The 141,106-nt window shown below is 46.0% G+C and overlaps 1 protein-coding gene across 1 annotated transcript; it reads right to left on the reverse strand.

The window, feature by feature from the left end:
* Window positions 1-45,514: 45,514 nt before the first annotated feature.
* On the reverse strand, window positions 45,515-118,460 carry ITIH5 (inter-alpha-trypsin inhibitor heavy chain 5). The gene is made up of 14 exons (XM_059183767.1): window positions 118,278-118,460; window positions 109,178-109,222; window positions 96,860-97,023; window positions 95,796-95,897; window positions 92,213-92,463; window positions 77,921-78,090; window positions 77,177-77,293; window positions 58,450-58,618; window positions 55,506-55,815; window positions 52,563-53,071; window positions 50,954-51,007; window positions 48,983-49,099; window positions 47,516-47,893; window positions 45,515-46,516 (listed from the first exon to the last, which is right to left on the reverse strand). Exons 1-14 carry the CDS (start codon window positions 118,365-118,367, stop codon window positions 46,236-46,238), a joined length of 2,757 nt encoding a protein of 918 aa, XP_059039750.1. The 5' UTR covers window positions 118,368-118,460; the 3' UTR covers window positions 45,515-46,235.
* Between the last annotated feature and the right edge of the window lie 22,646 nt (window positions 118,461-141,106).

Consider the following 141,106-nt stretch of genomic DNA (forward strand, 5'->3'; position numbering starts at 1 on the left):
AGCCCTTTTGATAAGAACACCACCACAAGTCTGGGCTGTTTATTCAATGAAGGAATCTACTTCCAAAGCACGGTAACAGTTTTGCTTATGCCAGGCCAAGACTTACATTTCTGTTTGGCTTGAAACCATATTTTCTCTGACCGAGAAGGGCCCATTAACCTTGTTTATGTTTATCCTTGGCTCACGATATTGTCAACTTTCTGAAGGAAGGACACTTCCCTTCCCTGCACCCAGCATGAGACTTCTAGCTCAAGCAAGAAGATGCCCACTCATCACCCCATCGCATGGTTTACGAAGGGGTAACTTGAATTTTTTTTTTAAGATTTTATTTAGTTATTTGACAGACAGAGATCACAATAGGCAGAGAGGCAGGCAGAGGGGGTGGGGGTGGGAAGCAGGCTCCCTGCTGAGCAGAGAGCCCGATGTGGGACTCAATCCCAGGATCCTAGGATCATGACCTGAGCCGAAGGCAGAGGTTTAACCCACTGAGCCACCCTGGTGCCCTGGGTCACTTGATTTTAACTTCTCCAATGGCACAAGTCATATCTGGTCTTTGAAGGTGGCGAGGCTTCAGGGCAGCAGGCAGACAACTTGCTCCTCAGACACTCACTAAATGTGGAATCAGAGTCCGTGGTGGACAGAATATACCCTCTTCCCAGTGGAGAAGGACTCACAGATGGGCATCTTCTTGCTCGACATTTGGGGGGACCTCCGCACCCCCAAAGCAACATTCCAGACCATCTGTTGGCAGCTGTCAGCTAGACAAGTGGACCTCATCAAACCTGAAATCTTCTTTACACCAGAGGAAACAATCAAGAGAGTGAAAACACAACCTACAGATGGAAAAAAGTATTTATAAATCAGGTAAGTTGTTAATCTCCAAAATATATAAAGAGCTCCTGCAACTCAATGACAAAAACAAACCAAACCACAAAAAAATAAACCCCTAATATCTCAATTAAAACTGAGCTAAGTACTTACATGGATATTTCTCCCAAAAAGACATACAATGGCCAACAGATCTGAACAAATCCCCATTAACACTAATCATCGGGGAAATACAAATCAAAACCACAATGAGAGATCATCTCACACCTGTTAGAATAGCAATTATCAAAAAGATAGGAAACAGGAGGTGTTGGCAAAGATACAGAGGAATCAGAACCCTTGTAGAGTGTTGGTGGAAATGCAGACTGGTGTATCAATGTGGAAAACAGTGTGGAGGTTCCTCAAAAAATTAAGAATAGAACAACCATGTGACCCAGCCATTTTACATGTGGGTATTTATCTAAAGAAAATAAAAACACATATGTGACCGTTGATGAATGAAGGGATAAAGAAGATGTGGTATATATGTATATAATGGAATATTATTCAGCCATAAAAAAGAATGAAATCTTACAACAATATGGATGGACCTTGAGGGCATTATGCTGAGTGAAATAGATCAGACTGAGAAAGATAAAATCCCTATCTTCTCACTTATATGTAAAATATGAAAAAAAAATCAAAACTCAAAATCAACAAACAAACAAAACCCAAGTTCATAAGTACATAGAACAGAATGATGGTTGCCAGAAGGGGGTAGGGAGTGGGAAAAATGGGTGAAAGGAGCCCAAACTTCCAATTATAAAATAAATGTCACAGATGTAACATATAATGGGGCAGCTGTAGTTAGAAATACTGTATTACGGATTCGGAAATTTCAAAGAAAATCTTAAAAGTTCTCACCACAAGAAGAAAATTCTCTAACGATGCATGGTGATGGGTGTTAACTAGACTTATGGTGCTCATCAATTTCATAGTATATCTGAGCAGCCAGTCATTAGACTGCACATCTGAAACGAATTGTGTTGCATGTCTATGAAATCTCAATTTTTAAGTGAGGCTTTTCAATTTCAATTAAATTAAAATTTAATTTTAAATAAAAATACATTCTGAGTGTACTTTCGTGTATTGAGAAAGCACATCCAACAATTCTAACATACACAACACACGAGGATACCATCCCTAGGAGCCTCTCATTGTTTGTTCCGTGTTAAGCACATCCTGGGACAGCTCGATACAATGTCTTGTTCTTCCAGCAGATAAATGCACCCCTTTTTAACATGTTGTTAGAACCTTAGAGATTTCCAGCTTTAACAATGTAACTTGTTTTTTCCCCCATGTAGCCAAGCACTGGATCAATAGAGTAAGAGCATAATGACTTTCCCTGCTTTATTTTAGTAGGTTATCTGATACTATTTGCTTTTTCAGTCTTAGTCAATATGGGTATCTCCCAGGGGGACAGAGATGATATCTCTCTTCAGGAAACCCATTTCTCCACAATCCCAAATAAAAAGCCAGCCAGGACAAAGGATGTGGACCAGAGCTGGTCATTTTTCAAGAGGTTATCCAACAAGTGATAGCTCAGCCCAATTTGTATCATAAACATTTCTTTTTGCCACCAGAAGGTCTCGTGTCCTCTCGCCTTCTGCCTGTAGCTCCCAGCTGTGTGGGCTTTTAGGATCGTGTTTTGAATAAGGCAGCCTGTCCACGTTGCCCCGCCGAGGACCTGAGCACATTGCGACAGCTCGGGGACAGCTTTTAAAGATCAGGTGCAGAAATTCTGGCTATGTTATTGAAAAGGAGGGAGAAAAGAGATCTTCTCCACACCCCCCCACCCTGGTTTTCTCAAGTTTATGACATTGTGCGAGCACTAAACCTGTCCCTTTCTCGTTTCTGAAAGCTTCCACTCCTACTTTCTTTCCCTCTCTCCTGATTTCTTCAAGTGCTTATTTCAAATGATTAAGACGCTCAAAGATGAATTTTGGAGCTGCCCCATATGACCGAGGATAATCGCCCGCAGGTCCTGTGTTCTCAGGCTTGCAAACTTAATCCGGCATCTGAGAGCCCGCATTTGTGGGTCCTTTCTTCTTCCAAATCACCTTTGACATCAACCATGGCAGTGGTCCCCAAGAAAGCTGGTCAGACAACTTCTCATCAACAATTAAAAAAAAAAAATGTTTCCCAAGAAGTATTAGCAATATCTTTGTGCGCCTTAACCTCATGCTGTGACCATGGTCATTGCCTGGGCTCTCATTCCGTATGTGGGTAGTCTGAGGCCACAAGGAAATGGACTCTTTGAAAATCATAGATTGAGTATTGAAAATGCGCCATTGTTGGACGAGGTCTAGTGTGCCTGTGAAGACAATATAGAAAGTATGGGCTGCTCTGCGTTTGATTCTCAACCCTGAAGGGTTGTGTGACCCTGAACAGGTCATTTTACCTTGGCATCCTTATTCATTGAAAGAGAAGAGGTGGAATTAGGTGTCTAGGGCTTTGAGGTGCTACCATTTTCTGATTTCTGGTTGGGTGTCCCACAGGACAAAGGGCATGCGTTGAAACATACTTAAAATTTGCAACTGATCTGTGCAACAGAATCAAATACTTCTTTCACGACGTTAAGATTTGCAAAAGGGGAAAACTTCTCTGGGGCAAACTGTGTGTGAGTCACCAATAAAACACAGCTCTTGCAAACCTTGTCTACCAAATCCTCATCTTTCATGGCTTTCCCATGTGGAAAATGTTACCCTCCTTTCCTTGTCTCAAAGACATGAGATGATCCCGAAGTTGCACTTGTAGCACTCGCGCTTCCGGTCTTTCAAGCTGCTGTTTCCAAAACATTAAGTGTAAAGTGTTGAATTTGGAGGATTTTCCTTGCCTCTTTAGTGTTTATGAGCTAGACATTCTACTCATCGGTTCTGCTTTGAAAACTGAATTATTTTCATCCACCTAAAGATGAGAATTCAGCACGTGGGTCCTAGAATAAATACATTCAAATGAATTCATTTTGTTTTCAAGAAAACCTTACTGTTCCCTATTTATATTCAACTCCTGGAAAGCATTCAACAACAAAATTCAATATGGATTCTTTTACTCCCAATTCTCGGGATATTTCTAGATTAGTGTTTCTTAACTAGGGGTTTGAGCATTGTGTCCTGAACGATAAAATAGTTTTGAGTCCTCGTAATGGGGTTTATGTATGTATGTCTTTACCTGTAACTTTCTTTTTCTTTTTCTTTCTTTTCTTTTTTTTAACGTAGGAAAAAATTTCAGGGTTTTCATTCTATCTTCAAAGGAGGCCATGACTCCCAGCGGGACAGGACACCCTGCTAAGGTAGTAATTTACACACTTGACTCGATGACAGCATCTGAGTTCTTGGCTTCCCCTCCCTTAGCAGATGGGGGCTGGGTTACTTAAACTCCACTAAGGTTTTCATGTGAACTAGGGAGTGCCTAGGTTGGAAAACATACCCACATCTCCAAACTGTCCATTTTGTGGGTCAGAATGGCTCCCAGTCTGGGCGGGGTAGGGGAGGATTCTGAGTCCTTGGTACGAAGGATCTCTTTGTGTCCCATTTGGTACAAAGTTAATGTGCCGCATTTATTGGGAAAATCCTTTTGTAAAATGAATGTGTACAAGACTGTGGATATCCTTTTGAAATTGTATGTCTCCCGGGAAGATGCTTATGTTTCTTTTTTCTCCCATGACCAAGCAAACAAATAAAAATGCTATAAGCCCTCTTTTTTGCTCTACAACTGAGCTATCAAATCAGACCATTTTAGGACAATATTGACATGCTTCTTTTTCTTTTTCTTCCTTCTATTCACTAGTTTTGAAATTCGACTGAAGTTAAGAGGCACCTGGGTGGCTCGGTTGGTTAAGTGTCTGCCTTCAGCTCTGGTCATGACTTCGGGGTCCTGGGATCGAGCCTCTCATCCGGCTCCCTGCTCAGTGGAGAGTCTGCTTCTCTCTCTCCCTCTGTGGGTACTCTCTCTCTCGCCTCTCTCAAATAAATAAATAAGATCTTTAAAAAAAATTCGACTGAAGTTAAGTGTATAAAATGTTTCCAGGAAGACTATTGGGAGCAACTGAATAACCACAAAAAGATTTAATGAAGTAATCTGTCCTATATAAAGTCATGCCATTTATAATCTATGCCAAGAAGGTTCCCTTTTTTTTTTCCCCACTCTCCACAAAATTAATCATGTTAATCTAACCAAGTAGTCATTTCGGACTGTATTTTTAAAAAGAGATTCCACTGTGACCTTGGCTGCAGCAACTTCTTATTCGACACGTCTCCAAAGGCAAGGGAAAGAAAGGCAAAAATGAACTATTGGGATTTCATCAAGATAAAAACTTTTGCACAGGAAAGGAAATAGTCAACAAAACCAAAAGACAACTGACCGAATGGGAGAAGATATTTACAAATGACATATCAGATAATGGGGTTCGTATCCAATAATCTATAAAGACCTTATTAAACTCAACACCCAAAAAACAAAGAATCCAATCAAGAAATAGGCAGAAGACATGAGCAGACATTTCTCTGAAAAAGACATCCAAATGGCTTCTTGAGATAGATGAAAATCTTTATTCCCCCCAATCAGGAGACCAATACATATGAATTAAACAGAACTATAAAGTTCCTTTAATATAGTTTATGCAGAATGACCTTGATTTTTTTCTACGTGGATTCCTTACCTCCGCTCCCACTGTCCGCTTGGAGTGTGTTCAAAAGGGTATGGCCCAACCACCTCACACCCACGAGGATAGCTATGATGCAAAAGAAAGTAAAACAAAACCAACCAACAAAAAAGCTCCAGGGGGGAAAAAAAAAGAGTTGGCAGGGGATATGGAGAAATTGGAACCCTTGTGTACTATTGGCAGAAATGTAAGGTGACACAGTCAGTGCGGAAAATAGCATGGTGGCTCCTGAAAACAATTAAAAATTGGATCACCACACGATCCTGACATTCCAGTTCTGGATATACACCCAAGAGAACAGAAAACCAAGACTTGGAGAGGAATTTGTACACCTGTGTTCATAGCAGTATTACTGCCAGTAGGGCAATATGTGAAAGCCACCCAAATATCCATCACCAGTCCAGTGGGTGAACAAACCGTGATATATACATACAGCAGAATATTATTCAGCCTCTAAAAGGAGAGGGATTCTCATGCATACTATGCCACAGATGAACCTCCAGGTCACGCAAAGTGAAAGAAGCTAGTCACAAAATACAAATACAGGAGAATTCCACCCGTAGGAGGAATCTAAAGTAGTCAAAGTCATGGACACAGAGAGCAGAATGGGGGTTGGGGGACGTGCCGGGGGCTGTGGGCGGAGGGAATGGAGACTTCTTATTTAACTGGGATACAGTTTCAGTTTTGCGAGATGAAAGAGTTCTGCAGATGGTTGGTAGCGGTGCTCGTAAAATGAGGTGAATGATGTTTAACTACTGCCACAGGGCTGGACACCTAAAAATGGTCAAGATGGTCAATTTTGTGTCACAGATCACTGACCATACTAAAAGACTTAAACCAAAAAGGATGTAGTCCAAAAAAAACGACGTGGCATGAGGTCCCACCGAGCAGAAAGGCCCCCTCTGCGACCTCTCAGAGTCTGATCGCTGGACCAAGCAGTTTACCCAGTACCCTATTAAGCCCTTAATTATCTCTCTTTGATACTGGCTTTTTATTACTATTATCTCTTCATACAACACTGTTACTGTCTCTGATAATTACTCTGTCTCGATCACTCTGTTAAGTCTAATGAGGCGTGGCAAGCTCTGTTCAACAAGGCAACACATCATTAGCTTTCTGCCTTTTTTGTCATCTTATCTCACTCAATTACTCTATTGCCAGCCAGACACGAACCTGTCACTTGCCATTAGCCCAGCGGTGTGAAATGACCCTCTGCCCGGGGAAGTGAGTGGCGGTAATTAATAAACTTCCGGTTCTGCATTTTGTCCTGCCCAACAGTACAGGGCAAGGGGACCCTGGTAGACATCGGCTTTCCACTTACCTGACAACACGATCTGTAGACAGGACCATCTGCTTCCAGGAGAGTCTAAGGTTTTGTCTCAAGAGCCCCGGAGAGAAGTAACACAGTGAACGTTGGGTTGAGTCAAAACATGTTGGGACCCTCTTGCTGAGCTGCTGGCCCTATGTGTGGCTTTGGGCAAAGTATTTCATCTCTCTGAGCCTGATTCTTACCCCAAACAGCATATGTACGAAAATGTCTTGGAAGCTTAATGAGTTCATTGTCGTCTAGGTTACAGAGTCACCATGGCCTGAGAAAAACATTCCTTGAGTCTACTCTTGAGGGGAGGGTGTAAATCAGTAACAGGAAAGTTGCTGCCAAAAATCTACTTCTTTAGGTCTTCTTCCCCATACTTTATAACTGCCACCAGCTTCCTATGGCCTCGTTCCCAAGTCATCTGGGGAGTCCTGGGGCTTCATCTACTTATTTGGCCTCTACCCGTGTTCCGGGCAGCGCTGCATGGGACGAGTGAGGTCGAGATGCTCTCTGGCCCTGGGACACCTAAGTGTGTGCTCTGTGCAAGGTCAGCCGTAGCCACAGCTTCCTGCGAACGGAAAGAAAGCAGAAAGAAGGTCACCTTCCACTTCCTCCTTCCCACTGCCCAGAGCAGTGTCTGCTCAAGCTCAAAGTTCCAGATTCAGATGCCGGGGGCCTTCAGCGTGAGTGAGAGTAATGAGGATGTGGACGACAGTGACCACACAGAGGTACCGTTTTGGGGTTGTGCGTGTGGTATGGTGGAAAGTGCAGATTTGGTGCCCAAACACTAAGGTGTTGTTAATGCTATGCTCTGGGGCATTATTACAGGGGAGAAGATAATGTCTCTCATAGACTCCTGTAAAGACATGGACTGAAGCTTCTGGAAATTACAGACTGTAATTTATAATAGCTATAGGAAATATTTTTTATTGATTTTGGTACTTTCTTTGAGCTGTGGACAAGATAATTACTTACAATAGAAGGGGATGTTTTTAAGTTAAATATGCTCTATTAGAAAAATTAAGATTTGGGGGATGCCTGGGTGGCTCAGTTGGTTAGAATCTGGCTCAGGTCATGACTGCAGGGTCCTAGGATCCAGTCTCGCATCAGGCCTCTTGCTCAGTGGGGAGCCTGCTTCTTCCTCTGCCTGCTGTTCTCGTAGCTTGTGCCCCACGCCCTCTCTCTAGCAAATAAACAAATAAAATTTTTAAGGTTTTATTTATTTATTTATTTGATAGAGAGAGAGAGGGAGAGAGAGCACAATCACGGGGAGCAGCAGGCAGAGGGAGAGGGAGAAGCAGGCTCCCTGCAGCAGGGAGCCCAATACAGGGCTGGATCCCAGGATCCTGGGATCATGACCTGAGCCTAAGGCAGCCCCTTAACTAACTAAGCCATCCAGGGGTCCTAAATAAATAAAATCTTTAAGGAAAAAAAAGAAGAGGATAATGAGGATTTCAAGAACTGTAATTTCAAGAATGATCTTTCCCTCTGCCATCTTTTTACGCCCATATTCTTGCTTTGTTTCCAAGCTCGTCCTAAATCGGATTCTGTCAATGAACTTTGGAGGCAAGATCCCAGGGAAGGCTTTCCATCGTCTCAGGATTACTGATACGATTTTGAAACGGGTCTCAAACACACAACTTTAACAGACGGTGGGTTTTCATCCAGGCACACAGATGTCTTTCATTTTCGGAAAATACAGTGTCAAAGCATCTGTCATCTGTCATGCATTTCTTCCAGGTTGTCCTGAAGTGAGTTCGATCAGACTACAATAAATATTAACAAACTACATTTTCCTACTTGCAAGCCTGGAAAGATTGTTACCTTTAAAAGTTCCATCCTTAGCTTAAAGCTGAAGAGCATGGGGGAGTGGCGTGAGTAGGTATGCACAGCAGAGAAGGGGAGCTCTGAGAAGTGTTGACAGCAGTGGGTGCCCCTCTTGTGGCTGTGAGACCTGCTGTCTCCCGGGATGCTCAGGAGCTCCGAGAAAAACCTCACTCCTCCTACCCTGTCCCAATACTGCCACCAGGTGCTTCCTCCTGGTCTGTTCCAACGCTCTGGAAGTTTCTTTTTCCCCCAGAGGAAACAGGTGAGAGGTGAGAGACTCCAGCCACCGTGAGTTAGTGCGCCCTGTTCAAGCGTAATAAAGATCCCCTGCTCGCTGCTCAGAACCCTCCCATGGAGACTTAAGAGCTGTGCCTCCTGTTGGGATGTCCTCCTTCTTTTGCTCCGTTGTCCCCAGGGCACTCACCTGAGAGAGAGCTGGGCAGGCCAGAAGCAGATGGCTCAGGCTGTTCCCTGGAATCCTGTTTGCCATAGACTGCAGGCTCCCTGAGGACAGGGACGCCATCTGGCCTGTCCTCCTTATGTCCACGGGGCTCGGTGCAGGACCTTACCCCAGGTTAACACTGGGAAGCTATCTCTGGAACAAACACATGTATGATGCGTGCATGCCCACCCCCACTCCCTCACCTTGACCGGAAGTACCATCCCCACCCAGAGCTGTAAACTTGGACCCACTTCTGTAACTATAAGATACTCCATTAATGACACTCTTCAGAATGTTGACTAATGAGACACCCTCACCCCCGAGGCCATGCTATGAGGGCTACCGTGGCAGCCTCCACCTGCCTGGTCCTTTGCTTTCCTTACCGACTTCATAGGCATATTCATTCGTCCGTTCATTCTTTCAACATAATCAGTGAGCACCTGCCATATGCCAGGCAGCCACTTTGTTTCTTATTTATAAACAAATAATACAAATATTGCTTTAAGCGTTAGGAAGCACCCTATATATTGTTTTTACCCAGATCTCTCCATGTCTGCACACAGATGTCTTCTTCAATATTTTTTATAGTTGTGTAGTATTCCATTACCATACATACCATAGTTTATTCAACTTGTTTTCTACCGATAGGCATGGGATGTTTCTATTTTTTGTTACTGGCATACAAACAAAGTCACAGTGACTCCTCTTACGCACGCATGCGCAATTGAATCTATAAGGCTAAATGCCCACAAATGGGATGGCAGGATCAAAGGACAAAGGCATTTGCATTTGAGGGTGGTCAGAGGGCCCTTCAAAAAGGGCTCACGATCTGCAACCCCACCAGCAATGTGTAAGGTCCAGGCACTGTCGCCAGGAGCGGGGACATGATGGGGACCAAGGCAGACAGGAGCTTAGCTCTTACAGAATGTGCCTTCCCGTGTGGACAACCTGATACCCTTCAAGTCCAAATACAGAAATAATTCTAGCTGTGACTAAACCCGGCGACAACAGTAAAGAAACAATGACACTGCGGTACACGGTCATGCTGAGTGGTGGCTGGCAGTGATCCAAGACACAACACTGGGCGGGAGGCAGCCGTGAGATCAGCCATGAGATCATGAACATTCCAGAACACCGCAAAGACGTTTAGGTTCCTTCTGGAAAACAGTCCCGGGCAACTTGCCAGATTGCCCCAGTCCCACAGTCCGGGGTCATAACAGCCCCCAGTTCCCGCGGAACCAGTAGGCTCCTGACCCCACGTCCCACGAGTATGCCTACGTGTGCCCTTCACACCCCCACCCCCCCACCCCCCCAACAGTAATTACAGGAAAGGTAAGAGTTTATAATTTTATACCCAATGTATTAATTTAAAAATCTATTAGAGATAAATCATCATAACAGACAGCAGGCTGTATTCTGAGCCCCCCTTTATGGAGAGAGGGCGTGCATAGGGATGATGCGATAGGAAGCACCTCCACCACAGGGACAGGAACTGGGGAATCTACCGGGGATGAGATAACAGGATCCTAGAACGTCACCTCTGTCCCCCTCTCGTATTTACTTTGGCCCAGGCTGCCTTATGACGCGGAGCCACTAGATGGTGGTGTCCACCCGTTTATCTGTCAGATGCCGCTAAGCAAGGCTCGGAACCGGTGTTAAGACTTGAAAGCCAGAGGGCAAGAGTTCTTAGAAATAACTTACGGTTGAAAAATAATTAATTCAAAATCCCTCTGAGTACAAGATGCCCAGGAAGGTTCCAGGCTTCTTAGCTGCGAGACTCGGCTTGCCCCAAAGAAGCAGTGGAGGTGAGGGGTTCATGGTTTCCTGGAGGTGGACAGAAGGCGTGGACTGCAGAATGGATGTCCCAGAACGCCCTCCCCACGTCTCAGTGACCCGTGCCGCTTGCTGCCCGGACAGGGTGTCTTAGGTCAGGACGCTTTATTCCCTGTTGCCAGCCCTCCACGGACGTGAGGCCCGGGACGCGCGGGGCATCGCCCCTCCAATTCCCGGGGTGGACGCTCCGAGCTCCGGCCGCCCCTGGAAGTCATAAAGTCCCATTGGGACGTTACTGATCGTGACCCGGGCTCGTGTTCAAGGCTGTTCCCTGGGTCCGAGCCCCGAGGCCCGCATGCGCACGATGGCGCGCACATCCCCACCAGAGGGTGTCCGGGCGGCCTTGGCCTCAAGGCAAAGTTCGGTCTTTCTGGGGGTTCCCTGACCTGGACCCTCAGCGGCCTGCATCTCTCCCTTCCTTTCCTCTCACTGCCTGTGTGCCCTCTCTTAGGATTTGCGTCTGTTCTGGGACCCCCCAGCCAGAGCACGCTGCCACTTTCTCTCTTTCACAAGTGTCCTTTTCAAAGTTTCCGCTCACATATTTTGGGGGCTGGGGAGGGACAGGGCGGGTTCCTTCAGATGCTCAAAGAATCTCACTTGTCCTTGGTGGCCGTGATGACCAGACCCTTCGTGCCCATGACCACGTCTCAACCTGGAAGTGGGGGGTAGGAGGGTCACGGAGGCTGGGGAAGGGGAGCCCCTTCCTGCTAGACCCCCGAGCTGTTGAGATGCAGGGTGAGGGGGTGTCCACCCGCATTAACATCAATGTTGCCATGGCGACGCCTGCGGGCTCCCCAGGAAGGTGCCCCTCACAGGCTTAGGAGAGGAATTCAAGCAAACACTCCGCCCACCCCGGTTCCTGCGTGGTCCCCACGGGTGCCGCCTGTCCCATGCCTCGCGCCCTTTCCCCCGGCCAACGGATCTCGGCCACATTTGTTCCAAGCACCCATTTCGCCTGCTTTCCAAAACTGATCTTACTTCTTATTTATTTCTTAAGGAGACTCCAGACCTCTTAACTCCAGACCCCTTGCAGAGCCCCGCGCAGGGCTTGAGCCCAGGACTCTGAGATGGAGACCTGAGCTGAGAGTAAGAGTCTGCCGCTTTGCCAGCAGAGCAGGCGTCTTTTTGATTTTACTTTTCAAGTTGAAGCAAAGAGGGAAGGTGTGTGTGTGTGGGGGGGGGGGAATGAGTGGGAATAGCTTGTACAATATGGGGTGAATGCCCCAATGGAGGTAGAGTCTTCGGAAGAGTCAACTGATGGTGTTCATTTCATTTAACCAAAGAGATGACAGAGATAGAGAGACAGAGAGACAGAGAGAGACACATGACTGGCCGATGATGGATAGTGAAAGCTAGACCCACGGACTTCATCCTCCAGTTTATTTTTCATACTGCAAAGGGAACCCAAAGGCACGATTTATTGGTTTACTTCATAAAGAAATCCTATTAAAAGGGAGCTGTTTGCATATTTTTGGTAAAATGAGCTACAGATCCTCCTCGGGTTTTCAACGTCTCAGCCAGGTGCTCTGCCCGGAGGAAGGAGGCAGCGGGGAGAGGCTGGAGGGTCGATCTCTGTACACAGTAACAACATGGCCGAGCAAGATTTTCTAGTCAGGGCGATAAATACACAGTTATTTCATCTTTCAGTGGCAGCAGGGTCCGGAGACTTGCCCCCAGGACCCTGCGTGAAGACCTCCTTTCGAGGCGATCTCGAGGTACAGGTCCAATGTCATCCCGGGAGCACAGCTCTTCAACCCACGGGCACCCGGCTGGCCAGCTGGCTGTCGACATGGGTTCCTTTTTATTTTTTTTAAACTATTTTAATCAATTAATTAACACATAATGTGTTATTGGTTCAGTGTGTCATCAGTGTGATGCAATACCCAGGGCTCACTGCACCCTGCACCCTCCTTCAAGCCCGTCCCCCAGTGACCTCACCCCTCCAACCCCCCTTCCAACAGCCCCCCAGTTTGTTCCCTGTGATTAAGAGTCTCTTATGATTTGTCTCCCTCTGTGATTTTTGTCTTATTCAGTCCAGGGCCCTTTTGTTGAGAAACCTAAATATTTCACTGGAAGTCACATCAGAAAATGCTCGTATAAATTCCTCCACACGTCTTACACACATTCCGTGATCTACACATCCTTCAGGACTGCACACTTGCCCCGAAGAAGCCACTTTAAAAATAAGAATGATTCATTACGACCAGCAACCTCTAGTCCTGTCTGCTTTTTAAAAAGCCCCCCCCACCCCCACCCGACAACAACAACAGATTTGTGGTTTTCTGGATTGGTTTGGATCCAATGGGCTCCCTTGATTACGATGCCACGGGCTTCTCATTTTTTTTCCTGAAACTGATCAGGCCCCCGGGAGACCCTCCGGGACCCAGGAGGTTGTACCAATTCCCCCCCTGGGGGTAGAAAATGAAGATCACTTCATAGGTTTTGGTCTTGTGATTAACAACAATAAGAAAAACGACCCTGGGAAGTTAGAGGAGACAGGGTCAAGCCTTCTGCCCTCACATCCTTGTCAAGGACTTTGTCTACCTCAGTGAGTTCAAAAACACTGTGGTAGAATTCTGACTTTTCTTTTTTCTTCTCTTCTGGAACATTTTAAGGAACGAAGGGAAGAAAGACATCCATGGAGAGCTGGTCAGATTTGACCACTCGCAGTGTGGAACTGATTCTCCTAATAGCTGGTAATCATATTGCTTTTTCTCCTGAATATCCCAAACATGACCGATGAGGGGCATTTTTTTCTTAGTTTATAATATAGCGTCTCATGCAAAAGAAGTTGTTTTTATTCCTGACTACACTTGAAAGTCAACTGAGATAAGCCTAACTTTTATCCCCCAGAAGCATAAAACTCTTGTAGAGATACTTCCTGACTTTAACTTCAGCTTCTTTGTAAAATGCTGCTGGTATGGGTAAATCAACATTGGCCAGATTTCTTGTTGAGCCACAGTCTGGCTGATTCATCCCGGGATGTTTCTTTCTTCTTTCTTTCTTTTTTTTTTTTTTAAAGATTTTATTTATTTATTTGACAGAGATCACAAGTAGGCAGAGAGGCAGGCAGAGAGAGAGGAAGGGAAGCAGGCTCCCTGCTGAGCAGAGAGTCCCATGTGGGGCTCGATTCCAGGACCCTGAGATCATGACCTGAGCCGAAGGCAGAGGCTTTAACCTACTGAGCCATCCAGGTGCCCCGTCATCCAGGGATGTTACTTAAGCTCTGCATAATTTTGTCATTTTGTGAAAATAAAATGGCCTTATTACTTATGATTAGAGTTATAACGAAAGCAAGTAAAATATAAATATTGTCACTTCATTCTGTCACTGAAGGCATTGGGACAAACATCACAATGCATACAGAACTATAATATGTATTTTATGTTCCTCTCATTCTTCCCTAGATGTCTGCCCATGTGAGTGGCATAAAATTGAATGCACTTGCAAATGTCGGAGGTAGAACAGGGCAGTGTAGGCTTCAATGGTGCACCGTCACTATGGCTTTTAAGGAAACGTATTTCTTGGTTCTATGAGGTCTTAAAAGGAGTAGTAGGAGCCCTTTCCATAGACTTTGCTGACATTTCCCCAGCAGATCTTATAGACCCTGTTCTCTGCACATGTCTCTAAAACATGTCGTTGTCCTCGTAACCAAAATTAATTGAACTTGAACTGTGCATACAAATAAATACAGATAATCTATTTAGCTATCATTAATTGGCTCTTGTTGGCAATCAGCAGATGCTAAGTGAATCTATAATTGATGTTTGGTCTTTCTTTGCCATCATGGCACTTTTTAAGGAGGAAATCCTGATGTCACGGTGATAAGATTTTCCTCTTCCTTCATCCTTATTTATTAGCATTAAGCATCAAATGAACACATCTTTAGGAATCCAGCTCAATCCATGTTTACTGGATATGCTGCATGGCACTTTGCCTTTTTGATCTGGGGAAGCACTTTGGCCCATTTCTTTGAAAGCTGTTGAAGACTCTGTGGTTGTCAGAAATGAGGCAAGGGTTCAACTGGACATTGACTGGGCCCCGCCACTCCCTGCTGACACTGTGCTGGGCTTGGGACAGACAGAAATTAGTCTCTGTTCGGCTTTTGCATTTGTGAGAACCACAGATATCTGAGTCTCCTGCCCTGCTCTATGCTCGACCCCATCCTTTTCTGTTTATTTCTAGGTATAATCAATAACTCAGCAAGCACTTGTCTATTTTACAATTCATTCATTCACGCATTCATTCATTTATTCAACAAGTCTTTGCTTAGGACCTACTGTGTGCTGGGCACGTGCTGCTACCAAGGATGGAGTGAGTTGGACCCGGTTCCTGTTCGTGGAGCTTACTTCAGTGAGAAAGATGTTAACCAAAGAATCGTCATGACCGAATGTAAAATTGTCCCCAGGACCAGTGTTGCGAAGGAGAAGGGTGGCGGGTGCTTTGGGTCATGGGATACTGGGGGCGGGCTCTGGGCCTGGGATCTGAAGGTGGGCGAGGGGGTGAGAAGCAGGTGGTGTGCCCAGAGCAGAGAGCACAGGGTGAGAGAGGCAGTTTGGGGCCAAGACCAGAGAAGCATGGCGGGCCTCGGAGGAATCATTCTGTTGGGAGCCGTGGCAGGTCAGATTTGGAGCTCGAAGGGAGCTCTCCAGCTGCTGAGGCGTACCTCGCTGGAGGTTTTAACTCCAAAGAATTCGTGATATAGCAGCGAGAGCGGAAGGAGGCTCGAGCCTTGACACCTGAGTGACGGGCACTGTGCCTTGCGCACTTCCTAGCCAGTCCTAGTGGCGGGGCCTTGCCGGGCTGGTCTTTATCATCCACCTGCCAGAACAGACCAGAGGCCCTGGGAATAAAATTACTTCCAGCGAATCCCAGAAAAATAACACGGCTTTCATTCATTATCTGTCTGTTGTAAAAAGCTACGAAAACATGGCTGAGTGAGTCAGACGGTAGAAGAAAAGAACGCCATGTCTTCCTAACATTCTCTGTACTTTCGCGGCTGGTCTCTCCACGAGGGCAAAGACCGCGCCTTCGTTGCTGGGAAGTCATGGTGCCTGTGTTGTTCAGCCAAAGAATAACAAGAAAAGACTGGATCATTTAAAAAAAAAAAAAATGGGATTGCCATGAAGGAGCTGCCAATAGAAAGTCTTTGGATTTTTTTTTTTTTAAGCCAGGAAAAGAGAAGCCACATTTTCTGTGATGGAGATCCATCTACGGGGATTTTTGTGATGGGCCAAGCCTCCGAGTGTTGGTTTAGCAGCTCTGTTCCCTTCCTTTTCTGCTCTGTTGCCCAGTGAATTTTCTCTCAGATGCCACCGTGGGAAAGCTGCTCCTACAGTTTGCCGTAGAGTGACGGGGACCCTGGGGTTCTTCCTGGCGGTGTTCGGAGAGGATGTTCAGTAGAGTTGAGATGCAGTTTGGGCAGAGCTCGTCTTTGCAGGATAGCAAGAGACCCGGGTGTGGAGTTTCTGTTTCTTCCCAGCTTCAGCTTCATTTCCCCCCCAGCTGGGTGGGTCTTCATAAAGGTTCTTTGTGAGACACAGCCCCTCAGGCGTCCCGCTAACAATAGCACTTCCAGGAGCTGAAATGACCCACAGGCCAGGCCACGTTGGTCAGGGTTCACTTGCGAAGAGCCGCAGTCTGAGCAGAGGGGGATTGATTACAGGCGATAAATGACTCCCGGGACCGTTGGGAAGGCAGGAGAAATTGAAGAAACTCCTCAGGGGAGTTTCCAGGAACGACTCCCAAGCCACAGTGCAGAACTGGGCCACCAGGGAGCCGAGATCCGTCACCATTCCAGCTGCGGCTCTGGGAGTTCAAGGCCCCGGCCTTGAGCACAGCCCACCTCACGCCCCGCCTCTGTCCCCTCCACCACAGCTCAGGATTCGAATCCCGAGCAGGTGCTTTCATTTGGCCCAACACAGAGCTCATCGCGAGCCCTGTGTCTGCCAGGGTTCTGCAGAGAGAGAGAAGCAACAGGACCTGTGCACAGACAGTAGGAGATTTATTTTAAGAACCCGGCTCAGGTGATTGCAGAGGCGTGGCACATCCCGGATCTGCAGAATGGGTCGGCGGGCGGGAGACCCCGGGAGAGCCGATGAGGCAGATGAGGTCTGAGGGCCGTCCGCTGGCAGAATTCCCTTTTGCTCTGAGCAGGTTCAGTCTTTTGTTATATTCCGGTCTTCAGTGATGGGGTGAGGACCACCCACGTTGGATCTCCAATTTCTATGTTTCCTGTAAATAAGGTCTCCTCAGTTTTGCCCACTTCCCCAAATTCATAGAAAGTGACCCACTTGCTCTGGAAATTTTTAGTTTCTCTCAAAATTTCTCTCAACATGTCTGAAAGATCTCTCTCTCTCTCTCTCAAAATTTCAGTTTCTCTCAAAATTTCATCCCAATGCCCTCCCTTCAAGAGAAGGCCACGAGGCCTCCTGCTAGAATCGAGGCGGTGAAGGCTCCCAGCTCCTGCCGTGGGGAGTGAACACGGCTTCAGGTGAAGCCAGTGCTAATTTAAGCACAGAATGGAATAATGCTTCACCTTTCTCTCTTGAAATGTTTTTCTGTCTGTTGCATTCTTCGGTCTTCCTGACAATCCTTGAGGTTTGTTTCGGATGAAAAAACCCCGAAGTTCAGGTCCATGGAGTGATCCTTGGAGCGCAGTGGTCAGTCCTGGGAGTGGCCAAGCCTGTCCCTCTCCCGCCACGCCAGTTAGAGCTTCTAAGGCCAGGGTTGCCCCAGAGCGCACTCCCGAATTCCAGCACGATCCTTAAGACACGAACCCCTAGATCGACTCGGCCTTGGTTCATGACTTCTTAGGAGAGCCCCCCCAGCCCGGTTTATGAAGTATACCAAGCCTTAATGCTGATTCACTCCCCTGAAACATCTGTGGTGTCATTCAAAGTGTCCTCAAAAATACTTCCTGTGTCTCAGTAGATCTCAAACCGTCCCATAAGGGGGCAACCACAGTTTTTGGAGTGGACGAACAGTCTTTTTCTTCTGATTGTTTGTTAGACGTCCTGTACTCACCGCCAGACCAAAAGACCTACCGTTCATGGGTTTTGTGACCAAAAAAACTCAAGAAAATTTGCTACCACTTACTTGGTAAAAATTCTATCTTAACCCCTAGTTTGAACTGTTTTCCTATCAGCAGCACATGCTAAACGTAATGTTTCTTTTCCTCACCCCCTGTTTGCTTGTCTCTGGCCTGTGTCTGTTTGTGTCACTGTTTTCTTATAATTAAGTCTCCCTGATGTTGATGAGCCCCTCCTCCGCACTCAGCCTGCCCCCTCACAGGGCCCATGGCGTCCTGGGTACAGCCACCCTGAGAACTAAGGTCAGAATCATGCTAATTTAATGTTGTAAGAGAAAGGAACCATGCCATGGACGTCTTTGTCTTCACCCTAAGCACTAGCACATGGGGCCATCTTGGTGCCTGAGCGGTAGGGTAGTTGTCTTCTGCACAGAGCAGCCCCTTGAACCCTTGTAGAAGGTAGAGAAGAATGAAGGAAGGCATGAGTGAATTAATCAATGGTTGTCCTGCAGGAGACAGAATGGGAGGGTCACGGACTCTTCAGTCCAGTGCCCGTTTCCACTGAGACCCATGCGCCTCTCCTGAAGCCTTGAATCCTTCGTAGCTGGTAGTCACCAACCTTGTTGGTGTAGCTCCATATCTCAATTAAATCTCTTGGAGATGCTGGAACAGTCGTTTCCAGCCTGCAGTGTGTGCGAGTCCCCTCTGCGGCTTTAAAAAGTTCAGAGGTGCCGATGTCCCTTCTGGAGATCCTGGCTTGTGGGTCTGTCCTGTGTGTACATTTAGGGAATCCCGCACACCAAAGGATAAGAACCACCGTCCGAAAGAAGATCACGGGTCTAAGTTATTGAAATGCACAGCAGCTTGAAAGTAGCTTAGTTTTTGTTCTTCCTCATGATACACAGTCTGCTGAGAAAGGCGAGTATCTTCTTTCTTCTCTTCCCTACCAAGAGACCACTTGCACTCGTGTCCTGAGAGAGATAGACAGAAGCCATGTCACTGTTGGTGACCCAGCCTCCAAGTCCCCTGCCATGCGTTCACTGAGGCAGCCACAAAGGGACTCCCACCCCCATTCTAGGGATGAGAACTGTCTCTTGATGAGGGCATTGGCAATACTCTAGAATCAGAGGGAGGACTAAAATATCACGGTGTCCATTTTTCTTTCAAAGATTTTCTTTATTGCCTCGTGTGTTTGTTTGTTTGTTTAGAGAGAGCACATGCAGGGGGAGCAGGGGCAGAGGGCGAGGGAGAGCAGCCCCAGCAGACTCCGCGCTGAGCCTGGAGCCTGATACGGGGCTCGATCCCACGACCTGAAATCATGGCCGGAGTCAGACACCTAACCAGCGGAGCTACCCAGGCGCACCTGTTCTAGTTTTGGAAAATAAAATCTGCCTTGGAGTCCGCTGTGTGGGAGCCCAGAGAGCCACACGGAGGCAGCAACATCCTTTGAGGGTAGTTGGGCACTCTGCAGAGCAGACTGCCTTGTCACCATGATGGGACATCCCACTGTCCTCCTAGGCTAACCGCTGTCTGTTCCAGGGAGGGCTGTCTTCTCAGAGTGGGCCTTGGGCATTTCTCTGTCCTTTTGACTCCTTCTGTCTTACCCCCTTCAAGGCTCAGCCGCACCACCTCCCAGGCCTTCCCTGGCTTCTCTAGTTCACAGGATTCTCTCCGTCCTCTGAACTTGGACTCTCTACCACTGACCGAGCCCTGCATGTAATTCCCCTATCTGCGTTCTCTTGTGTGCATGTTTGCGTCTCTACTAACTTACAACCCCTCGGTGTCTCTTCCGCTGCCCTGCACAGAGCGGGCATTCGACAAATGGTCCTTGAGGAGTTTCTACAATCATTGCCTTACCGTCAAGCTAGTCCCCATGGGTTACGTGTCCACATGGATGAGAATGGCAGCCTCGTGACCTGTTTAAAAATGGGACATCTCACCTGAGTGTTGGACTGCCCTCCAAAGACAATTCTTGCTTTTCGGACCTGCACGCAATCATGGCTTTGTACCTCTAGGGACGGGAAGAATGAGCTCCTTTCATGATTGCTTAGAATGAAGCATGAAAAGCGCCAAGGCGTGTAGCTCTGGGGGTGGAAGAATTTGGGAAGGGTCAGCATTATTGGAATTTGGTGGGGCGCTGCTCACTTTCTCCCTGTGTGCAGAGAAGAGCGGACAGTAGGAAGGCGGAGGAAATGACTGTTTCAAGTGGCTCCAAAACCTGGGAGTGAGTAGGAATAAAGCGACTGTCAGGCCAAATTACTGCTGGTTCATTAGGGAAGTAGAGGATGGTGAGCCATGGACTTGACCTGTTTAGAAAGAAATCCAAAAGCCCTTCCAACAAAACAGCCCAGCTCTCTCTAATGTCATGTTTGTGCTTTTCCAGAGGTAATTTCCATGGACTTACTGAGGCACTGTGGTCCTATAAGTGAAGGTTATGGATCTTTCCTAATCTGCAACACCCAATGGGGAGAGGACTTGTGTTTGTTTGCCTCTGATCTTTTCACTTACTAACCCTGTTCCTGACTGTCTTCAGAAAACATTTTTGGCAGAGAGGGTGGGCAGACCCTTCCTCCTACGCCAAGAACTTGAAGAATGTGCCCTGGTTAGAAGTGAAAAACAGACTGTGAGATGTTCCCCGCAGCGGTGGGCACCCCAGGGGGAAGGCAGGAGGTTGAGGAACTCGGACGAACTGTAGCCGTAATGGGTTTAGAGGAGTGAGGTGATCCGGTCACTCATGCGAGAGAGGAGAATCCAGAATTCAGTTCTTTTTGAGAATATGATGCATTGTTTTCGTGTCAAACTTTGCTTTTTCAGATAGTGTTCTGTTAAATATTACAATTTTTCTGTATTAAGGCACTGAAATGTGTCCTGGAAATATGTCAGCTTCGGGAGTGAGAAATATTTGTACTGGGTATCCATTCACAGATAATAGATTTTTTTTTTTTCATTCTTAGTTGACAAGTAGTGGCTATGATTGATAAAAGGCGAGAAAGCTTTTATTTTTAGCATGTTAGGTATCCATTTCAATTCCTCCATATTTAAAAAAAAATTTTAAAAGGTCTTATTTATTTATCTGTCAGAGAGCGCACAAGCAGAGGGAGTGGCAGGCAGAGGGAGAAGCAGGCTTCCAGCTGAGGGAGGAGCCCGATGTGGGACTCGATCCCAGGCCCTGGCATCATGATCTGAACCTCAGGCAGACCCTTAAGCGGCTGAGCCCCCCAGGTATCCCAATTCACCCATATTTTTAAAGCAAAGACTGAAGTTCAAGGACACTTGATTTCACTTAAGTTCAATTTATTTCATCTTCTGCACTTTTGAGCTTAAACTCCTTGGGGACAGAGACCGTTTCTTAGGAGAACACCCCGGGATGCGTCAAACAACACCATGAGAATAGCAAGCGTGTGCGTGCCTTGGGGTAAGAGCTCGAAAACATCCTGTACCCAGGACAGGAGGAAGGTTTGCCATGACATGAACTCTACTCGTCACGTAAGAACAAACCTCTATATTACATTCCGGTGAAGTCTGAACTGAAAAAAACCAGAGCTCTTTCTCTTTTCTTGGTTTCCCATGACTCCATCTATAGGTATGGCCCTCGGGATCTGCAGTCACTGGCCGTGCAAAGGAAGTGGAGGCAGAATTCCTCTCCAAAATCAGGTTGATGATGAGCGCGCCGGTCCGTTGCTGCCCTGCGGCAGACACACACCCTGTCCCAGGCGTGGGCAAGAGGGGTGGGGGGTGGGACTCCCAGGGCCGTTGCCATGGCGCCCCGCAGTGTTTCCACAACACAGCCTTCGCACACTCTGGGCAAGCCCACTTGGACGGTTTGCTCTGCGTGATGCTAGCTGGGCTGGGAAGTCATCAAGGACCCTGTGGGATTGATACTCTGGTTTTGCGTGTCCAAGTTTGACTCTGGCTGGAATGGAACAAGTTCAGGAGCCCAGGCTCCAGATGGAAAAGGAGACGGTCGCCCAGAGGTGCTCAGGGAGCATTGCTCGCACTCCGCCTCCTTTCCTGTCTGCTGGGGCTAGCTTGGTGGGCTTGTGTGTGGCTGAGAGTGTGCGTGCAGGGCGTCTGTGAGACCCAGGCAGCTGTACGGGGAGGGACCAGAGTGAGACAAAGGGGAAGAGGCAGCAGAGCTAATGGCAGTGGCTGACTTTTGTGGGTTCAAGGTTTTAGCCTTTTCTACAAAAAAGGGCATGACAGCTTCTCTCCTCCCCAAGCCCACCCATCTCAGGATTCCTCTCTCACCCCATTGCCCACCTAAGGACCAAGACGGACAGAATATCTGAATATTTTCTCCAAGCTTTCCCCGCTGGTAAAGCATGAAATCATTACATATTTGCTTTTCTTCTCTTCCCTATTAAACAGCACCTTCACGGAGAACAGACATCATTCTTGCCCATGTCTGCATCCCCTAACGAACGGACCTGTCCTGTGTGTACATAATAAGCAAACATCTGTTTAGATCGCATACGTCAAATACCGTGATGTGTTCAGGAGTGGACATCTCCCCCAAATTATCAAGCACAAGACAGTGGTGTGATTTGGGAGCCCCTTAATCCAGCAGGAAATTTTTGGTGGCCATACAGATGATCCCCCCCCCAACACCCCACTCTTCCCATAGAATATGTAAAACAATAATTTTGGAAATCCGTAAGCAATGTTCACTCCTTTCTTTCTAGAACCATCTTTACACGTGCATGGACATAGGGTACTCCCTGCACTGCTGTGTGGCAAGCGCATTCCTTCACTGAAACAACCCAGTCTTGGTTCACAACGGGCATCCTTAGAAACATCTTTATTTATTTATTTTTTTGGGGGAAAAGCCTACAACATGGGATCTACTCTTGACAGATTTTTTAAGCGCACAATGCAGTTTTGTGAGCTACAGATACAATGTTGCACAGAAGATCCTAGAACTTATGCACCCGGCAGAAGCGAAACTTTGTATCCATTGATTCCCAACTCCCTCGTCCATTCTTCTCTCTGCTTCCCTGAGTATGACCATTTGAGATTCCCCATATAAGCGAATCGTGCAGTATTTGTCTCTCTGTGCCTGGCCTGTTTTAGTGAGCGCGATGTGTGAAGTTTCATCAATGTGGTCCGACAACACAGGATTTCTTTTCTTTTTGAAGGGTGAATAATACGCCATCATATGGACGTGTGTGCTAAGTTATCTTTATCCACGGCTCCATTCCTGCTTCCTTGTCCAGGCTCTCGGGAATAATGCTGCAGTGAACACGGGAGCGGGGTGGGGGGCTCTCTCCAAGATCCTGAATTCAGTTCCCTGGGATGTGCCCCCAGAACTGGGATGTCTGGCTCACATGATGGTTCTAGGTTTAATGTTTCTGAGGCAGCTCAGTACTGTTTTCCATGGATCCGGTACCATTCTGTGTTCACACAACCAGGGATCAGATTTGCTTTTAAAGTTAGTTGATTGGGTTAGCAGTTTGACTTTAAACATTTATTTGCTCTGAGATCCCCTAAAGCGCCCAAGCGGGGTTCAGTAAATGCTGGTGCCTGTCTCTCCTCTCCCTGCTACTAAGAACCTAACAGTACACACAGGCAGAGATTAGAGCCGGGAGTCCCCTGCAGGCTCCGGATTCTCCCACCTTGCTTCGGTGACTGGCAGGAAGTCATGTCAGTTTCTTTCGTCCGCTGAGAGGGAGCCGTGGCCGTTCTCGCATAGGAATAAGACACTACATTTAAAGCACTTGGTGCTTCAAGAAAAGAATGCTCAAGACCCCCGGTCATTTCTCTACTGCTTTTCACAAGAGTCACACTTGTCTGGTAACCAGTAAAATACTTGAGTGAAGGAAAAAGCAAAGCCTGGACTATCGGTGGAGTGATGTGTCCGTTTTTGGCCATCTCCTCCTCCGGGCACACGTCCAACTTCTGGGGAACTCCTCTGCTTTGAGCCCTGCCTCCCATGTGGGAGCCTTCAGAGGGCTTTCTATATAGGGCCAAGTTTCCAGTTGTACAAGAAAGCTCTGCACTCCACCCTGGTGCTCCTCTTTTCCCCAGGGGCTCGCTCCTAGCAGGATCCTGCTGGGGGAGAGACGCTCTTAGCAGAGGAGTCCAGCTTTGATCTTTCTGGGTCTTTATGGGTCTAAAAAAGCTCAAATTCGGCAGTCCTGATTTTCAGAGGGAAGTAGGAGCTCGAGGGAGGGGGGGGAAGAGGTGGAAACATCCACCGGCACGACTCCATGCGTGGTCCTAGGACAGCAGCCGGGGCCACCCCTGGGAGCTGGCTGGGAACAGAGAATCTCAGGTCCATCCTACCCTCTCCCCAAATCAGAATCTGCCCCGTTCTGCAAATTCTCTGGGGTCACTCGTGAGCATTTTCAGGCTTGGGAGGACTGGTTTAGAGAAAAGCCCGAGCAGGCGTGTTCAGAACTGCGAAAGGGAATGTGTCCTCGACCGAGTCACAAACAGCCGGTGTCAGGACTGAGAAAGACAGAAAGTTCTAGAAGGATACAGAAAGAAGGTGTAGTTCTGAAGCAGACATTCTGTTGCAGAAGCTTCTGGGCTCCTTCAGCTGTGGGTCACAGGCAGATTAAGGGTCTGAGCCGGCGTGGGTAGGGGAGGCTGCATGTGGCAGGAAGGCGGTGGCGGGCCTGAGAGAGAGGAGAGAGACCACATTATGCGTTTTAAAGAGATACGCGCATGCGTATATCTTATTCATTTTAAAGAGATACTCGCTCATCATAAAAATTTTGAACACTACGTATGTGCATCACGTAAAAATGGACATTAGAATTGTCTTCCTGGGCACAGGCTCTGGGACCAAACTGCTAGAGCTTGAAACCCAGCCCTGGCGCTTGTCGTCTGTGGAATTTTGGGCAAATGATGAACTTCTCTGTGCCTTGGTTTCCTCTGGCGTAAAATGGTGACACCAGCAGATACTGTTCCCTGTGTAACATCCTTCAAACCGTGCCTGCACGCAAGTCTTATGCGTTGGACATTACGATTCTAATACTTCAAAGATATTTGGAACTTTGATCCCTTGGAGGGGCACCTGGGTGGCTCGTTCAGTTAAGCAGCTGACTCTTGGTTTTGGCTCAGGTCGTGATCTCCCAGGGGTTGGATCGAATCCCACGTCCAGCTCTGTGCTCAGTGAGGAGTCGGCCTCAGAGTCTCTCTACCTCTTCCTCTCACTCGTGCTCTCTCTCTCAAATAGATATTTTTAAAAAATTTAAAAAAATAAAACTTTGATCCTTTGGGGAAAAATAAGAAATAAAAAATAAAACTTTGATCCCTTTGGTAAAAGGAATTCATTCGTTTCCCAAATGGTTAGCTCATTATCCACGCATCGTTTACTGACTAATCTCTCTTCACAGGTGTCTTTGGGGTGGAATGGTGTCCCCACAGCAGATGTGTTGATGTCCTAACCTCCAACACCTCAGAATGGGGCCTTATTTGGAAAGAGGGTCACTGAAGATGTAATTAAGATGAGGTCTCGCTGGAGTGGGAGGTGGGGTGGGGAAGCTTCATCCAATATGACTGTTGTTCTTATAAAAAGATGAAAAGGACAGAGACACAGGGGTGACAGGCAGCAGCAGACTGTAGCAGGGACTGGAGTGATGGGGGCCCCCGAGCCCTGCCCCGGGGCTGCCAGAGCCTGGAAGATGTGAGGAGGGACACTCCGTTAGGGGCTTCAGAAAGAGCACGGCCCTGCCAGCACCCCAATTTCAGACCTCTTGCCTCCAGGACCATGGGACCTTAAGTTTCTGCCATTTGAGCCACTCGGCCTGTGGTATTTGTTTCTGGCCTTCCTGGGAACTAAAACAATATATTTTTGTTCTCTTGTCCTCGTGGCTTTTTCCTATGCCTTAGTGATACATTTTAATGAACGGTAAATCCAGTTTGGAAGAAAGAGATATTCAACATTCCTTTTTTTTTTTTTTTTTTTTTTCCAATTCACAGTTTTTGAGGTAAAATTCAGTATCTTGATACAGAAAGGCCCAAATCAGCAACGAGTACAGACGGTTGTAAAAATATTCCTAGTTTTCTGAGAATCTGAGTTCCCGTCAGTCCCACTGCCCAATGCAGGGCTCCTGGCACTCTGACCTCACCAATAAAGAATTTAAAGTCTCAGCCGCCATGCCTCCTCCTATTAATTGTGGAGAGTTCATGAAACCTAGTGGGGTGCCCTTGATGATTAATAAACTCTATCCATGGAGGGCGCTGAAGACCGTCTTGGTGCAAAATACATCTTCATTCCTCAGCTTATGACAACGTTAATTGTGTTAAGGACTCCCGGCGGAGCTGGAGAAAGAGAACGTCAACGCCAAGTTCGATTTCACTTGAGTCAAGAAAATCAGATTAAAATAATGAATGACACTCCGGGAATGCTGAGGTTTCCTGGGGGAGCTAATGAGTGTCCGTGGTCTTAGCATGAGACCCTCTCTGCGGCATGAATAGGGATGCATTTCATAACAGCTAAGCGTCAGGAAATGTGCTTTTAATTATCACTTAAGATGTAACCTGTCAGAGGTATTAGTCTCACTCGTATTTAAGGGGAATTGATTTTCAGATTGCATTACCCAGAAAGCTGAGGATAATGGAAACCCTGGTACCTTCCTGAGACCTCAGTCGCCCTGTGTATCTAAGCCCATGCTGTCCCCTATAGGCAGCTGCCAGATACACGATCTGTCCACAAGCAGCCCAGGTGGAGACCAACTCATTAGCCTTGAAGCGATTCCCGATGAATGAGACCCCGCAAAGCAGAGCCTGGCTCACGAGCTTCACTGCAAAGTGGGGGAGCCCCAGGGAAGGTTCATTAGGGGCTGAACTGCTGGCCGCGGTCACGGACGGGTCTGGCGCCCGCAAGGATACGGCACAGAAACAAGAGCTCACGGGAGGAGCATCCATGTGACCAGTGCCCACCTCTGGCTTAACCTTCCCTTGGTTTCCTTTCCACATTCAAGCACGTCCTAGAGAGGCCGGCCAGGTGTTTTCTGCCAACAGGCAGCGAGAAGGAAGAAAAGATGTCTGGTTTTGCAGGTGTTTCCCCAATTTAACCCGTTCACGTATGGGGATGGGGACTTCTCCTGAAGTCACCTTCTTGATTGTCTTGCTATAAACTTGTTCTGCTGTTGCAGCGACGAATCTCATATTGTGTAAGTTTGAGCTGTGCCCCGTGCTGGTTTGATACGTTTCAATGTTTCCTGTCATGTTAGTTAGCACCTGGATTGGGCCACATAAATACCATCTACTTTTGTGGCGGTAGGAATAATGACGCTTATCCATGGTAGGTGGATATTGTGATGGTCTGATGGTCTTGCCTGGGTTTCCTTCATTCAAATGCATGTTTGAGGGATGTTCTAGGCAGAGTCACATTAGCAAGGACCTTCGATTCTTCCTTGTCAGAATCAGAAGGGCTGAATGAGAATTGGACAGGGAGTGAATTTTTCACTATGAGATTCCCGCCGTGGTGATTTTCATGTCTGCATAAAACCTAACAGAATGGTAATGTGTGTCCCTGTATTCGGGAAAGTGGTGGGATCCCTGCATAATCCTGTGGGGCCGGTGGAGGGAGGTAAGAGGAAGGTGGAGAGAAAAAGACAAAGACAGATGACTGAAAAGCTGCCTGCCCCAGTCCACGGTCAGAGGACTGCTTTTCTCCAGTATGGAAGAAACAGCTCTGAAAAGAAAAACAGTCTGACCTGAAATCACCCCCACCTCAGCCTCTTGGTCCCTCCAAGCTACTCTTCCGCTCAGTGAATATTAACGGCCTCCCTTGTATCCATACCGTGAGACGTCCTGGAGCCATGAGGACAAAGATAGCTGTTCTCAGGGGCTTGTCTGGTTGATAGAGACAGAGAGGTTTGAGGACAGCTGGGAGGTCTACAAGGAAGTTCTCTGAATCAGATTCTGGGAGACGGGCAGCAGCAGAGAGGAGAACGGGGCTACTGGGGTATTACCCTAATATGGAGTATCCTAACCCGGGGAGTGGAAAATCATCCCAATCAAACCGGCCCATTTGGGACAATATCACACACCACCCCAGCTGGTTCGGCCCCCTGACTTCTGGGCGAAGGGCACGTGTTGTTCCCTACTTCACTGTTCGGCTGACCACAGAAGGAGAATACCAGTGCTCAACACCAGATGACGCTAATTAACAAAATTCCAAAGCCTGGAACCCTCACCATGTTGAAATTGAAAGTTGGCTCTGAACTCCCGAACAGTGTGGCTAAATGGCCTGATGTGACTCCTTTGGGTGTCCCCAGTGTGGGTACGACTCATTGGCTCCCACTGGGCTCATTCTGTCCTCGAAGGTGACCTTTCCCAGCGAGGGAGTGGATGGGGCAGTGTCTGTCTCCTGAACTTGCTCACCTTGGAGCCTGAGAAGGTGGCCACTGGCTTTTTTTTTTGGCTCAGTCTAGGCCGGACCGTGGTAAGAATCTGTGAGACGTCTCTGGTAGTTCTGTGGGCTAATGATCAAGAAAGTGGTGAGGTTCGAAGCCAGAGGACGATTGGATCTAGCCAACTCTTGCCTACTCAAGCACTGATGATAGGGATTCAGTCACTCATATTTGAACCATTTCCTTTATCCTCTGAGGGACCATAAACCACCCCATTTTACTCATCTTGAAACAGTTTTGGCAAAATACCTATCAGGGCAGAAAATGAAAATGAAACCTCTGTGGAGTTCCCCTGGGGCTGGGAGCGTTTCTTGGTTCCGGACTTTCCTCTGTGCTTCCATTACCACAAATAACGGAGGGTTGCTTCTGCATGATTTCAACTCACTGGCCCCAAGCATCACTGCCTCATTTGCTGTGTAATTGTGAGCTATATGCTTAATATCCATTTTCCTTCACATGACCTGATGATGAGGAGAAGCACAGGGGATTTTAGCTCCCCAGTGGGAGGTTGCCATGGTGTCCATGACTATGTCCCCAAGATGGACTCTTCTGGTGGTGTTACTATCCTGTCTAGGTCTAGAAGATTTTACTGCACAAATCCTAGACCCTCTGTGGGAGCGGATCCTCATGATGCTTATTGTGCCTTTCGTTGTCATTGTAAGTGGGTCCAGAAGGTTCTAGAATTGCTCAACCAGGCTCGTGGGTCAGTACAGGAAACTGGCCTCTGAGCCTCCTCTGCTCATCATGGAGCAGAAGCCAACAGAACCCCCACGTGTCTTCCTTGGCAGAGGACATTCTCTCAAGGATTGGGAAATCCCCCCCCCCCCCACCCCGCTGCCAAGAACCCATAAAGCAATTAAGCAATCTCTCCTTTGAGTGGATAGGAGAATCACATGTGTTCAGAGTATGCATTGTGTGAGAGGTGCATCTTGTAGGTCCTACACCCGGGTTTTGTTTTGTTTTCAAGTATTCTACTTGGGACATCAATCTATCTTGGTTTTCTATGAACAGCCTGGAAACTCTAGTGACTTGAATTCTGTCCTGATGCTTCCTGTCCTTGAGATTGAGCCTCCAAATGAGAGAGGCATGACGGCAGGTTTTAAACTAACATGATGGGTGGCTCTCATTGCCTTGGTTCAGTCGAAGATCAGGAAGTGGAAAATAATCTGTCTTTATTTCAACCCCAAGTGCATCCATTATAAGAAGCAGAATGACCCCTTAACTCCTTAGAGCTCCCAGGTATTTCTGGTTTATTCAGAATGTTGTGGTTCTACACCATCACCCCCTTCTCCCCAAACATTTTTAATCATAAACATTCCTCCCACATTCTTTTCTTTCACTTCCTTAGCTTCTAGAATCTTCCTTCACCCAAGACACATCAGATGTCCAGGAACACTATGGTTGGGATGGCTGGAAGTGAGCGGAGTGTGAAGATTGAACTGGACACACACAGACAAGAAATGGTAAATGCTTTCTGTCCTCATTCTCCACCCCTTCCTCCTAAGACCTTTATCATCTTCACAATCAACCATCAGGACTTTATTCGAATTCACTTCCCACCAACCGTAATAATTATTAAAATTCACCTATCTTATTTTCTTGTTGAGGACACATTTTCTGGGCATTGGACAACATGGTCATGAGGACGTACAAAAAAGAAGACAAATGCTGGAGACGATCTTTCATGCAGATGGGAAGTGGGCAGCCTACCAGTCACAGAGCAGGAGAGTATCAGGTTCACAGTAATCCATGCCACTTTAAACATGATCCTGTGGCTGAGTCAGGAGGCTTTAAGTCAGGCATCTTTAAGTCAGGCAGAAAGGGTGCAATTATATTTGCAATGTTTGTTATGAAAGTTGGAGACACACACCCATGTAAATTCACTCAGAAAATTTACCTTTATTGAAGAAACTTTGGACACCTTTAAGTCAAAAAAAAAAAAAAAAAGGAAATAATAATCGTGTATAACCTTGCCACCCAAAGATAATCACTATTATTATTTTGGCATATTTCTTCCCATTTTCTTTTCTTTGACGTGGGTATGGCTTTCTTTTCCATGAATCTGGGTGAACATTTTCCCATGTCAGGAACCACCCTGCACCTCATGAGACTCTCTCACATTTGAACACTGGCACCAACCCTCTCTTGTTAGACATCTGAACTGCTTCTAGTTGGGCTATTTCATCGTCCATAGATCTCTTTCTTACATGGTGATGATGTTCATCAATGGCATGCCTGGAAGCAGGACACTGAGTTGAGGAGCACGCGTGTGCTTCAGATCACACTTGCTGCCAATTTGTCCCTAGACAGTTGGCACTGATCTTTCCTTCCACCCTCAGTGTACGAGGGCCTTGTTTTGCTGGGAATCATCCTGTCTCATGGACACTAGTGCAGGGCTTCAATAGGGAATCCAGGGTGAGTAAGAAAAGACTCGATAATGAAGAGGCAGGCATGGTTGCCCAAAAAGACCAATTAGATTCTCCAAAATTAAATGATGTTTGGAGTCCTGAGTTTGAGTCTGAGCATGACAAGCTGCATGACCAGCTTGCACGATTTTCCTTCTCTGGGTCTCAGTTTCCTTTCCTAAAAAGTGAAGTGGTGATGGATGCAATCAGCAAAAGAGGAAAAAAAAAGGTCAGGACATTAGCCTTCTTGCTTCCAACTGGGCCCCGAGTGTGAGGCAGCCCCTGGAGCTGCATGCGTGGGTCTGTGAGATACACCTGTCACGGTGACAGTCATTCCCCATGAGAAGGAAGCTCTGTTCTTGCCCAAGGCATGCACAGAGCCTTCTTACCCTCCTAACTAGTGGGGTCAGAGGTCATTTGAGATAGCCAACTTGTAGGACTCTTAAAACATTTATGGCTGCTCCAGTAATCTCCTTCCAGAGTTGAAGGAACCAAGTGGACCCTCTGCTTGGGACCTGCCTGAAGGTTTTCTAGCTTTGGTGGACAAGACAGGAGTCCGAACCTCCTCATTCCTCCCTGAATGCTTTCGTCCCAGGGGTGGCTGCCTCACCTGCCATCAACTCACCTGTTCTGTGAATGACATGGATTTAGGAAGGTACAGATCAAGTTATCACCACACACTATGGACCCAATGTTGGATCTCTCACCCCCAATGTCTTGGCGGTTGGAGTAAAGGGAGAATGAAGGATAAATGAGGTGATGAGGGTAGAGCTGTGATCCAGTAGGATTTGTGGCCTCACAAGGAGAGAGACAGGAGCTCGAGTGCTATTTCTCTCCCTTGCAAAGGAGGACACAACAAAATGACGGCCATCCACAAGCCAGGAAGTCCTCACCCAATGGGCTAGCACCTTGCTAGAGGGCTGGCAGCCTCCAGAACTGTGGGAGGTGAGTGTGGTTTAGGTCCCCGGGCCACTATTTTGGTCTGGCAGCCCCAGCAGCAGACGAAGACACCACACAACAGAATCTGGAAGAATCTATGAGAAACAAGCATGGCTTTCACCACGGTGTGACTCTTGCCAGACAAACACAACTGAGCCTTCATGGAGCCCTCAGAGTCTCCATGGAGTCCCCAGAGAAGGCGAGAGTTGGGGGGGCCCCAGGCCAGGCACCAGTCTAGGGGATCCTTGCGGCCACCCCGCTCTGGACAGTTACTGTGTTGGCCTGGGCACTGTCCGGCAGACAAGGGGTGGCTCCGGCCCGCTGGTGGGTCCGCTCTGCTCCCGCTGGCCTGCCTACACTTCTGGAACACCACAGGGTAGGGGATCAAGTGTCTCCCATAGACCTCAGGCTCCATCCCCAGCGTAGACGCTGTCTCTGGCCTGTGGTCCAGGGAGTCACACCACTTCTCACTTGCAGCAGAGCCGGAAAACAGAAACACGATGAGGCTGTCCCCCACCCACGCCTGGCGCCCGCTCCCCAATCCTGAGAATCTGATAGCACCCCACAGGCTAAGGGCGTCACAAGCCAAGTCCAAAAAAAAAGACCACTCCTCAGAGACACACACGTCTGTTGTCTTATTCAGAAAGGCTTCCTGCCTGGAGATACTCATGCTGACTCAAGGCATGTTGTCTTGTAAAGAAATCCAAAGCCTGGGCTGGTTACAGGCTCGTCAGGTACCCCCCCCCACCTTTTTATTTTTGGATACTGAGTGTATGCCCTACACAGCACCAGGCTCTGGACATTAGCTCACCGATCCCTCTCAACAACCAGGAGGGCATCACCGAAATTTCCAGATTGCAGGTGGGGAAAGGGTCGGGTCACCATGTGCTCAGTTGCTGCCCAGGGGGGGCACTGGGACCCTTTCCCGCTCACGAGGTGCCCTTCTCCGCAGGCCCAGTGTCTTTCTCGAGGGTCAGGTAGACATTCAGTGGCAAGGGACAGGAAATCTAATTATACAAAACTACCAGGACCCGATCTATTTCTCAGTGTTAGCTAAATATTCTGAATCTCTCTTCTGAAAACACATTCTTGCTGTTCCCTGACCTGGCATACTCAAACAGTCGGAATAGGGGTTTTAGTCCTTCCAGACCATCTCCTGGAAGAAGGTCTCTCTTGAAAACAGTGTTTCCCCCAAACAGGACCAAAGAAGATACAACAATCAAGTTAAAATGGAATTGGTTCATTGGGATCTCCTGTCCTTTGCAAGGTTTTATTATTTAGATGGTGCTTATGCATTGTTTGGAACCAGAAAACAATTGTCCTTTGTCCACGAATGCAAATGGAAGGCCATCAGCCCAATGGAAGGCCATTGGCCCAGCGGGGAGTGGGAGCACAGAGCACCATTTTGCAACATATGTCCCCCCTTCACCCCCACCCTGATGTGGAGTTTTGGCTTCATGGAGTGTTCTTTCCACTGCTCTCCTGTTGAGGGAGGCTAACGCAACATCTTCCAATCCTGGAACAAACCACTTCCACACACAGTATCCCTTGTCAGACACTCATGAGTGAAGCAAATTCTTTTCTCAACAGTTGATACTTAACATACGAGACTAGAAAACTGAATGTATTTTGCAATCATTTCAGAAGAGATTTTGGAAGTAGGGGCATCTACTCACCATCTCACAGACCCACGTCATGTGAGGTCAACATAGTACCTCCTTCTTTCTTTAGAAAAAAAGAAATGATGTAAAATTGCTGAAACGGTGCTCTGATTGAATGATGGTCCATTTCGAATTAATTTTGAATTACGACATTGCTACTCATTTAAAAGGTTTATTTCTTCAAGGGTTAGCTTCTTGCCGTGAGAGGTTGGTCACGGTGTTCTGGGTGTGCAGAAGGGAAAGGGGGTGTCAGGGACTCCATGTTTGCTCAGCTCAGCGTGGCCAAGGGGGGGCCTTCGGCATCAGGGCATTGTTGATCTAAGCACGCGGCTTCAGGTCACATCCGGGGAGTGGGTTATGTGGAAGCGCCGGGGTGACTGGACTAAGAAATGTCAGAGCAGATGGAAGGATGTGATATGGAGAACGGAGAGGAGGAGGAGGGAGAGGAAGAGGAAAGAAGGAATGAAGGAAAGGAGGGGGAGGGGAAGAGAAGTGGAGAAGGGGGGAGGGGCGCCAGGGAGGGGGAGGGGCGCCAGGGAGGGGGAGGGGGAGGGGCGCCAGGGAGGGGGAGGGGGAGGGGTACCAGGGAGGGGGAGGGGGAGGGTAGCCCAGGGAGGAGGGGGGAGGGGGGAGGGAAGGAGGAGTTACCCCACCTCCTCCTACAGAGAAGCTAGATATTTTCCTTTTAGATTTTTTAAAAAAAAATTAAATTTAAATCCAATTAATTAACATATACTGTATGATTAGTTTCAGGGGTAGAAGTCAGTGATTCATGAGTTGCAGAGAACCCCCCACGCTCTTCCCATCACGCCCCCCCCCCATGCCCATCACCCGGTTACCGCATCTCTCTGTCCACCACCCCTCCGGCAACCCTCAGTTTGTTTCCTAGGATTAAGAGTCTCTTACGGTGTGTCTCCCTCTCTGATTTCAACTTTCGTCTTATTTTTCTCCCTTAAGCATTTAAAAACTATTTCTTGATCTGTCGTCTACTTGTGCTTTTTTTCTGCTTCCTCCCTCTCAAGGAAACTTGTCTTTAAAAAACAACAACAACAAAAGATTTTATTTATTTACTTGACACAGAGAGAGAGAGAGAGAAGGAACACAAGCAGGGGTAGTGGGAGAGGGAGAAGCAGGCTTCCTGCTCCTTCACAGTACCCTGGGATCAGGACCCGAGCCTAATTTTTGAAAATAATATGAAACGTACCATTGTAACCACTATTAAGCACACAATTCGGCGGCGTTGAGTTGTAAGTCAGATCTCCTGAACTTTTCTCCCCTTGCAGATCTGGAACTCTGAAGACATCCAGCCACCCCCTTGTCCCCTGTCCTCCGGCCGCCCGGAACCACCATCGTACTTTCTCCATGACTCTATTTTCAGTATCTCCTAGAAGTGGAATCTACAGAGTTTGTTTTTTTTGTGGCTGGTTTGTTTCCCTTAGCACGACAGCCCCAAGGCGCACCCATGTTGCCCCGTGGGACAGGATTTCTTCCTCTTTGATGCTGAATTTGACTCCACTGTGTGGAGACACGGCATTTCGCTCACCCATTTACCCATCGACGGACCCTTGGGTTGCTTCTGGATCTTGGACTCTGTAAATAATTTAGCTGCTATCAACACCAGTGTGCCAATAGATCTTCAAAACCCTGTTTGGGCCATTTTATGTAATACTGAAGTTTCAGTCTCTGCGTGCATTTCTAGTCTATGATCCAGTGTTACCATCTGTAGTTGCCACCTTATACGTGAGACCCTGGGATCTTCTCCATCCTAGGACCGGAAGTTTGTGCCCTTTGACGAACACACCCCCCTGGCCCCCACCCTTAGCCCCTGGCAACCACTGCTCTGCTCTCTGTTCCCATGAGTTCAACTGTCGTGTTGTTTTTTGTTTTCTGTTTTTTTTTTTTTTTTACAATTCCATATACAAGTGATGCCATGAAGAATCTGTCTTTTTCTGTCTGGCTTATTTCACTCAGAATGCCCTCCAGACCCCAGATCCATCCACGTTGTTGCAAATTGTTTTTCTTTCACTTTTTTTAAAATTAATTTATTTATTTGAGAGAGAGCACGAAAGGGGAGAAGGTCAGAGGGAGAAGCAGGAGGCCTGATGCGGGACTCGATTCTGGGACTCCGGGATCTTGACCTGAGCTGAAGGCAGTTGCTTAACCAACTGAGTCACCCAGGTGCCCTGCAAATTGTTTTTCAAGGCTGAGTAATATTCCATTTTCTTTTTTTGTTTAAGATTTTTATTCATTTATTTGAGAGAGAGAGGCAGAGCCCGAGAGGAGGGAGGGTCAGAGGGAGAAGCAGACTCCCCGCTGAGCAGGGAGCCCCATGTGGGACTCAATCCCAGGACTCCAGGATCATGACCTGAGCCGAAGGCAGTCGCCCAACCAACTGAGCCACCCAGGCGCCCAATATTCCATTTTCTTTATCCATTTGTCCATTGAAAGATGCCTCCCTTCTCTCTGTACCTTGGCGATGGTGAATAACACAAGCCAGCAGACACGGGTATCTTGGAGACCATTTCATCTCCTGCAGGAGATTCACCATGGTAGGGTTCTGGGATCCCACGGCAGATATATCTTTGCCCCTTTTTTAAGGCTGATTTTGAGAGTAGGCATACAAATTCAGATCCCCCAAGAGAGGTCACCTCAATCTCCAGGCTGGAAAGGGAAACAGGGTGTTGCTCTCCCGAAGGGGAGGCCTTCTCACCAGCTTGTCTAGAAGCAAGGGACCTGGCCAAGGACCCTTTGCCAGGAGGAGCCCCCCTCCCTGGCTCGGCTCACCACCACAGAGCCTGAGCCAAGCGCGGGGGCCTTCTTGCTGCCCACTCTCTCCCTCCTCCCCGCACCCCTGCCCAGGCCCCAGGCAGGGCCCCCTCCCAGCTGTGCCCCTGCTCCCGCTGCAGACCCATGATATCACCAGCCCAGTAGCTGAATGGCCCGACCTGAACGAACCCCTGCCTGCCCCTCTGGAAATGCAGAAAGCCCCCTCCCTGGCCTTCCCAGCCCATCTCCCCCCACCCCTCCCAGCCACCCCTGCTCCCCTCCGTGGGCGGCTAGGGTTTCCAGGCGGGTGTGGGGAAAGTGCCTCGGGTTTATCAGAGTTCATCGGACTGTCTAACAGCAGGCGCCGCGGTGCCAGCATCCCTGCGACTAGAATTTCAACCATTTTCACTGCTTAACACCTCGCTGTCTCCTCCCCACCCCCAACCCCACATAATAAGCTCCATTCTTTTCTAGCCGGCCAGCAGCAGGGGCAGCCTGGGACCTCCCGCGTGGGGACACAGGCTTCCCTGAGCCTGCCGGAGAGTCTCCGCTTTCGGCCAACACATTCAGCTGTAACCCTAGCAGGCCGGGGGGAGAGGGGCACCAGGGCCGAGCCATGGTGGATGTGCGCTTATCCGGGGGTCGCGGGCGCTCAGCTTCCACCGTGACCCTGGGAGCCAGCAAGAATAGGCTTGGCCCTATCTGACCTTGCAGGGAGGTCTGGGCGCTGCTTTGGTCTCCCTGTGGGGGCAGGAGAGGGATTTTAGGGAGCGAGGCAAACCAGAAACAGGGGCAGGTATCATTCTGAGAATTAGGCTCCGTTCCCTCCAAGGCATGGGCCCCTGGGTGACCCCGGACAGGGGAGGGTCATTCGAGGACCCGGACCAGATGAATTCGGCTCAGATGGTCACACAGGCCCTTAGCTGGGACCATGGACGATGGCCGTCTGAATACGGCAGGGAGATGCTCTTGGATGGCTTTTAGTAGGAGTCAGCTGTGCTTAGCTTTTGTTTTGGGGTTTTTTTGAGAGAGAGAGAGAGAGAGATTTCATATTTTAGCTTTTGTGTTGTGGCCGGTGCTCACCAGCATCTGTGACTGAAGTGATGTCGAGCCCCAGGACGTCAGGATCTGGTAGGTTCGTCCTACACATGCGGACGCCGTGATCTGTGCTCTGACTTCATGGGCGTCCACTTTCTACAGCAACACGAGCAGCTCCACCAGCCCTGGACTGGTGCTCCCCCGGTGACCGGACCCTGCCACCTTCTGGGGGGCAACTACACCATTTCATGGTCTCTGCACGTTTTGTTTTTAATATGGTTAGAAGGCAGCCGGGAATATCCTTGGCTCGTAACTTTGCAACTTTACATGAGCTTCTGAAGTAAATGCATAAAAGTCAACTGAAAGAAATGAGGCCATGTGATGGGTCAAGGCCCTTTGGGTCCCTGATGAGGGCAAAGACACTCCTCTTCTCCACGTTCCTCCCGCTTTGCTGCAAGCAGCTGCGGGAGGGCGCTGTGGGCCTGAGCCAGCAGGCCCCACAGCAGAGACGGGGCCCACAGTGCCTTCGGGTCTCAGGTGGGGGTGAGGTGCCCCAGGGGGAGGGAGGCGGAGGATGCGGGAGCAGGGGACACACCAGGGGGCCGCCCTGCGTGGGCCAAGGCAGCAAGAGGCCCATCGCAGCAGAACCTAGCAGAACCGCAGGAATCCGTCGTCGGTTCCAGACCCCAGAGGCTGTCTCCCCGTTTGCTTCCCCCATGGCCATGCGACAATGGAGGGTGTGCCAGCAAGGTTTGGGGACACAGGAGACCTCCAGGTGTTGTACCGCCGGGCACCTTCCTGCCCTCCTGCCATCCTTCACTTGGCCCCGGACCTAAGTCCATGCAGGCTCCTTCCTTGCTCCTTACCTGCGCAGAGCTCTGTGGGGGCTCGCCTGTCCCCTCCGTAGAGACTAGGACCCGTCACCTGCACGCTGCAGCCGCTGTGTGACAGCAGGAAGGGGAAGCGGCCTGAGCACCCGCCCCCCAGCCGGAGCCCCTGCCCGCGGGGCCCGCGACTCATTCATCACATCCACAGCTGCTTGGTCTGCGTCTCTCCAAGGAGGGCAAGTGACATTTAAAAGCCACTGAGTGTGCACGGGAGTTCCGTGGTTCTCCGCCTCTGCCGTGTGATGGTTGCGGCCTGGAACTCCCTTCCCCAGCCGCTCACAACACTGGAGCTCCCCAGGTCGCTTCCATGTCCCTCCGGCACACAGTGCTGTGCCTCAGACAGTGGCTTCCCACGTGCTTTCTAAGGAAAGTGGAGAAAGACGTGGCTGGTGCGATCCTGTGGCCTCCAGCCCAGCACAGCCCCTGGCCCCTTGGTGCCTGGACAGAGTTAGAAAGCAGCCCAGCCTTCCTGCCGCGGACCCCTGCTTTCAGAGGCTGTTGCTGGAGTCACTGCTCCAGGCTGCCCTGTGGCCTCCCTTCTTCTGACCTTGCCCTGTGACACACAGCTGACCCACTAAGGCAGGTCCTGGACGCGGGTCCGGAGATCCACCCAGAGTCACAGCAGAAGCTGCCTTCGTGCTGTCCAGAGCGTCCCGGGTCACCAGACAAGCAAAGGCACTGTGGCCAGACTGGCCTGTGCTCCAAGAGGAGCTATGTCACGAGGGTGAGGCATTTGATGTCCCTGTAATTTTAAGGTTTTTTTGCACAACTTATTTTCCATTATTTTAGTATTTTTATGAAGAATAATTAAGTTCCCCGGGGGCGTGAGGGGAGCCTAGGGGGAGCTGTCGGTTGAGTGTCTGATCCTTGGTTTCAGCTCAGGTCATGATCTCAGAGTCGTGAGATCAAGCCCCACATTGCATCAGGCTCTGCGCTCAGCGTGGAGTCCGCCTGAGCTTCTCTCCCTCCCCCTCAGCCTCTCCCCAGCTCATGCACGCGCACTCTCTCTCTCTCTCTCCAATAAATAATCTATTAAAAAAAAGAATAGTGAGTTCTGGGGGGGCACCTGGGTGGTGCAGTCTGTTAAGCATCCAACACTTGGTTTCAGCTCAGGTCATGATCCTGGGGTCCTGGGATAGAGCCCCAAGTTGCATCATTGGGCTCCCTGCTCACCAGGGAGCCGGCTTCTCCCTCTCCCTCTGCTCCTCCCCTACTCACACTCTCGCTTTCTAAAATAGATTGGTAAATCTTTTTCAAAAAGATACGTAAGCTCTTATATAAAATACTCCTACTTTTCCCCTCCACGCTTCCCCAATTCTGAAAGGCTAGACCCTGTGCCAGTGCCCCTTCCCCTGACAGACAGAAAACAGGCCCTTCCTCTTCAAAACTGCATACATTTTATCTGGACCTTTGTGTGGACACACAGCTGTCTTTCACAACTAATTGCCTGAAATGCTATCTCCAGGGATGCCCTCCACATACTTAGTGCCCACTAAATACTGGGTAAATGAAACAACAGGCGAACATGTTAGTCTTGAAACATTTTGGCTTCTGGGAAGGTTGCACGAACAGTTAAAAAGTGTTATGGCCCATCAGTAGTACACCAAGTTTTATATTATGTTCTCATCGTAAGTTCTCAGAAGGCTCAGTTTTAGTCTTCCAGGCAGGCTCAAAAGGCTAAAGAGGTTGAAAAAAATAAAGAGTTGCCCCTGGATTGCCAAGGAGAACTTTCAGTTTCTAGAATATTCCTGGGCTCCAGCCTTCTTCAAAAGCAAATACACTTGGCTTCTGAGCTGAGCCATCAAACTTTGAACTGGTTCCGTCTTCCCCGTGGAAAGGTCTGTTTTTTCCATAGCATCTATGTGAACGTGCAGGCTAGAAGCTGGCTTTCAGCGTCCTATGGCATTTACAGAGCTGGAAAATTCCAGCAATGTCAGGCAGACTTCTAGTTGGAAATTTAACAGGACATGCATGTGTACCACACATACATTCGTTCCACTCAAATACTGGGACTACTGTCTTTTCTACATTGCCCTCATATGTTTCAAATCGTATTTATTTTTAAAGGGCATACAAAAATGTATTTATAATGAATTTGGTACTGAGTGTGCGATGAAATTATTTAAGTGACATATCAATAAGCTTTGCACGTGTTTCATCTTATATAACCAGAAATTCCCCATGAGCAATCAGGACATTGGGCTTTCTCTTACACAAACACAGCTGTTGTTTTGAGAAAATAATATCATTAACAGAGAAGTTTTAGAAAGAATGCTGTGTCAATAAAAATTCATTTTAAATTGGACTCCTATGAAATGTATACACACACACACACGCACACACACACACTTTAACCTTTATTAGCAACGATTCCAGTAGAAAGGACTATTGCTAGAACTTCTCTTCTTCCCAAGTCCCAAAGACTTATAATAAAAACAGACACTTTGAAGATAGAAAGTTCACTTCTATTCCTGAGTTTGAGCTGATGCCAAAATAACAGAAGGGACGTGTCCCCAGACGAGCGGTCAAGGCTGTAAATCTCTCTTCAGGCACCCTCTCTGCAGAGCCAGAGGCTGACGCAAGGAATGAACGAGATCCCTAGGGATGCGCCTGGAGAGGACCGATGGGGAGCCTGAGGGCAAGCCCATGGGTTGGTAGAGGAGAGAAATTCAGCAAAAGAGACAAAAAAAAAAAAAAATGTGTTTTAATCACACAAAAGAAGCAAAGTGATCCAGAATTCCAGAGAGAGGATGAGGCTGACCTAGTCACGCGGTAGACGTTTGAAGACCCTAACGGCCGGGGGTCGGCTGACGTCAGGAAAGGGAGCGTGACGTCTGAAATAGGCTCCCGTCAACGTAGTGAAGGCAGAAGCTGAATCTGATGAGTTAAACACGGGGTAAAAAGAAAAAAAAAAAAAAAAAAGACGTTTGGAACACCTCTCTCTGTAGCACGCCTGAGGCAGACAGGAAAGAAAGCTGAGAGCTCAAGGGAAGCAGGTCGGGGACAGGCTTCAGACCAGAGGACACTTCCAGAGTGACATTTGGAACCAAGAGGGCAGAATCTGGTGGGAAACAAGAGGCTGGAGATTCGAGAAAGAGAGAAAATCCCCAGAGCCCCCACCCAGGGGGTGTGAGAGTGGAGGTGGGCAGTGACCGCGGGCAGGAGGGGGCGTGAAGACCAGCGAGTCGCTGTGCTACGAGCCCAAGCCAAGGGCGGGGGGCTCCTACAGTATTCTCCCCCAACAGGGGGCCAGTGAGGGGGCAGCTGGGGGGTCAGGGAGCCCAGAAGGTGAGCGGAGCATGATCGTGTTGTGGAAAAGAGGGAGCTGAGTTTGCTCAATGCCAGCAGAAGCCCCGGGGACGGGGATGGGGAGGGGCACGGGGAGTGGGGGCTTTCCCTGGGTGTCCTTGGCAGCCCAGAGCGCAGGGCTGGGGACGGAACCTTCTGGAGGAAGGTGGGTAGAGTGAGAAGGCTGCTGCCTCTCGGAAGATGCTCCAGGCCACCTGACTTAGAGGAGGACGTTCTGTGGCCGCCTCTGCACACGCCCTGCCTGCTCGTGCGCAGCTTGTCCATCTCTGGACCGCTTCCCACTGCCTTCCTGCCCTCACAGCTGTGCTTCCTCCGCACGCGGGGCGCAGCCCACGGCCACGTTCACGGACGGTGTTTCCGGCGTGGTTCCCATCCTTGCATTCGTTCTACCTCCCGCTCCAAACCGCCACCTCCCTGGAGGTTGGGCTCTGTTTTCCTCTGGATCCCTGGGTCTGGAACACTGGATCTCCAAACCCACTGGGTCAGCCAGTGAATCATGTTGCACTGAGTCCTTGGAAGTCCAGGAAGTATCTTCATCGGCCCGCAGCAGATAAAGATCCTGGGGTCTTAGTGCAGCCCCTTCGTGTTACAGATGAAGAAGCCAGCGCCTGGGGGGGGGGGGGGCTGACTTGACGCCCCAGCTCTCCGGTGTCTGCTGGTTTTCTCTTTCACGTGGCTTTCCAGTGCCGTCACTCCTGTTCTGTGGCTGTGCTGGCTCTGACCCAGGGGTGCTCCATTCGGAATTTAACAGGGCTCAGCGGGGATCAGCAGGGCCCCTCAGCCCCAGAGGGGCAAGGTCTCAACCACAGGCTAGAAAGGCTCCTGGAGGAGGGAAGGCGCCCCGGAGGCAAATGGAAGAAGCAGCAGCAAGACAGTGGGGGTCAGGGTGTGGGAATGAGGGACCAGAAAAGGAGGTGACAGAAGTTCTGGGAAGTCGGAGTCTCAGGAGCTAAGGGACAGAGAGGTTTCAGGTGCGCCTCTCTGTTTCTGACAGGCGCGTAAGGCCGGTCACCTTGTGCTGTTTTAAGTTCTTCCCATGTCACTCACTCCTCCGTTTCCATATATTTACATGTCGTTCAGAAATGTCTGTAAGCAAGCAGCACAGTTAGAGCCACCGGGCTCTACTTCCTGCAGCCCTCACTCAAAACAGAATTGGACCGATATGCTGTCTTTAGACATCAATTTCTTTGTTTAAAAAAAAAAAAGAAAGAAAGAAAGAAGCCTCTTGAATGTGAAGTATCTCCTACCCTCCTTATTAAACGGACTAAAATAAATATTTAAAGTTACATTTCTAAGTCTTGGCTTAGCTATGTTGCTTTATTTGCTGTTTATTTTAGCTGGACCATGTTCTCAGGGTTCCAGGAGCCCCTCCGACAGAGGAGCAGCACTGTGTACATTCTGGGGAGTTAACCCAGGGGACAGAATTCATATTTTGGCCTCAGCAGCTTAGTCAGCTCAGGCTGCTGTTCCAAGAATACCATCGATCGAGTGACTTGGCGCACATTTCTCGCTCACAGCTCTGGAGGCTGGAGGTCCGGGATCGGGGAGCCCGAAGATGGGGTGTCTGGTGAGAGCCTTCTTCCTCGTTCACAGACAGCTGACTTCTTGCTGTCCTCGTACGACGCACGACGGAGAGCAGAAAGATCCCCTCTCCAGCGCCTTGTCCTAAGAGGGCACTAATCCCACCGGGGCCCCACCCTCCGGACCGCGGCTCCTTCCACAGGACCTGCCACCAAATACCACGACACTGGGGGTTTAGGCTGCAGCCCATGAATTCTGGGAGGACGCAAACATTACTTCCATTCGCTGTAGCCAAGAGGTACGTGTAAAGACGTGAATCCTGTCCCTCATCTACCTACGAGGGTACACGATTCAGTGGAAGACTTTATGTCAAGCCCGACAAGATCAAGGAGATCTTGCTGGCTCCCAGCGCCCAAGCCTCACCCTGTGGCTTGTCTTCCAGGTCCCACTCCCTCTGGCTGGAAGTGGCAAATCCTGGAAAAGTCGGAATGAAAAAGGGAAACACCCAGCATGGTGGGGGTGGGGAACATCCCATCCATTTTATTTGGGGAATGTGACGCCTTACATTAGAAGACCCTTAGAGGGACCCCGCTCAGATGTTTCTCTTCTTCAGATGAGGGAGGGGATAGGGACCCAGGAAGGAACCTGCTGAGACCTCAGTCAGTTAACTTTTCGGACGTGCTAACACCGGCTGTGGTGAGAACGTGAGATTGACTCTTCAATCTCTCACTTAGCACCCTGCCCCCGTTCACAGGTGCTCAAGAGAGAGAAATGATGGCCCACGAGCTGAAATCGAGGCAAAGCTAACAAAATGAATTCTGGGCATTCACCGTGGCCCTGTTCTACTGCCTCGTAACGTGGGGAAAACCACTCAACTGGACTCTGCCTCAGTTTGCCCAACGGAAAAAGAAATTCTTCCTTTCCTCTGCGTTTGATTTTAAGTTTTTAATTTATTCCTTAATTTTTTTTTTTTTTAAGCAGAGGATGAGAGAGAATGGGTGCCCAAGTCGGGGGAAGGGCAGAAGGAGAAGGAGAGAATCTCAAGCAGACGCCATCCCGAGTGGGGAGCCCAACATGGGGCTCGGTCCTATGACCCTGAGACCACGACCCGAGCTGAAATCAAAAGTCGTATGCTCAACTGACTGAGTCACCCACAACACACATGGCCAGCAGAAAATATTGTTTTCCACTCCAATTACAAGGTCCTAAGTGTAACACGGCTGCGGAGATTTTTGGAGCTATCACCATCTCGGGCTGAAACAGATCATTTGAGGGTAAATAAGTTTTGCAGTAAAAAGAGACGGTGAAGAGGAGGAAAAAGAAAAGTGGGATTTGTCTGAAGTAAAAACATTAGAATAAAAGCTCAACCGTGATACTCAAAAACCATCTTTCCCCGAGAGGAGGAGGAGGAGGGGTACCTCACGGGAGTAGTCTCTGCTCTCAGGAAGCAGCGGTAACGGGTGTTGTGTAGTAAGGGTTCTCCCTACAGTCTTTTTTTCTTTTTTCTTTCTCGAGGAAACTCCATGCCCAGCGTGGGGCTTGAACTCACAACCTTGAGATCAAGTGCAGGCTCTGTCCTGGCAACCCTGGGGCCCAGGCTGTACTGTGGGTGTCCCCTGAGGCCGCCGGACGGGCTGGGCCATCTGGGCTGGTGCCTTCGCCGCGCCGGCATGAGGACAGGCCGCCGAGTCTGGGAAGATGGAGCCCCAGAAGCCAGAGCGGGCTGGGTAGGACCCACTGAGGGGCCCGAAGCGGGGCGAGAGCGGGTCTCTGAGACAGAACAAAAAGCTGCCCCTGCCCCCATAACCTCCCGAAGCCGCCTGGTCTGCTAGGAACATGTGGATGTCATTGTGCTGCTCAAATGCTTCCCTGGGGAGGGCGAACATGATAAACAATTTTCCTAGCTCCGAGTCCTCTCCAAGTGCTAAGGAGGCTTCCACATCGCGTGAGAAGCGCGCTCTGCAGTCGCTCCCGACAGGAAGAAACCCCCTGCGAGGCCGGCACCAAAGCTTTGATTCAAATCCGCCTCACGTTCCCGTAGTCGTTTCTCTGACCCCAATCCTTCTCGCCATGTGCGTCCCAACTGCGCGCCTCACCCAGCAAGGACCAGGCTCTGCTGAACCTTGGGGGCCCCGAGACAACCCCACAGCAAGAGCAAGGACTGGCGAGGAGGACAGGGCAGTGGGGGCCCCCAATGCCACCCTCGGCCCCGCTTCCCCTGGGTAGGGTGACAGGCTGGGCACGGGGCCCCGCTGGAAGAAGGGTGTCGCTCCCTGACCTCTGTCGTCCTGGCCACTGATTTTAACCTTTGCCTCGTGGCAGCAGATGGCTCCTCCGAGTTCTGGAACCAAAGTGCCCCCTCTCGCGTGGTCCACGGGATTCACCTCTCTGAGACGCGTGCAGGCCTCTGGGCCGTGAGTCCACCCCGCCTTCTGGAAGCCCGTTCCTGGGAGGAGGCTGACACCACACTCTGTGCTGCCGCCGTCTCCCATGCCCCGCCTGCGAGAGCCTATCTGTCACCTCCCCGAGGACCGCTAGCAAAAGCAAGGCCAGAACTATGACAATGAGGGGAGGGTGCCAAGTCAGAGAGAGCGGGCTAGCTCTCCAACCCAGACAGGCCAGTGAAAAACAGCCACGCGGGTAGTCCTGTTTATTAGCTTTACTGGAATAAATAGAAGCACGCCCATCAGCACTGCCCAGTGGTTTACAGAGCCCGTCAGACATCGGTATCTGGGATGCAGATCTTCTATTTCCAACCAAGTTTTTCTTTTTAAAATGAAAACTCCCTTTCACAGGCAAGATATCACAGCAGGAGAAAATCCTCTCCAAAGAAAAGGCTTAATTGTTTACAGTGATCAAATCTATGAGCTATTTGCCTGCCCATGGCCGGGGCCCCATGAGAGGTCCCCCTGAGGCTACACATCTGGAGAAGACAGTGGTTCTAAGAGGAGGGATTCCTAAGCACCAGCATACGGTGAGAAGCAGAGTGGCCAGCCTTGGCCATCTCCACGCAGATAGGGAGCTTTGTGGCAGATGTGCCGTCATCAGTTACGACAGGCGACAAGACAGACAAGCCGGTTGCTATGAGACGCAGGGTGACCTTTTCCCCTTGGGCCACCATCTTTCTCTGTGGGATGGGGGGAAGGTGGAGGCAGGAGCAGGAAGTGGGAGGAGATGACAGTTCCGCTTCCGAGGCCTGACTCTACCCTTCCCTCAGGCAGACCGCGGCCTCCACGCCGCTAGCGGAAGGTCACGGGTGGCAGCTCACTGCCAAGACACAAAGATGCGCAAGCGACAGGAAGCGCGCCGTGGGGTCCCCGAAGACCACTTCCCTGTCACGCACTCATGCGTCCTGGCTGCCGGCATCAGAGTTGGCCGGAGGGTCTCGGGCCAAAGGACGTCTGTGCGTCAAAAGGATGGCTGGCCAGGTAGTCTCGGTACTCCCCGTCGATCAGTTTGGCCGCGTTACTCCTGGCGAACCAGCAGTCCACCTGCTCCTCCCCGTTGTAGATTTTCCGCTGTTTCCAGACCACCGGGACCTGGTGTCCTCTCACCTTCAGGACGGTCTCCGCCGGCTTGCCTGCCTTCGGGGACGGAGGACCGGAGGGCTCCGCGGTGAGCCTGGCGTCCCGGCTCAGGAACTGACCTGGGGGGACACAAGAGACCATCGGGTCTGAGCCAAGTGCAGGGCAGCCCTGCGGCGAAATAGCTCATGCCAATGTCGGGCCCTGGTGAGCAGCCAGTGCACGGGGCTACCTACGGGTGGGGGACAGATGCGCCCAGAGGCTGGTGCACCTGACTGCCCTCACAGGCCACGCTCTCCCAGCAGACTCACACCTCTCTGCCTGTTTGCGGGGTGCGGACAGGGGAGTCCTAGGTTGGGCTCGCCACGGCCTCCCCTTCTGGAAGCTGGCTGTTAACACTGGAAAGCTGCCTAACGACTCATCTAGACAAGTGACCACCATCTCCGCATGAGCTGGGAGAGAGCACGGGCCGGACAGGGAAGGAGGCTGGGGTCTTCCCTCTCCTCCAGGCCACAGCCCCGCTCCCAGACTGAGTCTTCGGTGGGTGTGGAAAGCCCAGTTCGGCCGTTCCTGATCCGCACCCCCAGAATTCTGTGGGTCAAGCGAGGGCACGGCTAAGGCTGCAGGAATCCCGGCCCACGTCTGGGCGAGGCGGCTCCTGCTTGGCAGTCAAGTGGGACAGAAACACGTCCAGCTCGAGTGCCAGGAAATGCTGCTTTCTAAACTGGGCCCTGGCGGCAGCTCACCCTTTACTTTTGGGCAAGAGGCCCACATGGGCCTGCACGTCGAAAACAGCCAGAGAGGCCGCCGGCCTGCTGCTCAGGGCCGGGTGGGGGACGCGCGCCCGGGGCTGGGCTGGGGACTGCCCTTGCCGGTATCTCCTTCCCCAGAGGCAGGAGCCAGACCTCAAGAGGGTGACCCCCGAAGTCTTTGCTCACTTTTCCAGAAGGCCGGTGAGAACTAGCGGATGCAGCCCCTTCCCATTCTAGAAAGTCACCAGGGAGCGAGGCCTGGCATCTCATGACTGCACTGCTCAGGCGAGCTAACCGTGTTGGCAACAGCAGCCTCACGCTGGGAAGCTGACTTCTGGGCTCTGCGCCAGCGTGAGAGCAGCTGCCTACCTAACAGTCCGTGGCAGTTGCCGGAGAGGCCTTTGCTGTTGGCGATGTAGAAACCCAGGTGGTTTCGCTGGTAGGGCGCCGGCTTTTTGTACAGGTGAATGAGGATGACGAAGGAGATGCTGCCCTGGATGGTGACGGTGACGTTGGCGTTCGCGGACACAGACACCTCCAGCCCCCGACTCCCCGCCACCGCGCTCTGGTTGCAGGGGAGGACCAGCCTCTCCCCACCGTCCAAGATGACTCTGCTGGGTGTGATCTCCAGGTAAGACCTCTCGGGCTTGTTGACCAGGATGGTGATGGTGCGGAAGTAGGTGCGCTGCTTCTTGTGGCCGCTTGGGGGCGCCGGGGCCCCAATCAGCTCTCCGTTCACGGTCACACCTGGAAGGCAGCGGGACGAAGGCAGTGGTTAGGGCACCGTCGGACCCGCGGGAAGGGGCCACTTGGTCCTGTTGGATGAGTGAAAGCATGCATGCGTGAAGGTGTGAGAGACGCCGTCCCCTTGTTATCAATACGCTGGACCCAAGGAAGCAAGGTGTAGGCTTGTCCTCCCCGGGGCAAGGGGAAGGGGCCGGGAGGAGAAATCGCAGCCTGAACAGGAGCCAAGTACGCAACCCTCAGGGCTCCAGGATTCCGTGGCTCTTTCCCATCCCGGATGCCATCCTGATCACAAAGACGCCAGGAACAGCCCCTAGGAAAGTGGGCGCCTCTGGTGGGGGGGGAGGGGGTACAGTCAGGCCCCCATCTCCCTGCTGAGCCTAAGTTAGGACAAGTTGAGATTTAGGTCAAAAGCTAGGAGGAAGCCTTGCAAGAGAACAAGGTTGAACACGAGCCCTGGGACCACACCTTCCATAACTGCGTCACGCGTCACCTGGCCTTCAAGAAAGGCATCCTCCTGGAACCGAGAACAGCCACACGGCCATCCCTCGGGCACTGCTACCTGCGTGTGGCTTGAGGGCTGTGCATATACTGACCCCTTTCAGCCAGCCCCTCCCCAGATTGCAGGGGTCAGAGCCCTGTTCACCTCCGAGTTCCGTGCACACAGAGCTGGGGGCTTCACGTCTGCCCTGCAGAGGAACCACGAGGGCTGGTTTTAGGGCTCCAGCTGTCCCACCATTTTGGTTTTGGAATGGAGAGATGTGGTAACAATAACAGATCCTGAATCTCTATAGCCCCTGAGCATTTACAAAACGACTTCGCATCTGTTACGGAATTTGGCCTTTGCAGTAGCCTGGTGAGACTGGCAGAGCAAATACCACGGCCTCCGGGTTACAAGGCTCAAGTCCGAGCAGGGCTTCCAGTGTTTGTCTTCCTGACTCCAAGCCCCACAGTCGACTTCCTTTAATGAAGCACTCACAGTCCTCAGTGAGTGTCTGTGATGTACCCCCTTATCTTCGTGGCCGTCCGTCTCAAGAACAGACGGGGGCAGTCTTACCTACATTATACTTGCCCAGAGGTCACAGAACGTACCAGAGTCTGCGTGATCAGAGACGAGCCTCAGGATGTCCCCCGGCTGCCCATCGATGTTGAAGCAGACGGTGAGCTTGCTCAGGGGGAAATCCACGACAAAATGGGGATCTCCATCCACTGCCAGACCAGCAGGCAAAACCAGGAGAGAGCGAGAGAGACCAGACATTTATGAGGTGCCTTCTGTGTGTACACACTCCCTTCTCCTGGCTCATGCACTGTTTATTTCACCCGTCACTGATCCTCGACGTCCAAGTGAGGAAGGTACCCCGGGCTGAAGCGACACACCAGCGTTACATGGTGTGCAAGGTGCGTCCGTGAACTCGGGTCCCTACACCCAGACATGATCCTGTCACCACACTTCAGCCACCGAAAATCATTTCCTGTCTCCTTCGGCCACCCCAGGCAGGAGATGCGGATGCGAACCCTCCCTCTCCTGTCACCGGAGCGCCACGGGGTCAGTCCCTGTGTGACAGTGGCCACCAGCAAACCCGACTGAGGGCGGTGACCATGAGGGATTCAGAGACACTGGGGGTTAGGGGAGGATGGTCGGCGATGGCCGTGGAAGTCCTGCCTCTCGGGCACTTGGACCTCAACGCTCTCAGAGTTTTGCCCACAGAGGAGACCAAAGCCCGTGGCCCGTCTCTGGTGCTTGTGCGTTCCCCTCATTTTCGCCTCTAGTCAGCACGAACAGCCTTGCCTCTTACTGCACGACAAATAATTCCCGAACGTTTACACCAACTCTCTCCCCTCACAAGACTAGAGAGTTAGCTTCTTCCTGATTTTTATGCCAAACACAGCATGTTTCTGAATGCCTTTCTGTGTTCCGTGCACACACATGTACACAAGCCTGGATAGGGTCAGTCTTTTCAAGTCACAAGCAAATTAATGTCCTCAGTGCAACTGCTACTAAAAAAACAAAACCCCTTCCTGTTCCTAGCATGACTCAGAAAGGCCCAGGAAAGAAGCTGGCTGATCTCTCCGGGACGCGCCTCCAGCACCCCATGATAGACAAATACAAGATACTGGTCTTTTGTAGATGAGGGAAGAAAGCAAAAAAAGACACCCCTAGGAGACCAAAGTCCTGGTCCATGTTTTTGGTACCCTGTAGGTATGACTGTGACCACGTGACAGTTCTTTGAGAGTTTCTTGTGGTCACACCACATCATTTCTACTCAAATCATCCACATCCTGTCACCAGGAAGGATGCTGCTTGCTTCAAAGAGGGGAGGAGGTGTCTGGAGCTCATTACTCCACGCAGCATCCAAGAGGGAAGTTTCCTCGAATTCCACAAAGCATGTGCGTGTTCAAAAGAGTTGGGCTTGCCCCGTCAGGGACCGCGTGCGTCCTTCTCTGCCTGGCTATCTCCAGAACGCTCCCGGCACGTCGAGCACATCAGCCGCTAGGCAGTAAGAGACTGAGGAAGGAAGGCGTGTACATTTCAAGACTAAAACCCCACCTTCGTGTTGCTGTTCCATCTGGATGCTTATTATATCCCAGGAAGCTGGCCAAAGGGAATTTTATGGTATTCCTATTGATCTTTCCCTTCTAAAGCCGAAGCTCAACATAATAATAATCATCCTAATAATCATAATAATAAACTGCACATCACAGATACTTGAACCACCGTGAGCCGAAGCACGTATACATCACGTCTCTGAAAAAAGTAACTTCTAAATTCAGTCATGATGCAAATGGGCCTCTGCTGCCCGTCTGTCCTGCTGTCAGCCCTTCCAGGCTCCTTGGGGAGGCAGCCACAGTGTTTACGGTTTCCTGGCCGCCCTGGTTCTCAGAACTGCCTCCTGCCGCTGCCTTTTGCTCAACGACCGTGGGTCCTGTATTTTATTGCCAGTTAAATATTTGTCTGTACAGTAAGAGGCAAGGCTGGGCATTTTAATGCCAGGGAACTCTGGGCCCTCCATCTGGAAAACACCTCAGCCCTCAAGTGACACACAACCACATTTTTTTCTTTACCTGAGGTTTTGGAGACTTTAATTCTTGGGCTGTATGGTTTCTGGAGAGCAGGGCCTAGAAAGAGGAGAACCCCACTGTTACCATTAAGGAGGATGAGATGAGAGGCACAGGCACGAGGTTTGGGGCGAGTAAAATGCAGCTTTCAATGCAGTTGTGCTCAGTTAAAAACATCTGTTCAAAGAAGGAGCTTGGCCACACAACACACCAGTGAAGGGGAACCATGAGAAGACTTGGTTATTTTACTCTTCTATAAATCAGATTGTATTCTTCCGGTCTAGGGTTTCTGCTTGTACAGGAAGGGAAGGCGCTGTCATACGTAATGAACAGTTATGGAATCTAGGCTCGGGGTAGAGTTGTTTCGTGAGTACAGAGTCTCATATTTGCAAGACGAAAAAAGTTCTGAAAGATCCTGTGAATATACTTCATAATACTGAGCTGTACACTCAAAAAAAATGATTAAGATGGTAAACTTTGTTATTTTTCACAGTTTAAAAAATACAAAAATATTTTTTAAAAGACAGGTATAGTCCAGATATAGTTATAATCTGAACCTAAATGTCTAGTTCTACATCCTTCATGGCAGAGGGATCTAACATTTCCAAGACACTAGCTTTGTACTAGAGACTCTAACACACTGAACCCTTGTAATGGCCCTTCAGAGAAATCATTCGTATCCACGTTTTATAGACCGGGAAACAGAAGCCCAGAGACATTCAGACACCTGCCCCGAGCCACGCAGCAGAAACAGCTACGCTTACATCCTACCCTTACGCTCTTTCTACCACACCCAGGGGCTGCGCAGAGCTTAGAGTGGGAGGTGTAGGCTCTGAGTCCCTGTCCGTTCCCTTTCTTTAGGAGATATGACCTTGGCAGGAATTTAATAAAAATGTCAAAATGTAAAAACCACGCTGTTTGCCACAAGCGGTTATTACTGAGGTTGTAAGGCTCTGCTTGGGCGGACGCCTTGCACTCTCCTTTCTCGCTTGTGGTACTGATTTCCTCCCGACAAAACAGCACGAGACTGGAAAGGATGGTTTCTGCTTAGATTCTGCGTGGTGAGCACGAAAAGGATGAAGTCTGTCGAGAATCCGCCACTTGGGTGTTCACATACGTGGTCAGGACAAGACGAACCCAGAGTCGGAGGGGAAGACCTTCTCCCCTTCCTGGAGGCAGGGGTGCGAGCGAAGGAGGCAGGACCCCCTTGGAGGCTGTGTGTTTGCCGGGGACGCGGCTTATCTCTAGATGCCCCCCCGCACCCCACTTCCCCACCCCCACACAACCATCCCCGCCCCCCCCCCCCCCAGCTTTGGGAACCTGCACGCCCGGCTGGTAGACGGCAGAGCTCTGAGGGACTCACTGAGGCCGGAGGACACTGAAACGTTGGGCTTTGTTCTTGCCCGGAGCCTCCAGTACTGCCCGCCACGGGGTAGGCCCCTGACCCTGACGGTTTACCCATAAACGGACTTTCCCCAGGACATTTCTGGGAGGAATGCCCCACTTCCGACTTTCTTCAGAGCTCTGACCCTTGCAGCCCCACAAACACAGCAGTGTCGCCCTCCCTCAGGGGACACTGGCTGGGGCTGGCGGGGGTACACCCACCCCTGCTCACCTGGCTGCGGGGGGGCGCCCCGCAGGCTCTGCATCACGGTCTCGGGGCCCACGACGGCCTCCGGCGTCTCGGCGGGCGCCGCTGACCTCCGCAAGTTCAAGGCGGTGAGCGGGGTGAGGAAGCGGTAGGCCAGGGCCAGGGCCTGCGCCTGCTGCCTCAGGCGCTCCTTCTCCTGCGCGTCGCGGCTGTGGCGCCAGGAGCTCAGCAGCTCCTTCACCGTCAGGTAGCTCCAGAGCCGCTCCACGTGGTTGGGGTCCCCCGCGCCGCCCCCCACCCTCTGGGGCTCCACGGGCACGTCTGTCTTCAGGATGACGAACTTCTTGCTGTTGCTGGCTGTGACCTCCACGTGCAGCTGACCCGCCTTGCTGTCGGCCAGCTTCCCCGCGATGACGATCTCTGAGCCGTTGAAGTAGTTGGGGAACAGGGTCCTGGTGGCCTGCTCCACCATGGCCGGCGGATAATCCACGCGGATATCGGAGAGGAGAGGCGTCCTGATCTCATCGTAGAACCTGTGGTGGAAGGACAGAGGGACAGAGTCAGGGCCCGGGGTGGCCGCAGCAGGACGGGTCCTATCTGCCAGGGACCAAGGTCTTAGAGGCCCCTCACGTCAACACTGCCCAGCAGAACACTTCACGGCACAGTAGTGGCTTGAACACCCCTGGTGACAGAGAACTCACTACCACACAGGCTTCCCTCCTCCTTTCAGCGGCTGGGGAGCCCCCGGGAGTAGCTCACACCCCCCTTCCTCCAGTTTCCACGCACTGAAGTCTTCTGCTTCCGGAGCAACACTGTGTGAGGAGCCTAATCTACCCTCAATGTTCAGATCCTTGAAAAACACCGGCATTTAAACGTCTTGGACACTACTGTGTGCTCCTGAAATCTGTGTGCCGCCCAGCCAACCCCCGCCCACTCCGCTTCCTGAACTGTTCTTCATACGACACGGACTCAAGCATCCCCAGCTGAGCGGCCTCTCGGTAACTTTCCTTATGTACATAACCACATTTCTCAAAGGGCCTCGTAAAACATGTTCCTTTGAACCAAACACATGTTCCAGGTGCGCTTAAGACCATTACCCTTGAGGAATCTCATCTTGACACTGAGGTTAGGCTTGTGTGTAACGCCTCATTTGCTCACTTTAGCTTTTCTCCTGGTTGTTCCAAGGTTGCTTTCTGCTGAGTAAGGGGACCAGCAAAATCCCCTTTCCAAAGACCTAGACAGCATAGGCTGTGGAAACCAGCTTAGCCCCTTCCTGGCTGTGTGTCTTGGGGTGTGTAGCGTAGCCTCTCTGAACTTCGGGCTCCTCCTCTCTAAAGTTGGAATGTTGAAGCAACTGCTCCTTCTTCCCTTCTTTCCTGAGTTCTCCCCACCAGCTGTCAATTACACCTCTTAGCCTCTACTCGGGCCAAATATGACCACATTCTCACCGACGGAGTGTGAGTAGAAGTGAGGCGGACAACTTCTGCAATGCTTGCTTGAAAAAAAAAATGGCTTCTTAATCTGGTTTTTCTTTCCCCCTCTTTGGGGCTAGAATTTACAAATGATAGGGACCTAATTTCAACCCTGCAGCTAAAGACGACACCTGAGGGGGTAAGAGCCACCAAAGGGAAGGAACAGGAGTCTCTGAGCGACTTCCTGGAGCAGAATCCAGTGTGTCCAGATAATACGGGAGAGGGTCATCTGGTGGCAACTTTGCATGGATGCTACTACCCCACTCCCAGGCTGTGGGGCTTGCCGGAGACAACAGATGTAGGAAAGCCTGGTGCATCGTGAGTTCTCGCTAGCTGTTGAGTATCGATGATAGTTTTGGAAATACAGCAGGGCAGCTGGTATGTTTCACAGTCATTGCTTCTGTTTTTGAGAGCATTACTAAATCTTAATATATAATGCACTACGTTATCCCTCTTTATATATAGTTTTGAGTAATTTTGAAAATGTGGGAAGCAAATCTTTTTATTTAGATCTCTGACCATGGGGCACCTGGGTGACTCAGTCAGCTAAGCATCTGCCTTTAGCTCAGGTCATGATCCCAGGGTCCTGGGATGGAGTCCCGCATCGGGCTCCCTGCTCAGTGGGGAGTCTGCTTTTCCCTCTCCCTTTCAAATAAATAAATAAAATCTTTAAAAAAAAAAAAAAGAAAAGAAAAGAAGAAGAAAAAGAAATCTTTGACCAAAACGCTGCGGGAGGGGGAGAATGGTGACGAGCCCCGAACCAAGGACCCACCTTTACTGCCCACTTCGGAGACCTCCAATTAGGTTTAGCATTAATGAATATTCCTTGAGTATGGCTACCGGACAGCTGCGAATCTACCCAAACCTCACTTTTCCTTTTAAATATCTACTGTATCTGCTGTAAAGAAGACCCAAGCTCATCACGTGGACCGGAGTGTCAGCACGTGCTCGAGTCAGCAGCGAGGTCACATTTGTTTTTGGCAAATGACAGCTGTGGGAAGGCTCCAAATGGAGACAGAAAACCCAAGAACTAGTTTCTTCTCCACCTCAAAACAGTAAGAGAATCAGTGGCCAGTGTTACCCAGTACACAAAATGGAGACAGCGCCTCTCTTCCTACGTACGCCTCCGGGGGAATGAGAGCAAACACCAGACAACAAGCCAGTAAATTCACTAGAACTGTCAAGAAGACAGTTACGACCATAGGAGCCAGCGGACCCCCCAACATGCAGCAGCCGTCCTGCCAATACTTCACACTGGTTTTCTCATTCAGTTCCGTGGACTGACCACAATCCTCGCTTTACAGATGACGATACCAAGCAACACTGGCTTCCACTTTGCCTAAAGTCACAAAGCAGGACCCAGAATCTGAACCTGATGGACCTGGGTTAAGCATCCCTTAGGACATCTCCCAGTGTAGTGAGCTATGACCCCACAACCTTCCTCCCCCTCCTGAGAGCCCGAGTCCCCCTGCGTGGAGAAGACGGACGTACAGACCCGATGAGCTGTGAGCCTGCGTCGTCCTCCTCAAGGACACGCCGCGTGAGGCCACAGTTCTCCAGCGACAGTTTCTCCAGCAGCATGAAGTCCACGTCGTTCCCGATGCCGATGGTGAAGATGCAGACTTGGCCTCGGGCCGCCTCCTTGGTGTTGTTGAGAATCTTGAGAGTGTGGGTCTCCCCGACGGTGGGTTTCCCATCGGTCAGGAAGACGATGAGGGACACGCTGCGGTCTTCGATGTCGTTGTGGGCCACATAGTCATTGAGCAGCTTGATGCCCCTCTGCAGGGCCCCATTGATGTCTGTGCCTGGGGGACACCACAAGGCGCCCGCTCAAGCCCGTGTGCCCATATTCTTCACCTGGGCGCATGGGCTTGGCCGTGTGTCACCCGCCACCATTCGAGCAGGAGAACGTGAGTGGGGAAAGAAGTCACCTGCACCTATGGGGTGACACCAGCCTAGCAGACACTTCCAAGGGGTTACTAAATGAATGAGAATGGCCCGGAATTATCCCAGGGTATGCGCCTTCTCCTGAACGAACCCCTTCACTTAGACATCTTCGATGCCTTTGCAATGGTGGTTCCTACACCTTTTCTGGGAAAAGCTTTGCAAAGGGCAGGAAGGTACAGGTATAGGAATCTGGAGGGAGTGCAAGTCCCAGAGGGAAAGAAAAGGCACTCACTTTAGGTCCATGCTTACTTTTAGTAAGTTTATAAAGCTGTAGACCCATCACCACGATCCATCTCCCTGTCCGGAGTGATTTTTAACCAGCCGCAAAATGTACTGTGTCTGAGTGAACCAGGTAATTTCTCCCCATTGTTTCACACTCTCCAGAATTTCTGGCTAAAAACATAAAAATACATGGCTAGGTCTGTGCGAACACACTGATAATTCTGAGATGCACACTGAGTTTGAACGTCAGGAAAAGTTACAGCTAAAACAGTATTTAATGTTGCTTTGGGCTCATTAATTTGCCTTTCTGAATGTCCAGCCTAGCTGCACATGACCTCTGGATGTGTGAACCTGGACAAAAAGGCAGGTCTTTATTTTCCCTTTAAATGAGAACTTGGCAGTGGTGCCAAATATTTATTCTACTTTAAGGCCAGGGAAAGCCCAGGGGAAGGGACCAACTTAGCTTTCTTAGTTCCAGACACCGAGGCACGGCAGAGTGTGGATCACACCTATGCAATGCCAGGATGTGTCCCCAGCTCTTAAGAACAGGAAAGTGCCCTCCACAGGGAGACGCCCCCACAGAGCCGCCAGGCCACCGTGCAGAGAGTTCCTCCCCACCCTCAGTGAACAGAGGACCCCAATGCACCAGCAAGAGGGACTGCTTGGGTGAAGATGGCCACGTCTCACTCTGAAAGAGGACTGCCCATGTGCCGGCTACTGTTTGAAGCACTTCAGGTATTTTAACTGATTTTATCCTCGTCACAGTCCCATTACTGTCTACAACTGAGTTGCGTAAACTTGGGTACAGACACAGCCAATGGCTCGTAGATGGTGGGGCTGGCTTCAGATCCAGACAGTCTGGCTTCAGAACCTATGCAACAACCCTACCGTTCCGCTTCTCTGAGAGGAATGAACAGACTGACTTTCTGTTCACCTGGAGAGCTTGAGGTGCTGAAATGCGGAGATGAAAATAAAGGAAACTAATAAGGTTTCGAAGGGGTGGATTCCAAAATGACACAATACACCTCAGCTGTTCCCTAAAGCTTTATCCCCATGCCCTCTGCCAACACACACACACACTCACACACAGGCACACACCCCGTTACTAATAGTGAGGAGTGCTGCTGAAATGCATTCAGTACAACAAATACTCGTTGAGCACGAGCTATACACATCAGGACCTGCGCTGGGAACCACGGGCCATACAAAGATGAAGAGTTTCCTCCCTCAAGGACCTGTCTTACCCCTACTTCCTCCCGTATTATTACATCCAATCTTCCATCTCTTTCATCACCCAGTAAATCGGTTCCTAGACCACACTGTTGTGGAGACCGGTAGGAAATGCCATGGCAGTCCGAGTTCCATCCAAGCACAATCAAGTTCTAAATGAAGTTCATTTGGGAAATCAGAGCTTCATCGTGGAGAGAAAACAATACACAGACGAAAGATGAAAAATGCAGGAAGAAAACTGAACTGGATTTTTCTAGGTTCCCCAATAACTAAATTAGAATTGACTGAGACAGCAGCCCCAGGAGACGGCCTCTCTGTAAAGGCCCTTGCGGAAAGGGCGGAGGGAGCCTGGACGGACTTCCATACGCTCCAGTGCTGAACACGGGGCCGCTGTACTGGAGGCGGAGAGAGCAGCGACAGGGATCCCCATGTCGGGCGCAGAAGCACGGCTGGGTAACACCCTGTTCTGGTTCTCTCCTCTCCCCACATCCTGGAACAACTGATGTGCCCCACACTCTTCCCCGGGCAACATACCCAACCCACGTGTGCCAAGACTCAGAGCCCAGAACTCTCCCTGTGTGCTGCATCTCCCTGGCCACCTGGGACGTGTGCTCTGCTCACTGGCACAGCCCTGCCGAGAGGCGAACAGCTCAGCAGCCCTGTCCCACACGCTGCCTCCCAAGGTGCCAGCGCCCGAGCTCCCGAAACATCGAAACATCTCTTTGGCTTTGGTTCCTCACCCAAGAGCAGTTTCCAAAAACTGCTTCATTGTTTGGATCCATGAGATAAACCAGGAAAGTCTCCAAAACCTATCAGGTATTTTCCCCCTAACTTAACCCGACCATCATCAGTTCAGGGCCTGGAAGATGAGAATTTCCAGACTTGGTGCTCAGAGAAACACAAGCTTCTGGGAAAGCTCTCACCCTTATCTGCTTTCCTGTGATCAGCTTCAGCTTTCAAATCCTCGTCTCCTGGCAGAAAATTGGCTACTCGCTTACTACCACGTCAAAGGCAACAGGAAAACAAGGTCTCGTATTTACCTCCGGTGGGCGACATGTGGTGAATGTAGACTTTGCCGTCTCTCACGTTGTCAGGAGTCACCGACACCAAATGGTCCTTCCACACTTTGATGCGGTTGGAAAATCCGATGATACTGAAGTGATCCTGGGGTCGCAGGTCATGGAGAATCGTGAACAGGGCATCCTTGGTCTAAAACAACACAGGAATAAAAGGGGTCACAGCTGATCACCTCCATCCTCGCGTCCCCTGGCCTGGAAACTGTCACCAGGAGAGAAACAGACTTCCTGCTGAGCAGGAGCCTGATGCGGGGCTCGATCCCACGGTCCTGGGATCAGAATTACGCTCGCCGACTGAGCCCCCCAGGGGCCCCACGAATGGACATTTACATCTGAGCTGTCACAGGCCACTGCAAGTCGTGCTGTCTCAGGCCTCTACCATCACAGCATCAGTGGAAGGTTCTTCAACTCTGCCTGACACCCATGTGTCACCTGACAAGCTCCCGGTCACTCTTCAAAACCCAGCTGATGTGCCCCAGCCTCCATGTGAAGCATGTCCTAACCCCTCCCAAGACAGCTGATTTTCTCCCTTCTGGGCTGGCACGGCCCTCACAATACTCGTGTTATAAAGTGCATCATGACCCAGTCGTGATTATTTGCTGTTTATCTTTGTCCCTGGCTGTACTGTGCGCTCTGGGTCGGCAGCAACCAAGCATCCTCATATGGCCCCGTGCGCGCGAGAGCTCCTGACACGCGGGGTGGGGGCGTGGACACTCGGTGAACAATCCGTGTACCTGCTTTATGAATGGTACAACTAAAGGCAGAAATACTAAGCAGGCTAAGAATTTAAAAGAGAATGAGGGCGCCTGGGTGGCTCAGTGGGTTAAGCCGCTGCCTTCGGCTCAGGTCATGATCTCAGGGTCCTGGGATCGAGTCCCGCATCAGGCTCTCTGCTCAGCAGGGAGCCTGCTTCCCTCTCTCTCTCTGCCTGTCTCTCTATCTACTTGTGATTTCTCTCTGTCAAATAAATAAATAAAATCTTTTAAAAAAAAAAAAAGAAAATTATATTAAAAAAAGAAAAAAAGAGAGAGAATGAAAACACGGGCGGGGGGTTGCTGCAGCCGCAGGGAAAGACCTCACAGGGAAGCAGGAATAGGCGGGTAAAAGGAACCGGATCGCGTGAAAGACTAGGAAGGAAATTCTGGAAAGCAGTGAAGGCAAGTGTGTTGAATGAGTAAAAGAGAGAGAGAGAGAGAGAGGGAGAGAGAGACGGAGGGAAGCAGAGGGTGGTGACAGGTGTGTGGAATGCCAAATACTTCCTGAACACCGAGGAAGTCAGAGAGACACCTGCCCCGTCCTGGAGAACCCCGGGAAGACGATACTGAGAAGCCGCGAAGGAAGCACAGAAGTGACCGCTAGGCCGCGTCCGTGTGAAAATCAGATAATTTCAGCAAACAGACGCGGGCAGAGCGCGCCGAGGCGGACACGCTGTCAGCCAGGAAGCCGGCGGGACTTCCACGACGCAGCCTTCCTTCCAAGCGCAGGCGACACAAGCCAGGCCCCGCTCCCAGCCCCACAGCCTAGACCTCTGGGAGGCCTGCAGGGCCGCAGGGGCGAGGGGACAGGACAACAGGGAGCTGTCCCCGAGACAGCACCGCTGGGAGCCCAGGTCTGAGGCAGGCGCCTGGAAAGGCTCACGTGGCTTGGAGCACCGAGCTGGCAGCAACCACCAGCCGAGGGCTCGGGCAGGGGAAGCCTGGGGTTTGTTCAGCTGCTGGCATCCTTCGGGATCCTTAAATAGCGTGCTGAGGACCCGGAGAGAGGCCGCCTACTCCTCTGTGGCTATTTTCCTCCCATTGTGCTGGATATTCTGCTTAAGGAAGAGTCTGTTCCCGCTTCTCCACCTCCCTCCCCTCAGCTCAGCAACTACAGGCTCCTTGTGACCTTGTAAGGCCACAGCTGCCGCGTATCCTCATATGCACCGAGGGACGGCAGGCCAGCGGGCTTGCGAGGCTCCGTTTCCAGTTGCATCGGGACCTTTCGGACAGCCTCCCAGCCCTCATCCCCAGGGGCCTGGGGAGAAGCTGCCGCAGTGGCCTGCAGCCAGTGCCCTCGATGAACGGCCTGCGGGCTCCTACTCTCTCCTTAGATGGGCCGGCAGCCCTGGGTGCTCCGCATTCTTGGAAGGCGTAAAAGGCAAGCAGAAAGTGAGTGTCCAGACAGGAGAGTGAATGCCAGGGGACCTCAGCTGGTGTTTCTGCACACTATGTTTACACGCTGAAGATGAACCTCAACCTGCCAGACTTTCCAAGAGTCCAATCCAGAAAACAGGGTAAGCGCATTCCAGAAAGATCAGAGGAAGCTCAGAGAGGCAGAGAATGTGCAGCCCAAGCCTGTCTGAAGGCCTGAACGACCCTGGAGGCAAAGAGGCGGCACAGGAGAGGGGTCGGTCCAAACCCTAAAGGGCCTGAAGGATGACAACGGAGAAAACCTGTGGAAGCTTCCAGTGCAAGCGCACGGACATACAAGGATAGTTACCAGTTATTCCCCAGGCCCTCTCCAATGAGCGTCACCTAAAGGGAAAGACCCTGGATGTCCCAGCAAGCAATGTTCCTTCGCTTTCTTTCCCACCCCCAAAGCTCCACTAACTGCCCTTGCCCACTAGGAAGGACCTGCCTGCTTGAGACAGGTAACTCCAAGACACACCCCCTGGGGTGAGGTCGCCCTGAAATTAACTTGTTACCAGGTGACCACCGGACACGTGCAAATGTCCTCCCTGGAGACCTTTTAAAACTGGCATCTACAACATAGGATTGTATACTTGGCATAGAGTTTCTGCGCAGATGAATACCACTGGGGGTAGGGGTAACTAGTGAGCGTGGCTCGTTGTCCAGCATTGCCAAACCACCCTCAGCCTCCAGGTCACCGGAGCGCCTCCAGCGTGTCACCACTGTTCGTGTTTATTCTCGGGGACAAGGGCTTTCTTCGGGGTACAGTATCCACTATCAGGTGGTCCGCCTGCTGGGGAGGAATCAGGGAGTCCTGGGGGGAAAAGGCGATTGGGAAGAGGCAGGAAAACCATGCCCTGTGCAGAGGGAAAGAAGTAAGGAGCACAGGAGGCCGTGGCGGAGGAGGAGCGTTCTTAGAGACTGGCCAGCCTCAGAGCCACCCATCTCCTCTGTGGGTGGCGAGCAGTTCCTGGAGGCGCCGCTCCACAGACACGGCCACCCACACACTTCCTGGTGATCAGAGAGCGTAATCCACAGATCCCAGCCTGCATAGGGACAGGAACCTTCCAGATGGTGTGTATCTGACACCACAAAAGGACGTACTCCTTACAGTTCAGGTCGTGAGGAAGCCCTTGGCCTGCCCGGTGATTAAAGATGCCTTTTAGTCCTACCTATCTAGAACAGCCAAGAAAGGGGCCTGTTCCTTCTTGAAACTATTTTATGGTGACGAATTCCTCTTCTCATGTGTACTCTCCTTAGGTTAGAAGGAGGAAGCATGTCCTTTGAAAACAATGCCTTAGAAGTTCATTCCAGCTCTGCCGTGGGGTTGTTGCTAAGTAAGTCTTTTCATCTCTGTCCTTCAGGTACAGATTATGCATTCATTCAGTGTGGTTGGCTACGGTCCCCATGTTGTAGTGGATCTTCACGATAGAGACATATATGGTGTCCTCTGATGTGTCCGTTGAAAGGGCAGAGCGGGGTCCCCGCAGCTAACGCATGACGCCCCCTTGGCAGTGCCACACCCAGGGAGGGGAGTGTCCAGGAGGCAGATCTGGTCGTGCGCTTTGGGTCCCTGCATTAAACTAGGATAAGGGATAGAAACCTCCTCTCCGCCTTCCCGGCCAAACGGAGCCCTCCTAGCTGCAGGCTTTTGGCACAGCCCTCAAGAGGGTGAGCATTCTGCTTTGCTAACCCAGGTCGTGAACGACCATTCAACACTTCACAAGCAGGGAAGCATTGTGTAAAAAGACCCTCAGAGTGAAATGTCAGTGGAACCCATGACAGACCCCGCTGCCTGGCCGCCCTGGGGACCACCTTCATCATGGATCCCGATGACGCAGCTTTTCCCAAACATTTCTGTGTCTGAACGAAACCACACTCACGGGAAATATCTCTGACACAAAAGGCCTTTTGTACCACAAAGTCTGGATTCTTGGGCATCATACCAGGGGAGTCATGACATCATAGATGAAATCCAAGTTCAAGGGTAGTAGATATTAGCCATTCTGTGTTCTCAGCAGAATAGCCGTGCTGTTCTCCTAAGCAGCGCTGTCACTTGCCGCAGTCTAAAATGTTTTCCAAGTGCGTATATTCCCTTTCATTTCCCCACATGGTCCTTTTGAATGAACCCAACAGAAAAAGTGCCCATGATAAACAGCTTTTTAAAAAATGCCACGAAGAAACTTAAGCCCTTCTCACGTCTGAGCTGGGCCACAAATAAGAATTGTGATCAACAGATACACATCAGGAAAACAGCCCTAAGTTTCTGAGAAGCACACCCAGAAATGGACTGTGTCCACTATAAACTCTGCCTATGGGCCAGCCTTCGCCCTTCCCTAGGTGGGTACAGGCAATGGGGGAAGGGGAAGCATATTTATACTGTCCTCCTGTTAGCCCGCAGGGGGAAGCCCTTGCTGTCTGGGGAGCAATGTGTCCTTGTAGTCATTCTGTACAAAGGGACAGACACAAATAAAAGTCTGTGACTCAGGGGCACCTGTGTGGCTCAGTGGGTTAAGCATCCGACTCTTGGTTTCAGCTAAGGTCATAATCTTGCGGTCATGGGATCGAGCCCCGTGTCAGGCTCCACGCTTTGCAGGGATTCTGCTTGGGAGTCTATACCTCTCCCTCTGTCCCCTACCCTTTTCTCTCTATCTCTCTCTTTTTAAGAGAGAGAGAGAGAGAGTGTCTGAGACTCCATGAAAGTTGGCAGCATCAGATCCCTGCAACCTTAAGGGGCCTAAGCCCGCAGCAGGAGCCCTGATGTGCCGGCCATCCCAGCATCTGTCTGCACACCCCACAGGCTTCCACGCATGCTGCTGTCCCAAGTCTCCCTGGAGTCAGGGTCATGGTCAAGACCACAGCTGCCACAGTCGCCAGTAGAAGCTGTGGTCCGCAGGTACCAGTTATGCTTCAGGGGCGGGTATTTTAAGGCCATAGTATTTCAAGATCACAGAAAATCCCTAAGAGGCAAGAGAATCTCATATCTGCATACTACAAGTCTTTCCCTGATTCGAATGAACGGTTTCTGAAATCTTCCTGTGACTGACCCTAAATCATCAGATTTTTTTTTAAAAATCCTAACTTTAGGAGCAAGGCAATAAATTGAGTGAGAAGGACTATTTCTCTATAACATATTCATGCTTAGATCACTGTTACACTTAAAAAAACAAACAAACAACCTAGCTACAGATTGGTTTCAGAGAGCTAACCGGAACATTAAAAAATTATGTTACTCCACTGATTACAGTATAAAGACACCTGAGGAGGTTCTGTGAAGTAACAAAGGAAATCAGTGATCACACAATGCCTCTTGTTGCCTCTGCCACACACATTCCCTAAAACCAAACCCATTATATAAGTTACATTAAAAATAAAATTTCCAGGGTGCCTGGGTGGCTCAGTGGGTTAAAGCCTCTGCCTTCAGCTCAGGTCATGATCCCAGGGTCCTGGGATCGAGTCCCGCATCAGGGAGCCTGCTAACCCTCCCCTCTCTCTGTGCCTGCCTCTCTGCCTCCTTGTGATCACTGTCTGTCAAATTAATAAATAAAATCTTTAAAAATAAAATAAAATAAAATATCCAAACTATAATATAAGAAAGAAAATATTTAAAAAATTATCTTGGTCAGATTTGAGGCATCTTGCTGAAAGAAACCAAAACCCTTTTTCTACTGGCCAATGTGTTCTCTACAAAAAGAGTAGAGACTAGGAGGTTTCCATATAAATGAAAAATTCGGACTAGAAGTCATCACATCTTTTAACGCTTTCCAAGTTTAGTAGATGCTAAATAGTAACTTGAAATTTCACCAAGTAAACATACAAAACACTATTTCTTTAGTCTCTACATCTTAATGCTCATACTATTATGAAGGGGATATTGAAATTAAGCAAAACTGTAAGGTTCCTGTATTTAAAACTGTTATGATTTCATGCCGTAATTTCCTTGACTGTTTGAATTCTAATTTCAAAAGCTTTTTCAGCACAGTACTGTGCTAGGCTATCCTATGAATCTGTCCTGATACCTAATTACTTATGTGCTTATGCAATCTGTATAAAAATATACAGTGGTGGTTATTTCATAGAGAAAAGCAACCTCTTAGCCTAAATATAGGTGTTCCCTCAGGACTGGATCTGAAAGAGGCTAACTGTTAAATACTAAGTTCTGGCTAAATTCAGCCTTAAGAACAACAACAGCAAAAAGGTCTGACTAGATTCAGATATTAGAACGTCCTTTGCAATATAAACATAACCACATTCACGAGTCTTTGTGTTTGAAAATAACATTAATCTCACTTGAGAAGCAAACTCATGTTAATGCTCTGGCTAATGTTAAGATTCATTACCTAATGTTTTGACTTTTTTTTGACAAATGTATGAAACATTTGCCTAATAATGTCATTTGTGCATTTTTCTAAAAGGCTCTCTGCCAATAACATTAACATCTTTGATTCCTTAGAGATTAAGCACATCCATCTTTTATGCTTTATGTGTAAACAACTCAAGGCTCAAAAAGTTATTTTTTTCACTTCTCTTCTTAAGGAAGGTTGATACTCCTCGGGATTTTCTCTCAGTGTTGATCCCACACTTCTCACCCTGGCCAAAGATGCGGCCCTACCTCTTCTGTGTGCAGGCTCCCGGCGGCCATCCGCAGGGGTGGCTTCCGGTGCTAACAGGAAGTGAATAAGAGGATGCTGACCATTTTCACCCATGTTCACACATCTCCTTGGTAACTGGTGTTCTTCATCCGTGTTCTGACACACCTACTGACCGACCTGACCAGGTCCTCAGTCCCCTGCCCCTGGTCTAAATTGTTAACTTTATATTGCCCAACAGCGTGTTTGGATTCTGAAGCCCTGCCTCTTTCATTCTACAGATTTTGTGTGTGTGTGTGTGTGTGTGTGTGTGAGAGAGACTGATTCTTTGCCCTTTGACTCATTCAACTTTCCCCTACATGTGAGTTCTCACGATTCCTGTTTCCCTGGTGTGGGTCCACCCTATGCCAGTTGCTATAAATCTCCGAGGATGTGCCTTGACAAACATTAAGAACATGAGAGAAAGATTGGGGAGGCTTAGAGAAAGCGACGCCCAGTACAAAACAGTGGAAGAGCTAATAAGTAAACATGGCATATCTGCACATGTGGACAGTATCCACAAGAAACTATGTAGAGGAAGCGGAGTCATCCATCACCAGGCAGGGAGAGCAAAGACATCCCTGTGTCTCCTTCAGTGTCCCATACTCTTAAAGACGCTGTGAGACTGGAAAGTGAAATTCTGGTAGCAGGAGGGAAGAGATTCTAAAATTAGGTGAACTTCATTCTTGGGGGTTGGTTACTTTTTCTTCTGAATGTTGGTAACACTCAACCCTATTTGTAGAAGGGGACTGATTCTGGAGAGCTAGGTCAGGAGCAGAGAAGGCAGGAGTTTTTCTCTGCTCACTGTTCCGCCGGCGGTGCTGCCCTTCAAAGGAAGCAGCTTTATGCAAGACTCTTAGGCTCAAGGGCCCACTTTCCAGCAATGGCATATTCACTCCTGCTTCATGACTTTTTTCAGGTTTTTCCTCAACCAAGAATTCACTCCCTCCTTTCCTGTCAAGAAAACTGTCCTAGGGGTGCCTGGATGCCTCAGTTGGTTAAGCTTCTGCCTTTGGTTCAGGTCATGATCCTGGGGTCCTGGGATCAAGCCCTGCATGGGGCTCCCTGCTCAGCAGGAAGTCTGCTTCTCCCTCTCTCCCTCCCCCTCACCCCGACTCATGCTCTCTCTCTCTTTCAAATAAGAAAATAAAAAGAAAACGAAAAGAAAAGAAAACTGGGTCCCATCTTCAAGGACTAGTTCCTATGTCATCTCTGTCATTAATCTTTTGTTGAGTACCTCAAGCTCTTTATCATCCCTAAAATTCTTTCTACTGTCTATGTGACATGTTGGTTTGATGAACGTGTGATTGTTCCATATTTCTCTTCTCCAGCAAAATTCTAATGTCCTTTTTAAAAAATTTTTTTAAATTTAAATTTAATTTAATTAACATCTGGTATATCATTAGTTTCAGAGTGACTCATCACATGCACAGAACACCCAGTGCTCATTCCATCTCGTGGCCTCCGTAATGTCCAGCACCCCACCTGCTTCCCCTCCAGCAACCCTGAGTTTGTTTCCTATAGCTAGGAGTCTCTTAATGATTTGCCTTCCTGTTTTCTTCTAATTTTTTCTAAGGCCCTTAATTAGAGTGACTTAAACAGACTTCGCTGGTACCCACGTTTTCTCTTGCTTCCATGCTTGGCTCATGCTATCTGTCTCCCTCTGTTTGGCTCTTCTATCCTTTCCCACCCCACCAACTTGACTAACTTCTAAAGACCTTGAAGTCTCAACTACACCCTGGCTCTGAGAAGTCCATGATCCCCTTCTCCACTCCTACAAAGAACTGATTGGCTCCTGCTCTGTGCCATGACCAGACCATACACACACCTTGACCACAGGAGCGCTCTGCAAACAACTGTCACATGACTTTCCTTCTCCTCTGGACCCCTCAAGAGAAAAGGTTCTGTCATATTTATCTTTGTGTCCCCTATATCTAGTGCCTCTCCCACTGCATATGATCAATATTTGTCTCATTCCTTGAGAATCTGGAGTCTGGAGCCAAAGCCAAGGTGGGATCAGGAGGCAGAGTTGGGAGTCCCGCAGGAGGGAGGGGGCAGCGTGCTGTGGGGCAGGGCAGCACTGAAGAATTCCACCCAGGTGCCGGTTCCCCAGCCAGCAGGGGGCAGGCAGTCCCTGATAAGACCCCCATATTTCTTATCTCATTCAGTCCTCGTGAATTGACAGAATTCCTCTCCTTGTTATTTGCAGCAAGTTTCCTCTTGGGCCCTCCCTAGCCCTTGATGGAGAAAGTCTGATGACCTGACCGCCAAGTCTTGAGTACAAAGTTAGGACGCCAGAAAGGAGAAGCCAGGCTTCTAGGACACCAGGACCGTGCTGTCAGATGCTGACTAGGAGGCGGACCCCCTGAGCAGATCATGTGGGAGAACTCAGACCTCTAGTGTGTTCACTTTTTCTTTGTAGGAGAGCCACGCAGTGCCTTCATTCAGGGAACCACAGAACTTCTTAAATGTGGCCTCATCTGGATAAATCTTCACTGCTCCAACAAAACGTTTCTTAAATGGGGTCCTCCGACTTATAATTAGACCATCATTGTGGAGGGGAGAATCTTTTTGAAACAAAAAATCCACGTTTTCAGTGGTGACCCGGGGGAAAGAATACTGTGCCCTCTATCCATCATCTGTTTCCTCATATTCTGAGTCAGAGTCAAAAACACATTTTCCCCATTGCCTTCTGTCCCCTGCCCGAAGCCCCAGATCTTTGTTTTGCAATGTATTTCTGACCACACAACTACTGGTGGCCATGTCTGGACAAGAGCAGCCCCGTCGGCGAGAATGAATACTACCAACTGAAACAATCTCTAGTTTGCCCATTAGTCACCCCCGCCGACCAGGGTCAGAGGACGGCGGCCTGGGGAACAAATCCAGCCTGCTGCCTGTTGTTGCATAAACACGGCTTCTGTGCAGATGGCCTGTGGCTGCCTCTGCGCCATGTGGCACACTTGACGAGTAGGACAGAGACCATCTTGTCTGTCCCCATCGAAAAAGTTTCTTGACCTTTGTTCTAGAAAACCAGAAAAGGGAGAGCTAGAAATTTTTTTTTTATTAACTGAAGCCATGCTTTCAGATGTTTACAACAAGGCCTGTAGCCTGAAAAGGTAAGCAGGAGTATCTCAACCTTCCATCATCCATCTTTACTCATTCGAGAGCCATATAGTGCCGATCTCTGACATCCTCCAAATTTCCAAGACGTGACCTCATTTGGCCTTCCTCCATCTTTCTTTCCTGAGTTCCTTCACTTGTTCAGGGAGCTGTCTCCTCTAACCAGGTCACTACTCCCCTGACCCCCTCTGGGTTCTGCTGGCCTTACCTGGCCGTCTTCCTGGCCATTCAGTGACCCTCAGGCTGCCCTTCCTTTGATCCCCACCATATAAAACAACCTAATGTTTTTTCCAACAGCTTCCCTTTCAGACTGTGGCAGATCCACAAGTTCTTGAAGAGGACAGCTGGGATGAAGGTCAGGACATCACTGGACCTCGCAGTCACCAACCTTGTCCTTCTCTCCCCACTTCTGTTGTCTCCATGCCAGCACTCAGGCTGTCCAACCCAACTCGTAAAAGGAAAGAAGTCTGCCTCCCCGTCCATGCCCACCGTGTGCTCACAGTTAAATAAGAAATCTCTGATGGTTAATTCTATGCATCAGAGCAGAACAGCTCCCTTCAGGAAGGACACCTGCTGGTGGCTGAAGCCGCTTAGCCTCTCAGGGCAGCTGACATCTGTGTGCACTCACCCCCATCATGTCACTTGAAGGTAGAGCCTGTCCTTGAGAGTGGTCTGACTGTAGGATCTACGTCTATCCGTCCGACGTAGATCAGGAAGAGCTGGGGGACACTGGGCTTGATGCTGAGCTTTTCTACTTACAGCATAAGTAAACAGAGCATTTCAGCAGAGTGATGTCACCTTCCTGCCCCTCACCTTCTCATTTATAAAAAGGGATAGCATTGTCTATTTCACTGGATTGCCGAAAGAGTCAATGAAAAAGTATGTAAAATGCTTACAGTGCTTGGTATGTACTGGCCACTCCATGGTACTTACTGTGACTCCAAAGTGTGTGCCACATTTAATGTTTAGGTGCTAGTGTGTATTTCAGCAAAAATCATTACCTACTCTGTGTTGGGCACTATGCTGGGCACTGGGACTGTGCTCTAATGATCAAAACCAAGATGCTTCCCAAATCCATGGAGCTCACAGATAGGCTATTTGCCTATAGGGTTGCACGTAAAATGCCCAAATGGCTGGAGGAAGATGAATTTTGGATGTGAAGATGAAACTGATGACCTAGAGCATGAAGTAAGCCAATGGATGATGCACAAGCAATGTTCACCTTTCCCCTCGTTTTAATCTGGCAATGACAGATAAGAAACAGCGTGTTTGTTCTCTACTCTCCAAAACGCATGACTAAATTCAATGGAGAAAAGAAGACAGACTTCCAAAAGTTCCATGGGAATCTAGGATGGACCCAGAATGGCACAGATGATGGGAACGAATCTGTAGAAAGCTCTACCATGAAAGACATCTGGTAAATGATTCATTAGCCTCTGATTGGTTGCCAGAAAGAGTCCGTCAGCCAAGTTCCTTAATATGAAGGCGGAAGTAGATCTAGTTACATAGATTAGGGAAAGGGAAGAGAAGAACATGTAAACCCTGGGCAAGAAAAAATGTATTTTACAAACATAAATCTATTGTATTTTGTAATGTATTATGTATTTTGAAAATACAAAAATGTATTTTCTCCTTACTGTTCCCGAGGATACGTATTTGCCAGTTCCAGGGCTTTAAGCATGAAACTAATCAAGAATCAAAGGGCTACGCTGATCACATTTTCTGTGGCTCTTCTCAGCTCCTGCTCCCACTGAGAGGTTTTCCAAGCTGAAATCAAGAGGCAGAAATCTTGCCTGATCTAGCATGAGGCCTCTCGCTCGACGGGAGTCACCAACAAAGGCACGTGGGATAGAAAACAGAGCCAAGTCATGTGCCAGGAACCGGCTGGAGGCTCTGTAGCTGTTCCTAAGCTGGTAGAGCCCTGGGTTCCAGGCTCTCAGTCCTGCTAGGACTAGGACCGGAACCAGAAAGTGCCCAGGCACTGACATACCCTATCGGGAGAAAGCATTCTAAGGATCTTACAGTTCTTTACAAATCAGTTGTTCAGATTAGTCAACACCAACTCTGTGCCCCTCACTGTGATAAGCAGAGTGAAGTACTTTGGGCCCATCAATGAAGAGCGGAGCCAAGAACCCCCAGGGAGACAGTGAATGATTCTTCATAGGACCCCAGGGGACCTGTGACAAATGTCCGATGTTGCCAAGCCTGTGGCTACATCGTGAAAGCTCCGTGCTCCGGAGCCATCTTCCCCTTCACCAGCAGGCACGACACTGTGTACAAGGCTCCGGTGCCAACCAAGCTTTTCACTTGGTGCCCTGGCCTCGGGGCAGCTGAGAGCTGCTAAAACAGGCAGCGGTTTTCCAAACACTCCAAGGCAGCGACAGGCTTTAGAAATTGCCTAGAGGCTTCTGACATGTGTTTGGCCCGTCCAGGGTGGTTCTCCGGGAAAGAGGCCAGGCTGTCGCTTAGAAGCCGGCAGAGTGCAAGCCAGACTTCCAGTGCCCAGTAATGGCATTTTCATACCAGGAATGAGGGAGGAGGGGGGAAGAGCAACTGGGGTGACGTCTTTCTCTACACTGCTCTTGCACCATGCTTGGAAATCCCTCCCGAAATGCAGGGGTTTAGTAAGAAGATTCCTGATGCTTCTCCCCCCGGAAGTAGAAGATCCTGGGCCCTAGGGTGGATTGGGTTTGAAGTTAAGGCCTGATGTGACTCAGGCGGCCAAAGATATGAGTCACTCGAGCTGCTGCAGCCTTTGGGTGATTTAATGACTTTTGTGTGAAGGTGCAGAACGGATCATGCATTTTACCCTTTTGGGTGTTTCTTAATATTTACTGGGAAATAATTTAAATATTATAATTTTGTTGAATTCTGCAAATGCATACTACAGAAGCTGTCATTATAAGTAATTTACATTATTTGAGGTTTGACAATAAGAAGATATAAATAGCATTTTTAAAAAGATTTTATTTATTTATTTGACAGAGAGAGATCACAAGAAGGCAGAGAGGCAGGCAGAGAGAGAGGGGGAAGCAGGCTCCCTGCTGAGCAGAGATCCTGCATCAGGATTCTCTTTCCCTCTGCCCCCCTCCCCAATTTCACACGCTCTCTCTTTTAAAATAAGTAAATAAATCTCTTATTTATTTTTTTTAAAGATTTTATTTATTTATTTGACAGACAGAGATCACAAGTAGGCAGAGGCAGGCAGAGAGAGAGAGGAGAAAACAGGCTCCCTGAGGAATAGAGAGCCTGATATGGGGCTCGATCCCAGGACCCTGGGATCATGACCTGAGCCGAAGGCAGAGGCTTAACCCACTGAGCCACCCAGGTGCCCTCTTTTTCCTTTTCTTTAAGGCAATGACCTTCATGAGGCCAGGGTTTAGATTTACAGTGGGGAGAGGAAACATAACTTGATGAAAATATTGATAATTAAAATTTCTGCAACCAATATGAATTTGTGTTACCATCAAATGTCTTATATTTTGATATTTTTACTTACCCTTATATTATGAATATATGTAATATTATTAAATATTCTTTAAAAAGCTGAGCTTAATGGCCATAAGCCAGTACTGTTCCATAAAAATTCCTGTGAGAATAGGGATGTTCTCTACCTACGGTATCCCGTGTGGCAACCACTAGCCACAGGTGGCTATTAGCACTCCAAATGAGACTAATGCTGTTGAAGAACTGACATTTTAAAAATCCTATTTAATTTAATTTTATTTATTTTTTTTAAGATTTTATTTATTTGACAGAGAGAGATCACAAGTAGGCATAGAGGCAGGCAGAGAGAGAGGAGGAAGCAGGCTCCCTGCCGAGCAGAGAGCTCGACGCGGGACTCGATCCCAGGACCCTGAGATCATGACCCGAGCCGAAGGCAGCGGCTTAACCCACTGAGCCACCCAGGTGCCCCTAAAAATCCTATTTAATTTTAATACATTTAAATTTAAGTAGCCCTGTGTGACTAGTGCTTACTGTATTGGATAGTGCAACTGAAAAACAGTGACTCACTCTGCCACCAGTGAGAGAGTTGAAGTTATCTTCTTTTTCACTAATCAGAAACAGCATTGGGATAACTGTCTTCATGTAGAAATCTTTGACCACATGTCGATCATTTTCTTATATTAGGTTCTTAGAAGCAGGATTACTGGAGCAAGGACTGCTAACTAATTTGTGCCTTTTACAGATATTGAAACCACGTTTTCTAGAAGGCTATACCAATTTATTAACATGTAAAACTGTTACCAGAGTATGCATTCCATATGGATTAAGAAGTGAAATGTAATCAATGAACCACACCCCAAAATAAGTATGAAAATATGCCTATTTAATTAATTTTGAAGTAGGGAAAGACTTTTTAAACCTAAAAGCCATGAAAAGGAATTTTAAAGGGGGAAAAAAATCAATAACTGTAGCTATATAAAAACATTAAAACTTTTAAGTAAAAACAGAGTAAAGTGAACAGAAGGCTGGAAAATTTATACAGCCAAGGGTTTATCTTTAATAGATAAAGAGCTATTCCAGATCAGTTAATAGTAATCTTGTGTAAGAAATGGGCAAATAATATGAAATAATTTACAAAAAGGAAATAAGAGTCAATAAGATTATGAAAGAGTCAAATGTACTAGTAACTAAAAAATGCAAGTTAAAAAATACTATTAAAGTGCCTCTGCTTTAGGCTCAGGTCATGGTCTCAGGGTCCTGGGATCGAGTCCCACATCGGGCTCTCTGCTCGGCAGGGAGCCTGCTTCCTCCTCTCTCTCTCTCTGCCTGCCTCTCTGCCTACTTGTGATCTCTGTCAAATGAATAAATAAATTCTTTTAAAAAGAAAGGAAAAAGAAAAAGAAAAAAAAAGAAAATATGAGGATTTATAGGTGCGTAGACATTTCATGACACAGCCAGAGAACCTAGCCTGTAGCACCTACTCAGTAACTGCTAATTGATTCAAAATCCAAATGGGAATGACCATGCTGGCTCAGATGCAAGACCTAATTAACACTACGTCTGTGGCCAGCATGTCTCCAAAGAAGCCATGATTCTCCTGTCAGCATGTTATCCAGCAAACAGAGTCACAAAAACTACTTGCAGTCCCTAAAGCAAAGAATTTTCAGAATATTCAGCAAACAGGACAAGGCTGTGATGCCTCTCAAACATGAACAGAAAATCAACCACCACAAAAGAATGTTTCACATATGTGTGATTAATCACTTTGGGAAACATTGTCCATAATGAAAACCTCCAGGTAATTTGTACCCAACCTTCCCACTGTGAATAACTTTAAAAGCAATATACAAAATGTGTATTTTTCTTAAATCTTGAGAGTATCAAAATAGTGCGAAAAAATATCTGGGAAAAGATGAAAATTTAAAGAGGCAGGCTTGACTTTAGGATCACTTTTATCAAAGATGTTTATCAAGGCCAAGGTAGCATCTGAGAAGCTGGGCAACACTTGAGTAGCTGAGGGCGTCAAAAGTCAAAGTCCGGAGCCCACCAAGGAGGGTGCTCTGTGAACCTCTACATCTTGTGCTCTACAGAAATAAACCAGTCTTGAAAAGACTGAAATCCAGCTTTGAGCCAGCTGGGCTGCCCAGAAAAATCTCAAGCCCTGAAAATGGACTAAAATGATCCCTGATTAGGCACCTGGGTGGCTCAGTTGGTTAAATGGCTGATTCTTGATTTCAGCTCAGGCAGTAATCTAGCGTCATTGGATCAAGCCTTGCATCAGGCTCTACACTTAGCGATTAGTCTGCATCAGGATTCTCTTTCCCTCTGCCCCCCTCCCCAATTGCACACGCTCTCTCTTTTAAAATAAGTAAATAAATGTTTTATTTATTTTTTTAAGGATTTTATTTATTTATTCGACAGACAGAGATCACAAGTAGGCAGAGGCAGGCAGAGAGAGAGAGAGGAGGAAGCAGGCTCCCTGAGGAATAGAGAGCCTGATATGGGGCTCGATCCCGGGACCCTGAGATCATGACCTGAGCCAAAGGCAGAGGCTTTAATCCACTGAGCCACCCAGGCACCCCAGTAAATAAACCTTTAAAAAAATGACCCCAGATTGTAATCTCCCTGGTACCTGAAAGAAACACCCCAAACTTTCTTTAGCAGAAAAGTTCATCACCATAGGCCTTCAATTATTTCTACAAACAAATGCTTGAATATAATGTTCATCATGCAATCAAAAATGACCAGTCACACAAGGAGAGAATTAAAAACAATAAAAACAGATCCAAAGACTCAAGTTTGGAAAGATCAGATACATATTTTATTTATTTAAATTTTAAAATAACCCTTTTATTTTTTAAATTAATTTTATTTTTTCAGTGTTCCAAGATTCATGGTTTATGCACCACACCCAGTGCTCTGTGCAATACATGCCCTCCTTAATACCCACTTTAAAATAACTATGTTTATGATGCTTGAGAAAATAAAAAGTGTATTGCAAACTATGTCGTAACTGAAGCTTCTAAAAAGTGACAGCAGATTTGAAAAGAACAAAATGGAAATTTTAGAACTTAAAAATGCAATAACTGAAAGAACTCAGTGGATGAGTTTGAGAGCAGACTGAACGTATCTGAAAAGATAATTTGTGAACTGTAAGATAGGTTTGGAATGAAGTACGGAAAGGCAAAATTTGGAATTAATAGAAGAGAGCAAGGGAAACAGGATACAGAGGAAGTTTTCCAACACTGGAATCTCATAAGGAAAAGTGAGCCAAAGTGATTTCAGAAATAATGGCTGAGGATTTTCCCATGAATCCATAAATTCATGAAGTCCTAGGAACCTCAGGCAGAAAAAAAAAAAAAAAATAAGACATCCACATCTGAGACCATCATATTAAAACTACAGAAAACTTAAGAAGAAAATCTTAAAAGCAGCCAACAATAAAAGATTACCTTTAGAGGAACAACAGTTAATATAATTACTGACTTATCAACAGCAACAATGGAAACCCGGAGACAAAGGGATCTATCTTCAAAGGAAAGAAAAAATACTATCAATGAAAAATTCTATTCCCAGTAAAAATATCCTGCAAGAATGAGAAAGAAATAGGGGCGCCTGGGTGGCTCAGTGGGTTAAGCCACTGCCTTCGGCTCAGGTCATGATCCCAGGGTCCTGGGATCGAGTCCCGCATCGGGCTCTCTGCTCAGCAGGGAGCCTGCTTCCTCCTCTCTCTCTCTGCCTGCTTCTCTGCCTACTTGTGATCTCTCTCTGTCAAATAAATAAATAAATTCTTAAAAAAAAAAAAAGAATGAGAAAGAAATAAAGCATCTTTAGACAAACAGAAACTAAAAGAATTCTTTACTAGCAGATCCACATCTAAGAAGATACCGAAGGGTATTCTTTAGGCAAAAGAAAAGTAATCCCAGATGGAAGGTCCAAGATGCAAGAAGAAAGGAAAGGAACCAAAGTGGAGAAGTCAGCAGGAAGGATTCTGTACAAGGACGTGCTGTGGAAGAGGTACATGGATTTGGCTGACAGGGCGAAGATATCTTGCCCCAATACAAGTCAGAAAACATATCTGGCAATCTTCTGAAAGAAAATAGTTAAATCCTATTTTTGCACAGAATATATTTTTTACTATTTTGGGGCAGAGGAAAATAAGATGCCATGAAGAAAAAAATCAACAGATTCTACATGATCTTTTCAATGCAAATGGCCAAAGCTACTTACAAAGTAGTAGCTGAGAAAATATTTACAATAGTTTATAGCTAAGATCAGGTTTAACTACATGTGGAATGTGATGTAGGGGTGGAAAGACATAGGGTAGAGGGTTCTTTTGAGGTATGGGGTATTATTAAAGTACATACTTATTAGTAATTGATAAAAATAGATAATTAAGAAAGAAAAGCAAGAGAACTAAGTGTTTGATGAATACAGAGTTATAATTTGGTCTGACAGTCAATAGCTTTTTCTGTTTTGTGTTATGTGAGATGAAACTATATTAAAAAAGCAAAGTTGTGATATTTATGATACCAGAGTAAGATAAGGAATAGCACTTTCCAGTGGCTTGCTAAAAAAGTTTTAATAGGGGTACCTGGATGGCTCAGTCAGTTAAGTGTCTGCCTTCAGCTCAGGTCATGATCTTGGGGTCCCGGGATTGTGTCCCACATTGGACTCTGTTCAGCGGTGATTCTGTTTCTCCCTCTCCCTCTTACCTCTTAACCTCTCTCTCTCTCTCTCTTTCTCACTTGCACTCTCACTCTCTTTAATATATAAATAAAATCTTTTTAAAATTTTTAATACTTGTATTTTCAGTATAGACTATATTTCAATATTTCAGCATAGACTATATATCCCCTAATGTTCCTCCTATCCCTAGAATTTTAACATTTATCCTAAATGCAGCAAGAATATCCTGAATTATTGAGATAGAAGTTCTCTGTCCTAAGGGTAGACCAACAGGGCTGTCAATGACTCTGTTCCATTGATCTGAAAGGTCATCATTACAGAACAGAATTATTCCATCAACAGTAGTGCTGCTGACTGTCCCTCTCAGTGTATTCCTGCCTCACATTATCTACTCTGCCAGCTCCCTTTATTTCCAAGGGCTCCTATAGCATTCCCCTCTGCTCTCGTAAAACCACCATCCTGAAATGATAGCTTATGTCAATGGCTGAACTGGATTATCCGCTCTGGAAGGTTCTGTGTAAGCAGAACAGCTGGGTGGTAAAGCGGACATTTGGCATCAACTGAATTTTATTCCCATGGTGCATCATGGTTCCAGACAAAAGTGAGAAAGCACAAAATTGATAGTTGGCCTTCACTCACCTGCCGGAGTTTGGTTCCTACCATAGAGGCACTGCTGTCGAGCACAAATACCACATTCTTGGGCAAAGGGGGTAGGTCTCTGGGGGCAAAGTAGTGCACAAAGTAGCCATTTAGAACCTGGTGGAGGGAAGAGAAAGTAAAAATGGTAGTGCCTGGAATAGGCAGAAAAACTACCCAAGATGGACAGTCTGTACAACTTCCACAATTCAGAGCACGAAGCACATGAAACAGATTTCATAAAGATAAAGTCATCCCTTTAAAATCTATCGCCTATGCTGACTAATTCGATTTTAATTATCTACCCGCTATGGCCCTTGTCACTTGGAATTCCTGCTTCCTTCAATATGTGGTTTTAACAAGTTGAGATGTCAAAGCCGTCTACATTCTGGGTGCATGCTAATGCATTTTAATATTCCCACCCTGTCTCTGGAGCAATAAAACCTAAAGGGAAATGAGCCATGGACCAGGCTTTCTTAATTAAAATTGAAGATGAACTAAAACTCTAACTTCCATCTAAAACACCGCAGGGAAAATTACATTACAGATTTCATTTGCTCTCCAGATTACTGAAGCAGGAAATAGGAAGGGAACACCCTAGTCCCCTTGGAGACATATTTTAAGTTAAAATAAATTTCTAGGAACCAGAATGTTCTCCCTCCCTAAGATAAGAACTGGAATCCCTCATTCTGAGTCTAACTAAAAGTATCAAGCAACTGACACAAAGTGGCAAAACAAGCCCATTACCTGGATGTCCCCAATGCTCTGCTCCCTGTTGACGTCGTATCTAATGATGAAATCTCCCAAAACGCCATTCTGAGCAATCCGGGCTTGCTGGACCACACTAGGCTTAAAAGTCACTTTGGCAAAAGTGTCATTTCGGTTGATAACAGTAGAAGGAGGTGGCCCAGAATCATCTGCAAGCAAGATATAAACAGAATTCATATCGATATTTTCTGGAAAAGAAGCAGGGATGTTTTGCATGGACATGGGGCTAGACTTGACTTTACTGCAGGTTTATACGCCGTATGAACTTCACAGACTTCACACTGATAGTACATCCCAACACATGAGATGTTACAGATTTCACCTTTATACCTTCTTTTTCACCGTTCATGTAACCTTTTTAAACACACAGAAGTAGAGAGAATAGTAAAATGAACCCCCATGTGCATTTCACTCAACTGAACGATTATCAACCTCTTACAATCTTCTGTATCTGTTTTTTTTTTTTTATCCCCTCATGGTATCATGCTAGAGTGTTTGAGAACAAATCCCTGACCTCGTATTTCATCCATAGATACTTCGGTAGGTATCTCCAACTGTAAGAACTTTTTTCCACATAAGCACAAAACCATCATCACAAGTTACAAAACCAAGGCTCGGTGCCATCTTATCCCCGAATATACCGAGTCTGCATTGAAATTCCCCCAGTTCTTTCGAATGTGTCCCAATATGACTGATTCCTTCAAATCCAGATCAAAAAAGACCACACGGCACAGCAGGTTTATGTTTCTTAAATCTCTTTTAATCTACAGGTGTTTCTTCTAATGTTACATAAACATGTTGTAAAACTCTGGTTATTTGTCCTATGGAATTTCTTACATGCTGCATTTTTTTTTTTTTTTACTGTTTTGTCTTATCTTTTAACTTGCTCCTCAATTCCCCTGGTTTCCATCCTTGGCTCAAACTGTAACATCTGGGGGAACTAGAAAAAAATAGCGATATCCAGGCAAGAGCTCATTTAATTGGTCTGGGGGAGAACCTGGGCATCAAAGCTTTAAAAATCCCCCATGTGAGTCTAATGTGCAGTCGATGTTGGGAAACACATCTCCATCTTCTCTACTTCCCTGTGTTCTGGTAGGAAAGTTAGACGCTTGCTTAGACACAGGTCCATACCACTGACAAGAACACTTCACAGGTGATGAATGATGCTGACTGCTTACCACTTTTCCACGTCAGAAGCACACAGTGTCTACTTGTCTGTTTCAGCTATACTAAAAAAAAAGATGGCGGGCTCCCATGTTGTCAATCCGATCACCCATTATAAAGCTCCTCATCCATCTTTCACTTCATTGTTTCACCAGACACCGATGATGTTTGTGTGGATCTACTAATTCATTAGAGTTGGGAAAGTACGGTGTCTAATTCTTGTCACCCCTTTCCTGTGGGAATCTTCCAGAAGAAACACCTCCCACCACCAAGCATTTGGTTGCCCCAGCATCCTGTTTGTCCAGAAAGGTTATGGCTCTTTAAACAAACAAACAAACAAATAAACTGCTCCCAAAGTTTCTCCCAGCATAAATCCTCAAATGCAAATTAGAATTACAGAAAGATAAATCCATAAATGGATTTTACATGACTTAAGAAAAACTAATGGGATGAAAGATTCAGTGCAGCATAGCCCATGTTTTACTCCTGACCTTCATTTCCTGTTAGAATAGAGACTACTACTACATACCTCACAGACTACCCACCTTTACAAATCTAAATACCACCATGTCTACATACTCAACAACAGAAATTCAAATTCAAATTTAGCTCTGCATGCACCAAGAGGAATATAAAAATAGAATGGAGGATACATAAATATCAGTATATGTGGAAACTTTATCCAGATACTGAATCAAAGCCAGGCTTAAAACTGCTGCAAAGCATCTGATCATTTTTTAAAATCTCTTCAAGTTGACACCATACAAAGAGTGAGCTGACCAACAATCTTCCATACCTAATTAGCAAAATAAAATAGGAAACAAGGCATAATTTGCCTGTGGTAATTTGTACGTAAGAATAAACTTTATCTCGCTAAGGGTTTATTAGACATTAAAATCAAAGGAAGTTTAAACATTTCCTTCAACAGAACAGACAATTATTTTTCAAAGACAATTTAGGTGTAACCTTAACAGGAACCACAGGGCAGAGCTGATTCTATTATTTTCACCCATGGAGGGCAGAGGTTTCAGGAGTGAAGAGAAAGCCAGCAATCAGGAAATCTTATTTTTACTGAAGACAGTTGTATGAAAGATAACATGCTTCCAACAGATCTGCCCATCTGAAGAAGGAGCTGGAAAATCTCAATGGCACAGTGACGAATGCCACCCTCCAGCTCACCAGCATGGTCAACTGCGCCGAAGAACCACTACAGAGAGGAATGGTGAAAGGCTGAAAATGGAAAAGTCTTTGAAATAGAAGGACCATGTGTGCTCTTCAGGGTCAACCTCTCCTTGGTGATTACTGACATGGCTGAGAACTTGGAATCATGAATGAACAGAAGGACTTAAGTTCAATACTGTCTCAACCACTCGTTACCTGTGAGACTTTGGGCAAGTTATCAAGCTTTGGTTATCTCATCTGCAAAATGGGCTAATGGTCTACCAAACTCGTGCTATTGAAAAGACTAAGTGATGTCATGGACCAAAGTCCTTCCTTAGCCCCACACCTTTATCCCCACCTTTATCCCTAGATACACTGTGCCTTTTTAAATACATACACGTGTATTCAAAGCTTAAATATAAGTTAGACACAGGAAGTGATTAACAATCCTAATAATAAAATACAATGATCAGAACATACTGCAGTAGGAGTCACATGAATGTGGTCTCTCTCTCTCTCAAACCATCTTCCTGTGCGTCCTCACCCTTCTTGGGATAAATGGCTCCGTGCCGGATGAAGCGAGTTAAGGGAGGTAGGCACTAATGTGAAGCTACAACTGCCTTCAGAGCAGGCAACATCTGCTTCCAGGACTGTGGGTGACCGGGGATAATGGTGACTGAGGGACATGAGACCATATAGGTAAGGGGGAATGACTGTACTTAGGCCATTCTGATTCATGCCAGTGGATGTTCCTATAAACCTTGAAAATATACAAAATAGTAAAAGGGCCAGGGAATCAAATATAAGACAATACAACGGATTGAAATTGGGATACTATGTACAGTGAAAAGGAAAGAATTCCTCCTATTTATACGGCGTCTCGCAGTCATTTTGAGCGGGCACATAGATACAGAAGAGAATACTCTCTATGCCTCCATTTACATACAGCTCACGAGCAAGCACGACTGGTCCATGGGACGCAGAATAATGGTGAAGAATGGTAGCCACCGCTAGCGGGGTGAGTACCTACTGGGAAACAGTATGGGAGTCCTTTGGGTTTGTGAAAATACTCTTTATCTTGGCCTGGAATTAGTTGTCTGGGTGTACACACAGGTGAAATTTCATCAAGCTGTAAAAATGAGATTTATACACTTTATTCACATGTACCCCAATTTTTTAAAAAATCTAAACTTGCTGGGATCTGGATGGAGAACAGAGTGAGCAGGCATCCCCTAGCATGTAATGGACATTATTTGCCAGAGAGCCTATCTATTCTTTTCCTTAGGATTAGTCTCTTAGTGTGGGCATTTATATGGGGATTAGGTGTATTCAGAGTAATTCTAGCTGGCAGAATTAGGACCGGGGTAAGGTTACTGGGAAGCACTCTTTGTTCAGCCTCAGTAAGCTCTAGGAAAGATGTCCTATGGGCACAGGTGGCAGTCACAACCGATTTCACTGGTAGTGTTCACGCAAACCCTGGATGCTTCGATCACCTGTGGGGGTGGAGCAGAGCACCCTTGTGCCATGGTCTGGGACCTGCATCCCAGATGTCCTGTGGTCACATGCAACAGCAGCATCTGCAAACTTGCTAGAAACACAAATTCTTGGGCCCACTCACAAACTCTGGAAGGGGGGACCCAGAAAGCTATATTTTAATAAGTCTTGCATAGCACTAGGTTATCTCCAACTTTCAAAGTCTACCTTAGATTGACCCTCTTCATACTGTCGGCATGTACCTACTCTTCCTTGTTCCAGATCTCTCTCATTGAAATGCTCTTTACGACGCCCCTGAATTAATACCATTCATGGTTGAGTGAAAGCACCGAGGATTAAAAAGTATAATTTCTCTCTTCATAATTCATTTGACTGGGCTCTTTGATATAAGCCATGAGAAAGATAGTGTATTATTATTTTGGTTTCCTGTTGACCTCTGATGTTTGCTAGTTCATGATGAAAATTCATGAGACTCCTCTAAATGGACTTATTTTCTATGCCCAAAGAGTGGGTTGATTCCCACTTTGGTTAAACAGCAAGAAGCCTAACTCCTGGGCTCACTTCCACCCATTAAGTATCAGACTGTCAATGTGACCCAATGAATGTCCCACTGACTATTAAAAAAAAAAAAAAAAAAGTGCTGGGAAAAATTCCAGAGCAATAACTCTAGAAAATAAAATCCTCTTTTTGCTAGAGAAGGGAAAAAAACCTTTTCATCTACGAGGTTAATCTAGGCTGCCCCAGAGTTGCTGACCAACATCCCAAACCAGAATAATACTGTTTAGCTTTTCCGTATGTGAGTCGTGGCTCCTACAGCTGACAGCCACAAAACAGCTCATGGGCACAATGGACTTGATTCGCAGGCCCTCCACTGTCCCGGCATGGGTTCTGAACACAATGAAGAGGGCAAGCGAAGAGGCTGGGAGCAGACCAAAGAGTGAGACTGACCTACTTTTCTAATGAGAGCACACATGTCTCTTCCTGCTCTTGGCTTTCTCTTGTCCCTGCCCGCTTGGTTAGGGAAAAAAGTGCAGTGCCGTGATTGCTCTGAATTGGAGGCGCGAATCTCATGTTATCTCCCCGTTTTGATGCAAACATCCACGCTCTTGTTCAAAATGACCTTCTGCGGTCCACCAGGGCCTCAAGTGCGTCCTTGGGAAGGTTCGCTAACCGCTCCTTCTCCACCCGCTCTTCCCTGCTCCTCAGGTCACCAGCATCCTCCGGATACACTCTCCCTGTCTAGAATCCGGTATTCTTGAACAAGAAGATACAAACTATTTTAGAAGGTGCATAATACCAAAGAAAGTGGGCTCTAAGATTTGGCAGACTCAAAATGACTAACTTAGTTTCTCTGAGCCTCTGTTCCACATCCATTCAAGTGGAGTAAATCCACGTCAGAGAATCACTGTCCGAGTGAAGTGAGATCACATACATAAGGCATTGAACATGGTAGGGGCACGTGGAAAGTGCTCAAGACTTATAACCCCCCCTCTGTTCCTTCTGAAGGAGCTTCTTATTCTCTTTGTCTTGGGTGAAGCGCAACTCATGAGGGAAAAAAACACTCTCTGATAACATACAGTTTACATTTTTGCCCTAACAGTTTTCTCCATACAACTGAGAGCTTAGTGAAAACAAAATAATCATTATTTGGAGGAAAAAAGGATAAATCATAATAAACATTCATAACAGGGAGTTCAAGAATATTTATAGCAAGAACAATCTTTTTTTTTTTTTTAAAGCATCATGGAGTTGGTAGCTTCCCAAGAGGCCCCTGAAATTATATACAGAATTTCACATAAAAGTATACATATGTGTATTTTTCCTGGACAGAGGGCCCATGGCTTTCCTTAGACTCTCCAAGGAGTCTATATAAGGTTACGAAGCATGCACACAAATGCTATTAAATATTCTTCCCACTGATTCTGTCTCGTAATGACAAAGTTCTTCATATATTTTAGAGAACATGTAGGTCCTTAGTTTTGTCCCGGAACATGGGTGTTATTCACAAATAAACATTCTTCTCCTAGACAACCACATGGGGATAAAAGGAAGTCAATTGCTATGTAACGTGTCTAAAGGTGAAAAGATTTAGAAGCAAAGAACCACAGTCAAGGGCATCATCTGGAAGCTATGCCCTTTGGGGTCAACCGACTCCTTCCTGTCTCCTTCCTGTGGACCCTGGGTTTGCCGACCGTCAGAGGAAGGAGGCCAACACCTGGTGCTTTTACAAAAGGGTTTCCAAACAAACTCTGCCTTCTCATTTCCCTTGGAAAATGGTCTAAACTGTCCACGTTTGTTTATGTAACCTGCTCGCCTGGACCCCAGTGGGGAGATTTCTTCAATATGGGACAGTCAAAAGTATTGTGAATAACGGGGCAACTACCCTTTGAGGGTAGCAATACGGACAAAATCCTGCTGCTCCCCCTACTTATATGCGCTCTCTCTCTCTCTCAAATAAATAAATAAAATCTTTAAAGAGAGAGAGAATAAATCTTAAAATTTCTCATCACAACAGAAAAAACTCCATAACTGTGTGGTGATGAATGTTAACTAGATATAGTACAGTGATCATTCTATAGCATATTTAAATATAGAATCATCACTCTGTACAACTGAAACTAAGATAATGCTGTGCATGAATCACATGTCAATAAAAAATGTATACTGGCGAGATCTCAGGGGAAAACGTGGTAAATTTGGGCAATAAAGATGAGAAGGAATTCGGTTAAATACCTTCATAAGCCCCCGGGTATCCTTTTCTTATGGGAAAGGTGTTTTATCCCCTAGATAATAGGTGTTTGAAATCTTTTTGGAAAAGAGCATCATATAGATAGGATGGCAACAACTTAGCAGAGAATACTAATGCAGATTGACCGCTGAAAGGGTTCCGATTCAACTCTGTCACTTTATAAAGTAGTACTTGTCCAAATTTCTTAGAAAGTTTGCCTTCTTCACTAGTTACTCACTGCTCTTTCTTACCAAAATACTACCTTCCTAAGCCTCAGCTTTCCCTGTGTGACTGACGTTCCAGAGAAACTACCCACAAACCAAGTCAACTCTCACACATTCTACACACAGTTACGCCCTAAAAGCATGTGCTATATCCCTTCCTGGTATCATTTTGAGTCCACAGAAAACTTTAAATACTACCTCTTTAAGTATCTGAGACTGAACCAAAGGGAAACCTACCAAAAATGGTGCCAGAGCAGCAGAGGAGTCTAAGATCAAGAGATTTCTGTTACATGCCTCCACACTGGCCACCTACACAAAGTTGGAACATGGCTCAGTCACTGGGAAAATCTTCACAGCATTTCACAGATTCAACCAGACAGAGGATTTTCCTTTATCATTCAAAACTGCCAACTCTACATACCCATCAGGATGACTACTATCAATAAGAGAGAAAATAACTAGTGTTGGAGAGGATGTGGGAAAACTGGAGCTCTTGGGCCCTGTGAGTGGGATTGTAAAATGGCACAGCAGTACGGAAGACAGTATGGAGGTTCCTCCACAAATTAAAAACAGAACTAACAGATGATACAGTAATTCCACTTTGGGGTAACTGCCCAATAAAATTGAAATCAGGATCTCAAAGATCATGTACACCAAGTTTATTATAAGCAGCACTATTCACAGTAGCAAAGAGTGGAAGAAACTCAAGTGTCCTTCAAGGAACGTGGTCTATGCATACAACAGACTATTTTTCAGCCATGGAAAGGAAGGAAGTTCAGCCACAATATGGCTGACCCTGGGGGGCATTACCCTAAGTGAAATAAGCCAGTCACAAAAACACAAATACTGTGTGATTCCACTTACATGAGGTACCTAGAGTAGTCAAACTCACCGAGACAGGAAGGGAATTGGTAGTTATGAGGGGCTGAGGGGTGGGGTGGGGTGAATGGTAACAGGGAGCTGTTATTGAATGAATACAGAATTTCAGCTTAGAAAGTTGAAAAAGTTCTGGAGATTGGTTGCCCAACAATGAAAATAAACTCAGCACTATTCAGCTGTACTCAGAGCTGGTTAATTAAGATGGTTAAGTTAATGTTATGTGCTTTTTACCACAATTAGACTTCTTTAATTCTTAAGAATTGCTGACTAGAAGTTCTCCAAGGGAGTGACAATGTCTTAGACACTATTAGGTTCCAGGCATCTAGCACAGCTGCGAGGAATGTGGAGAGAACTCAAGACAAGTTTGTTGAACGGTTAGCATGGAGATGACTCAACACACTGGCCCAAAGTTGGGCATATGAAGGGGGGAGCCTTTCAAGAGAATCCATCTTGAGAGTGTTTTGGTGGCCATGGCAGGTGCTCTCAGTAACCAATGTCACATGCCATGGGCACATCTCTGGGTTCAGCCACAGCTATGGTGGACAGTGCCACATGCCCGACAAAAATCCACCTCATACACCAAACAGGCAACAGGAAAAGGGAAGAGACAAAGTGCAGTCTCCCCAAGAAGAGTGGGTTGCTCATCAACGTCAAGTTCAAGAGAGAAGGCCACCCTCCTGGGTCTCTCGGAGCCATCCTGCTCACAGCTGGTCCTGACTAAACTACAACCCATGTCAGAACGAACAACATGGTTCTCATATCAGCATTAAAAACAAAACAAAACAAAACCAACTATGGAGCCAAATGATTCATACCTGAATAATTTCTGCACTGAACAATGCTGGAAACCCTCACATAACAACCAGATTATTATTTCCTGGCAAATGCACAGAGGCCAAACAGGGCCATTCCCTTCCAGCTACAGAGTGGAGACTGGATCTAGGGGAAGAATACAGAGCAGCAGGGAGCTCGGACCAGGGGTGAACCATCAGTCACAATGCAGTCCTTCAATAGAAGCTGCCAGATTCAGCAAATTAAAACACAGGATGCCCAGTTAAATCTGAATTTCAGATAAACAACAAAAGATTATTTTTAGTGTTAATACGTCCCAGAGATTGCACAGGATATAACTGTCTATCTGAAATTCAAGCTTAACTGAGCATCCTATATTTTATCTGGTAACTCAGGAAAAGGAGATCTATGTATTTGTACCCAGTCTTCTGGAAACAAATTCTGCCTCTTAATCCCCCCTTCACAACAAAATAAGAGCTATACCCAAGATCTGGCAAAATTAACCAACTTACACCAGAGAAGTGTTGAAAACCTAGTTGCATTCTTTTATTTTTTCAAGTCCTTTGCCCATGTCTTAATTGGACTGTTTATCTTTTCTTGGTTGAGTTGTAAGAATTCTTTATATATTCTGGACACCAGATGCTTTGACATAGGATTTGCAAATATTTTCCCCATTCTGTAGGTTGTCTTTTTAGAATGTATTTTAAGAGCACAAACTGATTCTGTTTAGCTGTCTTCAGTGTTCTTTAGTATGGGACCCCCTCAAAGATGAACCAGATACTGGGAGAAAATGAAGACAGTTATGATGGTCTCCTAGCCCCTGAAAGTAAAATTTCCTTTTAATGTCAGATTAGGGTGATTTCACATGAGTCCATTGGTTTTGACAAAGATGAGGAGTTGAGATCATTTAGGAACTCCAGCTGGGAAACTTGGAAACAGAGTGAGCAGCCCAGGACTAGAGTTTTAGGGAATGAAGAGGTAGGAATGGAGTCAAGTAACACTTGAAAACAAGAAGACAATCCTCTGGTTTCCATCCCTGGGGACTCTAATTTAACTGGCATAGCTAATAGATCTCCAAAAGCTCCCCGGTTGATCGTAACATGCACTGATGATCAGGACCCTCTGAGCCAAAGGAGCTATGTGCAACTGGCACGTAAAGGTGGACAGTAAGCCAGGCTCCGAAAGGTAGGAGCCTCTGCTCTCACTGTGGTCTGGGGAAAAGTGGGGAAGAGCAGGAGAGGTCCAGAAAGCCATGGTGGGAATCAAGGGAAAGAGAGAAGCTTTTCTGACCCCCAAAATGCCCTGAATGATTGTATTTATCTTTTCCAAGAGAAGATGGGATACCTTATTTAAGGAGCTCAAGACTATACTAGAAAGACTGCGCCAACCCCACGGGGATGGCCTGTTGGCACTTTTCCATTTCACATTCCATCTATGTTGATGAACAGAAGAAGCTGCATACGGGAAGAGGTTATTTTCCACCAACTGTGTGAGTAATTCTATGTTGGCCTGTATCCAATAGTAAAAACATGTAGGTAGAAAAGAAGAATGATACACATTTAACAAGGATCGAAAGTATTCCGTAGGTTCAGATATTGACATAGTTATGAATGCCCCTAAAGTCTGCTAGAAAGTTCAAAGTAAGGGTTCCTAACCTTTGTAGGGCATCAGAATCACCTGGGGTGCTTTAAAAAATACAGCTCTCTGAAGAGACACAGCACATGAATTAGTCGCTGCCTGGGGCTGGGGTGGGTACAGGGAGCAACTGCAGAGATACAAGGATCTTTTGGGGTGATAGAAACGTTCTAAAACTGGATTGTGGTTGCACAACTCTGCAAATTGACTAAAAATCAACGAATTATACACTTAAAACAAACAAATTTTATCCTGTATAAACTAAACCTCAATAAAACTACTTTGAAAACTGAAGAATATAAAGGGGAAACTATGAAAGCCATAGAACCATACCTATTTAGTGGGAGAGAAATATGCAGCATTATTCTTTAGCTTTACAACTACATGAACATGTCAAAAGCACTCATATATTTTTTGGTTTCTCGTATAAATTTGTAAGAGTATCACACCCAAAAATATAGCTTCCTAGGCCTTACCTTGAGAAATTCCCATTCATGTGTTTGAGGTGGGACTCAGGCATCTGTATCTTTTCTTAAACCACTCCAGGTGACTAAAGGGTATAACCAGGTTTGAGTGTCACTGAGGTAAAGCAAAAGGGGAAAAACCAGGCAAGGCACCTTATTTCTTTATCTCACTCGATTTTACTCTCAGCTGTCAGGTTTCTTATCATAAATAAAAATTTTCTGCCAAAAACAAATTGGAATCATGGAGAGCGCAGTGATTTAGGTGCCCTGGAACAACAAGAAGTTCAAGATTTTGACACAGAATGTGAAACAACCAGCCTTGAACCAGCCGCATGCATGGAGTAGCTATCTTGGCACACACCTTCAGAAGCCCACACATCCCATGATGTTCCAGGAAAGTCTTGGTTTCAGAGACTCTGTCCCACTGAGCTCACAAATCACCAAAATATTTTAGGAAGGAGAGGAACTGAGAGTGGGCAGGCATAAGAGAGAAGTCTTGTGTTTCACTAGACACCAATTTATAGTTTTTTAGATTTTGAACCATGTACCTGGGTTAAATGTTTTAATAATCCAGTAAGTATAAAACTTTGGCTTCCAAATTACATCTCACAGAAGTAGCTTGTACACTGAGTAGGAGCTCATGAATTTACAGCGTGATGGCTCTGGCTCTGATCCTGATATGCCAGATAACTAAACTGTTAAAGGCTCGTTCTATTGCTTTGAGCATTTCTTTTCATTCTTACACAACTAGGGAGAGATGTAGAATGTGATCTCACACCCTTAGGATTTTATAATCTTCTATGTACTCAGTTCAGTGGGTGAGGGAATGAATTTAGAGTCAAACAGCTTTATGCTCAGATTCTGTTTCTAACAATAATTAAATATGAGTCCTTGTTCTTGTACTTAAACTCTGTAAACCTTAGCTTGTTCACAAATAAAATGGGGATAAAAAGTATAACCCAAGAGGGCTATTATGAAGACTGAATAAGATATAATACAGCAAGTACTGAGTCCAGTACCAAGCACACAGTAATCCTAATCCAGAAGTGCATCCCTAAGGATGCAACGGGTCCAGTGGTCAAAGATTTGCTTTGAGAAATTCCAGAAGTCTGATCGCTCAGTGGTAGCCAGATCTAGGAGAGGAATGTACTGGCATGGGTCCACATTCACACAATTACAGCTCATGTTCTGGTGCAAGCCCAATTCTAGTTTGATCTCTACCCTGGATTTCTTTTGGTAGCACGCAATACTGTCCAGACAGAAATCACAACAACCTGTGCCTCTCCGTCCTGGGGCTGCCATTTTGCAGGGACAGTTAAAAGCTGAGTGCTGAAGGACAAGAAGGAGCAGCCAACAGGGAACCAGTCCACTGCACCTGGCTTGGATACATACTTGTGAAATCTCCATGCTTTGGAAGGCAGTATATCCGCTTTGGTACAAAAAGCTAGGAAAACAACTTTCTTAAAAATAAACAGATTCCCAAGAGATCAATGGTCTTGAAAAATTCCTCTGAGATTCTCACAGGCCCAGGATATAAACAGTAAGCAACTTTTCGGCTAACAATCGCTAATTCACAGGGCCTCCAAATATAACACATGCCCATACACCACAACTCATACACATCCCTGAAGAGTTGCAGTGGTTCTGAAAATGAGGCAAAGCACACACATTTCATTACTACAGCAGGACCACCTGAGTAGTCTCCCACCGCTGAGTCCTCCACACGTGGCTGAGCCCCAGGCCCTGTCCCAGACACGTGGGCCACAGCAACCCTGCCCTCTCAGAGATCCCAGGAACTCACAGAGAATCTTCTTCCTCCTAAAAACAGCCCTCTTGCACATGGCTGAACATAGGAGAATTTCCCTATAGATTATGATTAGGAAGAAATGGAATTTTAAAACATCCTTCATTATTAGTTTGGGTGTATTTCTTTTTCTTTCCTGATGTGCAAGCATGAAATTAGCTATCTACTGTTTGAAAGGCATTGTGCAAAATACTGTAAGGAAACAAAGTAACTGGACACAGAACTGCCTTCCCAACCATTATGCTCTAATAGGGGAGATAAGATTTGCACAGAAAAAGTCAATACAAGGTGATAATGGTAATAATAATAATGATAATAATCATACTTCGTTATTAAGTCCTTACTCTGGGCCGGGCACTTTACATGCACACACACTTCCCAATAACCTTGTGAAAGAGTTGCTGTCCCTGCTTTACAGGGCAAACAGAGTCTTCCAAGACCCAGAAAATTTTTGTCAGGGTTCTAGTTAACAGCTGAACTAAAAGTCCATTAACCACACACATGGTGGCCTCTAGGACATAAGAATGGTGTATTATATTTCACACCGTTTCTCAAAGTCAGATACCTCGACAATATTTGTAATTTTTCAATGTAATCTAGATTAAGAGTATCCTACTCAGCCTTGGGAATGGACACATAACAAAAGACCTGAGTCCCCCACAGAACCAGGACACTCTCCAGTGTCTGAGACAAAACTCGCTGTCCCACGGACAGCCACGAAGGGAACTTAGCAGAGGCAAGAGTAAAGCGCATCATCTGCACAGTCCAATCTTCCACACACCAGCCCTGGGTCTTGACTATTTTCACATTATATGAAATAACAACATTCTCCCCCTCCCCCTTCAAGCCGTGTTCTACTCTCCTCTCAATCTCATTCCTAAATATTCTTGGCCAAGCAGCTTTCTTTCTCCTTGTGGCCACGGGGGCTGAGTTCAGATTCTGCCTATTCACTTACTGCTCAGCCGTTCCCAGACCTCAATGTCACAGATACCCGTAATCAAGAGATTCTTATCCTGGTGCAACTTTCTGACACATCGGTCTCGTTATTGGATTTGACATGAAGCCTGACTGGTTTACTTATACTTAGGATAAGGCCCAACACCCATGAACATTTCATATAAACCATCAGTTGAAATTAATATAGTAATTAAGATTACATTGTATGGAATTTATCATTATCATTTCAACAAATGGAGTACAATTTTAAAAACCAGAATTTGGGAAGAACCTAAATGGTGGTCCTGGTAACGAACCAAAACGTTCCTGCACTCAAACAAATGTAGAATACACAGTTGTCACTGTTTAATTTAAGAATGAGTCTCATACATCATTGAAATGTGTATGTTAGTGTTTTAAAAATTCTTCTAGTTAACAACTGAACTAAATTCTTAGAAATTAGAAATTAGATTCTTAGAAAAATAACCCTGTAATCCCTCACTCCCTAGTATAAAAGTATTATTTTATAGAACTTTCTAGACATCTGTCAACTTCACATTTAACGAACTTAACATACTTAACATTACAGAGTGTGTACAAGTGTTCTCTTTTCCCCCATCCCATGTTGCGTTGTTTCCAGAACCATATTTTACTAACCATGTTTGTTTCCCTACATATTTAGGATGACAGAAAGTTTTTGCTAGTGCAAATGTTACCAAACTGGGTTGCACGTATAACATTCCCAATATTTTAGATGCCTCACCTGGATTAGATGCTCAGAAAAGAGATTACTCTGTCAGATGATTTAAACACCTTTAAATCTCCAGATGGGACCAGCTTATAAAGGCATTGACTTTGTTGTGTTGCTATCTTTCAGATTCTCGCAAATTCTCAGAGGCTTTGTTGCAGGGGGGCCATCTGTTTTATAGATTCCTCTAAAGCCAGCGCCCTGCTCTGAGTCAGCACAGGAGATCTGGCAATCGCACTCACCTTCCCCTCTCCCACTGCCCTTTTGCCTGCTGTGCTGTAAGGGCAGCACCTCTAGTGACTCGATGCCGGACCTCTCCAGAATGTTCACTTCCACCGTCAGCCTCCCCACCAGTTGCTGGGGACGCACGCTGATGACGTGCTCGTACTTCCCCAGCCGCCTCTGCAAGAGCTCTTCGTAACTGAGGAGGAAGGCTGCTTTGTCTTTGCTGGGAATCACGACAGAGGCTCTGAACATATCAGTCCCTTTCTCCCTATAAGGAAAATAAAAGGGAACACAGGTTCGGTCAGAGAAAGCCAGGTTCCCTCAAATGCCCTCAGGGTCCTGGTCATTCTCTCAAGAGAATCCCTAGAAGAAAAGCTAGTGTTGGGAAGAGAACCAAAGGCCTGCACTAAAGGAAGGTTACAAAGTTTCAAAGAATACTGAAGAGTACAGAATTCAACTGTTCTTTCCTACCTCTCCTGTAGTCAGGCTTGAGGGAGCCAAGGGGGAAAGGCAATACTGAAATAGGTGAACATCTGGAAAAGAGATTTTGGGGACTGGGGGTCTGGGTGGCTCAGTGGGTTAAAGCCTCTGCCTTCGGCTCAGGTCATGATCCCAGAGTCCTGGGATCGAGCTCCACATCGGGCTCTCTGCTCAGCAGGGAGCCTGCTTCCCCCTCTCTCTCTGCCTGCCTCTCTGCCTACTTGTGATCTCTGTCTGTCAAATAAATAAATAAAATCTTTAAAAAAAGAGAGAGAGAGAGTTTTGGGGTCAAGATATAAATTACATTCTTCTTTTTACAAGAATGGTCAAGTGAGCCTGACATCTGATGTCATTTTAAAATAGCTACAACCTTAGGTTTTTATAGGTGGTAAAGTTGGTGGATATGGCTAGGGATAAGGACGAAGAGTAAAGGATTGCAAAGCATATACAGATATAAGCCATTCCAAACATTTTCAGGGTTTTGAAGGTTCTCTGATTCAAGATGGCAGACTGACCATAAAAGGAACAGGATAGTAAAGGATTAAACCCAGGCAATGAGTGGTAGGGGCAACCATCAGTGCATACAGCACTTCAAAACATTTTTGGAAGATGGGGAATAGAGCAAGAACTCTACAGCTCAGACTATGGATCAAGATACAGAACATCAGAGAGATGGAGATCTCGGGCTCAGCATAAGATGTGAGCAGGAAGGGCACCAAACACAGGAAGGAGACCTCCAAGTCCATATATGAATGAGTGACTAAGATGACAGACTTCCTACACTCCTCTTTCCCAGTTCTAAAAAGAGACACAACTATTAAGATGGAAAAGCTTCGCTGAGAGCTGGGAAGAATGACTGAAGAAAGACTGACACTTGAACCCATTATTGTAAACTCTCAAAACATCAGGTAGAGGACACACAGAAAAAGAGTGGTATTAGACGACATTAGATGTACCACTAGCAACACTGGATATTATGACACTAGGGGCAATGTCTTCAAAGTTGAGATGAAAAATTATTCTCAATCTTAAACTCGATGTGCTGTCAAAATATTAATCAAGGTCTCAGAAAGTTTGCCTCTCATACATCCATTCTGGGGAAGTTACTTCAGAATATACTCCAGCAAAGTTAAAGTGAAAAAAGAAAGAGGAAGATATGGAATATAAGGAATAGTAAAAGCAACCCAGAAGAAAATGAAAAGAAGTCCCAGGGTAAACATTGATGACAAGGCTGCAAAGTAATGACAGTAATCTATGGACCTGGAGACACCATTCTTCCATAACTGACAGCTCCGAAATCAGGATGTGCCTCCCAATCAATGATGCCTTCTAACTGCTGTTGGCAATAACATGGATGTCGCTGCTTATAGATCTGTCATAGTAATTCATTTAGTCACCATTTCAAAAGAGTTATTTGTCTTGCTAGATGTTAATAGTGACAAATTAAGGTTTTTTTAAAGATTTTATTTATTTATTTGACAGACAGAGATCACAAGTAGGCAGAGAGGCAGGCAGAGAGAGAGGAGGAAGCAGGCTCCCCGCTGAGCAGAGAGCCCAATGTGGGGCTCGATCGCAGGACCCTGAGATCATGACCTGAGCTGAAGGCAAAGACTTAACCCACTGAGCCACCCAGGCGCCCTGACAAATTAAGGTTCACCTCATTAGAAAAAAGAAAGATAACTAAAAAGTCCAGGAAAAACAAATGCATATGTTGTGATCCAACTAAACTAAACTGTGGCATAATTATGAATGACTTATGAATTGTAATGAAACATAATCCTCATAAGATTCATCTAATAAAGACCACTTAGGACCCACCTGCCGTCCAGCAAAGCTGGGTTTCAATAAACTGCTGCAGTAAGGGAAATTACACACCAAAGGCATCATGGAGAGAGAATCTGGCCAAACAAAGGTGTATAGGATTGGGAGAAAAATGGAGTGCAGATAAAGTTAAATGAAGCAATGATTGGAGGTTCGAAACAAAGCAGGGCCGTGTATAAAGTGGTTAGTATCACCCTGGACTGAGAAACAAAGTCAAGGTTCTGTTCTTAGGAACTACAAAGTTAAGATAAATGTCAACTTTTGTGGCCAACAATGCCTTATCTGAAGCTGTAGACCTTGGCTGCTTTTTGTATCAAAGTAAACCTATGATTCACATCTTCCAGGCAAGAATGAGATATTCCATTCTTGTGAATAAGATTTCCAACAGCAAAGTTTTTGACAGTCTATGATTTTAAATAACAAACTTTCTCAAAACTACATCCTTTTATTAACGAACAAAAACAGGCTCACATGTTCACACCAACTTATCTGGATAACAGAATCATTTTTCTTCAAAGGAAACAGATCACTTTACTTCAAATGGGCTGACAGAGAGGGAAATAGAATCTTAGTATACCAAGTGGCTCTGCAGTTAATGACTTTCATGTAATCATTAAAGCTCAAATACCAGTCATTGGTTTTCAATGTTTAGATTCAAGTTATAGACAAAACAAAGAAAATATACACCATTAGAGACTAAAATTTAAATGTTGGTAATTCTGACAGTGCAAAAGTAAATGATCATGTAGAAGAAGATGGGTACTGGAAATGGAAAAGGAAACGTAGGGTTTCAGTGAAGGAGTGGAAATTTAAGATAGGTCTAGTCTAAGATGGTGTAACACGGCTTACACGGACGAAAGAAGAGAAAAGAATGTGAAAATGTGGAACGCGGAGGGAAGGTGGGAGTGTCCTACGTATGCTAAATCCTCTTCCTTCCTGGCAGAAAATCAACAGATAATGTCTGATGTTTATTAAGAATTTAAAAAAAAAAAAAAAAACTAGACTACCTTAAGCTTTAGAGTTAGGGAAGTCGCTACAAAAAGAAATTACAGAAAATATTAGAAGTGGATATTTCTAGGAAGTGAGATCTGGGGATTCAGAGTGATAAAATGTTCCTTTTCACGATAAACCTTTTCCTGCTATATTGTTAACTGTATATATTTAATTATCGACTCTATGGTAATAATAAGAAGCAGATAAATCCTTGAAGGAAGGGAAGAAAAAAAAAGTTGGCAAAGGAGTAAGAAATGAGGCCCTTTGCTCAAGTGGATTTTAATTCCTTAACTCAGTGGCACTTACCCATTATCTTCTGATGTTTTATTCCTTTTCTCTTTCACCTTATCACCATTTTTCTTTTCTCTCCCTGTGATTTCTCCCTGATACACCTTGTCTCCTATGAACCTGAAACACAAGAGACAGCTATGTTACCAACTTGCAGTTCCAAGACAAATTCAAACGTGGATCTCATAACCATGACAACCCTAGAAAATATTTTTATGTGACTCTTGGATGTCCAGAAAGAATGTATTCCAGACCAAGACACTACCCTTGAATCATTCATTTCATTCTAGGGCAATTTTAAAACAGGTCCAAATAGTCGGGCTTGACCCATGGTGCCTCTGGGATTCTCCAGGAGGACATCAGATCTGTTCGAATCTCCATGAAGATTCACCAGCTTGAATCTTGCCCAGACCCCAAATGAAACCCCCCAATCCACCCTTCTTTGCACGTCTTTACCTCCTAGTTCAGAAGAAAAGGAGAAATAGTTTATTTTGTATATCATATGGATCATGCTATCTCATCATTCAGACCTCAACTTAAACACTGCCCCTTCTGAACTACCTCCCTGATTTCTCCCCGTCTAGACAAGCTCCTCTTGGTGCTACTTGCCATCTTTAAGCACTCGCTACCGTCTGAAATTATCTCATCTATTGATTTGTTTACTTACTTATCATTTTTCCCCACTGCAATTTCTGTAGCTGAGCAACACTGTCTTTTTCACAGAAATACACTGATCACTTGGAAGGGCTCCTGGCTCAGAGCGGGCACTCATTTGTCGGGGGGAAGAAGAGAAAGCGGAAAAGAAGAGGAATGGGAGATAGGAAGAGAACAGAAACAGAACCAAGGACGAGACCGTGGAAAGGAAGGAAGAAGGAAAAAGGGATGACGGGGAGAGAGAAAGGGAAGAAGGAAGGAGAGAGCGAACGAGGGAGTCGGCCCTCTGAGCCCCACGCCATCTGCTGGGAGAAATTCTCACGCCCCCAGGCCCTGGAGCTCACGTCCTCTCGGGCTCACCCTGGCTCACCCTGGCTACCCCACGCGGACTTCGCCATTCCAGGGTCTCTGACCAGAGTGTCGCTTACATAGTGAAGTTGGTGATGAAAGCTGCGGCTGGAATCTGCAACTGAAATTCGATTTCCTGGTCCTCGGAAGCTCTATTCAGCATTCTACAGGACACGGTAGTGAAGGCATAACGAGAAATAATGGTAGACTTCACTGAGAATTCCGTCATCAGGGGTTTGGTTTTCTGTTGGAATTAAAGCACGCGGTATTTTCAGTGACATGGGAACGTGCAAATCAATCATTCTGGGGTAGGGGTGAAGCTCTGTTTTCATCAGAGAGATCATCTTCAACTTGGCAGCCTTTGGCATATGATTCTTTTCTTCTTTGTCTTGCCCTCGCTTTCTGCCTCACCACTTTCTCCACTCATAAAACAACTATGGTTGGACAACCAGCTCATGAGAGAGAAGCATATCTTTTAACTTAACTTAAACAAAGGGACACGGTGAAGATTTCCTATTTAACAGAGAATACACACTGTTGAAGTAGTTTAATGAAGTATTGGAATTTTTAGAAGTCAAGTATGTGAAGTATGTAATGCTTTTCTGTTATAAAATTTTCGATCACATTTACAGGATCATAAAATTGATGAAGACATCAGGGCATACCTATTTCCAAATCAAATTCAATACCCACTTAGAGAAGCTAGATTCCAGAGCTTTCCCGTGGAGACCACAATCACATTATTGGAAAGTGGGAATCGATACTGAGTTCAAGACAGTATTTGGGGTATTAGAAGCCAGAAAAAGGAAAGTGTATGCTAATTAAATTTATCCCGAAGCCTCTGACAAGAGCAGTTGCTACATGGAGCAGATTTAAAAGCAGGTTAAAAGTTTTCAGTGTATTTCTAGCCTTCACAACAGCGCTCCATTGGAGGGCACTGAAAGCAGATGCTGAAGAAGGAAGGAAGCATTAATGAGTAAAGCAACCAAAGCAGTTCTCTAACTCCAAGAACTGGCTGAACAAGTTACAGGCACAGACTGAACATTTGTGCCCCTCGTCCTCTCCCCCCCAACACCACCAACAAATTCATGTGGTAAAGCCCTAACCGCCCTCCACCATGTGACGGTACTTGGGGATGGGCCTTTGGCGGTTGAGTAGGGTTTGATGAGGTCACGAGGGTCTTCCTGATGGGGTGAGTGTTCCACCAGAGGAGACACGAAAGAGCTTGCTCTCGTTCTCCACAAGGACATGGAGAAAAGGTCACACAAGTGAGAATGTGACCTTCTATAAAAGCTAGGAAGAGTCTGCACCAAAAAATGAACCCTGCCAGATACTGATCTTGGACTTTGCAGTTTCCAGAACAGTGAGAAAATAAATTTCTGCTGTTTATGTCTATGGTATTTTGTTATGGCAGCCCGAGCAGATTAAGAGAAGGCATTATCTCCTTATGGACTTGGACACACATTCAGGGTACATGTTCTTTATTCCCATTTCAAACATGAGAAGAAGTCAAGCTTGTAAGTTTACATATTGGCCCATTAACAGTGATGGAGAAGAGACTGAACTCGATCCCACCTGTCCCAGAGCCCACACTCACCACCATGGGGCTAGTTGTCTCGGCGGATCCGTCTTTCTATCTCTGGGTCCTCAAACCCCGGCACAGTCTTCAGCACTCTACAGGCTCTCAATAAATGCTGAAGAGAGCCACGTTACTCCAATAGGATTCTACTTTCCCTACGGGACGTGACCTACCTAGTCAACGTTTCTCTTGACTTGCGTCTGCTCTCTGAATTTCCTTCCAGCCCTAAGCTAGTTTTCAAAATAAATATAAGATGATGCCCTGCTGGTATCAAGGCATATTGCTTCTGTGACACCCAGAGGGACTCTAACACCCCATTCTAAGAGTTTCACAGTGTGTCATTCTATTTAAACGTATTTAAATGTTGGAGTCAAACCATACCACCTTTCACAGCAAACCACTGAAACTGGACAGATACTTTATACAACATGTTAGAGAGGTAGGGTTGAGTCCCCTACAGTACAAAGCACATCTGAGAACACACGTGAACAGACTCAAGATGGGAAACCGCACAGAGCAAGGCCAGAATGGGCCAGCACTGGACACAGAGGTCAAGGGATTATTCATCTTTGTGGCTGAACTTTTGGTCTTGGTGACTCGAAAGGATAAAAACAAAAGGCAACAGGCTCAGGAAAAATGTTAAGAGAATGTGTATCTTTCTTGGAAAGTTGGAGAAAGACAAGCACAAAGTTTCCGTAAAGTGGTGATCAAGCAGGACAAAAAAAATCTAAACATATTTGAAAGATTTCTTCACCTGCGAGAGGAAAAGAGGTTCTCCGACTTGGTCTGAGAAGGAATTACATCAAAGCAGCGGTTCTCAAGAGTGGTCCCAAGACTGGCAACATGAGCATCACCCGGAAATCTGTTAAAAATGCAGAATTTCAAACTCCATCCCAGACTTGCAGAATGAGAAACGCAGGGAGTGGGCCAGAAATCTGTATTTTAATAAGGGATCCTGATGCCCAAGTCTGATAACCACTGTTTTAAAGTAACAAAAGGAGGTGGACCTCTTCATATTTCTCCATCTCTAAGTTAAGAGGGCTTGAATCAATCAATAAAATTATGTCTGCCTTTAGATCCAAGAAGCTACGGTAAAGCCTAAAGTAAGGAATGAAATGGGCTTTTAGGAAACTATTCTGGAATTTAGAAATTGATTGTAAATAGTCTCCACACAAATCTAGTCTCCTTGGGACAATATCTGTCTCTCCAGAAGTGACTCAGATTAAAAAGAGATTCTGTGTTGCATCACCACTTCCTCATATCAGGGAGATCATATGATAGTTGTCTTTCTCTGCTTGACTTATTTCGCTAAGCATGATACGCTCTAGTTCCATCCATGTTGTCGCAAATGGCAAGATTTCATTTCTTTTGATGGCTGCATAGTATTCCATTGTGGATGGGATTGGGAGGGAGACAAACCATAAGTGACTCTTAATCTTACAAAACAAACTGAGGGTTGCTGGGGGGAGGGGGGTTGGGAGAAGGGGGGGTGGGGTTATGGACATTGGGGAGGGTATGTGCTTTGGTGAGTGCTGTGAAGTGTGTAAACCTGGCGATTCACAGACCTGTACCCCTGGGGATAAAAATATATGTTTATAAAAAATAAAAAATTAAAACATTAAAAAAAAGAGAGAGATTCTAGATGTGGATTAACCAAAGTCTTCTGTTAAATGATCTCATTAAAAATATATATACCACATTTCAGGGTGCCTGGGTAGCTCAGTTGGTTAAGCGTCTGACTCTTGATTTCAGCTCGGGTCATGACCAAGTCCAATTTGTGGGATAGAGCCCCTCATTAGGCTCTGTGTTGAGCTTGGAGCCTATTTAAGATTCTCTCTCCCTCTGCCACACCCCCTACTTGGGCACATGCTCAAGCTTTCTCTAATATAAATAAATAAACCTTTAATATATATAGATTTTTTAAACACACACACACACACACACTGCAGTAAAGACAATGAAGATAAGGAGGTTGAAGAAGGTGGTAATGATAATGACCTTAAGAGCACAATAACCCACTGGGGATTTTTAAATTAAAATTTGTGACTCCTCATCTTTCCCAAATGGAACCTTGAGATAAATTAAAGCATAAATTGAGATGCAGTGTTTTACTTTTACTCATGTTTCCCTGGAAGCAGGTTTTCTTCCTAAATTATCCATGTTTCAACATATTCTCTTATCTCCAATATCCTTATATTCTTAAATATGTGAATTTGTGAAGGGTTTCAATACCACAGCACACAACTCTAATTTCTATAGATGCACTGGGTAAAAAGGAGCCAATGCTAAAAAAGAAAGAAAGAAAGAAAGAAAAATCTCTTGAACTGAGAAAATTGTTAATTACCATCCACCACTTTATTTAAAATATAAGCCAATTTTTAAAAAATATCAAGTAACATATGCACATGGTAAAAACTTCAAATTACACGAAAACCAAAGGAAACACAATGGTCTCCCTCCTGCCCTAGATCTACAGCTCTGTTCCCCAGAGGCAATACTTAAACTAACAGGTTTTGGTATTATCCTCCCATAAATACGTGCTGTGTTGATTTGCTCTAATTTCATCTAATGATACAGTGCGTCATCCTTTTGTATCTGTGCACATCCCAATCACCCCATGCTGCATAACCACTCTAAAACTTAGTGCTTTAACAACAGCAATCATGGCATTTTCTCTTGCGGCTTCTGTGGTCAGGAATTCTAGAAAGACTTGGCTTGGGAGGGGGTGTGCAGTCAGAAGGTGGCTGAGCTGGAAGAGTGATGTGCTGAGGCATCTCAACGCTGGCTGACATTTCTCTATCTCTTGTTGTCCCAGGACCCCTCTACATGGTCCTTCCACATGGTCAAGGTCAGGCGAACTCACAGCATGGACTACCTCACACATTAGTCCGACTGATGACTGGAGGCTAGAGGCTCCATGTGTGCACATTTCCCAACATCGAGGAGGAAGCTCTATCCCCTTTCATGCCCTAACCTTGAAAGTCACATGGCATCATTTCCACCATACTCTCCTGGGCAAGAGAGTTGCAAAAGTACATTCGATTTCAAAGACAGAGGGTCCAGACCCTATCTCAATGGGAGGAGTAGAATATCAAAGTGCCACTATCTTTGAAAAATGCAATCTGCCACTGTACAAACAAATCCCTCTCATTCTTCTTTTAATAGATGTACAGTACTTTCTTTTTATAGATGCTCTATATTTTAATTAACCAGTCCCCTATCATCCATCAAAGTTTATAATTATTTTTCCTGATTGTTTGCCCCTGCCCTCTGATTCAGCTACACCAGGGGTTGACAAACTAGCCACACGATTTTGTAAATAAAGTTTTACTAGAACATAAGTCATTTACGCCCATTCATCTGCATATTGTCTGTGACGACTTCCATGCTACAAAATAGAGCAGTTGTATAGTTTTGTAATTGTGACAAGCTATACAGCCTTGCAAAGCTTGAAGTACTTACTATCTACCCCTTTAAGTAAAAGTTTGCTGATCCCTTCACAATTTAAACAGATAAAACCCTGGTATCATTTACGTTGCTTTACTGATTGGTATATTTTAGGAGGAAATCTCAAATTATAGAGACCGCAGACATTTTTATTTGACTTGCACAATCTTTTAAAATTTTTCATCTAGGGGACAACATTTAAAAGTTGGAAAATTCACATGAAAGTCCATAATGCCCATTTGTCTTGGAACGGATAGTGGGGGCAACTCTGGCTGCCCATTCCCTCGTGACCATGAGCTGCTGGCACTAATTAATGATGGCTGCCACTCTAGACCAGACCCATGTCCTATGCCCCCAGCCCCTCACACCTGCCAATCCCAACTACCTCATGACATGAGGGCTGAGAGTGAGCAGCCATTTTCACTGTTTTTACTAGATTTTTTTCCTTATTCCAATCCTATTCTGCTCATCGATGTCCTCTGTTCTACTAGATTAAAAGTGGTCTCAATCTATACACCTATGGTCAGAGCAGTATTATTCACAGTAGCCAAAATATAGAAGCAACCTGTGTCCATTGATAGATGGAGGGATAAACAAAATGTGGCTTATATGTATAATGGAATATTGCTCAAAAACAGGAAGGAACTTCTGACACACGCTACAACATAGATGAATTTTTTAAAGATTTATTTATTTTAGAGAGAGCTGTCACAAGTAGGGGGAGGGCAGAGAGAGAGGGAGAGAGAGAGAATCTCAAGCACACTCTGCACTGACTACAGAGCCCAGCGCAGGGCTTGATCCCACAACCAGTAGATCATGACCTGAGCTGAGACCAAGAGTCAGATGCTTAACTGACTGAGCCACTCAGGTGCCCCAACATGGATGAATTTTGAAGACATTAAGCTAAGGGAAATAAATCAGTCACCAAAGGACAAATACTATATGGCTCCATTTTTATGAAATAGCTATCAGGTAATCAAATTCATTGACACAGAAAGGAGAATGGTCATTGACAGGGTCTGGGAGTAGGAGGAATGGGCGTTTAGTGTTTAATGGGTACAGAGTTTCAGTTTTGCAAAATGAAGACAGTTCTGGAGATGGATGGTGGTGATGTTTGTATTCGGTGTGAATGTACTTAATACCACTACACAGGACACTTTACAGTGATTTTAAAAGGTAACTTTTATGTTGTGTGTATTTTAATATAATCATGAAAAAATTGAACAAAATTTTTTTGATGACCACAGATTCTTTGCTTTTCTTGCCGCTGAGAGGTGGAGTTGAATTCATTGAATCTTTGACTCTGGGCCACAGTGACCTACTGCTTTCTTCCTTTACATAAAGGTAGAGGGACAGTTGGGAAAAGAATTTAGCAAGTCCCCAGCTCAGAGGAGCACAGGGCACAACTGCACCTGCCTGCCACTCCAAATGAAATCTAGCTCCATCAGTAGATGATCCTTGCCCAACCCTGTTCTGACAATAATTTGGAATGTTCTTCACTTGGTGAAGAATCAAGAGTGGTGAACAATCATCACTCTGTGACGTCATGCTGACTTGTCCTTCCTCATGACATAACTGTCAATTATCATTTCATTAAACTTAAAATTAAAATGCGAAATTAGAAGACACCTGACAAAAACACTAAGATGAACCATTACGGTAATTTTTTTGGCCTCAAATTAAGATCATGGATATGGTTGAAATTTTCCACAGTATTACATCAAAAATAGGACACATAGTTTATGGGCCCAAGAGACAGACTGAGAAAAGTTTCAAGAAACTATTTGGGTTTTATTGCTTCTGCCCAGTTACTGTTTTCCCACAGGAGTCCCCACTGTTCCTTAAGCCTTGTAGCCCTTGCCCTACTGGATAGCGCTCTCAGCCTAGAAGCTACTAAAGCCACTTGTGTGCACAGCTACCCCACACCCAAGCTGCTCATCCCTTCCCTGCCCCTCTGAGACCATACACAAGAGCAGGAGCGATGAATTATACCTTTTATTTATTTATTTTTTGCCCATGGCTGTCAGCATAGAGTAAAACTCGAAACCATTTATGGAATTGAATTTTAAAATCTTGAACAATGAAAGAAAAATACACATTCTCCCAACAGAAATAGTAATTAACTCGAATGTATTAACCACTACTCTAGATTAAATCCCATGAAGGACTGGGAATACTACCTGTGGATCCTTCTCTCAAGGCACTTAGGATCACCATGGGAAGAAAGGGCAAAAAATAGAAAGCAACATGGGAAGATACAGAGAGATGTACATATTCACTCACTGCCTGGAAGACCTTCCAGAATTCAGAAGAAAGAGAAATCAGTGAGGTCTGTAAAAGTAAGAAAAGGTTTTAAAATAGACATAGAATTTGTTTGTGGTGAAGGAGTGCAAAAGAACATTCTAAAAACACAAAAGGCATAGAAGCAGGAAGGAGTCTTACTTAGCACATTCCTGGAACAAAGAATCGAACAGTTTAATTAGAAAGACGGGTGCCTTGTGAGAACACTGGACAGGTACACAGGACTGTCAGGAAACCGACATGCCCAAGCCAGGGACAGAACCTGGAAAGGCAGAGATTCGTGAAAATGTCATAAAAACAAGGATATAAAACAGTTGCTTCAGTTTTTCCCAATGCACAGTTCTTAAAAATCCAACATGCTTTCCATATTTATAGTTAACTCATTATTTCATTTGGGGATGTCAACTGGAAAATCGGAGGCAAAATCAAGTCTTCCTGTGACAAAACAGTTTCTTCATTATTTTTCCTACAAAGGCTCAACAGATGGAAAAGCAGTTTGAGGCAGGGAGTGTTTTAATTAGCTGCTCAAGGGACCAAAGCCTTCTGTGTGACTCATGTGAGTCACTTAACATCAAGCCACCCAGAGGATGTCCTGAATTACCCAAGATGCCATCTGGAAATTAACTGAGCAATGTTTGGTCAGAACCAGGACTCTTCCCAGAAGATTAACCCTTTGTTGTCTTATTCTGGTCTAACGGTTCTCTAGTGACCATTAGAAGAAATCACTTTGGAGATGGCAGAGACCCTTAGAAACCTCATAACTCAGCATCCCCTCACTTTATAGCAGAGAAGGCTGGCACTGGGCTGTTGGTGGACCCTGGGTCCAGAGACCTTCACTGTACCTGCTTGTCTCTCATTTTTGAGAAAAGCTACCCAGCCCATGTTGTTGCTACATGAAGCAGAACACTTTCAGACAAGGCACCTCCCTAGGGACTGTGTTTGCCACCCGGGTGACACAATTTCACTTCCTCGTAGACAGAGGGTGGCATTAGCTCTGAATTGCCATTTGTGCTAATACATTCTACTGAGCAACCTTTCACTATGATCAGAGGAAAGGAAAAAAAATGCAATTATCACCTTTACATAGAGAAAGAAACCCTACTCTATACACCTCGTATATAATTTTTATAATTTATATATTTATATATAAATAAATAAATAAATAAATTTATATATTTTTATATATTTTTATACTTATATAAATATATAATTATACATAAATTACAAGAGAGAAACAAGAGAGAAACCACGATGGCTGGAGTCGCAACCAAAGCGACAGACACATACGTAGCCCCCAGTGAGATAACAACACCCAGCACCGTGCAGGCTGACTGTATTTTCTATCTACTTGTCGCTCTGGAGTTTGGAGCCTTGCTCTTCAAGAGTTGTCCTTCCCAGGGCAAGCTAATCCCTAAAGACAGCAAACTCCTCCTGTGTGAGCCCACCTGTCCAGAGCCCACACTCCCAGCCGCCTCCTTGGTGAACCTCCCAGACACCAAGGCAAGGTTCGCCTTTCCCCAAGTCACCCCAGAGCTAGATCCCGGACAACCAGAAACCAGCACGGTGCTTCCTGTTCCTAGGGACCTATGAGTGTAAAGTTCCTCCTTTGTGATGAGCAGTTCCAGGTCTCCATGTCTTACCATAACTGCTTAAAACATACTCCAAGTACAGATTTTAGAACACCTCCTATGAAGAAGATGCCAAGACCTGCTCCTGCCCCTGAGAGGTTAAGCGATGACAGTGAAAACCGGGTCACTCTCTGTCAAGCACCACGCTACTCAGATACAAAGATACCGCCTGCTTCTTCAAATACAAATTTTCTTGGTGTCTGTGTTGCCAAAGAGTGTCATAAAAAGGGTATCCAGTTAATTCAAAAGAAAATCAAGCAATCCCTGTGGTTCGTGAGTTGGCAGTGATAGGAGAGGAACAGCTGTTGCCGTCCACATTCTATTCATTAGTTAGAGAACATCTGGAGACCTTCAAATTAGTGTGGACAGCTAGAACATAAAACATAAGGAGATTCCCAGGATAAACTGAAGCTACAGAGGCTGACCACAGTCAGATCACACAAGGCCTTACATGTCCTTGGAATCTATCCTATATGTAACGTGGAGGCACCAAAGACATGTGCAAAAGGGAAGGAAGCATCAGGTCTACTGCTGGGAAGCTCATGCTTGTACCAGCTGGATGTATACACAAGGTTCATGGTAAAAAAAAAAAAGAAGCATAATGTATGTGAAAGTAAGACTTAAAATTCTTAGAGATGTCTGAGAAAATCTAAGTGATTATATAAATAATATAATTTTATACTTATATAAATATACAATTATACATAAATTACATATAAATTATACTATATGTTCTATATAATACATACCATATAAATTATAATAAAATTATAATTTAAATTAAATTATGCATAAATCATAATAAAATCTATAAATTATAAAAATTATATAAATATTCTTCTCCTACCCACTTAAGCCCCCATGTTGCATCACCACTTCCTTAAGGGTCAAGAAAATCTTTGAAACCAAAAACAAAAACTCAAAGGCTAGAAAGAAAAGATGAACTCATTTATTACTAAGGAACTTAAAACTTCTACATGAAAACATACTGTAAACAAAGTTCATCAACAAATGAGACATTGGGGTGGGGGGGATTCTTCCAATTCAGAAGACAGTAGCTCTCCATACAAAGATCTCTAACATACTGACCACTGGGGGATTAAAGACATAATAGAAAGATGGGTACAGGACATACACACACACACACAAATAATTCCCAGAAGAACCACTGTAAATGGCCAATAAATGTATAGGAAGAAAAAGTCTAAATTCCTAAGTAGTCAGGCAAATGTCAGTTAAAGGAACAATGAGACAACACTTTCTATCTAAGAGACTGACAAGCCAAAATGAGTGATTATATGTTTGGTGGCAGAAATGTGCATATTTATCATGGCTCATAGAAATGAAATTGATAAAGACAGAATTAAGAGCAGTAGTACTCAAAGGCAGTCTGACAGCTATCAAAATGTAAAATGCCCATGCACCTCTGATCCAGCAATCTTTCTATTGAAAATCTAGGTCATAGACTAAAAAGCACCCACATAACAGAATAAACAAACAAACAAAAAAAACCCTCCTGCAGCATTTTTTACAGGGGTCAGAAAACTGAAGACAAATCGAAAGCTCGTCCACAGCCAAATGCTTAACAAATGATGGTGCGCCAACTACGGAGAATGTTTTTCACCACCTAAAAGAATGGATACAGTTAGGCCAAGTGACATAAGATTGATTGAAAATAATAAGAAATGGACCAAAAGATCTGTCCTTGACAAGGCAGTATGTGTGTTACGAGTACACACAGAAGCCGGAGGAGTGACTCAAATCCTGGTTCTGCCACCTCTTCCCAAACGTGTAGTCTTGGGTGAGTTAGTCAATCCCTCTGAGCCTCTGCCTTCTCATTTCTAACACCTCAAAGAACGGTACAGAAGTGACTGAGTATGACACGGGCGCACTTAGAACAATGCCAGGCACACAGCAAACCCTCGGCCAGCCTCAGCTGTCATTGTATGATCCCACTGATTGGCAGCGATGATCAGAAATCTCATATATGCGAATGTCTCTATTTCGACCATCTTCTGGCATGTTCTTTCTTTCAATGGCACCGTCACCTTCTCTGTTACTAAGACGCTTATGATTTATTTATTCACTTTGTCTTTTTCGTCTATTTCTGCCCCACTTCAGAATTCAAGGTCTATGAAAGACAGGGTCTTTGGTCTGTCTTGTTCATTACCGCCTTCCCAGTGCCTGCAGCGGTGCAGGGGAGATAGTAAGCATTCAAAAAAGTACCAGCTGGGATGAAGGCCTGCATGAACAAAAGAACACTTGTACAGGTCTTTCTGGGACACTATTCTCCAGGAGTCCCTGGTATTTCTGCACACTTTTTTGAGCAGAGGCTCTAACTACCTTTGTTCTGAATTGTCTTTTCAAGGATGTTTGAATACTGAACAGCTCTGGAAGAGGTGGGATCTCCCTCCAGAGCAAAGGGGAAGCTGGTTTAATATCTAGAATGATGAAGAGAACGTGCCCATCAGATCCCAGGAATGATAACAAACACTGGCTCTCCCGCACGGCTATTCTGCGCGCAGTGATCGCCCTCTGTCTCTGACCCAGGAGTCTCCTGTGCTCTGCTGGCATCCAGGCAATGGCAACAAACCCTCTCCTTGGCTTGCAAGTTGGGGGAAGTCCAGATTCTTCGCAATTCTTGACATGTTTATGTTTGTCTATGGCTGTCTGTGATGATGTGAACGTGGAGACAAACACCAAAGAATGATTATGAGATTAACAAACCTGGGAGAAGAGAGGAGGAGGGAGAACCAAGCAGGGACTATCAAGAATCCAACTTCGCAGCCCGACAAAGACGGTACTGATCGTGACATGGGTCGTGGCAAAGCTAGAACCGACTCAGACACTGCCCAGGTGTAGAGAGGCCCCGGAGGGATGCCTAGCCCCTGAGAACTGCTGCCAAATTCACATCCCAGGCCCGAAGGCATGTTCCCACATTCTGATCCATCTCTGCATACACAGGGGTAAGGAAGAACGGAGACGGGATCAAATAAGCTCTTCAACTTCCTGAACACACGCCCAAATTCCAATCTGATAGCCTCCAACACACACCGAGAGCCTTGCCCAACTCCATTCCATGGAGCTGTAGACGACCAACGTGAATTCTTTGCTTACTTCAGTTGTTTACTTCACTACAAAGCCTTTATTTCTCGTGTAAGAATGCCATAAAAAGTACAGGTTATTTAAGCTTTTTCATTTTTTGGAAAGGCTCTGAAACTCCATCCTTTGTCCTTAGAGCCCTACTGAAACAATGAGGTCTCTTTCCAGAAAGAAAATCCAGTTCAAGCAAGCCTTATAAAAGCTATGCTGTTTAATGTCAGCATTCTTCTGTGAGCAGCTTTGCACGCTTTGGAGGAGCCGCAAGCGACGGTAGGGCCTGGTTCAAAATATACAGAGTAGTGAGGGTGCAGACACGGAAGCTGTCCCCGGAATATACATACCAGCCTTTGCAACAGTCGGGCTTGCCTTGGCACCCTGGGTCCAACCTACAAGGAGAAAAGAGTCATGAAATAGGATTGGGAGGTCATTGTGAAATGCATTACACGAGGGGGTTAAAATCAATTCAAATTCACAGAAGAGACAGTCCACCCTGAAAAGCAGATTGGACCTTTGATGAAGGAGCAGTGGGCCTGGCAGTGGAACCCACCCCCCTCCGCCCTGGTTAACTGCTTCGACCATGATGGCGCTACCTCGTCACTTGCGTGTTCTTCCACCTGTCGGAGGAGCACGAAATGACGAGAGCAAAGAATTCATCTAATATCTGTACTTCATTTTATTCTATTTCTGCCTTGAAGCTCTTTGCTATTGTGTCTCTTACAGTGAGTAAATGTATTCAGTTCTACTCTGAGGGGCTCGGTTATTCAACTCAAAACTTTTGGAAACTCTGCAAGCAAAATTGAACTTACCTTGAATTTTCTCACTGTGTTTTTTCTGGTTATTTAAACTGTACTTTCCCACATGGGGAGGAGGGCTATGGGAAGGTGATAAAATCCTTATTTTAAAAAACTTGTATTAAGGGATCAGCCACTCTGGACTAATGTAAAAGTCCTAGCTGGTGGTTGAACATTAGTCATAGAAAATCACTGTTCAAATATTGCTGAGTAATAAACCATCCTTTCTGGAGGCCAATTTGATAATGTTGATTAAAAACTTGAAAAATATGGTCTTTATGCAGATCTTTTCTTTTTTAACAGCTCAAGGCTGTGGAACTTACAGACAATATAATCATTCACTTAAAGTGCACAACAATGTTGTCTAGTATAGTCAGAGTTGTGTACCCATCACCACCTTCAATTTAGAACATTTTTACTAGATCAGAATGAAACCCCATACCCTTTACCTGTCACCTGTCAAACACTAATCTACTTTGTCCCTGTGGATATGCCCATTCTGGACATTTCAAGAATGGAATCACATGATAAATAGTCTTCTATAACTGGCTTTTTTCACTTAACATAACCTTTTCAAGTTTGTCCCTGTTGTAGCATTTATCAGTATTTCGTTCCTTTTCATGTCTAAATAATACTTCATTGTACAGATATAACATATTGTGTTTATCCATTCGCCAGGTGATGTTCAGGATTTTTCCAGTTTTGGGCTATTATGAATAATGTGAAACTTATATAAACATTCACATGCAAGTCTCTGTGTTGGACATAGATATCCAGGAGTAGATTATCTGGGTCATATGGTAAATTTAAGTTTCACTTTCTAAGAAATTGCCAAACTGATTTCCAAAGTGGCTGCAACATTTTTCCATTCCCATCGGTACGCATGCCTTTTAATTTAGAAATTCTACTTACAGAAGAGTACTGTAAGAGGGAAAAAGTAAGAAAATTTTTTGAACTTTTAAAACAATTGTTAATGATTAGAAATAGCCTAAAATATCTTTAAAAAGAGGTTTGGTTCAGTATATTATTCAGTATAATCAGTATATTATGATACATGGACTAATTACATGGCTATAGAAAATAATGATGTGTGGGGCACCACCTGGGTGGCACAGTTAGTTAAGCATAAGGCTCTTGATTTTGGCTCAGGTCATTATCCCATGGTTGTAGGATCGAGCCCCGCACCAGGCTCCCCACTCAGTCGGGAGTCTGCTTGGGATTCTCTCTCCCTCTCCCTCTGCCCCTCCTGTTCGTGCTCTCTCTCTCTCTCTCCCTCAAATAAATAAATAAATCTTTAAAAAGAAAAGAAAAGAATGGTGTTATCTATATTTACTGGCATCAACAAACATTCACTTTACTGGACTTCAGTGCTGTCCACCAAATATTTCTCTAGCTGTCTGCCAGAAGTATTGCATTATCTGGGCCCGTTGTGGGAAGGCAGATGGCCATGCACCTAGCTCCGCCAGTAAGTTAGGAATGTAAGTGGCATTCGTCACTCCTGGATCAAGTGATTTCACTACGGATGTATGATCCTACAGAATTGTTTTAGCTTTCTGGTACAGTAATTAGCAATGTGTGAAATGGCAGCTGCTTATGAAGCCAAACTTCCTAAGTGACAGCCATCAACCCAAGATGGACGGTTGTATAAGCAAGAAGTCAATGTGTGGTATTTAAGAAACTGAGATTTTTTTTTTTAAATAAATTTGGATTTTATTCTTTTTACTATTAAAACCCAGATGCTCTGATCTTAATGTCAGTCAACTGTTGATTTTTTTTTAATTTTTTATTTTTTATAAACATATATTTTTATCCCCAGGGGTACAGGTCTGTGAATCACCAGGTTTACACACTTCACAGCACTCACCAAAGCACATACCCTCCCCAATGTCCATAATCCCACCCCCTTCTCCCAAACCCCCTCCTGAGATTTTTAAGACCTTGTCACCACAGAATAACCTAGCCTATCCTGATTAATATATCCATGACACATTTCAAGTGACTATATCTGGTAACAAAACCTTACAGTTAATATGATCTAATTTTTGTAAGCGTAAGTGTTTGTACGTGTAGAATGTACACCACAGTGTAAATGGCTGCCACCTTTGGGTGGCTGAATTATTTTTCTTGAAACTTTCCCGTGTTATCTGAGTTTTTCAGTAATTAACACATTTCACTTCCACAACAGAAAAGGAAGCAATAAAGATATCTCCAGTTGGTAAACTAAAGTCATAACAGTAACTGTTTTAATCTCTATCCTCCCTTGATCTCCCCTGGGCAGGAGGGTGGGACACACACACACACACACTATGGTATATATACTATTGTAAACTATCATTATAAGCCATTACAGAGCCTCCTATTCTATAGAACATGGAACAGGAGAGAGAGTACAAGATTTAAAATCCGCCACCCTGAGTCCAAATGAGAACCAATTAGTAGGATGATACTAGCTTCTCTCTCTCAGACGAGGTGTTCTGCCTGAGATACTGTCCACAGAAAGCCAGAATAAGCATTCTGGGCAAGGTCTTTGCCAGCTTTGCCGGTTCACGTCGGGCCTTTCCCTTCCTCAAATTGTGGAATAGGCTGGGGACCACTTAACAGCTAAAGTCAGAAAGAAAGCCCAACCTCTCTCAGGTATTAAGATCTGCGATTGATCTCAAGTATTTTCTTTGAAGTTTCCTCCTCTGTAAAATAGCTTTTCCAAGAAAATAAACAAGCTTTAAGGAGAACAAGAGAAGTTGGTTTTTCATTTTTGAGATGACTATCTGATGTCTCAGGGGATCGCTATGGCAACGCTTCAGTCCAAGTTTAAAAGAGACGGAACCAGAATCAAAGCTTCCCAGTACAGAGAGTCTCCCGGTGCCAGCGAGGACTGGAACTGGAAATGACACCAATGTCGTCATCTTTGGTTTTAGTTAGGAATTCCTGATCCTTTTTATTGTTCGAATGTTTCCCAAAGCCTCACAAGAATTTGGGAGTAGAGTTTCAGGACAGATATGGAACTGACTCCCGTCCATTGTCAAGGGCGCCGTGAGTAGTAATGTCGAGAGCTTGAGGCTCTAAATCACAGACTTCAGAGAGGGCCTAAATAAAGTTCTTTTCTACTACTGAGCCGAGCTTGTTTCTTCAGCATTGGAACAGAAGATGTCCAGGCCACAATTTTAACTGAGAAATGTAAGCCATGATCCTTGCTGTCAAGGACCATACTATATGACTTGAAAGAAAGAAACGTACTCATGAAAACTTAATAGAAAGGATAGTTTTCATAAGTTACAAAGGAAATGGAAAAAAGGAGAGTTCTCTATGCCCCGGAGAAACCGTGAGAGGCTCTACATTGGAGGTACGGTTAAACCAGTGGCACAGGCATTGCTGGAGTGGGATGAAAGGGCAGGAGAGGGGCGCCTGGGTGGCTCAGTGGGTTAAAGCCTCTGCCTTTGGTTCAGGTCGTGGTCCAGGGGTCCTGGGATTGAGCCCTGAGTCGGGCTCTCTGCGAGGCAGGGAGCCTGCTTCCCCTTTCTCTCTACCTGCCTCTCTGCCTACTTGAGATCTCTCTGTCAAATAAATAAAATAAATCTTTAAAAAAGGGGAGGGGCCAGGAGAAACTGACAAAGCATCAGGTTCAATACAGGAACTACGTTGAGAAATAGCCTCAGAGGTCTACCACCGCCTCTCCAACTTGTATGGACTAAGCAGCATTCACTACCAGGAGGGAGAGGGTTGGGGAAGATTTCCTTCGCACAGAAAATGTAGCAATACCACTGTTGGGGATGTGCAGTCTAGAATCTCCCATCTACATTATCAGTTAGCCAAGCTCTGGGCGAAAGATGGTGTAGGCATTGCTTATATATTCATAATTTGAATAACAGATTTATCACAGTGTTGGATCACGATTAAAGGAGAAGGGAAATACTCTTAGAACATTCCCCAAAGTCCATAAATGGGAAAGAGCATGGGATAAAGGAAAAGAGTGAAACCTAATTCTAACCCCGGGTGAAAGAAACTCAGAAGATGCAGAACACAGACATTCCCTCCTGGCATGGATGCCGTAATGACCCAGGCTGACTGTACAGAGATGTCTGGGTCCCATAACAGATCCAAGGGATGCTGCGTTTGGGCCAGCCTTAGCCACACCCCCATCTGGGGACAGAAGTGATGAGTTCCTAAAGGGCTCTGTACTGGGAACCTACCCACCAGTTGGCCCCCATTCCCCTGGGGGTGTTCTGATCTCAAAACCAAGAGCCAGGAACTCAGGAGCCAGGGCCTCCGAGATCTGCTAGAGGGCCTAACATGGAATCTAGGGCCATGGGTTGGAACATCACTGCAGTCACTGCCTGTCACCTGGGCTGAGAACAAGTCCTCTGGGAAGATTCCTGTTTGGGTAACTCGACATGCCTCGTACAAAAGTTTTATTCCTTTGGAGTAATGCTGATGCAGGATGTTTAGCTAATGACCATTTGCAATTCGGGGCGCCCATAACCTCAGCCATGGAAGAAGAAACTTCACTTTTGGGCTACAATTCCCAACAATTTCCAGGCAGGTTTATAAGGAAAAAAAAAAAAATGCAACTGGACTTAGACATGTCACTTTCTTCACCTGCGAAAAACAAGGGAATTGGACTTTGCCTCTAGGAAAATAAGGAGGAGATTTAGGAACCCTGCCCCCCCCCCCAAAAAAGCTTAGGTCTCCCTCCCATGATCCCATCTTCCTAAATGGAACCAGTCGTTAGCTACAGAGAGCCAGTTGGGGTCTCTGACAGGAACCCGCACAGCAAGAAGGCAAGAATGCTTTCAACAGAGCATCCGAGGTGTGGGGAAGACTGCTGGGTAGGAAAATGAAGTCACATACAGATCACAGACCCGGTTCTCAATACGCCCTCTCCTTCCTCCTCCTTCTACTCAGTGAAATAGGAGATGGCTGGTTGGGGAGTGAGTAAATCTCTGGACTGTCTCCCACAATATCCTCCTTCCCATTCATCGGATGGCTCCTTTGTAACAATCACAGCCAGGCCCATAAAAGGAGACAGTCCTGAGTGGTCTGGAGCTCACAAAATCTTTTAGTAACTTCACTTTTTAAAGAGTTAAGAACAAAAACAAAAACAAAAACAAAAACAAAAATTGTTTTCTTGATTCTTGATTTGGGTTTCCAGATGCAGAGGTCTGGTTCTGAGGGGCGGATTCTAAAATAACTAAAATTCCAGAAATTCTCAATTCAGGTTATCAGAAACGTATCCCCACCATCAATGCGGTATCCCAGGCATATATTGAACACTACCCGTATGCCGGGAGCCGCAAATAAAAAGCACATTGAAACAAATTCTATTAGGTTATAAATACAAAAGTGGCTTGGTCTTTGGAGGAGTCTGTAAAGCCCAGCCTTGGCATCCAGCACACCTGGGTTCTAATCCAGGTTCTGCACCTGTCACTCTGGTGTCACTCTCCCTGGGAGAGCTTCCCTGCTTCTCCTGGGAAGGAAGCAAACAGAGACTCTCCTTGCGGTGGTCATCAGAGATTTAAGCAAGCGCTCCATAAACAATGAAAATAGCTAATATCACTTTAGTGCTTACTGAATACATGTATTTCACGTGAATTAATCCACTAAATCTTCACAGCAACTGTGAGAGCAAGAGTGGATTTATTATTTTATTATTATTTAGAAGCTAATAAAATGTAAGCGTCAGGATCCCTCCCTCGCACAGTCCCTCAACAACGGCTGATGTCTGTGGTGTCTGTCAGACTGTAAACAGGTGGCCTGTGTTGTGATCTCTTTATCATTCTAAATACATGTTCATTTTAGCACCTAAATTTTGTAGTCCTAATTGGATATTCTTTTTCTTCAAAGAGGGCCTTACCAATGATGTAAACTTTACTTGCCTCTAAAAACCTAGATCCACCCCTGCCAATCACAGTAATAATTCTGTCTTGTAGACAATGAAACGGAGACCCAGAGAGGTTAAGTTACTTGCCCAGGTACACACAGTCAGTGCTGGAACGCAGATTTGAACCTGGACAGTCTGGCTCCCCCTGGCTCCCACCATAGTCTCCATTGCTTCTCACTATTTTTACACAGAGCCGCTAGCGAACTCTCCGGAACATTAGCAACACTCAGTCTATTAGTGGTTATCGCTATTCTGTAAATTAAAAACTGTTTTTGTAGTAATAGGTATACAGCCCTATCCCAATTTAAGGACACAATATCAATCTGAAATTAGGAAAGAGATAAATCTGCGACAGGCTGATTTTATACAAGAGACTTCCTTTTTAATATTAGTTTCCTGAAAGATTCTTTTAAAGCAGTATTATTCTATGTGTGGTCACTGGGTCATCTAATTCAGAATCACCCAGCCAACCCCCCCAAACCTAATGGATCTAATCTGATGGGGGTCTGTGTATTTTTGTTTAAGATTTTATTCACTTGACAGAGAGAGGGAAAGAGAACACAAGCAAGATGGGGTGCGGGGGGAGAGCAGCAGGGAGAGGGAGAGGGAGAAGAAAGCTCCCCACTGAGCAGCGCTCGATATGGGGCTCAATCCCAGAACCCTGGGATCATGACCTGAGCCTAAGGCAGATGCTTAACTTACTGAGCCACCCAGGGTATTTGATGAGCTCCCTGAGTACCATTTTGCATACCAAAGTTCAAAGACCACTGCTGAGAGCAGTCTCTTGCTATGGGTAATATTGTCTACAAATGGGGTGAAGGGTCAGAGAGGAGAAAGGAACTTGAATTTAAGGTGTTATTAGTAATACTGCCAATTGAAGGTAAGCAACAAGTGACAATGCAAGCTAACAGGCATGTTCTTGGGCATTAAAATTTACATGAAATTGACATACTCGTTTACATTTACAAATTAAGTTTACGTGTAATTCTGAAGACCATAATTATGGAGAGTCAGCACTAAGGCCATCACCACATACTGTTCAAAGTTTCAATCTTCAAGATTCTTTTAACTGAGTTATTTCACCATCCCATTCTACAGATGAGTGAACAGAGACTCACAGAGAGTAAGTAACTCTCCGGAGAGTGTAGGACCAGGGTTTGGACCCAGGAGGGCTTGTTCTCGACAAGAACACTCTGGAGCCTGTGTTCTTAAATCCTACATTATTCATTCTCTCTCTCTCTCTCTCTCTCTCTCTCTCTCTCTCTCACACACACACACACACACACACACGTTGTTGCTTTTTGTTTCTTTTTTTAATAGAGATAAAAAGGTAAAATTTGCAAACTTTCATAGAACTGCATATCTTGGGAATTTTTGTCTGAGTCATTTTCAAGACGCATAAATCACGCTATGGTTTGAAGGCAGCATGAAATCACTAAAATGGGCCAAGGCCATGTTATTCTATGCAGGAAAAGTTTAGTGTGAAGCTTACTCGCACTGGCAGATGCTGGAGCTTTCATCCCTCCTCCTAGCTCATAAACAGAATCCTTGTTTCGGTTCCTCCCACACTTTCCTCCCTCTGCCCCCCCCCAAAACTTTCAAGCTCTTTACCCCAAATCCTTCCCTCTGTGCTTCAGCAGCCCAAGCCTGATGGCAAGAGTGAACTTAAGTGCTGCCACTGTACCAAGCGCTTTAGGAGTGTTAACTCTTCAATCCTTAAAACCCTATTATTTCCCACAGTTTCTGGACCCAAAGCGGGCCCTTTCCCCCACTCTACCTTTCACCCTCCTCGAATCTGTCCTGGTTACTCCTCCTGACGACGCTATGTGAGAAGGACCCTTTCTTTCATTGTGCAGAAAACACATCCCAGTGCAGAGTCAACAAGAGAGTAACCGTCTTCCAGATGTGCTCTTCAAAGCGAGCTGCTGGAGAAAGGGGAGGAAAAGTATGCCTACTTCTCTCTTGTTCCCATCATCTGAAATATGCTTTAAGCTAAACGATTCTGTGATGCGTGTGGAAACAGTACCAGGAGATGCCTACTTTAACTGGGATACAGCCGCCCCCTGCCCATTGATATTTTGGTCAGTTCCTTTTATATTTTTCAAAAAGCTTTTCCGTTTCTCGGGCATGGCAGTGAGATCTCATACTTGCGGGTTTATCCACCTGTGAGCTGAGCCCTTCAGAACACAAACTCCGGCAGATGCACAAGTTGCTAACTCCGGTAAGTGCACACTGGGTTTTTGATCCTCCCGGACCATCAAGCCACCTTTGAACTGCTAACCCACTGTTAAGAGCCTGATGGGAAAGTCAAGTCCCCCTGGTTTTCAGATGGGGAAAGTGGAGGAGAGTCTGCAACTTCTAGATGGTGTTTTTCTCTGAACTGCTAGGAACAACAGCAACACCACCCCACCCCATGCGTGCATCTTAAAGGAGAAACTGTAGCTAGCTTGGGCTCGCTCTCAAAACTGACACCATCCACAACAGGAACCAAGATTTGGTTCTGCGGGGCTTTCAAACCCCAGGAACAATTCTGCGGAAAGTTCATCCAAACTCTCTCCAAGAGTGACCAACAGATGGGGACGCTTGCGAGCAGAAGGTTGGGGAATGCAGAGAAGGGGTGACGATATGACGGGAGGTGGGGGTGATCTCTCCCTTCCCTGCGTCCTGCAGCCATTCAAGGGAGTCTGTCCAACAGCCACGCGCCCGAAGAACGCGGCGGGAAGGGGTGGCAGCCCGCGCCCGGGGCCACCTCTAGGTCCTCCCACTTCTACTTACTCGGTCCGAAGTGTCATCCCGGGTCCGCGCGTCTTCCAGAGACCCCGCGCAGAGCGGCAGCCCCAGGCACAGCCCCAGCAGCAGGAGCATGGCGGGGGCGAGAGCGCGGCGGTGCACTGGGACCAGGCGGGACGCGCGCGGGGGACAGCTCCGCGGCTCGGCGGCTGCAGACGTGCTCCGCCCCGCCGCCCTCCGGGCCCCGCCCCCCGCGCGCCCCGCCCCCGGCCCGCCCCGCGTCCACCCAGGTCCCAGTCGGGTCCCAGTTGAGGCCCTACCGCCCCAGAGAGAGGCTGCCCCCGCTCGCCACGGGCTCTCCTCCGCGGCCCGCCCTTCAGCTCTGCCTTGTGCAGCCACCTTCAGGGCTTGGGACACCTGCCACCGGACCCCAAATCCTTCTCTCCTGCAAGGTGTGAAATGATTTCTACAGGGTGGCTTAAATTCCTGCGGCAGGAGGATACGGGAGAAGCTGGCCTGACCCTCAGTACACAGCCCACCCCCCCACCTGCTCTATATACCGCCCCCCCAACACACCTGCTGTGTATACCTCCATATTCCCCTCACCTGCTATAAATACTACCCCTTCCCTGCCGTATATACCAATACCCCCCATCCGTTCTACATACAACCCCGACCCACTCTATATTCCACCTGCCCTCACCTGCTAGCATAAAGCCAACAGGAGACCTGCTTACTTCTGCCCAGAGAGCAGCACATGCCTCCTGGCATCCTGCCTTCATGCTTAGAAGCCAAATCAAGGGACGCAAATTACTAGTCTACTGCAGAAAGTGTCAGCAATGTTGTCCCCTTTTATGCGGTTCTGGCCAAAGGGGGCAGAAAAGGAGAGGCTAGAACGGCACCGTGTAGCAGTGTTTCTAAGGCTTTGGTTATTAATCATGGAAATGAATATCACTGGGTATGTTAGTTACAAACCATTGGTGATATTTTGTCCAGCCATAAGAATTATTGCCTGCCAACCATCCACACGCCGCTTTTACACCCTGCACTGTCTTTTTCTCTGCTGGACACACAGTGTTGCTAGAGCCACTTGTTTATTTCAAGTTTCAAAGGCCAATCGCTTCAAAGACATATTCTGTCTCTCTAGAAACAGCATCTAAATCCATGAGCTGAATGAGAGTGAGAAACTGACCAAAACCGGGATGGCCAAGAACAGAAAAATGGCTAACTCAAATAATGGCACATCCGTCCTCTGGAATATTATGCAGCCATTAGATAAGAATCACAAGGTCTGTAGAACATGAAAAATGTCTACGGTGTAATCTAGAGCAAAAAACCAGATTACATAACCCTATCAACAATATGATTATAATCAGATAAAAATACAGATGCACAAAAATGTGGACATAGAACTAGGGAAAGAAAACATGAAAACCAAAAAGAATTGGTGTTTATGGTGACAGCTCTTCTTAAAATATTTTGTTTACTCTTATTGAAATGCTGTTTGTTCAACAAAGACATTAGGAGATTAGGGAGAAACAGGTTGCCATTGTAAAAGAAAGGAAAGAAAACCCTTGTCTTTAGCAGTTAATCATTTCCACCCCTAACCACTAAGTGAAACACACTCAACCAGTAGGAAGCAACAGCAGCCCGTCCAGCAAGATTTTACAACCAAATCCCTAGTAAGGGAGAACTCTGAAGCAGGTTAAAGGATTATTTTTAGTTCTTCGACATAAATTCATCATGAGGTTGCCAATGTACCCCGCACCGAGGCTGACGCAGGAATGTGGCAGCACAGGAATCATGTGCACACACACACACCCTCTTTCTAACTAAGGAGGACAGTCCTCAGTCTTCTGGAATCAGAGCCTGCCATGTCCCCACCCCCCTGAAGGAAATACCTACTTGTGAACGGAAAGTTGAATTGGAACAAAGCCCAGTTCTTTGAAAGGCGACAACAGCAACTATGATCTCAATCCTCCAAGAGAGCTGGGACCGCATCTTTGTCTTCCCCTTCCTACTGCTTCCCTCAGTGTCTCAACTCTCTTTTTTGGCCTTCTATCTGCTCTTTTCCCAAATCTGTCCCAACTGGCTTCTGCAGAAGTCCAGCGTCAAGGAACAGTTTTCCTTTCATCTTGTAGGACTCTCCAGTTCTACTGTATGCCATGGGGCTGGGGCTTATGGTGTGCAATTGAAGGCCAGCTTTACCAGTGGGATCAGAAATTCCTTGCAGAAGAGCATCTCCCACAAGTTCCAGTGCTGTACTAAATGTATGGTTAGCACCTAATGAACATTTGATGAAGGAAATTAGGACACGCGAGGCCCGGCAGTAGGAGCCTGCACTGGCTGTGCCAGGGATGAGGAAGGCTGCGCTATAGTCCCAACTTGGCCACTATCTAGCTACAGGACTTAGGAGAGTTTCCAAAATTCCCAGTATTTGCAAATGATAATAGCCTAGGTTTCTTTGTGACTTGTGAGCATCTGCAGGACTGAATAGGGACAGTCTTTAAAAGCTTAGGTAGGTGTAATAAAATTAAGACCCAGTGAAAGTCTTCCAAAACTGTTCACAAACATAGGCCATGATTTATATTGACCTCATAAATAAGGATAAAAAATTAACTGTCCCCCCAAAAAGGGATGGAAAATTAATATAACAAAATTACTTTTTAAATTTAAAAATAAATAATTAACTGTCCCCACAAACATTTGTCTTTTGAAGTGATGTTTCTCACTTCACCTCGAGGGGAGCTGGTTTTCTACTTTGAGGCTACCAAGCTTTTAGAACCTCAGAGCTCAAAGCTCAAACCTCAAGACTGTAAAGGACATCTAGCGCACTCAGGATTTTTCCACCGAGACACCTCACAGTCTTGCCCAGGACCTCACTCCGTTAGAGACAAGTCTCTGGCAAGGCCCCAGGTGTTCGCGGACCGAATCTAGCGTGGAGCTCAGCAGCAAGGGCTTCTGGGAGGGGGACGAAGAAGAGCTGCCTCGCCCAGGTCAGAGAGGGCCTCTGTGCCAGCTCTTGCTAGGAAATGGCTCCCTGAGTGACTGAGGGTGAGCTGAGGGTCCCAAAATTTTAGCATCAGACTCATTAGAATTAGGAACTTTCTCCTGCTCTTCCACTTGAGACGGCCCACCGATGGCTAAGCCTGCCAGGGCAGAGGCTGAAGAGGAAAGGGGGGGTTGTTGTCCATTTGTTCGCTTTTCCTCTCCCTTGAATGTGTACCCTGAAGCCCCAGGTGCCTCTGTCTAGCTGTTCGGAGATTCAAGCCCTCCCCAGGTCCTCTGCGCTCCCCCTTCGGTCCCTCCTTTGCCCCATGCTCCTTTTTGAGTGTCTATGAGGCCATTGTTCTAATCTGGGTCAGCTATTTTCTCCCCCCCCCACCCCCACCCCAGTCTCACCTTTTTATCTACTTATATGGCCTTGTGGTTCTCTTGGACCCCTGACAACTTTGCATAGTTGCTACAGTTCCTTACAACCTTGGCTTTTTTTGTTTTTTCCTTAATCAAAAAGCCTAGGGAGGAAATGGATTCCCTTCAAAGTTGGCTCCATATTTCTCGGGATATCTTGGGAGTCTAGTTACATCCACTTTTTTACCCATTTTACCAACCACTGAGTTTTACCCAAGGAGAAGATCTGGGGAAACAGAAACAGAGAATACAGTTTTCTAATTTCTTCTGATGATGACTTGCGGAATTAATCAACTAATCACAAAGTGTAACACATCACATTTGATTTTAATATGGTTTCCTAAACAGCCTCTAGCCCTCTCTTGACCTTTGCCCTTCATGGATTCTTCTCCTTTCCGGAATGCCTCTCAGTGGCTCCCCACCCAATCCTGCAAATGTCACTTCCTCCACAGTTCTGGTCAAGTAGACAGGGGCTAGTCATACCGCTGATGGAGCCCCCATCTCTGTGTTTACATGTCTTTCTCACTCAACCAAGACCCAGGAAAGGGCAGGCTCCCTGTTTTATTCATCTTTATATGCTTTAATGAATGAGTAAAGAAGACTCAGTTAGAATGGTCTGCTTTCCATATTGTGCATTTCACAGAGAATTTGTATAACACCAGCCTGCGTGGCCAGTGACCAGACACAAGACCAGAGACAGAGTATTGACCTCTCTGGAGGTATATATCTTCAAAGAAAACATAATATTGACTCCTCAACTTCCAAAAACATTTTAACCCACAATTATCCCACTTTATTATTTACCTGTCTTTCTAAGAGTCATCATTACAAGAACTGGGGGGAACAAGTGAACTTTAGACCCTCAATACAATACCCTATGGGATGCTCAATGTTCTCTTAGACTATCACATTCCTGATAGACTTAAATTCTACATGGGGAAGGAAGCAAGCTCTAATCTGACAATTCACAACTCTTACTTCTATTTTTCTATCCCAGACACCCTTGTTCCTTCAAGGATCTCTCCTCAAAAAGTCTGCTTTCAGAGACTGCTACATTCTGTCTCCAAACACATGCACAGGAAGCATCTCCCTCCCTTGGAAAATTTTAAGGTTTATATGTAGGAATATAATTTTAATATTCCCTAAGTCATCAGAAGGCACAAGTAGCACTAATTTTACCTTATTTCCTCTTGCCAGTTCTTCACTGTTCGGTATTAGCTGTGGATGGCTGTCTTTATCTTCTGCATCTGCATTAATGTGTGAGTCCAAGCCAGCAAATACGTCTGGAGAAATATTTGTCAGCTGAACAATGCTTTGTCCCTATAGAAATGCTCCTTAAACAATGAACAATCTCAGTGCCAAGTGAAGAATCCTTTTTGTTTTCTTTTGGCAAGATGCCTAGAGCAACAAGTGGTGTCCTGGTTTTCTGGGCTTTGACGTGGAACCACAGAAGACATGGACTAGCACAGAGAATCCACTGATGCTGTCGTGGAGGTGAACATTCAGTTCTGTCTGCCTCAGTGCCCAGTACTAATGCCCTATGCTGTCTCTGACTCCAGGGCATGAAGACAGAGAAGCCAGCGAAACCTGCAGTTGCTCTACAGGGTGGGTTTTCTCCCTGAAGAGTTGCCAGATCCCTTCCAGACACATGTTGGGGGATGTCCAGAGAACTTGCCCTGAAAGCCACAGGTGTGACTTTGGAAGACTCTTGACTGAAACAAAACAATGCTGGTTTTGTGGTTGATGCTGACAGATATAGTGTACTCCATGAATCATACCTAACAACAGAGCTGTCATCAGGTTCTTTCGGCGGTGCTCATGAGCTTGTTGCTTGCCGGCAAGCCAGCAACCCTCCTGTCTATGGAACATATGCAGCAGGTTTGGGTCTCACAGGTGCAGACTTGCTGAACAAAAATTTGCAATCCTTTCCTTCCTACATCTCAAGGTTTTCCCATATGGAGCTCCCATTCTCCAGTGGAAAGCAAACTTTACTCTTGCCAATTCATGGGTTTGTTTTTTGTTAAATTATTGTTTTCTTAAGGTTCTTTGTCTTCTTACCTATCCATTGGATTGGTTCTGAATTGGTTCTGAATTCCATCAACAGGGAATGGAGTGGAGATATGAAGGAAGGGCTTCTGGTCCTTGGTCACCACCTGTGTTGTGGACTGAATGTTTGCATCTCTTCCAAATTAATCTGTGGAAGCCCTAATCCCCAGTGTGATGGTGTCCAGAAGTGGAGCCTTCAGGAGGTAATTAGAACTAGATGAGCTCAAGAGGGTGGGGTTCCCATGATGGGATTCACATCCTTTTAAGAAGAGCTGTGTAAGGACACAGTGAGAAAACCACCGTCAACAAGATAAGAAGAGAATTCTCACCAGGATCTGAATTGGCTAGCACCTTGATCTTAGACTTCCAGTCCTTAGAACTCTAAGAAACACATGTTGTTTCAGCCACCCAGTCTGTATATTTTTGTGACAGTGGCCTGCCGCTGACTGATACAAACTCTCCATGCTGGTGTGTGTGTCACCCCATCTGGTTTAGGACCATATGTCTGCCGCTGTCCTCGACTCCACTCAGTGACTCAAGTGCCCGTGTGACCTCTGGTTATAAGGTTCATCTCCATCCACCCCAAGTCCCCTCCTTCCATTCACAAGGCCCTTCCAGGTCTGCTGACTTTCAGTATCACGTGCCTACCATCTTCAGTCACCTAGGGAAACCTGGACTCTTCCTCTCTCCATTAGCACCTCCGTTGGACTTACTGAAGAGTTCCTAGACATGACCCCCATAGCACAATCCACAAAGCAAAAAATCATTCAACTGGACTTCACCAAACTCAAAACTATTGCTTATAAAAAATAACTCACAGGGACTCCTGGGTGGCTCAGTTGGTTAAGCAGCTGCCTTCGGGCAGCTGCTTAACAGGTCATGATCCCAGCATCTTGGGATCGAGTCCCACATCGGGCTCCTTGCTCTGCAGGGAGCCTGCTTCTCCCTCTGACTCTGACTGCCACTCTGTCTGCCTGTGCTCGCTCTCACTCACTCTCTGACAAATAAATAAAATCTTAAAAAAAAATACCTCACAAAGAGGATAAAAAGAAAGCTATAGACTGGAAGAAAATATTTGCAAATCACTTAGCTAATAAACCACTTGTCTAAATTATCTCGTACTTAAGACTATGTAAAGAACTCTCCAAACTCACCTATAAACAAACAATCTTATTAGAAAATGGACAAAAGATATGAACTGACATTCACAAAGAGGATGTATGTATTGCAGATAAGGACATGAAAGATGTTCAGTATCTCCAGCTATCAGGGAAATGCAAATTAAAACCACAACAAAATATCACTACACACCTATTAGAAGCACTATGATAATTTTTTAAAAACCTGGTAATACCAAATGCTAGCAAAGATGCAAAAAAAAAAAAAAAAGGGTCTCTTGGAATTGAAGGTGGAAATGTAAAATGCTAAAGCCACTTTGGAAAACAGTGTGGAAATGTATTAAAAACAAAAACAAACAAACAAACAAAAAACCTACATTTACCACACACCATACAACCCAATCCCACTCTCATACATTTACCCCAGAGAAATAAAATCACAAAACCTGTGCATGACTATTCATAGCAGCTTTATATGTAAAGACCAAAAATCTGGAGACAATCCAAATGTTCTTCCAAGGGTAAATGAACTAACAAGCTATGGAACATTCACCTCCATGGACTACTACTAGGCAATGAAAAGGAACAAAATACTGATACATCCAACATCTTGAATAGATCTCAAGGACTTTATGCTGAGTGAAAAAATCCTGTCCCAAAAGACTGCATATTGTAGGATTTCATTCGTATGATGTTCTTGAAGTAATAAACTTACAGAGGGATACCTGGGTGGCTCAGTTGGTTAAGCATCTGCCTTCAGTTCAGTTCACCATCCCAGGGTACTTGCTCAGCATGGAGCCTGCTTCTCTCTCTGCCTGCCACTTCCCCTGCCTGTGCATTCTCTCTCTCTTTCTCCCACTCTCTCACTCTGACAAATAAATAAATAAAATCTTTCAAAATAATAATAATAAACTTACAGAAGTAAAGAAGAGATTAGTGTCTATGTGGTGTAGGGATGTGAGGAGGGAGGCACTGGGTGTGATACACAGGAGTGAGATTTTGAGGCACATCACAGGGGTGAAACAACACTTGTGCCTCTTGGCTGTGGTGGTAGTTACAGGTGGTAGTTACATGTGTGACTGGCTGCAGGCAACTGAACACACACATGGTGAAGTCTAGGTGAGTCTGTGAGGTACCAATGACAATGTCCCTGATTCTGATGTCGCACAGGAGTCACATGAGATCTTACCAGTGAGGAAACTGAATGAAGGGCACAGGGATAGAATGTACTATTTTTACCACTTCCTGTGTACCTATAGTCATCTCAAAATAAAATAAAAGTTAGAAAATAAAGTTAACTATACTCTGTGTTCTTGTGGAAAATGGGGCGCTCGGTGGAGAAGAGGGCAGGGAAATGAAGGAAGGACCTTTTCCTGCTATTTTTCCAGGAAGTGTGCGTGTATGTATGTGGGGGGGGTCACCTCCTATCTTCTCTATACCATCGTCACCACTTTCATTTTGACCTGTGTAGTCAAAAATAGGAAAGAAAATCATGGCTTCTTGGTTTATTCTATCAACTAGATGTGACATACCTAACAGAGGAAACTGATGACCAATGAAATCCTACTGTACCCATTCATTTCTCAGCTCTGCCACTGGTTATAGAAAATAGAGCATCTTTTAAAAAATCTTGCCATGGTTTCACCACCATTTAAATGAATATAGCAATACATGCCCCCTCCCATCAGAAGTCCTGCTAAGATAACTTTACAAACATAAGAGAGAAATCCAACTTGCTTCTCTTATTACAACCATATGCCAACATTATTTTAAGTGTTGTGTATGACGCATCTTGTTTTTTCCTCAGGACAACCTCCAACACAGATAAAAATATGATTTCAAGAAGACGAAGTTAATTCTTCAGGTATTGAAAATGGTGGAGCTGGGATTTAATAAATCCATGACTGTCTGAGCTTCAAAACATCCACATGGCTGCCCAAAGGAAATGAAAACATGAATTCAAAAAGATACAAGCACCCCTATGTTAACTGTAGTTTTATTAACAATAACCAAGATATAGAAGCAGCCCAAGTGTTCACTGAGACAAATAAAGATGTCCTACACACACACACACACACACACACACACGCATGTGCGCGCGTACTGAAACATTACTCAGCCATTGAAAAGGATGAGCTCTTGCCATTGGCAACGACATGGACAGACCTAGAGGGTATTACGCTAAATGAAGTCAGACAGAAAAAGACAAATACCGTATGATTTCACTTACATATGGAAACTAAAAAAATAAAACATCAATAAATAAACCGACAAAGAAGAAGCAGAATCGGATCCATAAATACAAGGAACTCACAGTTGCGGGAGGGGAGGAGTGTGGAGAGATGGGAAAAATGGGTGAAAGGGAGTGGGTAATACGAGTTTCTAGTTACGGAATGAATAGGTCACTGGGACTGAAGGTCAACATACAGTCGGTGGTACTGTAACAGCACTGCCTGGTGACACATGGTATCTACACTTCGGTGAGCACAACGTAACATACAGACTTGCTGGGTCACCATGTTGTCCAGCATAACATTGTGTGTCAACTATATTTAAATAAAAAATAAATAAATTCAAAACCCCAGCCAACTCGCTTATATTTCCTCACTAGGCTGCTATAGTTTATTGAAAGTTTAGTCTCTGCCATATTCTATTTTATATTTTCAAAGTCACTAAATTCAGCATAGAAAATGCCACTGGCTATGTAATTAACCTGGTAATAGAGTTTTTTATTTTTATATTGCCATGGTTTTGCCACTTTTTCAAGAGGAATACCAATAATGCTTCCCTTATCTCAAGAGTCTTGTTAAGATAATTTTGTAATCACAACAGCAAAACATCATTTTTATACTATATTTGTATGATGCATGAATGATATATTTATTAGTGGCAGAAACCATAAGAGACCACCTGTACTAGCCTCATATAGTTGCTGTAAGAAATGACCCCAAACTTAGTGGCTTGAAAAAATACAAATGTACTCACAGAGTTCTGAGGGCCTGAAGTCTAAAACGGGGTTGGCAGGGTGGTGATCTTTCTAGACGCTCTAGGGAAGAATAGTTTCCTTGCCTTTTCCAGCTTCTAGAAGTCATCTACTTTGTCTCATGGTCCCACTTCACTGAAACCTCTGCTTCCAGCATCATCTCTCTCTGAGCCTGCACCTTCTGTCCATACCCTCCTTCCTTCTCTTACAGGGACTCTCATGATTATATTGTCCCCCGCCCACCGATAATCCAGGATGATTTCTTCATCTCAGGATCTTCAGATTTAGTCACACGTGCAAAATCCCTTCTGCACTGTAAGGTAACCCATTCACAGGATCTGGAGGTTAGGGCATGTAGATCTTTGGTATTCAACCTATGCCATCTTCTGAGCATTTACTTGGTATCCTGTCCTAAGCCTGCATGTTGTAATCCTGAGGAGACAAGAAAAAGAAGTATCTTCTACAAGAATTCTTTCTGGCGAATTCCCAAAGATCAAGAACAAAATGATAGGTCTTACCACATTGCAAAATGAGTGTTACTCTCAGTGAGTATCCCCAAACGTTTTGTGCCTCCTCACCCATCACCCACCTCAAGGGTGGATGAGGAAAGGCTGAGGTAAGGAATCCCTCTGGAGAATGTTGTTTGGTGGCCCTGGTATCTCCTCTCCCTGTGAGGCTGGCTGAAGCCATCATGAGGGGAGAGGGTAACCTAAGAAATGAACAGGATGTCCGAGTGTGCATTCAGCAGCTGGCTTGGGGTCACCTGGTTTTCACAGAAGAGGACTCCACGCAGATGCTCAACATGACCCCAAAGATGGGGGTAGAGAGAAAAGCCAGGGGCTAAGGGAGGTACTCTCAGCAGCCACAGGGCAGATGGCAACTGCCAAGAGATTTGTGGCTAGAGATTTCCCCACTGAAGAAAGTGTCCTGAGAGGCTGTAGTTGTCAGAGTTCTCCAGAAAAACAGAGCTCACAGGATATGTACATACAGGAAATAGGTTTACTGTAAGGAATTGGCTCACACAACTCTGGAGGCTTGGTGAGTCCAAAATCCGCAGGGTGAGAATCAGTCGAATTGGAGTCCAAAGCCAGTCTACTGGAGAATTCCCTCTTCCTTGGGAGAGGTCAGTCTGTGTTCTAAGGCCCTCCACTGACTGAATGAGGCCCACTCACAATATTACCTACAGTAATAAGAGCAGTCAGCTTTATCCAAAGTCCACCTATTTAAACGTTAATCTCATCCAAAAAACATCCTCACAGAAACATCCAGAATAATGTTTGACCAAGTATCTGGGCACCAAGGCCCAGCTAAGCTGGCACATAAGGTTAACCATCACAGCACCTATGCTGGGTCATAACCCTGTCTTTCCTGGCTCTTACCTCTCATCTCCCTCCCTGTATATCCTAGAGGACAAGCCTGCTGAGAAGACAAGGACCAGTTTAGGGAAAGAGAGGACAGCCATCCACCCCCATGAAGGGCTTCAAGCCTAATGCAAGACTAAGCAATAACCCAGGGACTTTGGGAGCTCCCAGTACTTACTTAGGAATTCTGCATTCAACTTCTCCACCCTCACTAGAAGTGGTTGTTGTACCGTGTTGTAAATGTACGAAATACCACTAAATCATTCACTTTAAAATGCTTAATTTTATGTTATGTGAATTTCACCTGAATTTAAAACAAGTCACATTTATAAAACCAAAAACAAAGCCCAGATTTCTCATACTCCAATAGCATTAACATGGTGAATTGACATTTGGGGGAACTTGGAATTACAAATTTGCAACACGTATAAGTATGTTGGGGAGAAAATGTAAAGAAAATAAGGAAATAAAGGAAATGTGTCTTTTCTGTGAAAAGTGGTCATCATGTGCAGTCATGCTAATCTTTTACTTATGTTTTGAAACTTTCCATAAGAATTTTTTGTATCCATAATTGTATATTTTATCTTTTTATATTTATTAAGTTTTTATTTTAATTTTGGTATAGTTAGCATGCTGTGTTATTATTAGTTACAGGTATACAATATAGTGATTCAGCAACTCTTTACAGTACTCAGTGCTCATTATGAGTAAGAGTCCTCTTGATAAGTGTATGGTAAGTGCCCTCTTGATCCCCGTCACTTATTTCACCCATTCCCCCTCCACCTTCCCTCTGGTAATATCAGTTTGTTCTCAATAGTTGAGTCTGTTTCCTGAAATAGAGCTACCCTATGATCCAGCAATTGCACTACCAGATATTTACCCCAAAGATACAAATGTAGTGATCCAAAGGGGAACATGTATCCCAATATTTACAGCAGCAATGTCTACAACAGCCAAACTATGGAAAGAGCCCAGATGTCCATCAACGGATGAATGGATAAAGAAGATGTGGTATGGGGATGCCTGGGTGGCTCAGTTGGTTAAGCCTCTGCCTTCAGTTCAAGTCATGATCCCAGGGTCCTGAGATCGAGTGCCGCATCAGGCTCCTTGCTCAGTGGGGAGTCTGCTTCTCCCTCTGCCTGCTGCTCCCCCTGTTTGTGAGCCCTCTTGCTCTCTCTCTCTGACAAATAAATAAAAATATTTTAAAATATAATTTTAAAAGGTGTAATATATATATGTATACACACACACACACAATGGAATTACGCAGCCACCAAGAAATGAAATCTTGCCATTTGCAACAACATGGATGGAGCTGGAGATACTACACTAAGCAAAATTAGTCAATCAGAGAAAGACAATCATCATATGATCTCTCTGATATGTGGAATTTAAGAAACAGAACAGAGGATCATAGGGGATGAGAGGAAAAGATAAAACAAGACGAAACCAGAGAAGGAGATTAACCGTTCCTCTTAATCATAGGAAACAAACTGAGTGTTGCTGGAAGGGAGGGAGGTGGGGGATGGGGTAACTAGGTGATAGACATTAAGGAGAGCACGTGATGTAAAGAGCACTGGGTGTTGTAAAAGACTGATGAATCACTGACCTCTACCTCTGAAACCAATAATACATGATATGTTAATTAATTTAATTTAAAGTAACAAAATAAAAATTTTTAAAGATTTTATTTATTTTTTTGACAGACAGAGATCACAAGTAGGCAGAGAGGCAGGCAGAGAGAGAGGGGAAGCAGGCTCCCGGCTGAGCAGAGAGCCCGATGCGGGGCTCGATCCCAGGAACCTGAGATCATGACCTGAGCCAAAGGCGGAAGCTTTAACCCACTAAGCTACCCAGGCGCCCCAACAAAATAAATTTTTTAAAAAAGTCTGTGTCCGGGGCGCCTGGGTGGCTCAGTGGGTTAAGCCGCTGCCTTCGGCTCAGGTCATGATCTCAGAGTCCCGCATCGGGCTCTCTGCTCAGTGGGGAGCCTGCTTCCCTCTCTCTCTCTGCCTGCCTCTCCATCTACTTGTGATTTCTCTCTGTCAAATAAATAAATAAAATCTTTAAAAAAAAAAAAAAAAGTCTGTGTCCTAGTTTTTCTCTCTCTCTCTCTCCCTTTTTTTCCTTTGTTCTTGTTTTGTTAAACTCCACATATGACTGAAATAATATGGTATTTGTCTTTCTCTGACTGACTTACTTTGCTTAGTATAGTATCTCCAGCTCAATCCATGTTGTTGCAAATGACAAGATTTCATTATTTTTATGACTGAATAATATTCCATTACACACACACACACACACACACACACACGCACACGGCATGTCTTCTTTATCCATTCATCAGTCGATGGGCACTTGGGCTGCTTCCATATTTGGCTAACATAAATAATGCTTCAAAATAAACACAGGGGTGCATGTATCCTTTCAAATAAGTATTTTAACATTCCTTGAGTAAATACACAGTAGTGTGATTACTGATCACAGGATAGTTCTATTTTTAACTTTTTGAGGCTCCTCCATACTGTTTTCCATAGTGGCTGCACCAGTTTGCATTCCCACCAACAGTCCACAAGGATTCCCTTTTCTCCACATTCTCACCAAAATCTGTTGTCTCTTGTGTTTTTTATTTTAGTCATTCTGACAGGTGAGAGATGGTATCTCATTGTATTTTGATTTGTATCTCCCTCATGATGAGTGATGTTGGCATCTTCTCAACCATCTGTTGGCCACCTGGATGTCTTCTTTGGAGAAATGTCTGTTCATGTCTTCTGCCCATTTTAAAATTAGTTTTTATGGTATTGAGCTGCATAAGTTCTTTATATACTTTGGATACTAACCCTTTATTAGATATGTCACTTGTAAATATCTTTTCCCTTCATTGGGTTGTCTTTTAATTGTGTTGTTTTTTTTGCTTTGCAGAAGCTTTTTTATTCTGATGTAGTCCCAATAGTTTATTTTTTGCTTTTGTTTCCCATGCCTCAGGAGAAGTATCTAGAAAGATGCTGCAATGGCCAATGTCAGAGAAATGATTGCCTGTGTTCTTTTCCAGGATTTTTACGATTTCAGGCCTCGCATTTATGTCTTTTATCCATTTTGTGTTTATTTTTGTGTATGGTGGTCCAGTTTCATTTTTTTTTACATGTAGCTGTCCAGTTTTCCACAGTGATAATTTTTTAAAAAGAAAACCTTGATTCCACCAGACAGGATGTATTTGGCTGCATGTAACAGAATACCAAAGAACAGTGGCCAACTTCATAATGATATTTATTTTTCCCTTCATATTTTTCCCAAACAAAAGTTTTTTTTCCATTGATTCAACTCTCCCATCCAGTATCCACATTCCTTTTTTGACAGAGAGCAGGGAGAGGAAGAGCATTTGCAAGTGGGGGGAAGGGGGCAGAGAGAGAGGGAAAGAGAATCCCAAGCAGAATCCCCGCTGAGTGTGGAGCCTGGTGTGGGGCTTGATCTCACAACCCTGAGATCATGACCTGAGCCAAAAATCAAGATGGAGGTGCTTAAGCAACAGAGGCCCCCAGGCACCCCCCAGTACCCACATTCCTTTTATCTTCCTGCTTTGTGTTGACTTTTCATCCTCTTCTTTGTCACCTCAAGGTCTCACGAAGACTGCTGCAACTGAAGGTCCTATAACATGCTTAAGACAGGAAAGGGAGAAGAGATAATCTCCAACTATGTCAGTCCTTTTTGTTGGGAAAGCAAACACTTTCTCAGAAGCCAGCCAATCAACGTCCCCCTTATGTCCAATGGGTTAGAACTGGATCACAAGGCCATTCCCAGCTGCAGAGGGGATGGGAAGTCCAATAGACAGTAAAGCAGCAGCCAATGGTCATAATACGTATTGACCAATCATGACTCATCACCTTCTTGGCCAGATCTTTTTGGCCGGGAAGGAGGAGAAATGACTGTCGAGTAAGGAACCAAGTAGGTCTACCCAGCGGCTTATTGCCTACTGAATAACCAGCAGGGCATCCACGGGGCGGCAGGATCATCTAGGTGCATCTCTCTTCCCACACATGCTTTACTATACTTCCCCTGCTTCGTTCACTGCAGCCTTCTCTAGATCCAATGGACATGTCCATGGGGCCCTGCTTTTGAGTCTTTGTTCAGGCTGATAGTTGCCTGAGAATGCTTACCCCACGTTCCCACCCACTGAACCCCTTGCCATTTGGGGAATCTCTACTTAAAAGCTACTTTACAGATTGTCACAGTCCCTCGCATCATTCTCTGTTTCTTCACGGGTTAGTTATTTGTGTGATCTTAGCTCATCTATGAAATTCCTAGATTCTGCAAGGCAGACACCGTGCCTTCCACCTTTTCACAGTCTTCTGACTCACCCACAGTGACCAGCACTGCATCTCATACATAATAAGTACCCAATACTGTTTTGCTCAGTTGAACCCTATGTTGAATTCCTCTGTAAACTGGAGAATCCACTTATAATAATTATAATGAGGACCAACACTTGTAGGGCACTATATTCCAGGCAATATTTGAAATCCTTTACAAAGACTGACCTTCACCATAACTCTATGAGATAGATGTTAGTATTCCCATTTTACAGATAAGGAAACCAAGGCAAAGAGAGGTTAGGTAATCTTCCCAAGGTTATAGCTAATAAGTGATAGAAACTAAGAGTACAAATTTGGGCTGTCTGGCCCTAAAGTCTATGCTCTTAACCATTCTTCTATACTGCCATTAAAAGTTTAACAACATGACTGTATATAGAAAGTATTCAGTGAATACTGGTTGGTTGACTGGCTGATTAGTTTACTACTAAATAATTATCCACATCTTTTTTTTTTTTAGGCAAAATTTTTGAGTAATACTTGTGAGTCACTATTGTGTATTCATTATGCACATGTACTTTATCTCAGATCTACAGTTCTACTCTACGACTACTTAAATATGTTTCTGGAGAGGAACACTACATAATTGGCTCCAGTGGTATTATGGGTATGCTTATTTAATGACACTAAAATACAGCACCGTATTATATTATTCTAGAATGACATAGTATTCATATCCACTGGCTGCCTAGTCAATATTTATGTTCGAAGTTTTGTCTCCTACTTTGCACAAGGGCCTTTGGATCAGCTCAAAATAGGTGAGCACTTTACGCCATCTAGTGGGGACACATTTTGAAGGACATTTCCAGTGAGTTACTTAGCTATGAGAATTGTATACTGATAACATCCCAAAGCCACAGATACACTTAAAATCACAGTAAAAAGAGAAACCTCGAATAAAACTGGAATACTGGCTCCAATTAGCATCAGCTGGAAAAGCATTCTCCCAGACTCTTCCAGATTGTCACCCCCCAATTTTCCCGATTCTGCATAGCAGCCACCTACAATCAACACTCCAAAGTTTCCTAGAAGGGACCATTCTCCCTATCCATTGACCCCAAAGATACATTGTCTTCACAGTATGAAGGAAGCACTCCACGGAAGTCACTATTGTGTCTGGTGCCTAGCGGAGAGGGGTGCAGGCTCTGGTGGGTCCCAGTAACCGTTCATCAGCTGGTCACCTTTGCTATCTAGGCAAATGTCATTTGAATGTGCTATTCCCTGTTTGATAGAGATTCAAGTCCTTCCCCCCAATCAAGATTTCTAAAAACTCTGGAGCTAATTCCTGCGGTAACATCTACTTTTATTCCCACTGAGCTCCTAACCTTTGGTAGCAGACATTACCCTACACGAAAACCTAGCTTCCTTCTACTTCCAGTCATAGTGAAAGATCACTGCCCCCTTGCAGTTAAGCATGGCCATGTATGTGCCTTGCTCTGGTCGGTGAATTATGAATAGCAATGACATGCGTCACCTCCAAGTAGAAACATACAAACAATGACCTCCGCCTCATTCCCTCCCCCCTCCATGGCTCTCTCAGCCTGAGCCTCTGAATGAGGGCGACAGAGGGCCGCCTACAATGGACGGATAGTAAATATGTCCAAAGCCTGATGTCTTAAGCCACTGAGATTTGGAGATTGTTTGTTACCTAAAAGTAGCCTGGTCGATACTAATATGCTTCCCAGAGTGATTCTCTTGCTCTTGCCCGCGTGCCTTCCTTCTCTCTGCCCCCTCACCCTCCCCCTTTCTCTATGCACTAATCTGTTCATGGACTATCCCTCATAGCTTTTAAAAAATTCTCCAAAATACCACTTTCAAAACCTCCCATGAAGACAGGAAGCATTTTTAAATTAAGCATTACACATTCGTGAGCGGAAAGGTTCTTTGTCTACATTCTCGTCACGCTCCTTTCTCTCTTCTCATCCCGACTCCTGGTACGTACAAAGCGTGTGAGCAACTCCTTTGTCTTGTCTCCTTCCAAACCCTCATTCTCAACTCTGTCAGATCCAATATCCTGTTTCTTAGGATAAACATTTTAACACTCCCTTTATACCTTGAAATAAAATTCATATAATTAGCCTACCTACCCACATAATTTTTAAAGGAGAAAGTAATCTATAATAAAATCTCATTTTCAATAGGTACTCGCTCAGGTGTGACTCCATGAGATGTTAGGAAGGAGTCAGATGCTTGCCCAGGGACAGAGCAGTGCGACTTGGACACCACAAATTCAGACTGATGAAGATAAGGGATGCAGACTCCCTAAGCGGCAATGCCATCAGTGACATTATTTTCCAAAAGGGTGAAACCTTCTTGGTTCCAAGTATAATTATACCTTAATTTACACAGTAGTTGCATTTCCACGGATTTGAGGTGTATTAAAACATTTCAAAAATATTATGGGAAGTAGAATTACGTTGTAGGACCAAATAATTTCAAACATAAGCGTTCACTTACCAAATATCTGGCAGGGCATTCAAATGTCCTGTGGTCCTCAAGACAATGCTTTCTTATTAGGTTCCATCCTGCGCGCGGTAGGACAGCCAGCCTTCCTGACTTCATCCAGGGAATTCTACTAGCAGCACCCTTCAATTACTGGGACATCCCAAAAATGTCCCCATATTCCTGAAATGACCCCTCGTGGAGGTTCACTTCATGGTGCTAAAACAATAACAAAAGGGATTTCATTTTTACCATAGGGTAAGATATTGCGTGCGCGTGTTTTTACTTGTTTTTACTTACACACACACACACACACACACACACTCACACACACACAGGTAGTTCTGACTTTCTATTGTGAGGCCGTAAACATGATCACAGAGACTGATACGCTGCAAACCAATCTTCCTCCCTAATCAGGAGCAAAAATTTTGATTTTTCCTTGACCTTTCCATGTTTTTATCAAGACACTAAAAAGTCTATCTAGGAATTACGCTGTGCGGTTACACATGCCTACGAAATGTAACAATACTAGAGCTTGTATTTATTTAACACACCGTAAGGTCCAACATGGGAAATACTACGAATGACCGTGTTCCGTTTTTTTGGTAAAAACTCACCAGCAGTTTGGATGGCGCTGGCCTCCTCCTGCCCGCTGCACGACTTAGGAGACGATGAGCATCTTCTCTGCACCTCGGGAATCGTCCACCGGTTCTGAGTCTGGATCCTTCCGAAGCCTTCGTCTGTGCTTTCCCTGTCAGGCACGGCTCCAAGCGTGTTCCATCGCGTTTCCTGGCCGCATCGTTGTCTCTGAGACACTCTTTTCATTGCAACCGCTTCCCTCAGGGATGCCAATAAATTAACCTTCAAAGATTTTTTTGGCTGCCCCGCAGGGGTCCTGAGGAGCAGCAGAGGCAACAGTCCCCGGGCCCCTTCTTCCCTGACACCACCCGCGCTCACGTTCCAATTCCCTTCCTCGCAAGCACCCTGCCGGCCCACAGGCTCTTTCAGTCAGCCATTTTGTAAAACGTCACGTGGGCCGATCACGTGGAGCCGAAGAGGCGGCACAAGCACCCGCTCTGCTGTCTGTGCGCATAGCCACAGGAGCCAATCCGGAAAGAGCGCGGGCCGTGACGTCATTGGTTGTCCATCCTGACACCGAGGCGCCCATTGGTAGATGGAGGGGCTGGCCGTGAAGGCGTTGGCACAACTAGCCCCCGGGGTTGTAGCGCGAGGCACTTAAGTGGGAAGTGTGTTCGCTGAGGACCGGTGATATTTAACTAAACCACAGTAAATGAAATCCAGGCACGTGAGAACCATGCAAAGCTAGGGCTACCTGTGGTGTAATGTTGCTGTGTGTGTAATTGCATTTTCTGGAGAGAAAGGACACCACTCCCTTAGGGACAGAAGCGACAATCAGCTGTGATTTTCAGTTTCCTCTCTTGCTCTCTATCTGTACCAATGCAGGAATATTCAAGGAGCTGACTACGTAGACAGATGAATTGACAGTCTCCACCTGAAAGACCTCAAACTATAGTAAATTGCTTTATACAGATCATCGCTTATGGAAAAAGTTAAGGCCGTGCAAGTAAATACATGTCTTACAGGGGATTTTTGCTTTGGTTCGCTGTATCTTGAAGAGTGCCATAGAACCACACTGACCCCAAATATTTCTTTTTCGGGGTATCTGGGTGGCACAGTCACTTAAAGCCTCCGACTCTTGGTTTCAGCTCAGGTCTGATCTCCGGGTTGTGAGATGGAGCCCGTCTCAGGGCTCTGCACCCAGCATGAGTCTGCTTCAGTATCTCTCTCCCTTTCCCTCGGTCCCACTTCCCCCTTGCTTGCTCTCTCTCAAATCAATCTTTGCAAAAAACAAAAGAAAAAACTCTTCTTTTTTGGTCTTTATTTTTATACTGCCTTATTTTCAAAACCTGCCTTGAATGCACTGTCCTCTAGGTGAGGCAAGAAGGAAGCTGCATGGGAGAAAGAGAGGTGTTTTGAGAGAAGTGAGAAATTAGAGGAAGCCTTTTTTTTTTTTTTTAAGCTTTCCATTAAATAATGGAAACTTGTAGTCCTGCTGGAGTACACCTTTCTACAGTTTACCCTCCCAATGCAGGAATCCCTTCTGTTTCTTCCTAAAATCTGATCTTGCAGCCTCTGTTTTGACACAGTTGTGACAGACACATTAATAATACTAATAATAATGATAATTTTATAATTATTATTATTCTAGCAGTTACTATTTAATAAGAACTTCCTATATACCAGTTATTGTAAAGATCTCTTATATGTGCCATTCCAACTAATCTTCATAATAACCTCCCTTAGGCAGTCATTTGCTTGTTATTTGGAAGTCGCTAAACTTTCTTCCCTTATATCATCTCTTATCTCCCATTATTCCTCATAGTGGATCAAAGATGGCCCCAGATGCTTCACCACTCTTTTATTTATTTTTTAATTTTTTAAAAGATTTTCTTTATTTATTTGACACAGAGAGAGATCACAAGTAAGCAGAGAGGCAGGTAGACAGAGGCGGAAGCAGGCTCCCCACTGAGCAGAGAGTCGGATGCAGGGCTCCATCCCAGGACCTTGAGATCATGACCTGAGCCAAAGGCAGAGGTCCAACCCACCGAGCCACCCAGGTGCCCCTCTTCACCACTCTTTTAATCAGAGACAGAATGTATTTGCCCTCCCTTTGAATCTGGAGAGACTGGAGAGTTGATTTACCCAGTGGAATGTAATGGAGTGTCACTGCGGAACTTCCAAGGATAGTCCCTCTGAGAGCCACAGCTTCATTTTGGCACACTTAGAATGCTCCTCTGGGAACCCAGCTGCTAGACAGGGAGAAGCCCAACTCATATGGCGAGGCCCCCTGGGGGGAGCTGAGACGATCTGGTCAACAGCATAGGCTGAGCCCCCAGCCAACACCAACACCAACACCAGCTGTGTAACCAGCTGTACCAGATGTCATAACCCGGCTAAGCCTCCAGCGGACTGTGGGCACAGCCAACACCACACAGAGCAGAAGAACCACCATCTGAACTCAGTCAACCCACAGATTCCGGAAAAATATTAAACTGCTGTTTTAAAACATTCCATGGGGCACCTGGGTGGCTCAGCTGGTTAGGTGTCCATCTCTTGGTTTCCGCTCAGGTCATGATCTCAGGTCATGAAATCGAGCCCCACGTCGGGCTCTGTTCTCTGCTGGGAGTCAACTTGAGAATCTCTCTCTCCTCTCCCTTGACCGCTCCCCTCACTCATCCTCTCTCTCTAAGATTTAAATAATTCTTATTTATTTAAAAAATATTTATTAAAAAAATAAAACTTCATTTAAAAACAAATCTTAAGGGGCTCCTGGGTGGCTTAGTGGGTTAAGCCTCTGCCTTCGGCTTGGGTCATGATCTCAGAGTCCTGGGATCGAGCCCTGCATCGGGCTCTCTGCTCAGCAGGGAGCCTGCTTCCGCCTCTCTCTCTGCCTGCCTCTCTGCCTGCTTGAGATCTATGTCTGTCAAACAGATAAATAAAATCTTTAAATAAATAAATAAATCTTAAAGGGGAAAAAAAGGCTGGAACATTCCAGATGCTGTTCTCTGGAAATATGGTGATTCCGCCCATCTCCACAAGACAGTCTGGCTCCGTTTATCACCAATGGAACCTCATCCTGGCCTAATGAATCCTGCCAAGTTGCACCTCAGAGGAATGTGCCGGCAGGCTCTTGGCATTAGTGGTATTAGTTCTAGAATGGCCTGATTTTACCCAGCTGAACCTCCCTCGGCTCACAGCTTGCTCGTACAGTGTGGATCTTGCTCATCCTACCCAGCTTCTTCCAGCTTATGATTTCCTGGATTCTAACTTTTGTCCGTTCTGGCATGGAGTGTCCACAGAACGGTCACCTTATACTGGACCTCCTCTTTAGCCAAGAGGTCTCATACTTGGAAAGTTGTCATATCCACCCCATGTTCTCTTTGTTGAACAGTCTTTTTCTTGAGCTGTGTCTTTACATTGTGTCCTCATATGGTAGTTTGCAAATCCCGAACTCACCTGACTACCCTCCATGGTTTACCTCCAGTTTATTAAAATCGTTCATGATACTTTGTTTAGAATTGGATGCAGAATTCCAGGTGTAGTGTACATTGGAGAATGTAGTCAGGAAATAAGGACTGCCTTTAGAATTCATTTTTTTAAAGATTTTATTTATTTGTTAGAGAGAGAGAGAGCGAGAGCGCGCACAAGCAGACAGAGTGGAAGGCAGAGGCAGAGGGAGAAGCAGGCTCCCTGACGAGCAAGGAGCCTGATGTGGGACTCGATCCCAGTATGCTGGGATCATGACCTGAGCCGAAGGCAGCTGCTTAACCAACTGAGCCACCCAGGCGTCCCTTAGAATTCATTTTTGCTTATAAAGATGCCTCTGAATTCTCAGTCTGTCTTCCAGAACATTAGGCATCCTTCCCAACTACCTGTCGTCTGCCATTTTGTTCAGCATTTTGTTTGAGTATATTTTATTTTGAGCAGGTTCCGTGAATTTTAAGACCCTGTTTCTCACCAATAAATTCATTCCCTCAAGTCAACATCAATCTGTTCATCAAAGCTTTTGTGCTTGGATTTGTTCAAACAACTGGTTCTATAATTAACCAGTTGAAAAATCATTCTATTTTCATTTTCCACTTCACCCATGATAAACACATTAAAATCCGTCTGTGCTTGTAACAAATCTGGGTCTCCAGTTTGGAAACACCATGGTAAAAAGAAGCAAATGCATTCAACTCGACATTAATCAAGCACTATATAATCACTGATCCTTTAGGCAATAAATGGCTCTTTGCCATTCACAAGCTCAAAAATCCAGGGGAAGAACTTGGCTATGACATCTGGGCAGTGCTCATGGATTATGTGGGTTACTAGTTCCCGACTCTGCTGACAAATTAGTTTGCCTTTCGATGCCTGACCTTGGACTCAAGGCAACGTCAGCATGCACTTGAAGATGCTTTCATTTCTCCTGCTTCCTGACCCTTCAGCATGTCTTTGCACTATTGTCTCAGCTTACCTTGGATTTCAAATGTCTCTCCTGCCTCCTGTGAACTCACACCCTAAGATCTCAGTGCCCAGGCTCTCAGCCTCTGTGGTCTGTTGACCCTCCAATTGCACA

The sequence above is a fragment of the Mustela lutreola genome, chromosome 8, assembly GCF_030435805.1.
Source record: "Mustela lutreola isolate mMusLut2 chromosome 8, mMusLut2.pri, whole genome shotgun sequence".
Classification (NCBI taxonomy): domain Eukaryota; kingdom Metazoa; phylum Chordata; class Mammalia; order Carnivora; family Mustelidae; genus Mustela; species Mustela lutreola.

Coding starts and splice junctions, on each gene's coding strand:
- ITIH5 (XM_059183767.1), bottom strand. CDS start 118,367: ATGCTCCTGCTGCTGGGGCTGTGCCTGGGGCTGCCGCTCTGCGCGGGG. Junction 92,464..95,795: donor AAAACATCAGAAGATAATGG/GTAAGTGCCACT, acceptor TTTTCCTTATAG/GGAGAAAGGGACTGATATGT. Junction 53,072..55,505: donor GCAGGCTCACAGCTCATCGG/GTCTGTACGTCC, acceptor CTTCCACCACAG/GTTCTACGATGAGATCAGGA.